The sequence below is a fragment of the Syngnathoides biaculeatus genome, chromosome 17 (genome assembly GCF_019802595.1).
Source record: "Syngnathoides biaculeatus isolate LvHL_M chromosome 17, ASM1980259v1, whole genome shotgun sequence".
Taxonomy (NCBI): domain Eukaryota; kingdom Metazoa; phylum Chordata; class Actinopteri; order Syngnathiformes; family Syngnathidae; genus Syngnathoides; species Syngnathoides biaculeatus.
The window spans coordinates 10,308,167-10,442,930 of NC_084656.1; the positions used below are offsets into that span (position 1 = coordinate 10,308,167).

General features: G+C 40.7%; 1 protein-coding gene and 1 non-coding gene across 4 annotated transcripts; one reads left to right on the top strand and one right to left on the bottom strand.

Moving 5' to 3' along the window:
- The first annotated feature begins 34,853 nt into the window (after positions 1–34,853).
- On the top strand, positions 34,854–105,281 carry ctif (CBP80/20-dependent translation initiation factor). Of its 3 annotated transcripts, none has more exons than XM_061801577.1 (13): positions 34,854–35,074; positions 49,953–50,196; positions 52,978–53,049; positions 53,141–53,257; positions 53,363–53,436; positions 54,263–54,367; positions 54,484–54,562; positions 66,985–67,061; positions 78,132–78,639; positions 80,559–80,852; positions 86,627–86,782; positions 95,695–95,748; positions 101,127–105,281. In XM_061801577.1, exons 2-13 carry the CDS (start codon positions 50,014–50,016, stop codon positions 101,349–101,351), a joined length of 1,944 nt encoding a protein of 647 aa, XP_061657561.1. In that variant the 5' UTR covers positions 34,854–35,074; positions 49,953–50,013; the 3' UTR covers positions 101,352–105,281. The 3 variants fall into 3 exon arrangements, with proteins under 3 accessions (XP_061657561.1, XP_061657559.1, XP_061657560.1); XM_061801575.1 differs by lacking the exon at positions 34,854–35,074 and adding an exon at positions 49,740–49,862; XM_061801576.1 differs by lacking the exon at positions 34,854–35,074 and adding an exon at positions 49,740–49,862 and having other exon boundaries at positions 49,953–50,187.
- Positions 103,639–103,711, bottom strand: trnat-agu (transfer RNA threonine (anticodon AGU)). Its single transcript has one exon. It is a non-coding gene; the product is annotated as a tRNA-Thr (tRNA).
- Positions 105,282–134,764: the final 29,483 nt, after the last annotated feature.

Below are 134,764 nucleotides of genomic sequence, written 5' to 3' on the forward strand. Positions count from 1 at the left end.
TATCTGTGTTCGGGGATGGGTGAGTATCAATGCTAGCCTTTTTTTCAAGGTATTGGGTACTGGTGCTGGCTGCTGATACTAAGAGATACTAAAGTTAAAAGAAAATATGACATCCTCCTCACCTGTACTAGTTTGACAAATTGGTGAATTGTGTTGTACATCGAAAAGAAAAGATCTTTCCTCACATTTATAGGTCATTGTGTCATGGACATGGCCTGGCCACTGTCGTGGGCGGTGCCACCTCTGACAAGTACTTAAGTGGTAAATGTGTCATCGGCATTTGCCACTTCGTTGCGCTTGCTGTAGAGCGATCCCTCGTCACAGCGAGCCTGTGCCTCTTTAGTGTGACCATGTCCTGTCATGTTTCTTAGTTGGCCTCATAGTCATCGAACCTTGTTTATGTTTCTGGACCTTGCCACTAGCCTAGCATTTTTGTGCTTCCGTTTGTTTTGGACTACCTTTTGGTATTGACCTGTTTTTGGAATAAAAATACTCTGAACATTATGCCTTTGCCTGGGAGTCCTGCATTTGGGTCCGCCCCCCTGCCACTGGTTCATGACACATTTTGCATTTCAAAAGTACTCGTGGTAATCAGTAATGGTGTGTACTCAAGAGGGAATAAAGCACTGATAATGATCTGAAAACAAGTATCCAATGTAATGTTCTATGGGTATCATCACACTTTGCCGTCACTGCTCCCCATCTCCTTAAAAAAAAAAAAAGGGTTTCATTTGAGAAGGGGGGCAATAATTTTTCATGACAATGCCGGGGCTGTGTTGTGGTTGTTGATCAGTGAGGAGTCTCTGTGGAATTGTGCATATAAACCAAATGAAGTGACTGGCGAGGGTACGGTGACGGAGTTCGTCCATCGTGTTTTTGCAGGTTACATTTGCGTGTAATAACTTTTTTTAAATGGGAAAAAATAGTAATAATAAAAATGAGGACCCCCAAGTGTGCCTCACATAGTCTGGAGCACACATCCATGGCAAACTGGCACCAGGGGAGGAGGGAAAATGCTCTTTGTGCAACATTCCCATCGAGTGGCACAACAACAACGAGTATAAGACAACACAAAGTGCTCGGACAAAATATTGACACACAAAAAAGAATAACTCACGTTTATGAGTGTACACGTTACCAAGGGCTGTTCGCTCTATTTTGACAACAACAAATCAAGGCAACGCCCACATGCTGCTGTCGCTTTCACGACGCCACCTGCGGAGTGGGAGTGGGAGTCACCAACTCGAGGCACCAAATGTGTCCATTTATGCATTTCTTTATTTTTTTTTTTCCACTCAATTCCTTTGTGTTGGCAGCTTGGCTCTCATCTGACCGCCAACGCGTGTTCTTCATATAAGCAACAAAGCAAGGAAAGGTGGGATATTACTGCAATAAAATCGAGTCGCTGTATGAAGACGACAATTGCTTTCAACACAACGGATGTGCAGCGGCATTGTGGAATGTCCTTACAAGCAGGTTGTGTTTACACATTAAGGTGTCATGGGAAAAAGTCTGTGTAAAAAGGGTTCACCAAACGTACTCCTCTCTTAGGACTCAAATACTACCACCAAAGGCGGAAAATTGCCAGGGCAACTTAGTCCCTCGATTCCGTGTGATGCCAACCACACAGAAGAGAGCCAGGTGAAAAAAATGCCAGGTAGTGTGAAAAAGGCTTTCCACACCTCTGCCACAGCTCTGATACTACCGCCAAAGGTGGAAATTTGCTGGATTGACTTTGTCCTCCTTTGACGTCATCCCTCCATTAATACCCCCCACTCACCCACCTACCCACCCACCTCTCATCAGCCTCTGCACCCCTCCCTAACCATCATGAAACCCCACCCACTTGAACACGATCTCCAAAAGATATTACCACCCCCATCTTCAACACACACACACACACACACACACACACACACACACACACCACACACACACACACACACACACACACACTCCTACTCTCTGCTTCGTCATACCCATGCGTCCGTTCCCCCCTATCCCACCCGTCCCTGCCGTCCTCCACTCCCTCCACACTCCTGCCAGGCCGTGGTGTTTTTCTTAGCCTCTCCTACACACATTTCACACAGCTCCCCTCTGCCTAAACACACATCGTCGTCCCACACAAGCCGGGCCCGGATGACCCACTGAGAGTGGAAAAGAAGAAAAGGGGGTGGGTAGGAGAGCTTGAGGTGGGCAACAACAACGTGAGGTGCTTTCAAGGGTGGGTGGTGGATTGGAGGTAGAGGTTTCAAATTGTTTAAATGGGATTATGGATCCTCCTGTGGTCTCCTTTTGTTTATCTGACTGTGGCGAACTATTGTGTCAGCGATCTTGGGTCGCGGGAAAAACACATTTACCAACCGAGGGGTTGCATCAGGAAGGGCATCCGGCGTAAAACTGTGCCCAACAAATATGCGTGGATCTGAAATGACACGCTGTGGTGACCCGTGATGGGACAAGCCGAAAGGAAAAGAAGAAGAAGATTCTGGGTTAGGAGTGTCTTTACATAAAGTCAAAATGCTATTGTAGTATAATTATTGCTTTTGATTCAGTTTAAGAGGTGTGAACTTTGACGGTATTCAAGGTTTGAACTGGAAACCACAGTTTCACATTATTTTTTTTTCCCCTTCATGTCATTTGGAACATTCTTTAGTCATGTAATGAAATAACACATTGTCTTTGGCTGCCGAACTTAGGCTAACAGGAGTTGCTAAAATTTGTGATATTTAGCGTCTCACTTTCTCTTGCATGCAAAATGCTGTACAAATGTTTGAATATTCTTGGCCCAACTCCTATAGTTAACATTCACCCACACACACATTTTCTCAGATTGGGTAAAATTATTACCGGGAAAGAATATAATCTTTGCTTTAGCATGACTTTTTGTGTGTCACTGTGATGCTAGTCACTAAGTTGACTGGGGCCTTATTCCCCGGACAAAAAGATCCTAGGTGAGAGACCAGAAAAAGCATGGCTCCAAAGATCCTGATGATGTATAAAAATACTGGGAGACGTTTTCCCGTGCCTGGATGCGAGTCACCACACCCTTCCTTTGGAGTCAGGCCTGGAGGTGGAGCTCAAAGGCAAGCACTTGGTGGCCAGGCCTGGACCCATGGGGCCCTGTGAGGCACAGCCTGAAGGGGTAACGTGGGTCCCCCTTGCCATGAGGACGTCATAGGGGTCGGGTGCAGTGTGAGATGGACGGTGGCTGAAGGCAGGGACCTTGGTGATTTCATTCCTGGCTACAGAAACTGGCTCTCGAGATATGTAATGTCACCTCTCTGGCAGGAAGAAACCCCGGACAGGTCTGTGAGAGCGAGAAGTTCCGACCCGGTAGAGTTGGGCTCAACTTCTCACACAGCTTTGGCTCTAGTACCAGTCTTCTTGAGAGGGGTTGGACTCTCTTCCACTCTAAGCAGGTGTGGGTATACTTACGGTCCCCCAGCTTGGCGGTCAGCTATACATGAAGTGACCAAGGTAGAGTAAAAGCTACTCGGTGGCAAGTGCTCGGGGTGGATGAGATTCGCTCAGAGTTCCTTAGGACTCTGAATATGGTGGGGCTGTCCTGGATGACATGCCTCTGCAACATTGTGTGGAAATTGGGAACAGTGCCTCTGGGGTAGTGGTGACTCTTTTAAAAAAAAAAAAAAAGAGGTCTGCAGGATGTGTTGCAACTACAGGGGGAATCACACTCCTCAGCCTCACTGGTAATGTCTATTCAGTAGTGCTGGAGAGGAGGGTCCATTGGGAAGTTGAATATCTAATTCTGCAGGAGGAAATTGGTTTTTGTCCTGGGTGTGGAACAGTGAACCGGCTTTATACACTTGACGGTACGCACCCGAGTGGAGGTAATCAGCACCTCTAAATCTGAGCCAATGGTCGTCAGTCGGAAAACGGTGCCATGCCCTTTCCAGGTCGGGGATGAGATCCTGCCCCAAGTGGAATAGTTCAGGTTTCTTGGGGTCTTTTTCACAAGTGAGGGAAGAATGGAATTGGAGATCAACAGGGGGATTGGTGCAGTGTCTGCAGTCATGTGGATGTTGTATCGGTCAGTTGTGGTTAAGAAGGAGCAAAGTTGAGAGCTGAAGCTCTCTATTTCCCTGTCGATTTACTTTCCTACCCTCACCTATGGTTACGAACCGTGTATCGTGACTGAAAGGACAAGATCCTGGATACAAATGGACCAAAATTAGGTTCCTCCTCAGGCAGAGTGTCCAGGCTCTCCCTTTTTATTTTAAATGATACGATCGAATAATTTATCATAAATTATTTCACAAATCTACAAAGCAACCGCTCATGCCCCCCGTGGGTCCCTGGACCCCAGTTTGAGGCCCTGCTGATAAGAATTTGAACAGAATTTGAACAAAATTGGACTAAAAGAATTATTGTCAATAAAAGTATTCCATCGGAGCAGACAGAAGACTTCCTTTGACTTGTTTACTCCCCTCTGGATGAGGCCGGTTCATGTGGGACAATATAAAACTATATTTAGTAGATGATAATAATCACCGTGCTCTATCAATATCCACATGATGATTATGGCGAGAGGAGAGGGCGCTGGTCACTTGTGGCTCCGAGTGGCTAAAATAGCCACGCCGCTGGTGACGGTGAAGACTTGCGAGGCGATGGTAGCGCGCTGGCGGCAGCGTGCAAACCGCGCACTGACACAAACGACACAAATGACTGGCCTCGCCTGGCTTTCATCTCGACAGGGAAGCTGAGGCGCTGCGCAGACACAAGCGACGGCTCGCCAAAAACACACTAAAAAAAGTAGAAAAACATACAGCGCCGAAAGGCCAGGAAGCATTTTATTTCAGAAACCCCATAGCGGCTTTACGGAAGAAGACGTTTGCCTTATACTGTAAGTGACACGTTGCCTACAAAAACTGTTTTCATAAACCCAACTTTATTTATTGTATGTAGTTGAGCACCACAATTTTCACCAATGCAGCTTGCTATGAAATAGATCAAGTGGTGAGGATTTTTGTTCCCTTGTAAAGGACCCTGACTGGAAGCTAATGAGGGATAAAATTCAATGTGATCAAATATCCGGAATTGTATCCACGATTCAGCTTTTTCAAAATTTTAAACACCGTATTCAATACACTGAACAACATCGACATGGACCGAGCCCTGTCATGAAATCAGGAAAAGGTTTATATTTCCCCACAGAAGATGTCAGAAAAGCACAGCGTTTCTATTACACAGGCAATGGCCTGTCTAAATGAAGTTCTACCCTCACTTCAATGTACTTGATTTAAACCAAAATGGCCCCAAAGTAATGCATTTACATTAAACAGGGCATAAGCACTAAACAGCGAATAGGTGAGTTTTTCCAGCAACTAACAGAGGATAGGTTACAAACAATTCTTTGAAATGGTTAATTCCCCGGTAGTTTATAATGAATATGGAGTGGAATATGGTTTATTATTAGTCTTCTTGACCCTTGGGAATCAAACACTCCCTGTTCCTGCTTGACTTCAAATTAACTGAAGATTTTAAAAATAATGGAGATGATTTCCTTTATGTTTTCATCTCCAGATTTTTTTTCTAAAATACAAAAATGCAGAAAAATAAATAAACAAAATGAGGAAGGAATTATGTAGATAAAATTTTTTTAGGTTTTGGACAAAGAAAAGTGATTTCTTCCAGTTTGTGACCTTACTCCACGATATTCTGCAGCAGTACAGTGGAGGCCTTAGTGGTTAGCACGTCTGACTCACTGTCAAGAGGTCCCAGGTTTAAATCTTAGCTCTGTTTGCATGTTGTCCCGAGTGCTTGTGTGGGTTCCCAAAAACATGCATCGAAGATCGATTTTGTGCATAGATGTGAATTTTAATGTGAATGTTTGTTTGCCTGTTAAGTATGTGCGCTACCCCCACCCCCGGCCCCACACCAAAGCCAGCTGGGATAGGTTCCAGCTCACCTGCAAGCCTGAGGAGGACAAAATGGATGGATGCTCCAATTTGGGTCCTCATTATTCTGCAACATTTTTCACAGAAACGTAAACGTTTAAAAAAATTGGTAAATGCATCTACAGAATTTAGGCTTTTTTTGTCATTTGAGTAATCTTTTTTTTTTTAATTTCTTCAATTGCACATTTCCCCCCATTTATACTTTTTGGTCTTTATTTTTGTCAGTGCAAAAAACTCCCAACTTTTAAATACAGGTTACTGTCCACTGACAAATATTTATCCTCTGATTTTGTGAGTTTTTTCTTTTTTTTTTGTAAAAAAACAAAAACAAAACATATATATATATATATATATGTATATATATATATATACATTGCTTTTGTTTTTCTTATTCATTGATGAATAGCAATCATTTTTTCACAGGACTGTGATGTTTTCACAGTAACTTGTTTAAATTTCAGACCATATTTGTTGTAATAATTTTGCTAACATAATACTTCACTGTTCAATCAAAAACGCAATGAAAACCTTTTTTGATTTTTATTTTTGTTTTGTTGGAGGGAAGCTATCAGAAATTGGAACAATATATATTTAATTTTTTTTCCAGTATATGTGCATTAAACTTTCAAGTATGGCTTATTGCTGCCTGAAGAAAAATATTTTTCTACAAAAGAAGAACATTTTTCGGTTGTCTGTGACAGATTAAAACACCACTGCACCATTTTTTAAATAATTTGTTTTTGATGACTTTTCATTTTGTGTTCCATCACAGGAATACTTCAACAACATGAACAATGAAAAAGGGTGTGTGTAACATGACACATCTGAAGATGTCTTCAAAACATGTAAATTTTGCATCATTATAATTTTTTATGTAGCTGTCTGTAGCTATTTCTCATCAGCTCTCGTCATAATCAAATGTCGTTTTTTTGTGTGTGTTGCCAGGTCAGCGTGCCCACTCAGCAGGGATGAGCAGGAGAGGAGGTGGGAAGAGCAGCGAGGACAAAAGAGGATGAGCGGGCTAATATCATATTGGCAATACTGTACAGTATATGACGCTTACCATAGAATCAGTATCAGATACTAGCTTATAACCCACAGACTGTCCGCGTGTCCCTATGGTCAAGTATACTTGCAACCATTTGCGTGTACTTGTCTCAGTTTCTTCACATACCAATGTACATGTGTCCTAATTTTCTTAAGTTCTAGTGAACAGTATGTATCGTGTTGTATTCTCATCTAGGTTCTTGGCACAAGGAGCCTTGTCTTGTGTACCAAGTAACCGTTAAAAACACAACATAACCAAGCTTTGTTTTATTTGTTGTATCTTGGAATGCAGTTTAAAGCAGAAAGGAAAATTTCCACACAGCTCAAAATAAGAGTCAAAGTGTGCTTGTTTAACGCTATTTTGTTTTTACCCCTTGTCGAAACTAACTGTAAAGCTCACACATAAAATAGAGAATTAAACATCGTATTGTGAAAAACCAAAATGTTCGCCCCAGCAATGTTATTTCACAGAAATTGGCATAGAAGATACAGTAATTATAAAAGTTTTAAACAACTGCTACATTACCACGTGGACCACTAATACATAGAACATTCAGCAATACTCAGAGGAATATATTTTGTCTTCACTATGGGAACAGAAAATATGAAACAGGTAGGATGACTAAAAGTTTCATAACAAGCTAAAAACAAGTGCTGTGATTATGTACAGAGCAAACCTGTGGTCCATAATTTTACGTGGCCCGCAAGGGCAAATCATGTGTGCAGGCTTCATGTTTCTTGCTAAAATATCAAAATTCTAAATATATTTTGCATGCATATATTGCAAGCATTTTTTTAACAATCCTCCTTTTAAAATCAATTAAAAAATGGTTACTTATTTTTACTGTTTTCCATAATTTTTGGTGTATTCTGTATAATACAATAATATGAGGTAATCATATATTTGAAGAGTTCAGATAATCTAATGATGTATATATAATATACAGTATAATCTACAGAAACAACAGAAATTGATATATCTGCTTTTGTGTCTGAACTCTTCATTTATAGGGTTACACAGAAATAACAACCCCAACAAAAGAAATCATAACTACACTATGACCTGTGACAAAAATTAGTCTGACAGCCCTGAATTCCACAATATCTATAACATTGGGATGAAAATCATTTGGGCCAGAAAATTGACAATACAAAGAGTAGTCCAGACTTTGGGAACAAAGATGTTACTAAAACTGCTGTAATGGAGAGTGAGGGTGGTGGTAAGTGTGGTGAGCAGAGAGGAAAGCAGAAACACCTAAAATTGAACAGAAATGTTGTGGCACAAAGTGGTACCCCAATACGGAATATATTTGGACTCGTCTCCATACTGCAAAAACCCATAAAAACGATAGCTCGGCTACACTGTACAAGTATTGATCTATGTTGCTGCTATATCAGTACTGTATTTTAAGAAATACGTTAGCTTAATTTTGATATAGCGTCGGACCCCAAGTGTGCATGTGCATTGTGTGCGTACGTTAGCACGGCCGCTGTCTACCAGCTGCCCGCGTGTAGCGTTGAATCCAGCGGAGGCGCGGGCCTAATTACAGGAGCGAGGCTACAAATTTATCCACCATGCTAACCATAACAGAGGAGGCAGCAGGGAGGGGATGCCGCGGAAAAGTCACAGGCCGGACGGGAGCTTCATGAGAGTGGACCACAGGGACGAAAAGGGAAGGGGGGTGGGTTTGGCGGTGCTGGGACTCTATTTCAGGATGCGGCCCTCTCGTTATTTATCATCGTCTGCAACCTACAATTGACTAGCACGTAAACCCCCACCTCAGACAGGCTCTCCCGCCCCAGGCTTTTATGTCAGGCCAAACTCTTAAGAATATCCAATTAAAAAAAGAAAAGGGGAGAAAAAAAAACACCATCATGACTTTACTTGATGCATCTTAGAAGCGCAGGTCTCAAACGATGCTCACAAATGCTAACATATACGTGCAGTTGTGTGTGTGCAACGCGCGCTAGTCCGTGTGTCAACCATTTAGCGAGCGCACGTGTTGGCAGTTCAACTCCAAGCTCACCCACGACTCTGCCACTTCCACCCACAGTGTCCTCTATACAGCTGCTCTCGCTGAGCCAAACTCACACCTCAGCCTCATCCCTCACTCCTCTCCTCGACATGCCACCCTCCCTCCATCAGATCAGGCCCACCGTCAGTCCGGCTGTTTGTTTGTTTGTCCGTCCCGATATTCGTCAGCCCCGTCGGCAACGCTTCCATCTCTACGTCCGTCCAAACGCCAATTTTTGTATTCATCTGTCATCTATGCTTAACGTCACAAGGTCATCAGATAATCTCATCACCTCCCACTTTTGGACCAACTGTAAAACTGTAATTGTACTTGTACTTCTGTGTGAGTGTCCAATTGTCCTGGTGTCATTTTTTCCGAGTGTGCTTGTATGCTAGTTTACACCTTCCCCGGTTTCCTTTTGTTCTCGTCTACTTGTTTGTGTCCACGCATCCGATCTTCTTATGCCCATTGGTCCATTTATTCCTAGTCTTTCAGGTTTTCGTGTCTTGAGTTGGATCCCATTCATGTGCTAGTACACAAGAGAATGCTGAAGATGAGGCCACTTGATATCTTCACAGTTACCATCCGTTACACATTGAAACTCACCGTGCATTCATCCAATTATAAATAATCCCTGGGACCATTCGAAAGAAGCGATGACTCAACGACAAAGAAGTCATCAACAAGAACAGAGGAGTTGACTCACACGAAGACAACTCGTGGCGAGGCTTCATGCGCTCTTTTCTTGCTCTTTGACGCGCCTTTGACTCTTTGCTGACCGCGATTGTCAGGTCTTAGCAGTCTGCCATTTCCTTACACTAGCCCTCTAATTACACCCTGTTCAATCCAATTTGACAAATTGGTTGCCAATTTCATTTCAATTTTTAGTTTTCCGCAGCGAGCACTCCGTGTGCATTAGCTTTGCCCTCCGTGCACTGGAGAGTGTTGCCATGCTAACCAAACTGCAGAGCGGCATAACACTTAACAAACATAACAAATGGATTTGTGTAACGCTTTTCATAAACATGGTAACTCAATGGGCTTCACATGATTAAAAGCGTTCAAATGCAAAAAATAAAAATAAAATAATTAAATGAAAATGTTTGAAAATAAAAAAGTACAATTAAAACAGCTTTTGGTGCAAAAAATATCACCAAAAAATTGAAGTACACATGAGAAAAAACCTGGATTTAAAAATATCCACACAGCTGATGTTACCTCGGTTGGAAATTTATACCATTGTAGGTAGCATAATAGCTAAATAGTTAAATGCTGCTTCACCATGTTTGCTTTGGACTCTGCGCTCCATTATTTGACCCGAGTCAGTCGATCTCATAGCTCTACTGGGTTTGTATTCTGTAAGCATTTCTTTAATGTATTCAGGACCCAATCCATTTGGTGATTTGTAGACCAGCAGCAGAACTTTAAAAATCTATTCTAAAGCTGACTGGAAGCCAGTCTAAGGACTTTTGAATTGGAATTATATGCTCTGACGTCTTTATTCTGGTCAGAACCTGAGCTGCAGCTCTTTAATGCTCTTTTTGGGGAGTCCAGTCAGACGTTGTCAAGCAAACATGCCTAAGAGTATTTTGCGTGCTTCAATTGAGAACGCTGAGAGGCAAGAAACGTTTTTGGGTTCACTCTGACATATGCTCGACGCCTAATGGATGCCATTTAGGAAAGAGGTATTTGTTAATCCCCCCAAAAATGCTACTTTATTTTTGCCAATGATTTTCTTCTTGTAAAATGATAGCTTCTGGCAAAATGATAATTTTAGTCTGTTGTGGTACACCCTCCGCCCAAAAATACAACATTCTTTTGAAATGGTCATTTTTTTGTAAAAAAAACAACAACTTTGACTTAAATCAATATATTCCTTTTTCCTCATACTTTATGAGAGTATGACTTTATCACAATAACTTCCAACAATTTTTTTGTTGTTATTGTTGTGAATTATGCATTTATATTCCTGAAAAAACATCATTTTTTTTTTTTTTAAGAAGGTGTACTTGCATCCTACTTAATGTCATGAGCAAGACTTGGCCACTGCCCAGAGGGGCGTGGCCACGCCACTGCTCTGGGCGGGGACACCTGCCACCGCTCACAGATGTTTCACATTGGGACTGTAATTAGACAGACATTTAAGGTTTTGTCACTGGCATTGGCCAGTTCATTGCCTTGCATTAGTGACTTGCATTCACTGCCTGTGGGACTCGCTGCTCTACACGTGAGTTAGTCACAGCAATTCTGTGCCCATTTTTTTATCCTGTCCTGTTGAGTTGTTAGTTTGCCCCATAGTCATCGGACCATGCTGCATATCTTTTGGATCCCGCCTCGCCAAGCGTTTCTGTACCATTGCCACCCCGTTTGTATGACCCAGTTTCCGGAATAAACTACATTATGCCTCTGCCTCGAAGTCCTGCATTTGGGTCTGCCCCCATACCGGAGTTCGTGACCATTAACAAGTGTACATCCTCGTGTCCTAGTGTCCTAATCTATTTGAGTCAGGACCCTTGAGCGCTAACACACTTGTGCCCTATTCTACAAATGCCCTGGTTTAATCCAGTTCTTGTGTGACTGTGTCCTAGTATACTTGTATCCAGGTGTATACTGTATGTGTTATCACTACTTGTATACTTATGCCTATTGTCCTAGTCTCCTGAAGGCTAAGCATCCTTGAACACTTGTGTACTTGTGTCCAGCATCACTTCGTCCACCAGCATCAAAAGCCCTGCACCCATGCAACCTTTTTCCATCTACCATCAAGAAATATATTTTTTTCCAGCACTGGAAAAACATACAACCCAAAACTTCCTCAGCTGCGTATGATGTGTCTCGAGGGGGTTGGTGAGAAACGATCAGACCGAAGCCGAAACACAAACGCACCCGGATAACTTGCTCCCTTTGCCCAAGTAACCAAAGTAAAGTAGCTCACCTTTAAAAGCGACGCCCACCACCCACCGGTTGCATCTCCGCCGTGTCAGCGGTGCATTGTGGGGAATGAGGAGGAGTGGGCGGGTGGGCCCGCGACCTCTTGACCTCCCAGCTAAATTGGCTGAGGGCGACGTCTACGTCTCCCAACTTCGATCGATTGACCCTCGACCTCCAAACTTTATTTTTTAAAGGGCCCCGCAGTGTACACACCTCCTGGGCTTCTTGTCAGTTTACGATACTTTTACACGGTCGACCTCCAGCTCATTAAAATCTTGCTACAGTAGTACAATATTAGTCCAAGTGATTTTAATGAGAAAGAATTTCTGTATATGGTCATTAACATAAGACTTTGCCCACACACTATAACAATCAAATGCAAATATGGGCATTTGTATTATTGTATTAAGTTAAATTAAATGATAAGCACATAACATACAGTCTTTAATATTGTAAGTTTCAAAAAATGACTTTTCCCCCTTGAAAATGTTTTCCCCCCTTGATATACTACTATAAAAATCTGGAGAAAAATAGCATTTTGAAGATATGACTTATTAACCTAAAAATAATGCTTTATTTGGAGGCACGGTGGATCAGCTGGTAAAGCGTTGGCCTCACAGTTCTGAGGTCCCGGATTCAGTCCCGGACCCGCCTTTGGGAGTTTGCATGTTCTCCCCGTGCATGTGTGGGTTTTCTCCGGGCACTCCAGTTTCCTCTGACATCCCAAAAACATGCAACATTAATTGGAAACTCTAAATTGCCCCTCGGTGGGATTGTGAGTGAGGCTGTTTGTATTCATGTGCCCTGCGATTGGCTGGCAACCAGTTCAGGGCCCCTTGACAGCCTGCATAGGCTCCAGCACTCCACGCGACCCTCGTGAGGATAAGTGGCAAAGAAAATGGATGGATGGAGAATGCTTTATTTAATATTATATCAATAGATTTTTTTCATAATACAAAATATGACAGTTATTAAAAATATGACATTTTTGTCCATTTTTATTTTTTTTCCCCCTAAAAAACAAGGTTTTATTTTCCTAATAATATTCTCAAGAATTTGAAAAAATTAGTACTGTAATTCCCGGCCTACAGAGCGCACCTGGTTATAAGCCTGACCCAATACATTTGTAAAGGAAATACCATTTGGTACATACATAGGCCGCAGGTGTGTAAAAGCCGCAAGTGCCCACATTGAAACCCACATTGAAAGACGAGATATTTATTATTATTAAGACAGTACATGAAGAGTTTAACACTAGCGCCGCTGCGCTAACGATCGCACAGCGCTAACAGGGCCGGACCAGTAAAAGCCACTTCCTCGGCACATATATTCCACCAGTCTCCCTCTTACCTTTTCTGCTCGAGTGCCCCCTTGCGGCCGTTAAAAATGCACAAATTAGCCGCATCACTGCGTAAACCGCAAGGTTGAAAGCGTCTGAAACAAAGCGTCTTGCCTCACCCCTTTCGGTCTCTCCAATTTTACAGCACGACACCCCGACGCACACAATGGCAATATAGGGTTAATGGTCATTCACAATCCACACAGGTTTGACTACCGCCCCTTGTCTCCTGCATTGGGGCCTGTTAGTGAGGGGTTCCAACATGCTCTCCGAGGGATGGGGGGTGTGAAGGGTCCGGGAGGTGGCGGTCCATCGCCCACCTTTGGGACCCTTTGGACCGGTTTGGTTGGTCTGGGGGTACCGCGTTGAGTCCTGGGTAGTGGGTGGAGTCCCCCTGGTTGTGTCCACCGCTGGGCAGGCTCGCAGGCATGACCACCCATTTCTTGCGGCTGGGGCTCAATGTGCCGGCTGAGCAACTCCATACACCAGTTGACTAACATGCATGTGATATGAAGAGTTTGTTTTCAAAACGAGACATAGGCATTTTTTTCAGATTTACGAAACTCGCGCCAAAACTATCCAGATCCAAATGGATAATTTTGGCGCGAGTTTCGTAAATCTGAAAAAAATGCCTATGTCTCGTTTTGAAAACAAACTCTTCATATATTGTTCAAGTTCATTAGACACATGATCGGCTTTAATTAATACCTTGTGCTTGGAACACTAATAACGACACAGGGTACAGTATATCAACATATCCAGTTACAAGTTCTTACATGTCAGATACTAAAAAAGAATCCCACTCGTCAGTAGCACTGCCTTGCTCGATTGCCATATCCTGTTTTGTGCTGCCCTTTTCTGTCCTTTTAAAGAAAAGAGAGTTACTGTTAGTAAACACCTGGACTCTCTATCTTTAAAAAACAAAGACCAAGTCCGAAACCTTGGTGTTCTGATTGATTCCGACCTGACTTTCAACAATCATATCAAATTAATCACAAAAACTGCCTTCTACCATTTGAAGAACATATCTAGAGTGAAGTCTTGTATGTGTCAAGCAGACCAGGAAAAGCTCATCCATGCTTTTATCTCAAGTAGATTTGACTACTGTAATGGTCTTCTGACTGGACTCCCCAAAAAAGAGTATTGAACAGCTGCAGCTCATTCAGACTGCTGCAGTTCGCGTTCTGACCAAAACAAAGCGGTCAGAGCATATAACTACAATCCTAAAGTCCTTGCACTGGCTTCCAGTTAGCTTTAGAATAGATTTTGAAGTTCTGCGACTGGTCTATAAATCATTAAATGATTTAGGTCTTGAATACATTATAGAAATGTTTACAGAATACAAACCCAGTCGAGCTCCCAGATCGAGTGACTCAGGTCAAATAGTGGAGCGCAGTCCAAAGCAAACATGGTGAAGCAGCATTTAGCTATTATGCTGCACACAAACGGAATAAGTTGCCAAGAGGGGTTAGGTCAGCCCCAAGTGTGAAATGTTTTTCAATCCAGGTTGAAAACTTTTCTTTTTTCTCATGCTTTTTAGAATATATCCACTTTTTGATCTTATTACTTGCACTGTATGTGGTCTTTTTTTAAATATTTTGTTTGTCATTTTTATTGTTTTTATCCCATTTTAAATGTTTTATCTCTTTGTTTTCAAATGCCTTTAATCATGTGGAGCACATTGAGTTACCTCATGTATGAAGGGTGCTATACAAATAAATTTGCTTTGCTTTGCTTCTCTTGGTTAATTATTGCACATCCTCACCCATTGGTCTCCTTGTGCCTCTGTCTGTCCTTTAAAACCTTTTTATGTCTGGCTGCATAATCAATAAATTTGACTCCCCCCCTTGCAAGTTGCAAGTCTTATTTTGTTCTGTATGTATTTGGCATTAGTCGTGAGTCGATAACGGGGCCGCTCACCCCCACCCCTTTCCATGTTCTCATCCCTCCACCCATCCACCTCTGCAGCCTTTATTTCCTGGCCGCCTGAGGAACGGAGGCGAGGCCCGAGGCGCTGACCTCGCCCCCGAGACCCCCAGAGGGGACGCTGCCCATTACTCGGCCCCCGGGCGTGTCACTGTTCTCCCACCTCGACGGAAATAGCATCGAGCGGTCGCCCTGGCCGCCTATTAGCGCCGTCCCCGACACTGCTGGACATGACGCCAGGTTCAAGCATTGGGAACTAATGATCTGTGCACGTCTTCAACAGTGACATCATTGCCACTTATGTTTGATGACGCCATGATGGGAGGACATCAGGGAGGAAGTTCGGGGAGTGCAACACGTGATGATAAAGATGTTAGTGAGCTATGTGAAAAGTCCACTATTATCGGTGCAAGGCGCACCATTCGTGTCAGTTTGTATAGGAAAAAGAAAGTTGAAAGTTCTTTTTGGCCGCATTCAACCCATCTGATAATTAGAAATGTAATCGCTAATGGCTACGCTTTGGTTTACACTGCACATGTCACATTCAAGTGCCCCCCCCCCAAAAAAAAAAAAATGTTGGCTTTTGTTAAAAAATATCCTATAGGTAGTAGATGAACGACTTCCTCTGAGACCATGCTGATTTTTTCTGCAAATATATTTTTTGGGTGAATGTTTCATATAGCAGGACTCGAAACAAATGAGTTATCTGGTGTTTACAGTTGCAACATGTTTTCCCGAAATTATACATTTTTAATTATGTTACTTCTCCCCCTCCCCCCATTAAAGTCCTCAGGTTTGAAAAATAACATTGTTCTTATATGAAAACTTGACTTTTTTTCTCATGTTAAGACAATTTTGGTTTAAAAAAAAAATAAGAAACAAACAAAATATCTTTACTCTTACAATTTGCTATTTAAAAAAACAACTTTATTCTTGTATATTACATTTAATTTTTTTCTTGAAGAAAAATTGTATTCTCAGTATATGATTTTATTGTTATTATTTATGAAGTTTTGTTTTTTTCCTGCAAGTTACAAATTTCCTATTCAATTTGGAAAATAGATTTTTTTGTGGAAAAAATAGTTTAAAATACAGTTACTGTTTTTAATTAATACTTATTTTTTTTAGCTAGAATGATAATTTCACAAATTACACTTTTTTTTTCTTAATGAACTTTTTTTTCTCCTAAATCCAATAAATTTAGACTTGTGCCAAAAGGTTCTGGCTTTTTTTGTCAAAAAAAAACCAAACAAAAAAAACCCCTCAAACAACATCAGTCTTGAAATGAACATTATTGCATGAAAAAATAGAACTTTAGTGTACTCAATACTTTTTAGTGCCCAAAAATGTGATTTTATCCTTGTTATGGCTGCCCAGCCTTAAAAAATACTTTATTTTTCCATGACTATTAAATGACGTGAATTTATTAAACAAGTTAGTTAAATGATCCCATTATTGGTCGAGTCATGTCAAAGAAAAAGCGGAGGAAGTTTTGATTGTGCTTGGATGAAGTCAACGTATGCAGTAATTACACGTGTACATCACCACACTCAAGTGCAGGAATTTAGTGGGATTATGTTAAAAAATGTGCTGCCATGAGTCGAAAACTGACTTACGCTGGGGGTGACTGGAATGAAAAGCTGCTTCTATTCGTGTAAATTAATGCAAAATGCAATTGCCTGCCAAGCCTCACAAGCCGCTTTGAAATTACTGTATTTTTATGCATATAAACTATAACGTCGCTGAGTTCAGAATGTGGCAGCCATTTCTTTATTCTTAAAAGTTCAGACTTTTTTCATTTGGGGTAAACCGTAGTTATGTCACCTTTTCCTTATTTGAAAAAAAAAAAGATTACTCCAGCAAGTTCCAACTTTTCAAAAGTCATCCAAATTTACGCTCATAATTTTAGAGAAATCACATTTTTATTCCTGAAAATTACATTTTTTTCCTTAAGCATCCCTTTTATTCAAATAAGTAATAAGTAATGGAAAATAGACCGACTTCTTGTCTAAAAGAAATCCAAAGTTGGATTTTTCTTTTATTCCTTCTCAATTATTCAATGATTATTCAATTATTTTTGTCTTTTGGAAAATCTGACACCTTTCAATTTTTTTTTATAAACAAACTTTTGCAAGTTCTGACTTTTTCTCACTAAAATAAAGTGACTTAATTCTTTTCTGACTTCTTTTTAGCTAAAATTTTCCCAAAAATGTGAAATAGTTTTTTTTTCCAATCACAGGAATATATTTTTATTCTCTTAAGTTATTACTTTTCCACTATAAAAAAATTCTACTTTATTTTCACACGTAGTGTCTATGTCTTAGAAAAAAATCTTCTAAATTATCATTTGACCCCCCCCAAAAAAAATCCAACACAATGCACTTTAAATAAAAATACATCTTACATTATTCTTAGCAAGTATCAAATTCTTAAAAACTAAAGGAAAATACCACTTGATGATTTAGAATTTTTTCTTACCTAAAAAAAATACTTATTAGGCATGGAGCAAATTAGATTTCATTGAAATATTTCAAATCTGATCTTATTGTATTATTCATGTCTGCATGTGATTTTTCTAGGTAAGAAACTTTTAGTATTTACTATTTTTGTTTTCTACTTTGAAAAAACAACTTTAACCTCATTTATTGGACACAAAAAAAAAATAATATGACTTTACTTTTGCAAGTTCCAACATCTCCTGGTGGAAAAATGTGATTTTTCTCATTAGGGTTTGAGTTAAAGAGCTAGCTAAGCCTTTAGCATCCATAACTCATGGCTTTGCCTTCTCTACTTCTCCACAATATGATGACTTTTTTCTAAAAGGTCATGTTTTTTTGACTGACGCCCCCTCATTCCACATATACACCCACCCAAAGTTCAGGTACATATGCAGCAATGGTGTAATTTGGTGGTTGCGCCTCAGCTGAGGCTCCCTCATGAGCTTTGCGGATCTGGCGAGCCTTGTAGTGGTGAGAATGCCAAGGCGACAAAATGGAAAGTGAAATAAACGCCCATTTGTACACAAATTGTCAAATTAGTCCGACTTTCCGCTGCACAAACGTTAGCAGCAGTGTGATCCATAGCGAAAGCTTGCACGCGTGCATTTGCGCTCAACATGTGGTCGTGCAAGCATTTGACTGAAAATGACTTCGCCATTGCAGTTTTATAGGCGTTTTTTTTGTTTGCTGTCGCTAAACAGCAGTTTATTTTGGCGGCGCCAAATAAGAAGCTAGTAGTTAGGAGGAATTGGAGACTGAAAAAATTGCACAAATCTAAAAATGTATTTAATTAGGAAAGTGGATTTTGATTTTGAACATTTTTTTTTGTCAGGGTAAACTTGAAAAGTAAAGTTTAATTGTGTTATGGGACTTTTAGGACTGAGATCTAGTTTGTTGAGGTTTGTTGTCTCACAAAAATGTGACTCGGGAGTTAGGCCCTTTCTTCGTCGAAAAAGATCTGCCTTGTCTTGATTAGTTCCAACTTGTTCAACTAAGACTTCAGTTTTCATTAATCGCAACAATTCTTCCTTGGGCGGGAAAAAACATACACTTTATTTTCGTAAGTTTCAATATTTAAATACCCAATTATTCTCATAAATTGTGAGTTTTTACACCCTGAAGAAATCCGTTCAGACTTTTTTCTGAAAAACAATAAATAAATAAAAATTCTCCCAAATTTATTGGTTCTAACTTTACTGGAAAACATTACAACTCGGCTTTATACGATCAGGATTTTTAGGGCCAATCACCGATCAGCGAGTTCAAAGAGACGATAAGCGAGCCCCGATTCGATCACACGATGGAGCAATGAGTCTATTTAAATGACCTCTTCATTTACAATGTAAACGTGTACTTAATTGATCAAAAAAAAATTATATTTAGAAAAGGTAATGTAAATTTGTTCATCTACTGTATTCATGCCAGTGAGACAAAACAGTAATGGTCTTCTATGAGGTGGCAGTAAGTACATTCAATAATTAATGTATCTTATATTAGTCACATATGTGTTTTGTTGGTGTAGGGTAAGATTTTTCAGTCAAAGAGTATATGCCTTGACTCTAAAAAGTTGGAATTCGCTGCTCTGGTCAGATCATGCGTGTCAGCACAATCTTCTTCTTTTCCTTTTGGCTTGTCCCATTAAGGGTCGCCACAGCGTGTCATCTCAGATGAACGCATATTTGTTTGGCACAGTTTTACGCTGGATTCCCTTCCTAACGCAACCCCTCTGCATTTTAGCCGGGGAGAGAAGCTTACAGCACCTGGTATTCCCAAGCGGTCTCCCATCCAAGTACTCACCAGGGTCAAACCGCTTCGCTTCTGAGATCTGACGAGACTGGGTGTTCTCAGGGTAGCATGGCCGTAAACCCAAGATAAAGCAGAATGATCGTAGGTTATGTGTCGTATGTTAGCCACCTTGTCTTTCCCGTGCGACTCACATGTTTGTTTGTTTTTTAAATGAGTTTATTGGGCCTCAAATATTTACAATACTACGTAAAAAACATGTAAAAAATCTATATAAATAGTAATTAAATGAAAATAAAGTAGCGTTTGGATTTAGATATACTGTGCACAACAGCAAACTGAAGTTAACTTCTTTTGAAAAGCTGGTCAATGACATCAATGATTTTATTGGCAAATTATGATATCAAAATCGATCAGCCGATCAGGATAAAATGCCAGTTATCGGCCGACTCGAGCCTAATTACAACTTGGTGGCACGGTGAACAACTGGTTTGCACATATGCCTCACAGTTCTGAGGACCGGGGTTCAAATTCCAGCCTTGTCAGTGTGGAGTTGTCATGTTCTCCTAGTGCCCGTGTAGGTTTTCTCCGGTTTCCTCCCACATCCCCAAAAAACAAGCATGGAAGGTTGATTGAAGACTATAAATTGTTCATAGGTGAAAATGATAGTGTGCATGTTTGTTTGTTTGCATTGTACAGGGTGACCCAAAAAGATGCGTACCCATATTTTGTTCGATAAAAAATCCATTTTTTAACGAATGTCTTTTCTGTTGCAGGACGTGAAAGGTGAACCTATGGATGATCATTTGCAGCTATAGTTGCCCCGAAAATGTCTTGGACAAATCAGCAGAAGATATTCTCCCTGGAGACATATTTTGCGACAAAATGATACCAGAGTGCACAGATTCAGTTTCGAAAGCGTTTCCATTTTCGCAACTTTCCATCAAAATCAACGATTGTTAGTTGCGAAAGAGGAGTGTATAAAAGTGATTCAAAACTTTGCCAGACGAGTACAGGTTTGCTGGCAACGAAATGGTGGACATTTGGAACACATCTTGGGAAAGCCATAAATTGACTGAAAATTGACAGAAATAGCTGAAACTCTGGTGAATGGCCTTCCATAAACTGAATAATGTGTGGTTGTAATTTGAAATAAATAGTTTTTTAATCAAAGCCACAATTGAAATTTTCATGGGTACGTATCTTTTTGGGTCACCCCGTATGTGGCCTGCAATTGGTTCATTTTGTTTCAGAGAAGTTTCATCTTTTTATCTGATATTTTTTTCCTCATTTTTATTTTTTTTTTTCCTAAACTTACTCAACCCCTCCCCGCCCCCTCCTGAACAATAACAACAAAACTAGTTAATGTTCTAGTAAATTCTCCTGGAAACTGACACATATTTCCCAAAAAATACATCAAGTTATGATTTTTATTCTTGGTTCTAATAATTCTTCCAGAAAAAAAATCATTGCCAGAAATTCTGGTGTGGGATTTCTTCCATAGAAAAGGTGCATTTAAAATGAAAATTAAATGCCAACTTTCTACTGAAAATCTGTTAATGCCACACAAAAATTGTTCATGAAATGACTATTAACATGCCCCCCCCCCATGCAATTAGGCTTCATTCTCATGAATTGCAAGAATTTTCCTTTTCTCGAAAGTTATTGTCAGAGTTCCACAGGGCATATTTCTATTAATAAACTTCTTCAAATCAAAATAAGAACGTACGACCTCCACTTTCAGCATCTTCCTTCCAGAAATTGAGGCCAATCTAAACAGTTTAAGCATTTGTCCCATCAACTTCACATTACACATAGCAAATGGGGGGTGTATGTTTAGGGGTGGGGTGGGTGCCCGGGGGTGTAATGAAGCCCGTGCGGGGTGAGAAAGCCAATTAAAGCGTGTGTGTGGAGGCCGCCACTGCACCGAACTCGGGCTCCCTCCAGGCCAAAAGACACAGGCTGATAAACATCTCTTTAAGCACACACACGTGGACGCACACCCGCGAGACTCCCAAATTTTGACTGACACTTTGGATTTGCCATCATTGAAACAAAATATTCGGAATAGCTCTCAATATTACACAGTGGACTTCTCAAGCAGCGCAGCCGCCATAAATAACATATTGTTCAATTACAATGGGGCAGCTGACTTGTTAAAAAAATAACAAAATCTGTCATCCACTTATCTCGCTTATATTATAAAAAAATATCAGACAATTCATCATCTAATTATTCTCAGCACTGAACATTTGTTATCAAATGTATTGCCAATTTAACCTTACAGTGGTAGTAAACATCTTATAACGCATGTATAGTTTTTTAACAGTGAGACCTTGAAGAATAAATTCACAATACCTCATAATACCATAATTCCCGGCCTACAGAGCACACCTGGTTATAAGTCTCACCCAGTACATTTGGAAAGTAAATACCAATTGGTACATACATACGCCGCAGCTGTGGAAAAGCTGCAAGTGCCCACATTGAAACCCACATTGAAACACGAGATGTTTACAAAGAAAGACGCTACACAGAGAGTTTAATTCTAGTGCTGGCGCACTAACGCTAGTGCCACCGTGCTAACACTAATGCTAACGCTAGCTCCGCCGCGCTAACAGGGCCGGTTAAAAAAACATACTGGTAAAAATCACTGAGACACGGCATTAAAACGCTAGCGCAGCGCTAACAGGGCTGGACCAGTAAAAGTCACTTCTTCAGCACATATATTCCATCGGTCTCACTCTTATCTTTTCCGCTCAAGTGGCCCCTTGCGGCCGTTAGAAAGAATGCACAAATAGGCTGCATCACCGCATAAACCACAGGGTTGAAAGCGTGTGAAATAAGTCAAATTTATAGGCCAGAAAATACGGTAGTCCTTTACTTTGCTTTAAAATACCGTTTTCACTAGGCATACATTATGTTATATTGCTAAATAATCATTACCAGCCATGATTTGTGTAAATATGCTCATTAGACAAGTTGCCACTCGAATGATGTTAAAAAAAAAAGTATATCAACAATTGTGACCCACCTTCATTCGTTTGTTAAACGGGGTAAAGAGCCAAAAACACAAAAACAAAAGGAAAACATTCCCAACCAGCACCAAGGAGACACTCACACTAACTCCCGATGTCACTCTCTAAGGCCACGCCCCTTAGAGGCACACACAGATATTACGCCAGCTGGCCAAATTGGAATCATGTGTCACCGACCATTTTTAATTGACTATAAGGTATTTCACTGATGGCAGATCAATCACAGATGAACATCACCAACGTTGAAAACGTGGAAATAAAAAAAACACTAAGTGTTGTGGAGGACGGATTATGTGAAGGGACAGGAGGCGTCGCAAGGGTCCGCCTGTGTCGGCCGTTGCACAGGGTCATCGTGGGGGAGGTGAAAATTAAAGCGCACGGGCGACGTCTTGCACCTCAAACCCCCACCACCACTACCAACACCCCCTCGCTGCTTCAGTGGGATCACTGGCTTGTCTGTGTGTGTGTGTGTGTGTGTGTGTGTGTGTGTGTGTGTGTGTGTGTGTGTGTGTGTGGTTTGAGGAGGGACACACACACTCACACACACAGATGCAGGTGAGTCGCAGGTGGGGCTGTTGTCACTGCATACTTGAGGCCTTTCATCACTTGGGTGGAGGGGCCCGAGGAGCATACACAAGCCGTTCTGATGGCCATCTGCGTGTTAACGTGTGTGAGCACGTACATGTGTGCGTTCAAATAAAAGGGGAATGACACTTTTTGGGCTTGAAAATATCATTTGATGACTACAGTTATCATCGGACTTGTCACCGGTATCCTTCTGTAGTGACACAACACACACACACAAAAAGAAGGAACGTGCAAACATATTTGAAAGTGAGTTCATACCAAACAGAGTAAAATATGATATGATGTAAATTATGACTTCATTCTTGTAATTCTAATTTTGGCTATTTAGACCTCGGTTGAGTGATCCTCTAACATGGACTTGACATGGACAAAATCCAACTGATTGCAGGCCTCTTAGAAATGTAAGGAACTGAGGAATGCATGGATAATTTTAATTCATACTTCATATTGAATGAGGCACCATAGAAACAATATTACATAATACAGGACTTTAAACTTGTGATTGTTTTTCTTCAGAAACCATTCTTTTATCCCCAGAAAAATATCACATTTTTCTCAAAAATAGTGTAACCTTTTCCTGAAGATTTAGAGTCTATTATTGTAAATTGACCCAATTCTTATAATTTAGATTTTTTTTTTCTTGAAAAAAATGCTACTTTATTGTCATAAGGTAAGACTTTTTCCCTGGAAAAAAATGTGACATTATTCTTGTAAACTGTAACTTCCCCATAATTAATACTAGCAATTTTTTTGCAATGCATGCTTCATAAATTGAGCCTTTTTTTTCCTGAAAAAAATCTGATATTATTCTTTTGAATTGCGACTTTATTTCTTTGAAAAATACGACTTTACTCGAGTCAAAACCCCCAAAATATGTTATTCCCATAAGTATTGAATTTCATCCTTTTCTGTCTACCAATAATTCACCTAATTTTCATTAGTTCCAACCTTTTGAAACAGTTTAAGGCAGACAATATTACTTCAAGTGATTCCCCCCCCCCCCGCTAAAATTAACCCGCGCCAAATTAAAACACATGGCGGATGAAAATATCCAGGATGTTTTTTTTTCTTCGTCTATGCGTGCGTGTTGGTCGCCTGCGTGCGCATCCTATCGCGAGCCATGTGACTCAGCGTGGCTTTCGCCGGCCACATCATCGAGATGTCCTGGCACGTAGACCATAATCATCTCCTGACATTAAAGGCTGCTCGTTTTTCTCTAGTGTGTAATAAAAGGGGACTTCCACAAAAACAGCTTCGAACTTTCTACAAATCACATCCCATCAAAAGGTTTCCGTGTTGGGCTTTTTTCCCAATTTGCCGCGTGAAGGAGACTCAGACGACATTCTAACAGATTTCCGATCATTTTTGGGTTCATCACGTCACTCAGCGGCCAAGTCAGTAGTGACTGTGATTTGAAAATAATTAGCTATGTTTAGCCCTACTGTAAATATGTCAACATATCCAGAGAGAAGTCCTCGTCCAGCAGTACCATGTCCGACATGTAGATCACCCAAAAACTGCACAATGACTGAAAAGTGTGTCAATTACATGAATATTAAGTTATAAATGAACTTTTCAGATGCTACATGCGAAAGTAAACACGTTAAGCGGTCACTGAGTTTAATCCTTCCTTCTGTATGTGATGAGCGACTAAAAAGCTGACCATTGAAAGTGCAATTGAATTATTAATTATATTTACGTGCCAGCAAGGCTACGTAAGAATGGGTGGCACAATGAAGTCTGCCAGGAAAAAAAAAAAATTTCAGATTGGAATAGCGATGAATTCAAGAATAACACATTACTAACTTTATTCTGACAAGAGCTGCAATGCTGGCTTTACCAGAAAAAAAAAAAAAACTACAAACCATTTCACAGTTTTCAGTCTTTGCTATTGGCCAATCCTATTTTCACTTACTTTTCATGGTTTGGCGGCACGGTGTGCGACTGCTTAGAGTATCTGCCTCACAGTTCTGAGGATCGGGGTTTAAATCCCGGCCCCGCATGTGTGGAGTTTGCATTTTCTCCCTGTTTCTGCGTGGGTTTTCTACGAGAACTCTCATTTCCTTCCACATCCCAAAAACATGCAACATTAATTGGACACTCTAAATTGCCCCTAGGTATGACTGTGAGTGTGACTGTTGTCTGTCTCTATTTGCCCTGCGATTGGCTGGCAACCAGTCCAGGGTGTACCCAGCCTCATGCACTGCTCCAGCACTTCCCCGACGTTGTGAGGATAAGCAACTCAAAATATGAATGGATGGATGGATGGATGGATGGATGTACATAGCTTCTGTGCATATACGCAATGTAGCTCAATTAAGATTGTTGGAAAAAACAAGAGTTCACGCATAGAGGAGAGTTCTATTAGCACAACTGCGATGCTGAACGCATAATATGGGAGCAGCACCACAGAGACCAACGCAAAGGACCCATCGATGGGTCCTATAGCACCGATGAGATCAGAATGTGGATTCTACGGTTGGCAAGAGTACAGCAAGGGATCTTTAAGCCATTTTAAACTAAAATGTAAAACTTTTATGTTTGGCCATATTCATCCAATCCAAATTCATAGAGTCAAAACTTAACAATCTCCTCTCTTACTGGTTCAATAGATCCATCCATTTTCTTAGCCGCTTATCCTCACAAGGGTCGCAGCCTGTCCCAGCTGTCAACGGGCAGGAGGTGGGGTACACCCTGAACTGGTTGCCAGCCAATCGCAGGGCGCATGTAGAAAAACAGCCACACTCACGATCACACCTAGGGGCAATTTAGAGTCTCCAATTAATGTTGCATGTTTTTGGAATGTGGGAGGAAACCGGAGTGCCCGGAGGAAACCCACGCAGGCACGGGGAGAACATACAAACTCCACACAGGTGGGTCCAGTATTGAACCCGTGACCCCAGAACTGTGAGGCCAACACTTTACTCGCTGATCCACTGTGCCGCCCAGCTGAAAGTCATAGTCAAAACTCCTGTCTTACTGGTTCAATAGATAATTGTCAAATATTCACAATTTGTGGGACCATTATTACAAAATGATAGGAGGAGTAATGATCCGATTCTGATTTGCTTGTCATTCGTTACCGTCAATACGCACAGTAAATAGGGCTTTGGGAGCAAGTCCAAACACTTCTTGCCAAGCACCATGTGCTACTGTAAATCTGATAACTAGTCCACAATTTATAGATTCACCACAAGACTTTCCAGTGACTGCATGAACAGTGTCTAAAAAGCCAGCTGATGATGGTACAGTAAAACTGAATTATATTTTACTGTCAACATGTTAACAGGTCCCGAGAGCTATCCTCGTTTCTGGGTTGACCTGACCAACAAATTAAAAGCTAGCCAGCGACAAAAAGCAGTGATGCCTGACTGTGATGGCATTTCTTCCGACATCGGAGTGTGGCGATGGTCCAAACGAGTGGGATGAGGATGAAGAAAGGCCGGCGATGGATGGCCAGGACAGATAAAAAGGGGAAAAAGGAGAGCAGGCAAGCCCATGAAGGTCAGTGTTGTAGACGGGAGGAGAAACTCCGAGAAAGTCTCCAAATAAAGCAGCTGGGGGGGAGGAAAGGGAGGGAGGGTGTAATCTCTGCCTTCACCAGAGAGGAGAGGAGGGTGGGAAGGGTTTTGGACTTTGCTTCACACACACACACACACACACACACACACACACACACAGCCGGCTATGCCAGGCGGTTAGGTGGGAGGATGTAAGGGAGAGGGCTACACCCTTGAGCTTCATCTTTGTTGTGTGACACATAGACAGCCCACCCTAGCATTCCCACCCCTAAATTTGGCCTTGAATACAATTGCAGGTTTGAGGGCGACAAATCGGACCCGGCCACGCAGGCGGTACTGAGGCAGCCCAGGACTGGCCCGAAAAGAAATGACTCAAACTAGGAGGAGAACAACCAGGGGGAGGTACACTGAGTTTTCAGCCCCAAAACTGAAAAAAAATTAAATAAAGTGGAAGCGTGACATTTCACAAACTACAAACATTAAACTACCAAAATGAAGAAAATACCGAAAACAATGTATCATATATGGTATTCATCTTTTAGAATAATACAGTCAATGTAACAACATAATATTTTGGAAAATATGCATTTTCATAAAAATAACCCACAGCTCCACTTCCGCAAGGCAGGGCCGCCTTATAAAATGCAAACTGTTTTATCGATGGGGAGATGCGTCTTTCATTGTGGGTTTTGTGGCGAGTGTTTTTTTTTTTTTTTGATAGAAGGAAAGTGTGTGGCTACAACTAGCGAAGCAACCATTTTTTGACTTCTACGGCTGCACACATTTCTCTCCCCACCACTTCACACTGGCAATAAACATGTGTACAAACACACACACACACACACCACACACACACACTCACACACACAAAGTGTTTATTCTGAGTGTGGATCCCACCCCAATGACCACTTTGGGCTCTAAGTCATTCTCCACTTAATTTACTGTCCTCCACCGCCAGTCAACTGCTGTGTAATTACGACGTGTACGACACACACACACACGCACACGCACGCACACACACATGCACAGGTGCATAGATACAGTATTGTTCACTTATTATAGGCTTTGTACACACACAAAGGCAACGAGAAGAGATAAGAGCAATAAAGATGAGGATTGGTGAGTACAACATACTGTTTCCTATCTTTTCTTCACATCTGGTCAATGCAACTACTGTACAGGTGCACACGTGTAGGCATATGTGTATAGACACATAGTGTTGTATAGAAGGATTTAAAAAAATTCCAGGCAGGTGAATATTTTATTTACATTCCTATAATTCCTAGGCACAGTGGCGCAACTGGTTTGAGCGTTGGCCTCACAGTTCTGAGGACCAGGGTGTTCATACTGTATCCGGGCCCCCTACCTGTGTGAAGTTTTCCTGTTCTCCCCATCCCTGCACGGGTTCTCTCCAGGCACTCTGGTGTCCTCCCACATCCCAAAAACATGCATTAATTGCTCCACCACTCCCACAATAAGCAGCTCAGATAATGGATATATGGATAATTCAAAACAAAAAAAAAAGCTACAATAACAAAATCTAATGGTGGAGACACGTTTCTCTTCTTCTCTTGTAATAAGTGTTGGAAAAGGCCAAAGATAACGCCTAATTTGCACTTTGGATGTTCGGTGGCCTGAGCTCTCATTCAAAGTCCAAAGTATTTGTACGACTTCAGGGGTGGATTTGTTCCACATGCTGCAGTGCACATCTGTAGCCACAGCCCCCAGCCTCCCCTTGCCCTCGTGACCACATGCCAACCCACACATGCACACACACACACACGCACACACACACTTCTGCCTGATCTTCTCAAGGCCCTAATTAGGGGTCAGACTTCATGGGTGACGCCCAGCAGGTGCATTTTTTTTTTGAAGCAAGGTCTGTCACATGAAAAACAGCACAATAATAATAATAATATTAATATTCACAAAAGTCATGTGGTGGAATGGTGTTAACCAGTTCTGAGGACCGGGGTTCAAATCCTGGCCCCGCCCATGTGGAGTTTGCATGTTCTCCCCGTGCCTGCGTGTATTTACTCCGGATTCCTGCCACTTCACAAAAATATGCGACATTAATTGGAGACTATAAATTGTCCTTAGGTGTGATTGTCAGTGTGGGTGTCTGTCTCCATGTGCCCTGCGATTGGCTGGCAACCAGTTCAGGGGGCATACCCTGCCTCCTGCCCGTTGACAGCTGGGATAGGCTCCAGCACTCCCGTCATCCTTGTGAGGATAAGCTGCTAAGAAAATGGATGGATGTATGGATGGATTAATATTTCCGTTCTAAATTTACAAACGCTATATTTTGTGGCTTAGAAATTCTAATAAGATAATAATATTTAATTTCCCATGATATATATATTTTTAAATAATGGCATATGTATAAAATATTCATGAACAATTCTGTAAAAATATGTTCATAATCAATACAAAATTCACTTCAGAAATGTATAGGACATATTCAAGTTTAAATTTAAAAAAAAGTCAACAATACACATTCAGCCTTTTGTGGGATGCTGCTTGGTACACACACGCATAGACCACACACACACGCACACACACCCGCACAGGTCAGGAAGGGTCACTTAGTGGGCAGATTATTAAGTTTTTTACATTCCTTCTTGGAGTCCTCCCACTAAACGCACATATGCGCACACGCGCACACACACACACGCACACACACACACACGCCTATTATGAGACAATGTTGCCAAATGAAGCAAAGAAAAATGAATGAAAACAAGTGACAAATGTCTCTAAACTATCAGTGAACTTGAATGCAAAGTGAGAACAAGTCATCGTCGGGGAAGCGCTACAGATCAATGAAAGTCAAAAGTAGCAGGCATTCGAACAGTTTTTTTCCCTCTGGCAATGAAGTCATGAAATTCTTGATCAGCAAACCTTGTATTTTTCTGCCTTGTGCCATGTTAGGACACTCACTCACACCCTGCTGGTCCAATCAGTATTAATATCTCGTACTAGGGCACCACCGACTGCTGGAGAAAAATTCCTTGTGTGTTCTACACACTTGGCCATTAAATCTGATTCTGATTCTGATTTTACTCACCCATTTTCATTTACCCACTCAAGACACATCCCTCCAATAGATTATTCAGCCAAAAATATACCAACTATAATCTTAAAACACTTTAATAGAATGTCCAATACTAATAAAAATCTTCCAACATCTATTTGCCCTTTAAAGTACAGCACAGTTAACAGTTTACAGGCAAGGATGCACTTACACTGTACAGTATCGGTACATATGATGTAAAAATTAAACATGTGACAGTACAGCAAAGAACAACAATACATCAATAGTGCCAACACTCCTGTAGCAGCTTGTGCTGCCAAGAATGCTGTTACATGCTTTTGTTATGGATCCACTGGTATTGATCGCGTGTTTAGTCTGAGTTTGGTGAAAGTATTAGATCAAACAACATGGCGCTGCCACTTTATCTATCCACTACTGTGACCATCAATCAATGATCTAATCTGGCTGCAGTTAGACTCTGATTGGATGAGCAAGTGTGTGTAGGCGGGACTTCCACCTCCTGCCTTTCACCACCCATGTTTAGTTGAGTGGAAGTTCAGTTAAGCAGACAAATGATTTGATGTTTTTTTTGGGCAGGTTTACGGCTGACAGTGACCATTTCTTTTCTCATTTAGGGACGCTACAATACGATGTTGGATTTGGTTTGGATGAGTTTGTGTGGAGGAAGAACGTTTGCCTTCCGCTGTGGCCTTTGATTGAGTCTAAATTACATGAATAAATGCTGTAGGGCATGATTTTATATGGCCCCCAAAGGCAAATCATATGTCAACTTTCAGGATTTTTGTTCGGATCTGTACCAAAATTTCAAATTGTTGTATCATAAATGATAACGTTGAGATATCACAAGTGTTTTTCTGTTACCAAACAACAATAGTTGAAAAACCCGTTACTCTCGATTTCTGATTCCGAAACGAGTTCATAAATATTACATGTAAATTTGATGAGGCAGTTAAAGATTTGTATGGTTTCACAGTCATAATGGCCCTCCGGAGAGAACCAGAAGTAAAATGTGGCCCGCGACAAAAAGGAGTTTGAGACCCTTGCTGTAGACTCTACAGCAAGGGTCTCAAACTCCTTTTAACTCCTGTAACCCTAACCCTCTACACTGTAGAGGGTTAGGGTTACAGTATTTTGCCCGGAAGACAAATATCACAATCATCAGAAATCGCAAAAGTTTTCCGTGGATAAAAGGACATAGGTTCCCTCACCCCCCCAAAATAATATCCATGAATAGAATTAATAGAATGAATTAATTTATGAATGCTGAACTGAAAAATATGCAGTGGACCAATGATTAACATTTCCCTTGTCAAGTGTTGAAGGTCATGATTATACTGTACTTCTTCCGCCCTGTATCCATCCTCCCATCCTCCCATCCTCCCTTCTTGTAGTTCTCCTGCACTTGATATCAAGTTCACCCCCATCCTAAGAACGTCAACTCCCCCCATGCATTTGCCGTCACATACCCCCCCCCTCCTTCCACTGGCCTTCCGAGCTGTGTTTGCTGGTTGAACTTCCCTCTGTGTTCCATCTGCCCCTTTGCCACCTCTCCCGCTGCCTCGCAGCGAACCCACCTACTCAACGGGTGCTCGGCGTGCACACACGCAGGCGAGGAGTCTCTACTCGAGTGCGCTTGCTCAGCGGGAGGGGGGTCTTTCAGGCTGCCGGGTGTCGAGAGCTTAGAGTCTGCGGCTTCCAAGTGTGGAGCCAAAACTCATATTAGGAATACCATATTCATACTGGGTGCCATGTGAACAACTGGTTAGAACGTCTACCTCACAGTTCTGAGGACCGGGTTTCGAATCCTGGAATTTGCATGTTCTACCCATGTGTGTGGGGGGGTTTTCTCCAGGCACTCCGGTTTCCTCCCACATCCTAAAAACCATGCATTAACTGTACACTAAATTGCCCCTTGGTGTGATTGTGAGTCTGACTGTTGCCTGTATTTATGTGCCCTGCGATTGGCTGGCAACCAGTTCAGGGTGTACCCTGCCTCCTGCCCGTTGACTGTTAATTATCCATCCATCCATTTTCTGAACCGCTTATGCTCACAAGAGTACTGGGAATGCTGGAGCCTATCCCAGCTATTTTAACTCCGGTCTTCAGAACTGTGTGGCCAACACCCCAACAAGTCTTGCCTCTGTGCCGCCCTGATAATATTAATAGCTTATTATTATTATCATCATCATCATCATGAATATTTATTTGTTTATTTATTTTGTTGTCTGCAGATGAGAATCTGTTCTCAATTGCCTTATTGGGATAAACAAAGGTTCAATTTAATTATTAGAAATATGTAAAATATATCTTATATATGCCATGGCGGCACGATAGATCAGATGGAAAGCGTTGGCCTCACAGTTCTGAGGTCCTAGGTTCAATCCCAGCCTCGCCTGTGTGGAGTTTGCGTGTTCTCCCCGTGCCTGCGTGGGTTTTCTTCGGGCACTTTGGTTTCCTCCCACATCCCAAAAACATGCAACATTAATTGGACATTCTAAATTGCCCCTCGGTGTGATTGTGAGTGCGCCTGTTGTCTATCTCGATGTGCCCTGCGATTGGCTGGCAACCAGTTCAGGGTGTACCCATCCTCTCGCCCGTTGATAGGTGGGATAGGCTCCAGCACTCCTCACGACCCTTGTGAGAGTAAGCACCAAAAAAATGGATGGATGGATGGATGGACATTTGCTACATAGTTTTGAGGACCAAGGTTCAAATCCAGCGTCGCCTGTGTGGAGTTTGTATGTTCTCCCCATGTCTGAGTAGGTTTTCTGTGGGTACTCTGGTCCCCGTCCCGTCCCCCCACATATAAAAAAAAACAACCAAGAAAAGTCATGTGTTATATGTTTATTAAAGACTTCAAATTGCCCATGAGTGTGAATGCTTGTTTGTTTACATGTCCTGCGATTGGCCCGGCAACCAATTCAGTGTGTACCCCGCCTCTCGAGCGAAGATAGCCCACCCACGCCCACGACACGAGTGAGGAGAAGCGGTTTGGAAAATGGATGGATAGATATCTTATGTATAAAAAAAAACATGTTGAATCCGAGAGTAATCTGCTAATTAAAAACTTCTCACTACTATTGTGTATGGCATTATTGGTTGGCCTTGGCGAAGGTCTAAACTTTTTATGAATCTTTATGATGAATTTTGGGCCGAGTTCTTGCATTGGTTTCAATCAGCTCACGCAAGTGTTATCTCATGTTGTGACTGGTGGGGTTATAAATCAAATGTATTGTTAATTCTTTTGGCAGATGAAAAAAATACACCTTTTATGAAATTCACTTATTTCATTGCATGTGGGGATTATCTTTAAAAATAACATTTGCATTATATAACATTATTTAGCCCCAGATCTAAGTAGGTAGCTGTCTTCAAACGCCTCATTTTTAGTTTTCTTCCACATGAAACTGCTCTGTCGTGCCACATGTTTTATAATGATGATGATATAATGAATTGACACCCACTGAAGCGTGTTGTATTGTATTAGATACAGAACACTCAGCGCCATCTCTCAGTTTTTGATTTGTGTGCTGCCCCCACCTACTGGCTGCAAATCTAACATTGTTTTTGTTACTCAACAAAATGGCTCCGGGCCCATTTGTCTGTGGGTAGTCGCTTCCCACACAGACACACATGCCAAAGTCAAAATTGCAGCACAACACTGCAACACAAGGCCTAATGAGCTCACACACACACACACACACACACACACACCACACACACACTGGCTTACTTGCGCTAATTATCGGCAGATTCTTGAATTACATGTAAAAAAAAATTAGACATGACAGGGCTGTGTGGGGAGAGGCTGTGACCTCAGGAGCGGCGTGCAGCCCTGACTCGATGTTTGTGTTTTTTCTTTCCTTTTATAACGCACGCAGATGGAGCCAGAGGCGCACGGAAATATCATCACTGCTAATTGCTGCCTTGGTGGTACCCATCCCGCAGCATGAGGAGCAATGAAAAACAGCTATTTCTATGTACACTAGTTATTCTTTATACAGTTTACTATGAAGGCCGGCTCCAGTGTTTACCACATGCCCCTCACAGTTCTGAGGTCGGGAGTTAGAATCTGGGTAAGGGTCTTGGATTGTCTCCTTACGCTTGTCTGGGTTCCCTCCGCGCCCCTTGGATTCATCCCCCATTGCAAAAACATGCATGCTAGGTTCAATGAAGCCTCTGAATTGTCTTTCGGTGTGAATATGAGGGCAAATGGAAATTTTGTTAGGCGTGTTGGCTGGCGACAAGTTCAGGGTGTACCCCACCTTGGATGAACGCCGTGCCTTCAATGTTATTTTTGTCCTTCTAGCAGCCTTCCCTGACTAGTTTTCGTCTCGTCTTGTCATCAGTTTTGGAATTTTAATTTTTGAAATGTGGTAATGACAGCCATAGAAATGGAAGCTATTGCGTCTTAGTGGTGGCGCAGTTATGAAATATCTCTTGAAGATCTGGAAGTGACTGCGTCTGTGTTTTTATGTGAGAAGGCTCAACTCCCTAGTAAGCAAGGAATAAACATTTGTCAAGGGTGTCGATAACCGCATTACCATTTATGTTTATGCTTAACTTATTTTACACATGTTAAAATGAGTTAAATCCGTATTTGCATCGTCATACCGAGGCTCTTTTCAGAAAGCGCCTCTTTTCATAGCATCCACAAGGGGTCATGATTACATATTTTGTTTTGGTGCTCATGCACTGTGGCGTGCATCACGTTTGCAGCTTTCTCTTTTTCTCTACTTCATTTGACACTATGCTAGGTAAAACTACACGATCCATGGTCTATTCTATTATACAATACAGTACAGTCCAATCGTGCCTAATTTTTGTAAAGACACTGACAGAGGTTGACCCAATGAATTATAATACAATAAATACAATTATAGTGCGCAATATTGATAACAGTACCCAATATATTATCACAATACACAGTAAATAATAAAATATTTTGTGTCTGTACAAACAACATTGTATTTAAGGTTCCAAAATAACAGCAAAACCTTTCATATGAATTACAGCAAATGGAATACTGATATGGTGATTCACATGAATACATGTAACTTTTTGTTTATTTTTTCAAATGTTGTGTTTTAATTTGTTTCTATAAGGGAAACTTACAATATGTATTGAAGCTTAATTGGATAGCTACATTTAATTTTTACCTGTCGGCAAGCACCGTGTGCCCCGACGTCACCAATGTAGTTATCCATTCAAGACTACATTTCCCATGAGGAACGTCTCCGAATGCACGTGTCAACGTTGCCAGCAAACCGGAGGAGACGTCACATTCCTACATTCTCTTTCTCTCTTCTTAGTTTCTACGTTGTCGTTAGCTAACCTTAGCCCATTTTAAACACTTCTTTTTTATCTTTTGTCTTTTTAAACAAACACACCATGACGCGGCGAGTTTGACACGGGAAGGAGGTGACCCCGGGTTTCAGAGACATTCTCAATTCGGGTGAGCATTAATCTCATTATAAGCCGGTAGGTTTATTTGTGTTTCCAGCGCTAACAAGTACATATCCCAAGGTTTACGTGTTTAATGTTCTTGGAGTCTCCTTATGCTGTGACATGTTTTCCCCGTCTGGGTAATAATGTGGTTTCTCGTCCATAATTTGTGCTCTTGTTGTCTTGCCGTTGTTAGCATTAGCCGGCTGGTTAGCCGCAAAGTTGGCTTCAGGTCGGCATTGTTGTCTTACACGCGTGGGTTGACTCACTTGGGCGGAGGCTTCACCTTCGTGTGTTACACATGTGTGGACACTTATTCACACTGTGGTGTTTTTTTTTTTTTTTAATTTTGTTGTTGTTGTTGTTGATAATAAATACCCCAAAGCTCGTGGCTAACGTAGCTTCTCAGGCAATATGGGCGTGGTTATGGACGAGCGGAGACAAGGAGAATGAGGGGGTTTGTTTTGGTGGCATCATTGCATGATGCAGCTGGTGTCACAATTTTGTGTGTGTATTTCATACGAATGTTCATTTCAAGCAATTTAAAATAAAACTGTTCAGTTTGTAGTTCAAAATGTTGAACTAAATTCACTGTACCAAAACTGGTTAGATGCTCGTTTTACCCGCACTGGGAAACGTCACCGTAGTGAAATTTTGCGCATACGCACGAAATTGCCCAAAGAGCCAACAAACTTTATTTTTGTAGATTTTTAACATAGTATGCACATTTGTGCCAACTGATGCAGAGCAAAGATTTCCAACAAAGCTATAACAGTGGCAACCAAGATTTGCTTTAAACGCGAACTTGGAGACAAACTGCTCCCAAATCCATTTACCAACCTTTACTAGAGTTGATTTATATGAGCAACAACTTTTAATATAGACTTACACAAATGATTTTATGAAAGTCGGCAAGTCTCTTGATGCATACAAGTACTGTAATTTATCATATATAATGCACATCCATGTACTTTAGAGTATATTATGCAGCATTAATGTTGATCTCAAAAGTCTGGAAATCCCTTCTAACTATCTATATATATTATTTTTTTCCAAAACATGGTTTTGCTTCTACCCATATAATCAAAACACGAAATTATCTGTATCCTTATCTGTAATTTTTCATTTTTCAAATCATTATTCTGAAGTTAATCAATTTTCTTGAAGACGTAATACTTTTCATTTACTTATTTTGAAATTAAGAGCCCTACTTTAGTGAATGAGAAGAAAACACATGTGGTCATATGTTTTATTAATTTGACAGAATTTTTAATTCACGAAAAAATGAAAGGTCAGGCGAAAAACATTTTTATTTTATTGTTCAATTGTGAAGCATGATGAAGTATCATGTTGTTGGGCTGTTTTGCTGTAGCAGGAGCTGGGGCGCTTCACAATATAGACGGCATCGTGAAGAAAGACCTGTTATAGACATGTTATATTGCCTCCTATATTTAAAATACAGTATTAGCTTTTTGTGCACTGTATTGTCTATGGTTTCATCCTGCATCGGGCTGTGCCAAGGTGGAATTTTAAAATTACACACCATCTCATCCTGCACTTTCTACTTTGGCTTCAGACCAAACCTTTCCCACTTGGAAAAGAGAAAATGGCATCCAGTTTAATCACTTTTACTTCGATTAGTCACATACTCTGACAGTCATTGCATCTTAAAACAACAGCATTTCTTTTTTAGCTTTCTCCATTAATATTGAAATCGAAAGTAAACATAAGCAGCATGTCTAGCTCGTCTTTGCTCTACTTTGCCCAGACTGTGTTGCAAACTAGAGCAGCGGTGGTGGTGGACGCTGTCATTATAAAACACATTGATGGGCTGCGTAAGTACTGTAACATTTGAAATTATGAGTGTACATCTTTAAGAGTGGGGAGGGAGGGTTTAAGGTAAAGTAGGAAACAGAGTGTGTGGCGGAGCAGTAGTCATTGTAAGAGAAAGTTCTGTGTGCTGCCTAAAAGAAACCAGTGGCTTCCTCTTTTCATTTTTTACAGTTTGTATGTGAATTGTGCCATTGGATGTAACAACCAGTCATCCCTCACTCAATGAATCACATTGCAAAATGCCACAAACTGAATAGCTGTGTGTTCTACTTTCGATTAGCATTGGATTTTTTTTTTTTTTCACATAACGCAGAAAATCTTCAAAGAGACTGCATCAGCGGTGCGAAATTGCGCACACACACAGTTTAGAGGGAACATTGGCTGATGTTTTTTTTTTTTTTGGGCACATGAAGTATGAATAATTTTATTGTGGTGTTTTTCCATATTTAAAAGATGTTTCGCAATAGCGTCGTATATGTTTCGCAATAGCTTCGTATATGTTCGCAATAGCTTTGTATAACCTAAAAGATGTTCGCAATAGCTCTGTATAACCAGCGAAATCATAAAAGGATGTTTCAACATAACATATGAGGTAGTGCAACGCCATCTGTTGGTAACAAAGAATAGTGTGGCGTCAGGTGGGATGAATTGGCCACTCACCCCTCCTTCCGCACACGCTTAGAGTATAAAAGGAGAACTTTGGATACTCTCGGCAGAGTCTGCTGCGGGTTGCGTACGGACGCCTAGCCGGTATTGAAGCTGCTCTACCTGGAGTGTTGGCTCTCCCTCCTATTGGCGCACGGTAAGAGCTGGATATTCTTCTAAGAGCTGGTTGGATATTACTTAGCTTCATACCACGTGATTTGTGCTTGTGCTTGTGTTACCATTTCCGTGTGGGACCAATAAAGTGCCAATTGTTAGTAGCCAAAAGTGTGTCTTGTCTTCATTTCTGAGTGCCTATCTCCAACGATCCTATTAAAATTTGATACCGAACTCCTGAGCGAGGTATCAGAAATGTTTTAAAACATTTTTGGCGTTGTCGGCAGGATTGCGGAGAATACATTCAGAAATGGCTCGTTGCTTTAAGAGCAAAACTGTGAAGGAGGCGGAAGTGGCCTCAAGTTTTGAGTGTAAAACGGTGAAGGGAGCGGAGGTGGCTCCCAACGAGGATGGCGTCTCCGACTGGAAGAGCCTTGGATTTGAAGAAATAGGGAAACTCCTTAGACGGTACGGGGGACGCCCTAAGCCGTGGATAGGAGAAATCCCCTTGGTAACTCCACCGCTGCTACAGCGCATGCTAAGCAGGGTGGATGTGAGGGACAAAGCCCCGCTAGGTGGCGTCCGAGAGATGTTGTGGATTTTTGCCGAAGCCTGGAAGGAAAGAACAAAGGCTTTGGATAATGCAAAAAGATAAAAAGATAGCGCAACTTGAAGAGAATATTAAAGCGCTTGAATCTGACCAAGCTAAAGCGCAGAAAACCAAAACCCAAAGAGCCCAATGTATTTTTGAGCGTCCTTTTTGCTGTGTGGCACTGGGAAGTTCCCCAGCTTTTCTTTTGCTTTGGTTGTAATCTCTCTTTCCCCCTTGTTCCAAATTATCCCCAGAAATTTGGCAGTCTGGGCAGGTCCTTGGATTTTAGCAGGGTTTATTTCCCAACCAGACTCTTTCAGTTGCTCAATGATTTTACTCAGCCATTTTTTCACTTCCGGTTCAGTGTTTCCCTGTATCATGATATCATCGATGTAATGTGACACCAACATGTGTCGGGGCACCGGTACTTCCGCTAGGTGCTCTGCCACAATCCTGTGACATATCGTTGGGCTATGCAGGTACCCTTGAGGGAGACGAGTAAAGGTGTACTGTCTTCCTTCCCAGGTAAATGCAAACTGTTCCATTTTGTCCTCGGGAATTGGTATGGTGAAAAAGGCGTTAGCCAAATCCATCACTCCATACCAGGTTCCACTGTGATGCTGTATCCTTTCAATGATGCTAATAGCATCCGGGACAGCTGACGTCAGTGCTGGTGTCAGTTTGTTCAATCGTCGGTAATCTACTGTCATGCGCCAAGTTCCGTCAGATTTTCTCACCGGCCACAAGGGGTTGTTCCACTTAGTTGTGATCGTCTTCAGAACTCCTGCCTCTAAATATTCTTTTATAGTAGCAGCAATCTCTTCCTGTCCCCCAGGAATTCTGTATTGTTTTTGGCAAACAGTTTCGGTGGCCTCAGGGATAGGAAACGGGGTCATTTTCACCTTCCCCACTAAGATGGTTCGAATGTTGATTTCAGTTCCAAATTGGAATTTTCCCATCTGTAAATACAGTGTCATTCCAGCTAGAATGTCCATTCCAACTATCCACTCTGGTACTGGAGTAACCACCACTTCAAATTTGCGAATTGGCATTCTTCCAATTTTTAAAGGCAACGTAACTGCCTTCCCATTTACAATTTGACCTCCCAAGCCCCTCAATGGAACTATTTCTCCCCTCATTTTGTCAGGGTTCCCGTGAATTAAAGAGGCTTCCGCTCCTGTATCAACCAGTGCAGATACACGTTGTACCGAATTAGCCCAATATATTTCCATTGAAACATGGGGCCAGATATCCCCTATGTTCCATCGATGTGAAGTTTTGTTCTGCCTGGTTATCTGAGTTTGACCTCTATCCTAGCTAAGAAGATCCAAGCTTTTGGACCTTCGATCTTTACTTCTCCCCTTTCCTTTTCCCTTGGCCTTGCCTTTTCTGATGGCAGCCACGTAACTGGGGCCTCTTGTGTCTACTAGCATGTCGTCGCTTGAGTCTGTATCTTCCTCTTCCTCTTCTTCATCCTCAAATGCATCCAAGGGAGGGGCTGTTGGTTGAGCTGCCGGCGTCATCATTCCCTTTAAGATAGTGGCCAGCTGAGCAATTTCTGATTTTCCCTTTGATCTCCTGCTCAAGCAACTTACCTTCAATCCCCTTTGTTTGCATCTTGCAGCCAAGGCACTTGTGGGTAGCCCGTCAATTTCTTCTACCGGTACTCCCGCTGCAATGAGTGTTTTCCACATTTCCCGCCTACTACTCCCGCCTTCGGGCGGTTTCGCGCGCGGTTGTCTGCCATCTTTTTCGGACCTGTAATTCTCAGGGCGATGCTGATGTACTGTGTCTCCCCAATCTCCCAAAGTCGCCAACTCCAACAAGCGCGTTTTCACGTCACTGAAGCTGTTATCGACGGCTCCTAACAAAATGGTAAGTCTCCCCGACCTGTAGTGGGGGGGTGCGTCTCGAATCATTGCATCACGCACCACCTTTGGCACTGCTGTTTCATCAATAAAAGCATGACCCGCTCGCGATATCGACTCGCGCGTACACAATCTCCCCATCCTGTGAATTGCGTCGCGGATGGTTACCCAAGGCCCTTTGATCTCGGGCCAATCATGCCACGTTGGATACACAGATTGCGCTGTCATAGCATACAAGGCAAATAGCGAAAAAGAATCACCTGCCGCCATTGCTCTCCCGTTTGCACGAAACATGGCATTCATTCGAGAATCTGAACTCAATCCTCCAAATCGCGAAAAGTACTCTGAGTCAAGCTCAATGGCGTCAGCTCCTTCCTCATACATCCGCCTGAGCCAAGAATAAGCTGGTTCTCCCTGCTTTTGTCGATACTTTGATGTTAAATGGGCTATCGCTTCCTGAGAGAAGTCCTCTTTTGTTATCGTCATTCTGGGCGGCGGCTGAGGCTGTTCTATTCGCCTCATTATAGGGTTTCCTTCCCTATCAACTATAGGTACATTATTCTCATCTCGCTGTTCTTCAAAGACGGCAAGACAACATGCTGTTCCTCCCGTCTCCGCGAGATGGGTTTAACTTGGAGATGTCCAAGTTGTGTGTACAGCGGTTGAGGTTTCATTTCCCCGCCATATTGCATGTCGCCATCTCCCCATATGTCGCCATTCCATCCCTCTGGCTCCCAGTCTTCCTGGAGTGCCACAGCGAAAGAGCGGACCTGTTTTGGGTCGATGCGACGCGGTCTTTTGTTACTTTTCTTGCGCGCCATTAAAACATTTCTGATACCCCGCTCAGGAGTTCGGTATCAAATTTTAATAGGATCGTTGGAGATAGGCACTCAGAAATGAAGACAAGACACACTTCTGGCTACCAACAATTGGCACTTTATTGGTCCCACACAGAAATAGTAACACAAGCACAAGCACAAATCACGTGGTATGAAGCTAAGTAATATCCAACCAGCTCTTCGAAGAATATCCAGCTCTTACCGTGCGCCAATAGGAGGGAGAGCCAACACTCCAGGTAGAGCAGCTTCAATACCGGCTAGGCGTCCGTACGCAACCCGCAGCAGACTCTACCGAGAGTATCCAAAGTTCTCCTTTTATACTCTAAGCGTGTGCGGAAGGAGGGGTTTGGCCAATTACCTCATATGTTATGTTGAAACATCCTTTTATGATTTCGCTGGTTATACAGAGCTATTGCGAACATCTTTTAGGTTATACAAAGCTATTGCGAACATATACGAAGCTATTGCGAAACATATACGACGCTATTGCGAAACATCTTTTAAATATGGAAAAACATCAAGAGTGGAATGAAGTATGAATAATTTTATTGTGGTGTTTTTCCATATTTAAAAGATGTTTCGCAATAGCGTCGTATATTTTGACGCTATTGCGAAACATCTTTTAAATATGGAAAAACATTAAGAGTGGAATGAAGTATGAATAATTTTATTTTGGTGTTTTTCCATATTTAAAAGATGTTTCGCAATAGCGTCAAAATATACGACGCTATTGCGAAACATCTTTTAAATATGGAAAAACATCAAGAGTGGAATGAAGTATGAATAATTTTATTGTGGTGTTTTTCCATATTTAAAAGATGTGCTTGTGTTACCATTTCTGTGTGGGACCAATAAAGTGCCAATTGTTGGTAGCCAGAAGTGTGTCTTGTCTTCATTTGTGAGTGCCTATCTCCAACGATCCTATTAAAATTTGATACCGAACTCCTGAGCGAGGTATCAGAAATGTTTTAAAACAGCACACCATCCCGTGATCAACCAAGACGATCGCGATCGACGGTTTGAGCACCCCTGCGATAGACTATCGCATGACTCATCACTTTAAACTGTATACGCTCTTTGACCATTTGTCATTGTACTGGACTATCGATCTCATGGGAACTCTTAACTGCTCTAAATGTGAGAAGTATAATATCTTATAAGTCTATAAATCTAATCTTATAAGGAAAAAAATGTTTCCTGTCGATCGGCTGTCTTATTTTTCTTCGTACTCAACCCGTATGCCCTACTAGGGGAGCACCAACTACTGGAGACAACTTCCTCGTGTTGTTACATACCTGATCAATAAAGCTGATTCTGATCAGAATCCCATCAAGTAATCGAATATTTGTGGGCAAATCTGAAAAGGTGGGTGTGAGCAAGGCAACCGACAAACCTGACTCAGTTACACCATCGTGAGGAACAGGCCAGGATTCCAGCAGTGGTTAGAGCACTGGTTTGGTAAACCAGGGGTTGGGGGTTCTTATCCCACTGGGGCCTCCACTCCCTGAGAAGGGTTGCGTCAGGAAGGGCATCCGGCGTAAAAATTGTGCCAAACATATAAATGCGTTCATCTGAGATGACACGCTATGGCGACCCCGAAAGGGACAAGCCGAAAGAAACACACACACACTGTTAGACGCTTGTGGAAGGTTACCCAAAACGTTTGACCCAAATCATGCAGTTCAAAGGAAATACGACTCAACACTAAGGAAACGTACATAAACTTTTGACCACAGATAAAATAATGGAAAAATTCTCTTTCTCATTATGGTGGCATTTCACAAGATTACATAATTTTGGGATGATGACTGACCTGAAACATGAGAGGTTTAGTCTCATTTGACTTCAGACTGAGAATAACATGAAATGTGTTTTTGCACAATGTATGTAAACTTTGGCTTCAACTGTATGCATTTCCTAACGTTTGTCAAATGGCACATGGAATAACGACCCTTCATTCACACCAATAGCCAATTTAGAGGTGAGAGAGCGTGCATATAACTGTGTGTGTGTGTGTGGTGTGTGTGTGTGTGTGTGCGCGCATTCTCTTCTCTGTCCTGTGTGTGCTGGACTGAGATTGTTGTGCATGCATTGGAGGGATTTTACTGCTCACTGATTGGCCATTACCCTTGCCGTGGCTGTGCAAGTGGACGCAATCAGGTGGTGTTTTGGACGGTACAATGTTATGTTCGAGAAAGATGTCACAGATGAGGCTAGCTGCAGATGCAACAGAGAAAAGCAACTTAGTATTAAATTTTCACCTGACTAAAAAAAAGACAAATGCCGAAATGCACAAAAATGCTAAATATCAGACCTGATATTGTTCTGTCACTATCATTTAACTGCGGCAGACAAAATAAAATGAATAATCCTTTTCATTGCTGTGGTAACACAGGCTGTGCCGCTCCGGAGTCAGCAAGCCGGTGGCAGAACGGCATTTGCAACACAAGCGCAACTGGGACACTTAAGAGAAAGTTAACTGTTTGTTTCAGTTGCTACCCAATACTTTAACAAGGTAGCAAGCTAAGGGCTAGAGCTAAAAGTTCACTTGAGTGTGGCGCCATTGTTAAAATGTCACCACTTGAAGATGTGTGCATGTGTTCCACATAACAGACACACATACAGTGGGTATGGAAAGTATTTACACCTCTTAAAAGTTTCAGCCTGTTATATTGCAGTTATTTGCTAAAATGTTTTTTTTTCACTAATGTACACACAGCATCCAATACTGACAGAAAAAAATGAATTGTTTAAATATATTCCGATTTATTCCAAAAGAAACTGAAATATGACACGATCATAAATATTCAGAGAGATGGTTCTATACCTTCAATGGACTCCAGCTGTGTTTGATTATACTGGTTCGACCTGTTTAGGAAAGTCACATCCCTCTCTATAGAAAGCCTTTCCTCCAAGTGCATGTCAGAGCAAATGAGAATCATGAGGTCAAAGGAACTGCCTGAAGAGCGCAGTGATAGAATTTTGGCAAGACACAGGTTTGGCCGAAATAACGAAAAAAAATCTGCTGCGCTTAATGTTCCCAAGATCAGAGTGGCCTCCATAATCCTTAATTGGAAGACCTTTGGGACTTCCACAACCCTTCCTAGAGCTGGCCAGCCAGCCAGCCAAACTGAGTCATCGGGATAGAGGGAAAGAGCCTTGGTAAGAGAAGTAACGAAGATCCCAAAGATCACTGTGGCGGAGCTCCAGAGATGCAGTTGGTAGATGTGAGAAAGTTCTAACAAGTCAACCACCAGTGCAGCCCTCCACCATTTAGGACTTTATCACAGAGTGGTCCGGCGGAAACCTCGCCTCAGTGAAAGACACATGCAAGTCCGCATGGAGTTTTAACTCAGTTATTGGCACATACGTAAAATTATGTTTGCAAAAACCCCATCAGTTAGTGCCACTGACATATAGTTACTTTTTCTGTTTTTTATTTAAATTTGTAATAAAGGGCTTTGCACAGCTCCTTGGTTAGTATCAAGGCTTTGGGAATGGTTTCAGTATGATAAATCGACACTTGATGGCAGGAGTGGCTTTTATCAGATCTTTGGCTGCAGGTCGAGCAAGCCAGCCTTCCATTTCCCATAGCCCATGTGGTGAGGTGGCGTGCTAAACAATTTTGGTCATGAGAAAATGGATATATACTGGCAGCTTTAAAGCAAAAAAAACAAAGATGACGAAGTCCCATCGTCAAATGGTCAAAAATGGAGGGCAGCCGCCTCTCCCAATTTGAGAAACAGCATTAAATGAGTTTAAAAAAAAAAAAAACAAAACCCCGAAGGACTCTAAGATTGTGAGAAATAAGATTCTCTGGTCTCATGTGACCAAGACAATTTGGAAGCTTGTCTGGGACAGGATAAAAAATAATTCGCCATATTGTTCAATTGAACAATATATAATGACTCTGTCATCATTAATAAATCATGGCTTCAATATTTATTTTCATGTATTTGTTGAATTAATCTTGTCATGGCGGATGAGTATCCACTATTGCTGCTGAAAGGATACACATATCCCCACTACGGAAGTAAAAGGTTATGTTATATTTTAAATATTAAATTCTTCTTATTAAAGAAAAGTGTGCATCAACCCAGAAATGTTAAGCAATATTTTAAGCTTTGGAGTTAGTATCAGGGCTGTAACACAAACAGGTGTGACCGATCGTATATCTCAGAGATTACCAGAAAGGTGTGAAAGGGGTGTGAAGTTTTTACCCTTCTCCAGTCTATTAATGAAGTCTTTATCATCATCTTCTTCTTTTCCTTTCGGCTTGTCCCATTAGGGGTCGCCACAGCGTGTCATCTTTTTCCATCATAGCCTATCTCCTGCATCTTCCCCTCTAACCCCAACTGTCATCATGTCTTCCCTCACAACATCCATCAACCTTCTCTTTGGTCTTTCTCTCGCTCTTTTACCTGGCAGCTCTATCCTCAGCACCCTTCTACCAATATACTCACTCTTTCGCCTCTGAACATGTCCAAACCATCGAAGTCTGCTCTCTTGAACCTTGTCTCCAAAACATCCAACTTTAGTCTTTATATGCTACCTAATTGTCATCAAATTATCAGCTTGAAGGATGCCGTGTAGCAATTTGAACTCCCACGTTGTTGCAACAATATTATACTTCACTGCATTCCGTGTAAAAGGAAAAGGCGGATCAACACCATGTTTTTTTTATGTTATTGTAGCTCCACGTTAATTGATATAGTCTTAGCTTTGGTCTTTGGTGTGATTTGCGGGGTCATTGTGACAATCCAAAACTGCTGGCTTTGATAAATGCCAAACCAAACTATTTTATAAAGGCGTAATGTTTGGTACAGCTTTTGTGTTTTGATTGCGGGTGTGCGCTACATGGCATACAACATGTCATTATAAAGTCGGTGTCATAATCATGATAGTGGTACTGACAAGCTTGCACATGCTCACTGTTCTCTCATCGTAACACCACTGTGCCACTAAGAGACAATGAGTCTATTGTGAACACAAACCTATGGAAGCATCCCCATACACAAACATGTCGGCGCCCTTTTGCCTCAATGAGGTGCATGTGGACTGCTCTTTTCCTATTCACGTATTTAGTTCATTCAATTCACACGTCAAAACATCTCAAACAAGTTTTACAGTTGATTCTTAGCTGAGAATTTCAGCCTTTAGTTGTATCTTCATCTAAGGGTCACACTTTATTGAGTCAAGATGCACATCTTACTTAGCTTCACACAACCAACCCAATATTTTCATTCAATTTATTGATTATCATGCCCATTTCTCACTGTCGCTTAGTGGTTTTCAAACTGCACCCCCACTCCCTCCCGTGACCCCGGTTTACAATTCTCAACGCCACCCATATCACTCACTTCAAAATTTTAATTTCCAAAAACATGCATTAATTGGAGACTAAATTGTCCCTAGGGGTGATTGTGAGTGCAACTGTTGTCTGTGATTGGCTGGTGACCAGTTCAGGTGTGTACCCTGTCTCCTGCCTGATGGCAGCCAGGACTGGCTCCAGACCTCCCGCGGCCCTTATGAGGATAAGAATGGATGGATGAATGGATATGTTGTGAAAGTCTGGACTTCCTCATTTTATGACAACGTTCTGTTCCTACATCAGCACCGTAACCTGAAATTGAACTTTAGGTTACATCCCTCTGTAATCACGACTAAGTAAAGTCACAATTACAGTAAATAGGACTTCCAGGCTGTGGTAAAATTAAGGCGGTAACCACGTACATTATTGTGCTGCATGACAACATATTTTTACTCTGCAAACTAGTTCATTGTACATTTTTATCCCTGAAATTTTGTATATCGATGGTTTCGTACAGTGATTGAACTCTTTATGCCATTCATTTTTTTATATGGCTATAATCACAATTGAACAATGTCTCCCACCCCAATCAAAAATGTCTGAATTGTTGCCTGCTATTGGTCTCCCTCAGTAAACATTGATAACTGCCATTCTATCCATCCATTTTCAGAGCCGCTTGACCTCACGAGGGTCGCGGATGTTCTGGAGCCTATCACAGCTGTCATCGGGCAGGAGACGGGGTACACCCGGAATTGGTTGCTGGCCAACAGACAACTATATATGTGTATATATATGTCCGAATGTAATTTGTTGATCTTGGGATAAAACAAAAACATCAAGACTGGATAGCCTTTATATGGATGAAATGCTTTTCAAAAGATGCACCTTTTCATCAGATTACAAGACAAATGTGGTTATTCGCGATTAGATTTTATCAGACTACTGCCATAAAATCTTGCAATATCTTCAGCAGACAGTGGGAAACTACATGACCCGACATCTATCCTGTATTTTATGATCACTAGGCTTTATCTCGTCAATTTAAACAGTGTCAGAGGGGTGGAAACATAAAATGTCACCAGTCAACGTGACCGGATAATCCTGTTTCCGTGAATCACGCTAATGTATTGTATCGGGGAAGGAGGACAAAATGAGGGTAAACTTGTGGTGGTCGTCACCGGTGTGTGGGAGAGGACATTCATTCAAAAATTGCTGGAGGTATGTTTATGTGCCAGTACTTCAAATACAATACGGCTCGCAAGCAGGCAACAAAACGTTATGTAGCCTAGAAAACCAGTGGTAGCACTAATGGTTGTATGAAAATATGACAGCATTCTGGCTATTCATGCTCTAAAGCACTGGTGTCAAATTCAAGGCCTGGGGGCCAGATCCGCATGATTTTATGTGGCCCGCGGTATTAACCTCCATGATTTTGGTTCAAATCTGTCCCAAAATTTCAAATTGTCATGTCGTAAATGATAACGTTGCGCTATTACAAGCATTTTTGTGTTACCAAACAACAATAGTGGGAAAACCAATTACCCTTGATTTCTGATTCAAAAACTAGTTCATAAATTTCTTGTGTAAATATAATGAGGCAGTTAAAGATTTTTATGGTTTCACAGTCATAATGGCCCTCTGAGGGAAACCCCAAGTAAAATGTGGCCCGTGACAAATATGAGTTTGACACCCATGCTCTAAAGTTTCGTTAAACGTTTGTGTATATGTTTCAATAATTGTAACGCTAAAAATTCACAATAGGCAATTCTATTTGTCAATGTCAAGATGTGGTGTCAGAGAGTTGTCTTTCATACTACGTGGAAGATTAAAAAATCGAACATGCTAGACTTTTGATTTTGACATTCTAGGGCTATGGTTGGGCCAAATTGTTGTCGTGGATTGTGTCACACTACTATAAGCTTTGTTGTTCCTAGCCAATTATTTCAGTTCCGATCTGGAAAACGTCTCGCGATAGCTAATCTGGCCAATATTGCGGCTAAAATCCTGTAGTTCGATCTGAATGTGAGCAAAACACAATCATAAAATTTGTTCTTTTTTCATGCCCATAAGACATGGTGTATCACTAAAACAGTGACTAAAAAAACAACAACAAAGCCCTCTGACATTTATGAATGGATGCCTGGGATAAATATACTGTACAGCAGAGAGTTTGACAAAAATGCTCATGTAGAACTTTGCAAGAAAAGACAAAAGACATTCAGGGAACTCAAATCAAAAAATAGATCTGGTAATAGAGGACACACACACTGGAAACCAAGAGAAAACAGGATGTCTGGCCCTAGAGTGGATTCTACAAGGAAAGAGAGATAAAGGAAGACCAAATAATATGGAGGGGGGTGGGGGGGGGGGTCAACCCAGCAAGAAGTTTGGCATCCGGAACCAGATGTAGGCAATGGCCCAGGACTGAGTCATGTTGACATTCTTCATTGAGAGCACATCACTACACCGCTACCATTTTTGACTTTTTTTAGTGTTACATTTAAGCAAGAAATCCGCTTGATGAACGGATCATATCTTGATATACTAACTGAAGTTGGTACAGGTCGCTGTTGTTCAATAAGCAGCGATAGCCCTCGTTGTGACCCTGCGCTCGGAAATATAAAAAGACAAAGTCGGTGTAAACCTGCTGTGTGAGACTGTTAAAACAGCCAGTCTGTAGTAGACCAGATTAGATGTATTAGCCATCCTCGCTGTATGTGGTGGGAACCCAGACTGGCATTCCCACTGTTTTAGCTCCAGGCTTATGCTTCTTTATGTCTGCTTGTTATGTAACAGTGTACATCTAGGATACCAGACAAGTCTGTTGGAGCTGTTTTGCAGTACAATTTTAAAATGTTGTAAATATTCCCAAAATGAAATCAGGGGCAGATCATTTTCAGTTTGGGGCACTTTGTCCTGCATCAGTTTTTCTAGGGTACATGTCAAGCCCATCTGACTTGGCTGTCAATACAGTCAATGAAAATATTGATCACGTAAGTAACCCAAATGATGAGACCACTTCCTCACTCACCAGTGGTGGCCCCTTAGGGGCACCGTACTTCAGGTTATTTTTTATGATGTGGAAGTGAGTCAAATATTCCGTGGACCTGTAATGCAAGTCCTCTCCATTATTCCGGGATTGAGACTTTTTGGCCCTCGTTATTGAATACTTACTGTTTAAAAAAAAAAACAAAGCACTGCCTATAGTTCTTGGTGTTGTCCTCAGCGTAGTCCTCATCATTACTAGGACTAAAGTCAAGCAAATACTGAGGACTCCTCAGCGAATCGCCTGGCCTCGGTATAGAGCATTCTGCCTGCTCCATGGGGATAAATCCTCTTTGCATGGCTACTGATCAAAGCGGTGATGTAAAGGAGCTTAGTAGCAAAGGGGGGTCAGGTGATCACACACAACAATCCTGACAGTAAGGGAGATGAAGTGGCGGGGAAAAGGGTGCAACAAACCAAGAGGCAAGTGAGGATGTTGACAGTAGCACAGGGGTGCTTGATGGCTTTAATGTAGTTTTAAGATCCCATCAAGGCTATTGTGAAATGATGGTTCGTGTATGGATGCTCATTGACAGCAGTAAGATCATGAGGTGAGACCTTAGCCGTTATGTTGCGCTCATAGGGAATATGACATCCTGCTGATACCGACTCAGCCCGCTCATTTTTTCCCCCCCGCATAGGTCACTTTCCTCCTGCGCTTCTCCACCTCAACGCCCACCCGGGATTGCTGCTTCGGTTCTCATGGAGAACTCATCAGTGGCATCGGCGTCATCTGAGGCTGGCAGCACGCGCTCGCAGGAGATCGAAGAACTGGAGCGCTTCATTGACAGCTATGTGCTGGAGTACCAGGTGCAAGGGCTGCTCGGAGACAAGGTCGACGGAGATTTGGACCTGGACCTGGACGACGGCAGGAAGGTGCCACAGGTTAGGTCATTATTTCACTGATGAATGGCAGTGACTTAACTGTCAACATCGGATTCTGGTGTAGGCAAACTTTTGTACGTACTTTTACCAATTTTGTACATTGCACGGCTGGGCGTTTTGACCAAAAATTCATATCACAATATAAAATGAGTCCGTTCACGGTAACTGTGTATATCACTATATAAGCAGAAGTGTAAAAATTATTATGGAAGTACTTTTTAATCGGTCGTACTGGTCTTTAGCAATGCTAAATTGAGTCAAGCTCCTCTTGTAACACTGTTTTACTATTTCATTTTGATTGATTGATTGTTTGGTGGAAATGCCAAAAATGTCCTTTATCAAGCTACTCAAGTCGGTCTTTTTGGCCTGACATTTGACTAGTAGTTTTGACTCTAATGCATTGTGGGTGTTGTTTATACACTCCGTAAACACGCATTCAAATTCAGTCTTATAATTATGTACAGTATCTTGTGTTTGACAACAGCCCTTACTGTAACTATATTTGGAACTTCCAATGCAACTATAGTGCCTTCAATATCGAGCCCAAACTCATGTCTGGCCGCCGGCATTCATATGATTTGTAACAAAAGACAAGCTGAAAAAAGTCTCCTCTCCCATGTTACTCACATCGCCAATCTCACATCTTGGGCAGCGACTCACATCAATTGTACCTGTGAATTGTGAACTGTGCCTCAAATTTAGCTACTTACTTAGACGAGCACCTGGGCTGTCACACGTGTCACACAACTTCCCACAACACCAGTCCTCTTTGGGACGATGAGAGAGCGCTTCCCCTGAGTTTCATTGCGCAGTAGTACCCTCCACCGCTGCTTCTCGCAATGCAGCGGGAGTGAGGGCCAGAGCTCTCGTCGCCGCTTACAAGGATCATCAGGCTGTCGTGTTGGTGCTGTTTCGGTGCGAGCGAGATGGGTTCCCACCCTAGTATGTACAAATCACTGCGTAGCAAAGCACCATGCACCAAGGGCTGGATCGCTGACCCCAAATAGAGAACATGAGCCCACCAAAACACAAACGAGGTGGCCATCCTGAGCTTGTCTCTCACTCCACCCACGTGAATGAAAATTGCTGCTGGTGACAATTAGCTGAAGCCTCACCACTCCATCCACTGAAGCCACATTCAGTAAGCACAAATTCAGCCTATAACCCTAATAAGTATTCTTATAAAATACGGGATGGACAGTACATATAGTTTATGGCGTGTATTTTATGTCTCTGCAGTGGCTTATATGCGGTTGTTTTATACCAGGAAATGCCATTTCGCTATTCAGCCGAGTTGAGTGGGTGGGTAACAACAACAAAGAGGTCACGTATAATATAAATATGACTACAATCAATGCAACTACAGTGAGGAAAATAAGTATTTCAACACCCTGTAGTCTTTATAGGTGAGTTAGGTTTGATTTTCTACATTTAAACAATGGTGATTAAGTCAGCCAGTACTGTCATCACCAGATGAAAAAGTTTGACTTGGCTCGTAATCAAACCCAGTGCTCTGTCTTAAAAGTCCGATGTGATACAAATGGGCAAATAGACATTTCTCTTGCATGACTTCGGGCATTTACGTATCACAAACCTGACTCTTCTGCATAAAAAAATTTCACACTTCATTCAGCAGGTCATTGATACACTAACAAAGTGAAAGTTGTTCTCCTGCAATGTATAAAGCACTGATAATAATTCAGTCAAACTCAGAGAAGATACTTCTCCCTCACTTACCTTCAAACATACAGCCTTGTGTTTGTTGATATTGTGCACATTTAGATGTAAGTCCGGTCTTCCGCAAGCCTTAATCCATCGTAGATACTTCATCAACTGTGTTTTAGGCTTTGGAAAACTAATCAACCGGGCCCCTTGTCACTAGCAAGATAACTTTCATGAGATTTGCACGTTCCCCAAGTGCATCTGAGGACCATTTTCTTTGTAACATTAACTTTTCCAAGCGCACGCTACTGACAATCAGCATTGCTTGTGGGACAATATGGCAAGAGGGGCGTGTCAATCCAGGGGTTAAAACAATGCGGCTATCTGATTGCCTATTATTGTACGAGTGATTGACAGGTCGGAAAGGGTTTACCGGTATATTAATTGCTGTAGGTACTTACTGCCATCTAATAGAAGTCCATTCATTTGTTCTGTCTGTCGCTATGCCTCACTGGCATACAGTAAATAGATGAGTAAAGATACTTTATTTGTTGGAAATATTTTTGGGGCAATTGCATATACATGTATGTACAGTAAATTAACAGATCATTTAAATAGAGTCATTGCTCCACCGTGTGATCAGATCAGTGATGGGTTTTGGTTTTTCCTAATCTCGCTGATCGGCCCCAAAAACCCTGATTATTTAAAGCCCATTAAATATTAACTTAATGAAATGGAGAGAATGTCATAACAACCTGGCAGATGCAGATTCAAGCTGTTTGACATGTCAGGGCTCATCAACGTAGATCAAGGGTAGCGAGGTCATTACATATCTCGAAATTATTACGTTGAATTTTTTTTTGGGGGGGGAGCCATAGATGTGTATACATGAAGAAGCTACAAAAAAACTACTTTATTTTTTTTAAGAATTCTTTAGATGTTCACTTAGCTGAAGTTTTATGGGATTTGTTGACATCTTGCATAGACTTGATGTTCTCAACTTAAACTTATCCTTTTTCCCCCTGTATAAATTCCACCCCACCCCCCCATACATAACATACCAGCAGTACATTGTATCATCCAAACTAGAGCATCATCCAAGTTGTTTCTTTCTTCCAGTGGACAGACAACTGCAGTGACTACAAAGATGGCAGCTGGACCTCCTCACAGGAGAGAAGTTCCTCAAAGCCAGTAAGTGCGTGTTCTGTAGGGTGGCAATTGGCCTTCTCCCCACTCGCCAGATTAAACAGAAACATTGTTTTTTCTTCCCTTGTGTTTGCAGGATGAGTGGGAGCATAGCAGTAATGGCAGTTCAGAGTCAAGACCCAGTTCCGGGTCCAGACCGGGTTCTGGGTCTCGATCTGGCAGCAGGGGTCGAAACAACCAGTTTTCTGCAAAGGTACCAGTTAAATCATGCCATGTCTGTGATTATTAACTTACATGACGTCATGTACTGACTATATATGTTGTGGTTGGTTTACCCCTTTCTGCTGTTTGATCGTAGAATGGTAACAAAGATGTCTCCTTCGATATCCTGGGCACAGACATATGGGCGGCTAACACAATGGACTCATGCGGGTACATGCTTTGCTGCTCATCCTCACCCTACCTGCTCCTGATTTAGGCATCACTACACTACTGCAAAAAGAGGCGTCATAACAGTTACAGCTATAATACTGCGAACAAAAGTGATAGTCAGCTCAGCTTTGTTCTTCAATTCTGCGTCAGAATACCTAACAGCAACATGATAAAGCCTTAAAAATGCTGGGTTTTACCGACTGGATAAAAGAGGCCATGTCAGCTCTGTCCCTTCATTTTCTGTCGGTACTGTTCATACAGAACATTTTGTGGAAAATGGGGCTTTGTCACACTGACACTTCCTAGTTTGGAATATTGCCAGTATTGTCAGCGCCATTTAGAACCACAGCACTTTTACACACAGCCACGAGTGCTAGCACTAGCTTGGTAGGCTACTTGACATTTTGTTGATGGCTTGTTAGCTGTATCGTATTAAAATTGTGAACATACCTTAAGCAAACCGTACATGAATGTCCTGTCCTGGGGACGTGTCATCTCTCAGCCCTCTTCTCTCTCCCTTGGTGCCGGCATGTTTTTTTTTAAAAATACATTTGCCTATCAGATATTTACAGTATCACGTCAAAAGACACAACAAATATAAATACTACTATATAAAAATAAACTAGCTTCTGAGTTCAAGTATACTTTGCGCGACAGTAATGCCTTTCTCTGAGCCGATCAATGACTGCATTGATCGGATCGGAGATTTATGACTTAAAAACTGATGGGCCGATCTGCAAAATAAATATACCAATTATTGGCTAATCCAATCAGGCCGATAAAATCGGCGTGATTTATAATTATCATGTTTCTATATGATTTACAGGGGTACAGGTTGGGATGTGCAGCCAGAGAAGTTAGACTTCAGCCACTTCCACAGGAAACACACAAGAGCCATGCCAAAGCACCTGCCGCACATTGACAGAGAGGGGTACGATCTGCCATTTTGTGTTCCAAATGTGGTTGTGCATGTTTTTAATATTTCATATTCCTATTTGCTCCTTGATGTGATCCCTGATATTATCCATTGTATTTGTACTATTTCAGAATGAGCAAAAACATGTTTGAGGATGATGACCGCATAGATTTAAGTGACATAGAGCGGTTCCTGCCCCACCTGTGCTCCGTAAGTTATACTCATTTCGCGTTCTATGTTGGTGGAAATAGAAACATTTATTTCGTGATTGTAAAAATACAGCAGATTTAAGAGTCCACAAGCAGGAAATCTAAATGTATTTCTTGTGGCCGTGCCTTTTGTATGTGAAATGGGCAAAATAATGGATGACCCACAATTGAACAGGCTGATGATATGTTATCCTCTAGTGCCACCTGGTGGTTTATTGCTATACTGTGTTGTACACTCTTCCAAATCGCATCACTGCCTCCTGCTGGTTTTGCATGTACTTTAACAGAGGCGCATTTAACATGGTTATTTTTCTTTTTTTGCACTTTGTTAAACGGTTCCCATGTGTCTTCATAACATATGTGTAATGCTTTCTTTAAGTACCCAAAGGATTATGCCTTAAACACACTGTAGTTGTAGATTTGCTCAATTCATACTGTTTTATGTGCTGGCCCAGTCACATGAAAGTGAGCCAGCCCCTAATACTGCTGGGTCGATGGCAAATATTGCCTTTCTTACAAGAGGGTCTTCATGTGGGCAGCTTTTGTCATCTTGCTGGCAAGAGTGTGGCTAACAACGTGCTGAATCTTGGTGGCTAATATGTGCATTTAATATCCTGTTTGGCTGTCTCCTCTTTTGGTTCACGCTTTGTCCTAGTTCTTGTCACATGCTGGGGGTAATCCCCACACACCGCTCATGACACAAACAATGAGAGCGCCTCAATTTGTGAATAAGGCTGAAACATCTTGATGAGTTGGTCTCGTTAGTAGGTCTTTTACCTTACTTTGAGTAAAACAAGCTTTCAAAACATAATTTACAAATTAGTTTAATGTACAGTATAATATTTGTCGTTCTTGGAATTAGTATTTCACCACCTATTTTAAGGTTTTTCTCTCTTTTCGAGAGCTGTTATGTTTTTCTAATTTCAAGAAATCTTTCCAAGTGTCATTCTCTTACTGCACTGGCAAATAACTTGACTTGTTTTTAGACTTTACATGATCAGGATTTTTGGGGCTGATGACCAATTGACAAGTTTAAGAAATATATATATAACTGATCTGATCTCAAGATAGAGCAATGTCTCTATTTAAATGACTTGTTCATTTACTGTGCGTATTTGTCTACTAATTGCTCAGAAAATTACATTTAGAATGAGTACTGTATCTTTGTTCATCTATTTATGCCAATGAGGCATAGTGACAAACACAACAAATGAATGTCTTCTATTAGATGACAGGAAGTACATACAGAAATGAATGAATACACTTTTTGTGACATTTTTGTTTGTTGCTGTGCCGTGATATTTTTCAATTGTAAAATATGTGCCTCGGAGAAGGTTGGAGATCACTGCTCTAGTCAGAGCATGTACCTGAATCAGTCAGGTCAAACCAACATGACACAAATGATGGATGGTACAGTGAGGAAAGTCCTCCGGATTTTCCAGGAATTCCGGATATTTAAATTTTCATGAAAATTGTTCCGGAAAATTGAGGAAAAATTGGCTAAAATTAATCAGGGTTTTAGTTGACAACATTGAACGAACATGCGTTTGAGTTCATTGTTTTTCTTTCACGAATGTAGTCATGTTGAGGCACTAACACGAGTAGGAGGAACGCCCCTTGCATTCTCTAGATGTTGCTTATTTTGTTTGGTCTTGACATTAATTTACGTGTTTATTTCATAAACTTTAACTAAATAAGCCTGCTCCAAAACAACCGGTATTCACCCGGAACATGAAATCCAAGTTAACCGTACTGAGTATGTACGGAGCATGTACGAAAGCGCATGTTGAGAACTGCTTCACGTAATGCAAGCGCATTTACGTCGAAAGTCATCAACATTATGAGCCATGTCAAAAGAAATTCAGTTACACCAGAGGTGCTCATTGCCTCTATTGGGAGGCAGTGTGACGGTGTTAAAAAAAAAAACGAGAGTATCATCCACCTCGTCGCTTGATTCAGGTGTGGCCAATATGTCGGGCGCATGCACATAAAGGCGCCTTCTAGCAAGCCGGCATCCTATTTACGGCAGTCCCGTGGTGCGTGGACCCCCCCCCCCTCCACAACAATACGTCACGATTGCCGACAGGAATGTGTGTTTACAATGTATCGCTAGCTTGATGCCACCAACGCCGATTATGTTGAACTAAACTTTCAGCATTTTCAAAACATTCCGAGTATAAATCGTTCGTGTTTATTCCTCGACAGGCCAGTGCATTTAACTTTTCTTCAAATAGTTTGTCAGAAAAAGAATTTTTATTGATGAAAATTTGTATATACCGTTTTACATCATGTTCTCCTAATATCAGTTGAAACTGGAAATGATCATTTCTGAGTTTTAAATTTTAGTTTTCTATTTTAGTGATGTATTTGTTTATTTTATTTTTAATTTACAGTTTTGTATATTATTAATCCAGTAAATTGTTTTAAGGCCATCCCTAATCACACCCGCAACGTTATCTGCGAGCATGACTGACCACACCCATACGTTTTCAAATGTGACTGTGTGTGTGTGTGTGTGTGTGTGTGTGTGTGTGTGTGTGTGTGTGTGTGTGTGTGTGTGTGTGTATATATATATATATACTGTATATATATACTGTATATTATATTAAAGGCAACTGATTATACTATTAGTATTACTAGATCTATATCTTAGTGAGCAATGTGGTCGAGTCTATCAGTACAATGCGACGTAACAAGTTTGAGACTTAAACGTTAATAGTAATTACTACAGATCAACTTCTTTAACATGTTTTATATATTTAATTATTTTTTATATTTTCGTGTATATTCTATATCTATACTATAATATGTATAATGTGGGGAACAGGACAATTTTAGATATCTTTTTACTGAATAGTTCACTTAATTCATTTATCTTGAGATAAAATGGCATATTTTAAGCATATTTTAATGACAAATGGGATTTTGTGATGGGGGATGGGGGCAAAAAAATCTGGGCTTGGTCCTTGGGGAACAATTTTTTTTTGGTTAGAATTTAGAAATTTTACTTTCGATTTTTGTCTGAATTTTGTTCACAGATATCGCCAGAATTCACCACAGCCATCCATTTTTTTTTCAAAAATTTCTTGGGGGGCATCCCCTCGGACCTCCTTAGTGCTCGCATTTGTATTTTTAGGAATTTTCACGAAAGTCCACTTTCATTTCTAATGGTAACTTACTGTAATTGGGTGTCTTGGTGGCCGTTAGCACGTCTGCCTTACGGTTCCGAGGACCAAGGTTCAAATACTGTCCCACCTGCATGAAGTTTCCATGTCCTCCCCGTGCCTGTGTGAGTATTCTCCGGGTACTCTGGTTTCCTCCCGCATCTCAGAAGCATGCATGGTAAGGTTAATCAAAGATTAATTTTTAGATTATTATTTTTAGAAGATGAATTTTTAATGGTGGAACGGTGGATAAGATGTAAACTCTTGGCCTCACAGTTCTGAGGACCCGGGTTTGATCCCAACCCTGCCTGTGTGGCGTTTGCATGTTCTCCTCGTGCTTACGTGGGTTTTCTCCGGGCACTCCTGTTTCCTCCCACATCCCAAAAACATTAATTGGTTGGAGACTCTAAATTGCCCCTTGGTGTGATTGTGAGTGTTGCTGTTTGTCTCTCTGTGCCCTGTGATTGGCTGGCAACCAGTTCAGGGTGTGCCCTGCCCGTTGACAGCTGGGATGGGCTCCAGCACTTGCTGCGACCCTCATGTGGCAAAGAAAATGGATGGATGGTTGGATGGATAATTTTTTAATATTTCAATTCTTTCCATAGATTTTTGATTGGATTCAAATCAGTGGATTGACTGGGCCCTTCTAGCAGATTTTTTTTTTTCTTTGAATCAAAACTATTAATGAGGACACAGGAAACTTGGCAGGATGCTTTGGATCATTATCCTGCTGTAATGTCCATCCTCATTTCATTTTCATCATTCTCGTAGATGGCAGCAGATTTTTGTCCAGAATGTCTCTGTGCATTTGCCAATTCATCATTCCTTCATTAATTTGAAGTTTACCAATACCATTTACTGAAAATCAGCCCCACACTCTCATGTTCCCACCTCCAAGCTTTTTTCTCCCAACACATTTTTTTCTCTCCCCTGTCCTCACCAATATTCATTTCCACTAACAAGGGACTGGGTTGGTATTTTATTATTGATAGATCTTTCGGCGTTGTCTTGGCTTGTCTGTTTGCATGTCCTTTTTCCATTTTTTCAGGATAGTATACATGAAAATCTGCACACATTTCCCCTTATTAGTTGAACATTTAGTTAATGGCTACAGTAGAAAAGAAACTATGCTCAGTAGAGCACAGTGTAGAAATGTACTGTAGTATTAAGCAGGTTATAGATTTCAAGTTAACATCATTTATTTTAATGCCCTGTTATACTGTAGAGTCATTAACACAACCCTAACACTGTTTATTTTCAAACCATCTATTTTACATTTTGAGAACATGCATTAATATATTTAGATTTGCCATATGTAAACCTAGGTTTGTTCCTTTACAAATGCCATAGCTTCACCCTCCAAACGTAACTTGTCTTGACAACCATTTGTTTGTTACATTCTCAAAGTCAAAACAGTAAAGGCAGGCATGTAATTATTTCCTGTGTCCTTATTATTAGTTATTATACAAGAAAAAAAAAAACTACACCACACTCAGAGTTGCTCCATGTGTTCAGTTTGTAGTGGTTACAGCTTACTCTAAAATCTGTGCTAGCATGCCCTATCAGGTCCCTTTGCTGGTCATTAATTAATGAGTTTGATTCACTGGATTACAATACAACCATGCAGTAACTCTGCTATATGATTATTGCACACGTGCATTTCAATGACAATGTTCAAAATTTATTGTTCAGTCCTACTTAACATGCAAGTGTTTGGAATGTGGAAGGGAGCCATACTACCTGAAGAGAAAACACAAAAACTGCAAATTTGAATCCCGAATACCCCAGAACACTGAGGCAGATGTGCTAACCATAGTAATATGCTGAGGTTAGTGTTGCCACTTTTTAGAATAAAATCTGGATAAAATTTTGAGAGGAGTAATACAGGTTGGCCATCTACAACTATTTTTTTTTTGTTTTCTGAGTTCATAGTGGCTTAGAAGAAGAATACCTACTTGACCCAAGACCATATGAAAACTGTTCCCTGGAAGTTTCACACAAAGCCCTGCCAAACACAACATAACCTCCAATTCCAAATGACCACACAGACGTACTGTTGTATTTTTTTTAATGCATGAAGGAATGAGCAGTCTACAGCCCTGTCGGGTAGACGATTACAACGTCTTAAAAGAATAAAAGGCAGCAGAAAGGGAAGGTTAGGTGAGAGCAGTCATTGAGGACATATCCGCTTTCTGGCCCGGGAACAAAGCAGCAGCCTGGAGCTGAGATGTGTCGCAGACTGCCTGGCCCCTGTGCCTGGACGCGTACGTGCAGCCGAGCAGGACTTTGGTCGGGAAGTGGACTGAGGGAGGGAGGGAGGGGGGGGGGGGGGGGGTTTCTTGGGCTGGACTCTTTGTGGCAGTGTGTCTGCCAGCTGTCAAGTGTGCATTCCACTGTCAACCTTTACCATATGCTGTCTGTTTCATGTTTCTCCTCCCCCCAATAGTCTGACATCATCTCCTATCACACTTTATATTTGACATCTTCATGCGTCTCATCCTCCCTCCCTGTGCTTCACTTGACATCCTTCGTGGTTCCCCACATCCTTCAAAAGTTGGTAGGCAGAGGAACAACATCCAGAGAGGGATAAGGGGGTCACGGTGACCGGTAGCCCCCCACCCTGTGGTCTCTTCCTGCTATTGTCCCTGCTCTTGATCCTGCAATATGTTAACTTTGCGCTAGTCACTTCTGCAATACAACCCCTTGTTCTTTTCCCACCTTAGCCACTGCCAGGGCTTTGCATATGGTCACTGTCCAATGAAATGGCTGGATCTCTTTTTTTTTTTTTTTTTTATTTGCTTAAAAAAAAAAAATTCCACTGATAACTTTTTTTTAATTACAGCTTTCACCTCCTGCCTTTTTTTCTTGTAATATTACTTTTAAGAAAGAAAAGGTTTCTATTAACTGTTGTACTGTAGTTGTAAAAAAAATAAAAATAATTATAATCTAATAATATATATAAATATAATAATTATAATTATAAATAATTTCTCTTGATTAAAAAAACTCTCACTATGGCTTGTTTTCAACAAGTTACTCAGTGCAGTTCCTTACTCTAGGAATAGAGGCAGATCAACTTTATTTCTTATTGCTGCCTCATTGAAATAATTTAGCATATAAATCTAACCATCACAGATGTGCAGGTGACTACACTGTTTTTTTCAAACCGAAAATGACTCAGAACTTTACATTTTTGTACTGCAGCACAATTTCTGCTTTAATGAACAAAATAGGACTTGTTGAAAATATACCCCCCCCCACATTATTACCACTTTTTGAGAATAAAGTAAACTTACTCTTGTACATTTTATGGCTGTTTTCAAGTATTAATACTTTCCAAACATATCTCATTATGAGGTTCCTAATTTTTTTCTTGTAATGCTTAATTGTCGGAACAAAGTGCTTATTACAGTAACTTTGACTTTCAAATCCATAATTTTTTTAAATGGCTTTATTCTATGCTTTTTTCTCTCTGACTACTATTTAACCATACGTCTTTTCTTTTAGTCCTTCCTAACAAACTACATGACAATCAAAACGGCAATGAGTTACTCTTGTGCGACCAGTGAATATGCATTTTCAAACACAATTCTGAATAAGATGACTCAAAACTAATACCCCCAAAACCCCCCAGTGGCTTTTTGCTACTCTACAGCGCACAAGTGATTACACTCCCTAATTTCTGCTCACAACCCTGACCAATTGGTTTTCTTTGATGTACAAAGATCCTATCCCACGTACCTACCAGATGCATTTTGGGCATTTCATGCGGGGCGATTACATAGAAAGTCAGTACAGTTCGCGCAGATGGATGTGAATGATACGGACGACGCGGTCTAGATAACGCGGACATTCTCAAATTTGCCTCCTTTGCTCAACCGTTCGAAGCTGGGACAGCTGAACCTATTCAGGAATTAATGTTGTCGGCGCTTCATGGAGGAGAAGACCCAATCCTTGGCGAGGTTACATTGCCGATGAAGGGCCTGCACTTTCAAATTTTCACGCGAAGGATTTGCAGAATAGCAATCTTTCGCAACCGGTCGGTACGTTGCATTAGTCTCTGTCGAGATGCTACACACTTCCCAGATACCAAGCTCTATTTTTCTATTAGTAAAGGTTTTTTGCCATTTTGTGGCATCTTAGGGTGTTCAAGAAAGAGCACAAAAATGTGAATAGGTAAAATAGTTGAAAATAGCTTTCACCCCCTTAAAACACAACTAGCAAAATTTTTTGTTAGCCAGCCACGAATATGCGGGAGTCTCCTGTAATAAAATTCTTGATCCTTCAGATACAGTATTTTGAGAAAACGCATGCCATTGATATTATTAAGGCCTTTGGGAACTGTTTTAAAATTTACAGTTGGCTTTTTTTTTTCACAAAAACCCATCCTTAATGTAAAACCACAGCACACAAGCATAAACCTTTGAGACAGCCGAAAGGATGAGCTGGTTGTTAACTTAATGTAGCGTAGAACGTGCCTATGATTGAAGTCTCACTGGGAGATGTGGCACGAACCGAGGGTGAGCACGGGAAACTCGTTACTCTAGCAGTCGGCGTCACATGATTACATTTCTACAGGGTACTACTGTCCACCACCCCAAACAACACTTTGATCCCACAATGGATGCATCTCCTGCTTGCAGACCACCGGCTGCTTTGATGTAGCTGTAGATCTTACAGCGCTTCACTGTGGCACAGTCCTCAGATCACGTCTATTTAATGAGACATGGATGTCAGGATGTCGTATCTTTTCCCCTCCTATCACAGATCACCCAATGTACCTGACGGTGATGGGTCCAAATCTCCCCTTTTCTTTACTGTGGCTGAGCGTTATTTACAGTCTTGGATCAAAAAGGACCCTGAGTAGCGATCATCAAATGCCAAGCAAATCCGACGCTATGGGCAATCCTATACTGCAGGGATTTTACAAGAAAACCCTGTAAGAAATTCTTTGTTTGACATGTGCAAGCTTGACTTTCCGTTGACAGCACTAGTGGTTGACTGTCAGGATTTTCTGATTTCTGCATACACTTGAAGCGCTCCTTGTCAAGCTGTCGCTCATCAATAAATAGATGTTTAATAGCATTTCTCATTCCATGCAAAAATGAGTGATTGAGGCCATAGCTACACCTAGATTTCCGCTGAAATGAAAACCAAAAAAAAAAGATAAGTTTGAGTTGAAATTTTTTTTTTTTTAATTTTCCTTTTCGAGCTACATTTTTGGGAGGTAAAAGTTTCATTTGTTCTAGATAAGGTCATAAAATGTATTCAGTTACATCAGTTCTGTCAGGAGGATTCCACCAGAGTACTGTCAGAGGCTTGTGGAAGGTCACCCAAAACGCTTGACCCAAGTCATGCAGTTCAAAGGAAATACCACTCTGTAAAGAAATGTATGTAAACTTTTGACCTCGAAGAAAATAAGAAAAGTCTCAAAGAAATTCTCTCTGCCATTATTGCGGCATTTAACAAAATGAAATCATTTTGATGATCCTGAGTGACCTGAAACAGGAGAGGTTTTGAGTCTCACTTGACTTCAGAGAGTGAGGCAAAAATTGAAATGTGTTTTTGCACAGTGTATGTAAATGTCTGGCTTCAACTGTAGCTGCAAGAATTACAGAGTGCTCTATGCTATTGGGAGGACGCGTCTCGTGTAGCCACGTAGGACAAAGGAAACGATGTATGTTAGCTAACAAAGGCCCTTGTTTTTTCTCAGCTATATGAAAATATCTCAGGCATGGGAAAAAGGGTCATGATCTCATTACTATTGTTGATCATTTCATTAGAATGGAGGGTGCTGTGGCCGTGAAAGAGATATGAGGAACAAGGAAGGAATGTAAGGAACCGTGGAATGTGAATAGAAATGAACACTCTTGTTCAGGACTTGCTCGCAATAGCCGAAAAAGTGAAGTGTATTGTCTTTGGGGTGGCTTCAAATGGAATAACAATTCTGCTATCATTTCGGAGCAGTCCATTGTTTCACTCACTCTCTTTCTGCTTATTTATGTTACCGGGGAACACGGCCAAAAGCGATAAATATAAAAGTGCCCCAGGAGTGGCGTTACAGGGCAGGTTGTTGAGAGCACTGAGGGATGAGGGAGAAGTAGCATGGGAATGACAACATGAGAGATTGTAAATTTAACACTGAAAGCACATAAAAGCTGGAGGGATGGACACTAAAGTACAACATTTTTCCCACATGGGTGAATGATACTTGTTTTCATCTACAAATGAGCTGCACTCCATAAAAATCACATCTACATGCACAAAGGTGCTTGTAAAATAACACCTCAGTGTGTTCAAATCAAGATCTGCATGTTTGTATGTGTTGACAGATTTTGTTTAAATTGTGTTTGTGAATGAAAATTTACAGACAATATTAAGAGTATTGGCTTCCTTGCTGCCAACTCTTGAAGAATGTTCCGAAAAAATTAAATCGTCTCGTAATCGTAAAATATAATCCGTAGGAGATCTATACCGTAAAGACAAAAACTAGCAGTGTGGCCGCCAACTTTGTGGAATTTAAGAAAAAGCACAGTATGAGCTCGTCTTATGCCTCCACAACAAATAATTCATGAAAATCAAATAATTCCTAAAGTACGTAACCTACTCTACTGCACACACTGCTTCTCTCACAAATAATGCGACATTTGTGCCATTTAAGTCATTTTTTAGAGCGAGTGACGTTGTTGGAAATATTTTGGTAATTTTGAGGCGTCGACTCTGTGAACCACTTGGAATTTTGACCGTAGAAGTTTGATGGACATTCTTAAACTGAAGGGCTTACCCAAGTAGGAGACAAAACCGAAGGGTCGAGGAACTGTTCTATTTTCTCCAAGTGAGGATACTGGCTATCTATATGGTTCGCTCAAATCCTAAAAGAATTAAAATATAATATTTTCAATAGTTTTTCTTGCAATAAAAAGTCTACCTAAAAATGGCCCTGATTTAGACAATTTTTGATTAGTGTTAATCAACCTCCATCTTCTTGTTTGGTAATTGGTTAAATAAAGTAAATGTTTGGAAGTTGAAACAAATCCAGCTTTTTGATTTTTAATTTTTGTTTGGTACATACAAATAAATGTTCATCTTTTCATTTAAGCTAACCTGCTATTGTTTTATTTTATTTGTTTTATCCGCCACCTCTCCCCACACACCCCCACCCACCAAGAAAGCATGCCAATCTTCTGGGGGAATACAAAAAGGTCCCTACAGGTTTTATTATTGGGTTGAAAAAAGTAAATTTACTTTTTACTTAAGGACATTTTACTTTTTATTCGGGATTCAGTACTTTTACACACTTTTTCTTTAAACAAATATTCATACTGAAGTTCTGGATACCAGAACATTTGACATATCTGCCTTCATTAGATAGCTAATGAAGCGTCTGAGCTGCATCCCTGCTGCACCTCCAGAGGCCCAAATGTGCTGACTTGGCACTTGGCCCACCCATCAATGCTCTCTGAATGACAATGATGATGCCGCAGCTATCTTTGACCTCCAGAAAATAGCATCCTGAAATGTACCGTTGCATTTGAGAGCTGCTACCATAAAAATGACAAGGTTGAGGGAGCCTGTAAAGTCCAGGGCTAAGATATAGATTAATGATCAGGGCATAGACCTACTCCTTTCTGAGCTACCATGTTAGCCAGAGGACAAGGATAAGACTAGCAGTTTATTGAAGCGTTCCTCAGTCATATTGTTGTATTGGCCTCCAGTAAGTAGGACTCCTTTCACCCGCACTGGTTATGAACCGACATGTAACCATGGCAATGACACGCACTGATGAAAACAGTGTTGCTGGGACTGTGCTGTTTGATTGGTAGCACTGATGTTTTGCAGAGTATATATAGAGCCGAATGATTACGACTCCCCCCAAACTCTCAGCAAATTCTATAACCCTGTACAATGCCTTATTCCTAAAGACAATCAAAAACCAAAAACATGTATGTAATTAAACGTTACAAGGGCTTTTGATGTATTCATGCCCCCCTGGTTACTCAATGGGTTTCCACCTGTCAAGCCTGAAAAATGGATCATAGGTTCATGAAAGTGCACCAGTCTATACAATTCAAATAACGCATATCAGAGAGCTCAATGACTGCAGGAATAGAGACTGAAAAGCAACACGATGAAAGTGTAGTCCAGTGGGAAACGCTAAGATTTACCAAAGCTAGTTCTTGTTGCTCTGTATCTTGATTGACATGTACATCACCCAATGAGTTTATTAACAATGACAGGCGATGAAAGAGTAGTCAATCTTTTGAACTACATTTACTTGCCAGGTGTTATGGGCAACACACATATAACACATCAAAAGCCCTGAGGGTAATGCTTTGTTTTCTTGGAATTTTAGTGAACATGCAGATTACCAAATGACTTGATGAATAGTGACTAAAAAGCCAGCTAAAGACTGAACTGTCCAACTATAAATTATATTGTCCTGTAAAACGGTGCAATGGGTAATCCTTGTTGCACGTTCCAAATGTCTAAATGACTGCATTAACAGTGAGTAAAACCAAGGAATGACAGCATAGTTAAACTACTGTATGTACTTCTGTGCTGCAGGTATAATGATTAACATGAATATCATTCAATGACTCTATAAACATTGACTATAAAGCTGGCTCATGACAACACATAACTACATTTAACATTTACGAACCCCAATTCTAATGAAGTTGGGACATTGGCCAATGTCAATAAAACAGTACTGTGACCTTTAAATAATTTTAAACCTATATTAAATGAAATATACAACAAAGACATTTCATTTTCAAATTGATTTTTTTTTTATTATTGCTGCAAATATACACTCATTATGAATTTGATGACATACATTCCTTTTCCTCTTAAGAAGTGATGTGATTGACATAAAAACTGTCCACTGATGGCATGGCTGTGTAAGGCCACCCCTGCTTTTCATGTTGCCGAAAAATAATTCATACCAAACTGAGCCATATCAGTGATTAATTTAGTAGCACTTATTTTGGTATCCTGGACAACTTTTAACAACAGAATTGCAAACTCCATCTATTTTACCAAACTGAGAGTTTTGTCTTTTTTTTTTTGATAGGGTGAATAATTCAAGTACTTCCTATTCAATTGAAAGCAGACTCAAGGGCATAAAGGTCTTGGATTATGTCATATATAATGAGCATGTTTCCAATGTACTTTTACTTGTATATAAAGTTTCCACGCAGTGATGTAGTGCACATTGCTGGTCTTGACAGCAGCCGTCTCCATGATTTGTTCCTAACAGGTCTTCCCACCCCTTCCTAACGAGGCTGAGATCGCGCACACCAAAAAGCTTTTCCGGCGCAAGAGGAACGACCGACGGTAATGACGCATGGAAATCCACACACGCACACACAACACTCCAGGGAAGGTTTTAATGCGATGAAGTCAGATGTCAAGCAGCCAGTCCTTTGGCCTTAACCGGTCTCGTTTGCCAAATATTGTCCACACAGGAATGCACACTGCAGATAAATAATAAAACATACACTCAATGTTTCTTAACATTAAACATGCTTCATTTTGATTCAGTTTTTTTAAGTTTGTGTTGACGTGTGATCTTATTGTATACGCATTGAAGTCTGATTTTCGACATTGAAAGCAGCATCTTGAGAATGGAAGGCAGGCTGAAGGGAATCGGATTCTCTCTCTCCCTGCCCTGACGTCACTGGAAAATTGTTCGTGGGTTGCTAAGTGACCAGGAAAGCAAAAATATATGGGTTTTATTTTTGGTTAAACGTTACATCTACCCAAGTATCAAATGGACAAATGGACAAAGCAAAGTAAAGCAAACATGTAATTGGCACTGTTCAGAGCTATTGTGTTCATGGCAGTGGATTTGTACAATCCCAATTCTGATGAAGTTGGTACATTGTGTTAAACAAATAAAAATAGTTCAACCTATATTTACTTGAATACAGTACAAAGATGAGATATTTAATGTTCAAACAGATCAAAATTTTTTGAGCAAGTAATCCTTCAATCAAGTAATCGTTACAAAAAAGCTGGGGCAGGTGGCAAAAAAGACTGAGAAAGTTGAGGAATGCTCCTCAAACACCTGTTGTAACGTCCCTCAGTTGAACAGGCAAAATGGAAACAGGTGGGGGCCAATATTGGGTATAAAAGGAGCGTCCCTTAATTGCTCAGTCATTCACAAGCAAAGATGGGGTGAGGTTTACATCTTTCTGAAAAAGTGCGTGAGAAAATAGTCACCCAGCTTTCAGAGAATCTGGAGAAATCACTGCAGTAAGTGGGAAGAGTGAAAACCAAGATTGAACGCCCATGAACTTCGATCCCTCAGGTGGCACTGCGTCAAATACTGACATCACTGTGTAAAGCATATCACAGCATGGGGTCAGGAAAACCAATATCACTAAATACAGTCCAGCGCTACATTCTTAAATGCAACTTAAAACTCAATAATGCAAAACAAAAAAACATATGTCAACGAGACCCAGAAACGCCACCGGCTTCTCTGGGCCCAAGCTCATCTAAGATGGACTGATCCAAAGTTGAAAAGTGTTCCATGGTCCTTCCAGTCCACATTTCACATTGTTCTTGGAAAATTGTTGACGTCGTGTCCTCTGGGCCAAAGAGGAAAAAAAACATCCGGACTTTTATGGACGCAAAGTTCAGAAGCTAGATTCTGTGATGGTACGAGGCTGTGTTGGTCCCAATGGCATGGATAACTTACACATCTCTGAAGGCACCATTAATCCTGAAAGCTACTTTCAGATTTTTGAAAAACATGTGCTGCCATCCAAGCAACATCGTTTTCATAGATGATCCTGCTTATTTCACCAAGACAATGCCAAACAACATTCTGTATGTGCTACAACAGCGTGACTTTGCAGTAAAAAGAGTCCAAGTTCTAGATTGCCATTATTAAGCATAAAATATGACACTGGAGACCCCGGACTGTTGAACAGCTCAAGCTGTACATCAAGCAAGGATGGGAAAGAATTACACCTACAAAGCTTCAGCACTTAGTGTTCTCAGTTCCCAAGCCTTTATTGAATGTTGTTAAAAGAAAAGGTGATATAACACAGTAGTAAACAAAACCATGTGAGGATGATAATGATCATCAGTTTGAACAGAAAATATCTTGTCCGTGTAGTGTATTCAATTAAATATAGGTTGAATGATTTGAAAATCATTGTACTGTTTTTATTTAACACAACGTCCCATCTTAATTAGGAATTGGGGTTGTTCATGGGGAAATAACAGGATGTCAAAGACTTCACATTTCTTAGCGCACTTTTGTTTTTTTTGTCCATTTGGTGTGTCACAACCACCAGTATTACAGTATGTTAAATTTACACTGACTCATTAGTATAGCCCCACCCAACAAAGACCCCCAAGTTAAGAGTTCCTTCTAATGAGGGATCGACATCTTGGCCGAATAAGACTTATACCACTCTGTTCTACTGGCTCGTGTCAAAGCATACCGTGCTAATTTATTGTCAAAAACGACTTAAACACACAAGACCAAAGCCTTTTCTGGGTTTTTGAGTCATAGCAAAGGAAAACTACAGTTCAGGGAACAACAACAGTGTATTATCTGAAGTGGAATGCCCCCAATTTGGAATTTAACCAAAAGCTCTCAGGGAAAAATATGCCTTGAAAATCATCCAAATTTGAAGAGACATTACTGACATAAATCTCATTGTCCTCTGTTTTTTTTTTTTAACTTTTTTTTCTGATTCTATCTTAGACCATTATGAGACAAAGACAAAGATGACAAAGTGGAAAAGTGTAGCTAGAGAATAGTGATAATTCTGACACACAGCTGCTAAGTAGAATATTTCCAAACTGATAAAAATAATTACAATAGTCTTATGTAAGCCCAAACATTTGCTGCAATGAGTCAGTTATCCGTTAACGTCTTGAACCTGTTTACCAGTTAGTATCTAAAAAAATTGGAACGCCAAAATTCTTTTCTCCATACATCGTCTACAATGCCAGATCCGACTCTAAGACAAATTAGATTTTTCATGATTCCACTGTATCAGAGTTCTGCCATAAAATCTTGCTGTATCTTGATCAGACAGTGGCAACATTACACAACGTATTCCAATACCATCATATCTCATCTTTTACGATAACTGGGCTTTATCTTGTCAAACCAATAACTGCCAGGGAGTGTGACCAAAAATGTGTCACCTTTGACTGCAACCGGATACCGTCATTACCATGACAACAACAAGTCGTTGTCAAACAACAAATCGCCATGGCAATGTTGGGTTAGGGGACAAAAAGCGCGTGTCACAAAGTGCTCGGGAAATTACATTTTGAGCTGTCCATTCAAGGATCACTTAAGGCATGTTCACATATTTTTAATGTATTATGTCTCACAAGCAGGCAATAAAACATTATGCAATCTAGCAAGTGGGAGCTAGCACTAACATTTGTGTGTAAACCCGCGGACGCTCTATCAAGTCATGCTATTAGACTTTGATAAACTGATTTTTGCATGCAACCACATGTTAAGAATGGCAACAAAGTATGTTGACAATGGCAAAGCATGGGAGGCGAAGCACCAGTGACAATACACAGTTCTACTGGTCGACGTCAAGTTTTTGTTAACGCACTACATTGAAGATACCCCCCCAAAAAATCAAACTTCCCAGACTTTTTATTTTGGTGTTGCAGTGTTATCGAATGTGCATATTGTTTGTTGTCGATTTTTCTCACTTTCCAAGACGTTTTGTTGTTTTTGACAAAATATGTTGGGCCTCCTCTGGAATATGTCCTTGATAGCAAACAGGGCCACTGTTGAGGCTAAAATCCAATAGTGTGATCTAGACATAACTTGTTAAAATTAAGGGCAGGTACACAATTTGCATTTTTATTTTAGTGTACATTCTTTTTGGTTTTTGCCTTAGGTTTCCATCACTTGTCAAAGTGAAGGATCAGTACATAATTAATTGTCCAAGGTTTTGTTTTTTATTATGGCATGACATCTGAGACTAGACGTTTTCAGTTTTTCAGAACAATTTAATTGTTGCGGTTTGTTTTTACACTTTTATGGCAATTTTAATTCTATAGTTAATAAAGGTTTTACGTTCGCAGCAGCTTGATCTTGAAAGAGATACATCCTTCTGTCATGATTTCCTATTGGGGAAAATGTATTCAAACTTACCAATCATTTTGACAAGCATTAACAATAACCTTAGGTATTTCACCCCCGCAGGCCATTAAAGATAATACAAGTATTAATTTCTCCTTCTGCAAGTCCACTCTGAAAGAAGTGGTAAAGATATGTTGTTAAATTGTATGTGACTAGAAATACATGCAGACACAACCTATAAATAGCCCAGTAGCAAGCCTACCGTACGATATGGATGTGGCGTTCCATAAGGCGCAATACTGTCTAGTAAGAGAAGGGAATTGGAGGCACTACATGTGTTTCTACTTTAGAAGGCACGTCAAGCAGGGCTGAAATTAGTTATGATTTACTGGAATGTGCTGCTTGCAGAGAAGGGACAAAGAATGACTCAATATGCTCCTTCCTCATCTCTTAAACGTTTTACTTTGTTGTGTTGCCTTTGCACATCTGCACTTATCTTTGCCCGGTGTGTTTTTTTTTTTATATAGTCCTTGTATTGAGAATTTAATTAGTTTTCCGTACTCCATTCATGTGGTGGAAAAAGATTTCTTTTGCAGAAAGTGTGAAAGTGGCTTTTCACACTGGTGTCATCTGATCTGTAGATCTGACACGCCCTCCAAAGGTGGAAATTTCCCTGGTTGACTCAACTCCCCCCATGTGTCACTGCCGTTTCACTGAGCATTGACACAGAACACAAGTGGGAAAATGGGACTTTTGCAAGCTGTGTGAAATGAGCACAATGCATAGGCGACCTTTAGGGCTCTAATAGTACTGACAAAGGCAGAAAATCGCATTTCCCTCCCTATCCTGTGCCTGTGACATACATAGCAATACAGAATAGAGGTAGAAAATGTCTGTGGTTGCTTTTCTGCAATGCGAAATGGCCCGACAAGTTTCATTGTATGTATTATCATCAATATACCATCATAAATAGATTATAATCATCTAATTTGTTTGTTTTATATTTTCTGTAATTTTATGTTTCAGTTTTGAACAATGTCTTCATAATCTCAACTAAAACCTTGTAATGTTGACGCTTTACCGCGAAGGCTTGGCATAAGCCAGTCCCCAGACTCCCTTAAAGTATAGTGTGTAGTGGTCAGTGTGAAGTTGAGACTGATATTGACTGTCTGCCTGCAAAGCTCCCCTCATCCCCGCACGGGCTAATCAATTCGTCTGGGTCAACTAATGGTCAACGCACACACCTGTAGCAGCAACCCTGATCGACCGCAATATCCCACGAGCATATATCCATGATTCATTCACCTCTTCAGTTGCCGTGGCAACCTTCACTTCCACTAGTTCTCTGCATGTTGTTCAGATGACAGTTATCAGCCTGTATTTTTTTTCTGTCCTTTTTTTGCCTCCATGGTTTTCGTCTTCTACATAAATCCATCTTATTTTCAATTGTTATACCCAATTAATGTAGTCCTCATCTATACATCCTTCCATTCACCCACACTGTGGGACATCCTTTCTCTCATTCTCGAGTTGTAGCTGCCACTCTTTAGCCACACTTCTGTCAACTGGCCCTGAGGGGATGCGGCACATCTAACGCCAGGTAAGTCTTTGCACAGGGGACATCACTTAATGCCACTGTCCAGTAAACAACATTTTATCTTTGTCTTCAAAAATCTTACTTAAAAAATGTTGCTTGTCATGTAAATATGAACTAAAAATTGAACTGGCATATTTTTCATTGCAGAGTGTGACAATCATGTATTCTGACTAAAACCTGAAAGGTTTATTAAACATTATCACAGCCAAAGATTTTTGTTTGTTTTATGGGAGGCAAATTACGGGAAAAAGCATTTTAGATAATTATACTTTTTGATGGGGTTTAAGCATGAACTAAAGGTGTAATGTTTTGTTGAAGATCGAGGGTAGATACCCAAGTGGCAATATATTAGAATCAAATAAGCCATTATTTGTCGTGCAAAAGTATTTTTTTTTGTGTGTGTGAAATTAGACAGTTTGGCAACACAAGAACATCAAATATACATTGCATGTTGAGATGATTGCGATTGTAAACTAATTAGTAAGGCCACTATCTTCTTCATATCTTGTTCACTTCCTTCTTATGCCCTATGTCTTGTCACCCCTTCCCATTTTGTCCCGAGTAGTTGGATGAAACACCAGAGGATGTGTGTGGCAAATGAGAGTCAGGCTAACGAGAAATTATCATGAAGGTCACGTATGTGACTTGTGCCAAATTTGCGTGGACTTCGACTTTAAACTGGCTAGCTTCGTTCAGCTTGCTAGTTGCTAACAACAATAGCAGAGTACCCTCAAGGGGAAATGCTGACTCGGATGAACAAGAAAGCCAGTGACACTGTCAAATCTTGTATGCTGTCTCAGGTGAAAACTCAGGTTTGTTCATTTATTTACTTTCCTGTGTGATATTAAGACTACTAAGGTTTTTTTCATGAAAATCTCACTGCTTTATTTCTAGCCATTAGTATTCCACTGTTCATAACAGGGATTCCCAAACTTTGGGTCCAGCTAGGAGCACCTTACATGAGCACAAAAGTCAAGATGCTTAAAGTCCAGTGTGAAGTTTCCATAATCAGTAATGGCTTGGAGAGGCATGTCATTTGCTGGTATGGCTCCATTTTCTTTTATCAAGTCATTTTTCCAACCCCCATAATCGCAACACCAGTTAAACATGTTTTTTTTTTCTTAGATTTATGTTAGATTTAGATTGGAGAAGGCTTTTTTTTTTATCTTGATGAGCTTCAAACAATTCAATTATGATGACTACGTTGATGGTACAAAACACATTATGCTAAAAATACTTCTATTTAATTAGTTGATGGCTTTTGTAGAAAACCGAGTTTCCATGTAGGAGACTTTGTAAGCTCATCAGTGGCCTGTTGTTTCATTTTTCAGGGCATACTCCCCAGTAGCGATGTAACTGATGGACGGTTGGCGCAAGTAATGCCGCCGCCGAGCTCAGCCATCATTAAATATGATTAACGTTTTATTACCGTCTCATTTTCACCCCCTCGCCTGTGGTGCGTTGGGGAAAGGTTTACGAGACGTGAGCCTCTACTAACAGCTGTCGGAAAGATAAAATTAATCATTAGCTTGAGCGAGATATTGTCCCGCTCAACTTTCACAATGTCTCCTATGAGCGACAAGTGGCTCCATGATAGATTCTAATACCTCAACCTCTTTAGTCCGATTAAACACAATTTTGCCATTTGTCGGTCAGCATTAAGTCTGATTGGGATTAGTCACGAAAACCCCTGGTGGAAATATCTCAGTCTTGAAAAGCTGCTTTGTTCCCGTCACTTTATTGAAGGAGGTGAAGAAAAGCACGGCCAACCTGCACAGAGCTTAACGAACCTCTCTGAAAGATGCTGAATATTTGAGGCAGTTGTTTGCTCACCACCAGATGAACTGTCTCCCAACCTCCCTAGGAGAGTAGAGCCGAGGTGCCTGAAAGGACACACAGCCAATGTACGCATACAAAGTGACCTATAAATATATTGCATTTGCATTTACTTGTGCTTGCGCTTTTATGAAGAGAGGAAATGCTTTAAAGTAAGCAAATTTCTGAAATATAAGACTGTTTGATGCCTGATAAGGAAGTTAAATCTCTCCTTTGAATAGTCACTTTCTTACCTTTTAGACTTTTCAATTCCATATTGGAGGCTTTTCAGCTCGAAACTTTTCCAAAATAAAGGGACTGCTCGCTTTACGACTAAGTTCTGTTCCACTCAATGCAACTTAAATTTTTAAACAAGCTGGAATGTGCTGCAGTCAATCACTACCATGCACAAAACCAATAACAATTACAGTAAGTCATTGTATGGTGGTAAATGAGTGGGCCTTCTTGTGCCACTTGACCACATATCATTACCCCGCTGCGCAAACTACTCCATTACATGCTCTGCATAACCTTGAAACCTCGTCAGCACAATCACCTCCCGTATGTCATTTGCACATTTACACTTAAATGTGTATATGTGGGATTTTCTTGATGATAGCTGACAGCCAATGAAAAAACAAAATTCACCAACACTTTAGAATATTATGTAACAAGAAAATGAAATTGGTCTAATGTGGAAATTGTGGGGTAGGAATTTGCCCTCTGAAAAGTAATTTCCAAGGTGTTAAATGAATCTGTGTAATATTTTAGTATTGTTCTCAAATATTATGGATTTTTTTTTTGTCCATCCATCTATTTCCCATATCACTTATCCTCATTGGGGTTGTGGTGTGTTGGCTCTTATCTCAGTGGACCCAGGATGAGAAACATCCAGTTCTGGGTGTATGCCGCTACACCCAGAACTGGTTGTCAGCCACTCACACGGCACAAACATTCACTTAACCTACTGTGCATGTTTATGGGATGTGGGAGGAAACCGGAGTATCTGGAGAAAATCCACACAGACACAGGGGAAACATGCAGGCGAGGCCAGATTTGACCTGGGTCCTCAAAACTGTGAGGCAGATGTGCTAACCAGTCAACCACTGTGCCACTGGAACTTTTCAACCATATTCTAATTAATTGGGATGTATGTCAAACCCAAGGCTGTCTGGCTAATCCGCAAGACAAAATCAAATGTTTATTACAGCTGGGTCACCGATATATAGAACATGCAGCATTAATAAAACAAATCCCAGAATGGTTTGCTCACGTGTTGGTGTGTCATTTGAGACGAAAGGATTGTATTATTTTTGCGTAGACAATGAGCTTTAAGAAATGGGAGTCACAGATTGTGTAGTGGTACACACGCCTGCCTTTGGTGCAAGCAGCATGGGATCGATTCCCGCTCAGTGATGATGTCATAGATGGTGCATAACTGCAGAGGGGTTGCGTCAGGAAGGGCAACCGGCGTAAAAACTGTGCCAAACAAATATGCGCATTCATCTGAGATGACACGCTGTGGCAAACCCCAACGGGACAAGCCGAAAGAAATACAGTGAGCCTTAAGAAGTATAAGACCGCCTGGCTCCCATACATATTGAGAATTGACAATAAAAGTATACCACACAAGTATGAGTGAAATGTTTTTAAATTCTCAAACTAATATCCTGCACCACAAAGTCAAGTTTGTGGTCATATGGAAGAAAAAACTAATCTGAGGTTTTGTGGCTATTTTTCCAAATGTAACTAAAATTTTAATCACAAATATTTCCTAAAGCAGCTCTAATATAATTACACATTTTCTCACAGTAGTGTAATGGATTAGAATTCCATACATTTTGGAATTAAATTATCTACGTACATGTATTTAGCCTCCAACACTGGCTATACAGCTATGTGCACTGCAAATGGCTGGTGACCCATCCAGGGAGTACTCCACCAGTCACCTAAAGCCAGCTGTGATAGGCGCCATCTAACCAGCAACCCTGCAAAGGTAAATGCTGTAGAAAATCAATTGTACTAAATATTTTCTTAGCTGTCCCAGCATGAAAGCAAAGCCCACGAGCTTAGACAATCTTGTATTTTGTTAAACTTTTTCCAGTTTTCTTCTGCTTCCTCAGAGTCCTATTCATTTATTTTTCATTTTGGCCCAATTTTTGAACTGATTCTGAAAGCTTTGGTCATTTAAATAAAGGCTAAGAGTCTCGGGTTTGTGAGAAGTGATGCAACAAACAGCAGACTCATTGATCTCTTTTATAAAGTTCCATGACCTTCCCTGTTGCTCTTCAGTACAACCTCCTACAAGGCTGGTAGAGTTTTGATTACCATCTGCGTCGGCTCCGAAAGGTAATACCAAGAAAGCCTCTTTTATGTTGAGTGTTTGAATGGCCTGAGTCAGACTGGGAGAAGCTTTGTCTCTTTTCAAACTGTTTAACCAGAATGTCAGAGAAATTAAAATACAGATATCACTGATAAAACATACTGTGATTTCCTATGTATTGTGGGGGATATGTTCCAGCGTCATGCGCAAATATTGTTGTATGCACCGTGTTGTTGCTTGTGTGTATTGTATTACCAGTTGTTTGAAGTTTTTTACTAATCGTAAGATCTATGGTAATTTCCGTTAGCCTTTCAAAAATGTTTCACATTATGTGAGCATTAAGCTACCAGAATTTTGTGCGTTGAAATTTTGTGATTGGGTTGAGCATTTTGATGTTTAAATATACAGTTTTATTCTCATGTTTTGTGTTAGTTTTACTGTAAACTTCATTGTTAGGGGGGAAAAAAGAAGCATGAAGGAAGCACATTTGGCGTCTTTTTCAGAGAACTGTGCAAGCGAGAGAGACATTGCAGATTGGACAGGTCTCCAAGAATACTTTCAAGTGTTTTAATAGGTTCATGTATGTTTTAACAAGTTAAAATGTTTTGAAGCATGTAGGAGTGACTAAAAAAACAAAAAGTATATGCTTTTGTTATATCATGGGCGTATCTACAATGTGTCCCCTACAATAAACCAGAGTTCACTGTACCCTTTATCAATAATATCTGTAATTTAATTTCTCCTTACTTTTTGATTGAACACATCAAAAAAGCAACAAAATTGCTCCCAGTCTGACTCATCATTCAACTACTCAACACTAAAGTGCCTTAACTTCAAGTTGCCTTTAAAAAGGGAAAATGTACACTTAAGCAAAACTTTGACAGCCTTGTCCTAAGTGTCAAGGAAGGCCCTTTGAGTTTTGCAAAAGGTATAAGATCAAGGACTGTGCAGTAGGTTTCTCCGTGACCGCCCCACTCCTTCACCCCTTCTACTAAGTACACCTTTACTAATCTTCCTAAAGGGTGAAGTTAGTCAATATAACACAAATTAACAATTCTCTTTGCACCAGTCAGTTTAATTTCATACCAGTCTACCACTGTGACCATCAATCCAAATACTGAAAGGTTTGTCTGTTGAAATTAAGATTTTGGGACTTTTTGCGATCAAAATGTCAGCAAACGTTTTGGTTTCTGGTCGCAGCAAACAGGGTCTGCTAAACTCTAGCGTCAATGCATCGTTAGACTAAGGGTACTTGTGTCCTATAAAACAGAGGTGGTTGAGCAGCAGCCATGTTTGAAGGTGGTTGTGTCTGATCATGCTTAGGCTGAGGTAGATAATAGGTTACCTTCTTCATGCCCCTGTAGTTAATCTCCCAGACCATATGCCAGTATCTTGACTTGACAAGCACACAGAGGTAGTACAGCCGTAGAACAGAACTATGTAGGATGGGAAAATTCAACGCGCAGCCACATGTAAGCGGTGTTACTTAAATTTTGGTGTAGTGGTGGTGGTGGTGGAGGCGTAGTGGGGTGATTGACTTGTTGACTTATATAGCATCATCACTGAACTAACCATTACCTTCCTTTCCAGGAGACAACAGCGGGCTCAAGGAGGAGGTAAGAACCAGGCATCATCACCACAACACCAGTGGGATCAGCAGTCACCCAGCCCAACAGATGCAGGAGACAACAGAAACAACGCTCGGTCACCTCGCCAGTATCAAGGCAGACATGGGCAACGCCATGGTGGATCTTTGCACGGTTACAGCCAGAACCGACGCTGGAACCCCAATCAGCAAGGTCCAGGACAACAGAACCCAGCAGGTTCCGATAGAGGACTACCTCTGAGAGCAACCAAAGAGACAGAGAATGTAAAAGTGACAAGCAACAAGCAGGCGCGACAGATGGAGGAGCCTCGGGACTGTAAGAGTCCAGCTGACTCGCCCAAGTCTGACTCAGCGCTGGGCGCGGACATCTCATCAGACGTGACAGCCGACAAAGAAAGCCTTGGCTCATCAGGCCAGGGCCCATCTAGGGAGCCCCAAATCAGTTTGCTGCAGTCGTCTAAGGAGAGGCTGCAAAGGAGACTAAAGGACAAGGTACAGGAAAGCTACTTACTTTCTGTCCTTGACTATTAAGCCAATGAAGACTAACGTGCATGGGTCCTCATGTTGTGATTGTGTGTGTGTGTGTGTGTGTGGTGTGTGTGTGTGTGTGGGCAGTGTACTTTCATCGTTGTCACACACCACGGTGCTTTAGTCATTTAGCTACTTCTTAGATTTGACTCAACTGTTGCATGAGTCAGCTGTGTTCTCTGATACTTGGCTGCTCAGAACTGACAGCAAAGCCACAATTCATGAACATAATTCCTGAGAGACTTAGTGACGCTGCGAGTGGCTGCTTTATTCATTTTACCTAAAACCTCAAGAGTTGAATCATATTTTTCTTAATCACTTTAAATAACAGCTAACACTATGAAACCGTTTTTTTCCCCCACATCCAGGTCCAAGGTTCTGAGTTAGTTTCTTGGCCAATGACTTCCTATGTGGCGTTTAGACATTGATCTGATCGATGTGATCGGTATCAGCTGATAATTAGGATTTTGTCCCAATAGGCTTCCATGTCATAACTTGACGATCCGATCAATGTCATCGATCAACTTCATTTAACTTTGTGTCGCTGTCACGTGGAAATCCCAAAGTTAATTTGTTTTTAGGCTTGTCAAGTGCCTTGTGGAGGAGTACTATAACTACCTGACGGCCAATAAAGATTTTTCAATGTTGTCTGTGAAAGGAACACATCATTGATGCAGGACTATTTTGGGGCGTCTCAGACAGCATCAATTATTTTCAGTCTGTGCACAACTGAAATACATCATGGAGAATGTTATGTAAATGCTTATACACAACGAATTTTATTGGGCACCTGAAGAACGTACACAAAACCCCCCAAAAAACAACGGAAAAATCAAAGGGACAAAAATGCTGGACAATACCCGTCCATAAAACGAACAGTGAGAAAGTTTGAGTACGCCCATTATGAACAGTATTTATTAAAATAATTTAATTGCAATAAAGTAATTTAATGACAGTAAATTAGCACCCATTATTTCTATCATGTTATAATATGGATTTGACCTAAAAGTATGTCAGTGGGCAATCTTTTAATGCCCCAAGAGGTCACTGATGCTTAACATTTGTTTAGAATGCTAGAGAGTAAGTTTGAGCTGGGATGGGCTCCAGCACACCCGTGGCCTTAGTGAGGATGAGCAGTACAGCAAATGGATGGGTACAGTACTCAGTATACAGTACACAAATATATACAAAGCCAATTCTATACTTGCTAATCATAATAATCCACAAGAATTTGAACATAAATTCTTTAAAAATCAGACTGTGATTTTTCTGGATTTTTTTTCCTCATTTTGTCTCATAGGTGTGGTTGACCTATGATGAAAATTACATCCCTCATCTTTTTAAATTGAAAAAGTTACACAACTGGTGACTGACTACTTTTTTTTAAATCCCACTGTATGTATGATTATGTGCACATATATGCTGTTGAACATTTGCGTTTGTGTTGCATGAAGACATTGGGTGGGATGGATGTATTTTAAGTCGATTTAGTCACTTTGAGGTTTATGGGTTTTTTTTTTTTTTTTTTTTTAGTGACTTCATAAAAACGGGAGCACTTCGGTGCAGAGTGTAAGAGTAGGCCCTGCAACCAGAGGGTCAGCAATTTGTATCAATCCCTGAGCACATGTCACTATTGTGTCCTTGGGAAAAACACTTAACCACATTGATTGGGCATACGCATGTACCTTGTTCTGTGTGTCCAAATTAGTCTCACCGTAGCCTGTACCCTGTCCAGGTACGCTGGGTACCTCCTACCATCCAAAAACATGCATGTTACATTCATTGACAAACTCTTTCCATAGGTGTGAATGTGACTGTGAATCCTTGTTTTCAAACAAGTCCTGGGTATACCAAGTAAGAGTAACTCAACTCTGTTTCTCCAGGAAGAGGTGATAACGGAGGCATCAAGTGCACCCAACATGGACCGGTTAGTGGGGCTTCTCAATAGCATGAGGAATAACAGTAGTGGCGTGGAGAAGCAGCTGACCTCCTTCATGGAGGAGGCACAAAGCTCGGCACGCTCCGAGCAAACCCTGGCCCAAGTGGTGGGCACCATCTATGACAAGACCGTGTCGGACCGGAGCTTCGCTGCCACTGCCGCCAAACTGTGCGACAAGATGGCGCTGTTCATGGTGGATGGGACCAAGTTCAGGTCGCTGCTGCTCAACCTTTTGCAGGTAATATTCAGCTCTTTCACAACAGATTAGTACCAGAAGAGCTGGAGTTCATCCGTGTGTGCATTTTTCACAAAACCCAACAAAGTACTGGAGAATTTTGGTTCAACAGCATTCATTATTCCCATCAGAGTCTGATGTAACATGGAATAGCTTTATGGTTAATTGCTTTCACCACCACAGGATGGGAGAAAGCCCTGTCAAAGTATCAAAGTTTACACCCCCATTCTACCTTTCCAGCATTCCCTTAAACACAGGCACCATCTCAACTCTGTTATGGCTCTGATGCTATTTCAGAAAGTGGAATGTTTGCAAGACAATTTCACATAATTTGTGTCAGTACCATTTATGCAAAACGACTTCTTGGGACATTTCTGTCACCAATATGACAAAGAATCTACTTAATTGCCACATCAGTTATAACTGGCGACTGAGAATTTATCCACCTCCACCTTTGACTCAAAACCTCAAAAGGGACAATGTCGCAACTGTGCATTCACACAGAGAAACAGCATTATTGGGCTCAGTGCCTCGTGTAACATATACAGTTGAAATATGTTTGTTTATATTCACTTGATAAAAATAAATTTTTTTCCTCATTATCTGACAGACAAAAAAAAGTCTTGTTTTAGTGCAATTAGGATTACCTAAATTATATCTATTTGGTAAATGCTAGAATAACGACAAGCATTTTTAAATGGATCTTTGGGGTTAGAATTTGCATTACTTTCTTTAACCCATTCATGGGCAGACCACAATCAAGGAAATATTTCTTTTTCGTTTAACGCATCAAACAAAGGGCAAAAAAGATGTGCCCTTTCGCGGGACGGGTATGTTATCAGTTCTGTGAAGTGGTCCATACTAGAGATATGTTTATTAATTAGTTCTTTTTCTAGAATGACACTTATGCATTAATAATACTGATGGATTAGCATTTTGAAGACAAACTTGGTTGCATACTGTCCTTTCTCCCTTTCTTCTCTTGGAAAACGCTCCATATGTACTTGAGGCAGCCATGTTGGGTCAGGAAAGAAAGGGAAATAACTCCGTGCTAACTTTGACCAATAAGTTATCCTCTCCTGATACCAAATTATGACTTCAGATTAAAACACTTAAATATTTTGATATACTGAAGGATATAATGTGTGAAAATCATGATGTCCCAAAAATGGGATGCTGCCCACGAATGGGATTTATTAAAGTCATGAGTTTACACACAATAACATTACTATGCCTTTAAACAATTTAAACAATCCCATTTTTTAGTATTTTGGATGTCAGATTGTGTATTTGTTGCCTCAGTAAATGTTTGGGGTATGAATTAAAACCCTCCACGCATTCCTGAGTCACAGATGTTTTCCTGCCGAGAGGCCTCCAATCAGGTCATTCGAATTTCTCCAGCTTACTGACGCCAGTGGTGAAGATCTCCATGTGTCTCTCCGCTCCCGAGCCAATGCTGTCAACATAACAAACACATTCCACACAGAAGCAACCAATTAGAGAAAAGTTTTAGCCAAATATAGACAAAGCTTTTGGAAAACTGTCAAACAAAAGTAGCTGTCAGAATGGTCTTTTTGGGACACTTAAATGACAAAACATGTTTTTTTTTTTTTTTTTTACATAAAATTGACGGTTTTATACTAAGTCCATTGTAGAGGGTCACTGTTTGGAGGTTGAAATAGCCAAAATATGGAACCTTTAATGTGACATGGAAAAATGGACAGAGAACTGTAATAGATGCATTCTATAACACACAGAGATTCTCTAAATATGGATTCATCAGAAACCTGGACTGTATTCATGACTCTCGTTTACGCAGAATCAGAAGTGGAACATTACTACAACTGTACAATTTCACACAGCATCTCGTAATCTGATAATTAAATTGAATCTACACTAGCATGTGGTTGGCATTCCCTTACTCAGAAAATACATCATGCCTCAGTTATAGCTCTGATACTTTCTCAGAGGGAAGAAGTATTTTTCATCGCTTTTATCCAGAACACTGCAACAGAAAAGGCAAACAAATTTGAGCTTTTGCAGCTATTACAAAAAAGCTACTCATACTAAGGAACTGTTACATTTCTATAGCTTCTTTCACGGTGAGATTCCACTATTTATGGTTCTGAGCCAGAGCACAAACTGAGAAAGATCCCCCTTTGCCTTTTTTTTTTTTTTTTACACAATGTTGAGTAGGTGGAAAATTAATGCAACTGTACCCACTTTCATATAATGAAAAAGTCAAAAAATTAGTTTCTGTGTGCTAACGGTACCATTCAAGTCACAATTAATCAACCACCACTTTCACATATTCAACCAAATTCTTAATGGTTAATCACCTTTTATTCCCTTTCTATAGCCAACTCTACCCAAGGCATGATCCATGTACCTTCCCGCATTTACAACTTGACCTCAACATCTTTGCATAGTTCAGTTTTAAAACAAAAGCAAAGTTAAGAAAAGCGTGTGCAGTAGAAGTAAGTAGAGTGTGGATATCATTTGGAGTCATGTGTCACGTGGAAGAGAGCATTGACATGTTTGTCTCAGTCAACCACTTCTGCACGCATTACTGCCCAGCGGTGAGTTGTTCCCACTCCTTGATCTGAAAGAGGGTAGCGCCGATGGAGTGGAGAGACCAAGGGGGTAGTAGTGGTCTTAAATTCAGGCAGTGGCCCGTGGCCTCGTGCGTGAGAAAAGACAATCACATAGAGAAGCACAGAGATTATGTGGTCTGAGGGAAGCCCCCAGGGAACATCTAAGATGATCATTGTAAAAAATATAAAAATGTAAAATAAATGAATGGATGGATAGATTTGAAGATTTATCAAGTTGAATCTGTAGACTAGAGTTGGAGTAATTCAAGGGAATGGGGCCTACTTTAAATTGCAAAAACACATAACTGATGGATAGATAATATCTTAAACCATAATATATATTATTACAGTTGAATATAAATTCATATGCATTTTACATTAATGAAAGTAAATGGCTCACTGATCCATTGATGAAAAAAATGCCCTGGGAATATGCATAAAGATGGACATGCGGTGAAAATATATCACTTCAAAATACTTCCCTTTTACCAGACTGTAAAACCTTACAATTTGGTGGCACTTCGGGCATTTCCAAAAGCACAAAAAAAGTTATGGGAGTTTTTCAGAGATCAGCGTTGAATATGTTTTTTTTTAATCTTATGTTTTATCTGTGATGAACTCCACACAAAAGATTAAAAATCGGGCCTTTAAGAATTTTGGTTGTATTGTGTGTAGTGTGCTCTGATTATATCAATACATGACACCACACTCACGCAGATGTTGTTCTCTCGACGATATTGAAATCTCACATGAGCTCACAAAAATGAAGATGGGCAGACAATTCTGGGATTGCGCTGATCTTTACTGAGTGTTGCCAAAGGGAATGGAAACGGGACTTTTGTAGAATAACCTGTTACTAATAAAACGACTTGTTTTGAAATATACTTCTTGGGAAAACCACTTTTATAGAAAAAAAAAAACAATTTCAGGTAAGACGTTTTCCATGTGCAGCTGGGTTGTTGTTCCTGAGTCAGGGGGCTACTTTGATTGGCTTCATTCAGTTTCACATCACAATTCACACGTTCATAACTCGGGGAGACATCAGCTTTCCCCACACACAAGATTTGGTTATGAATACTGAATGCGTTCAATTTTTAGGATTATTAGGATTAGGATTTTTTGGACCCTATCGGGACCGAACCTCCTCTTCGCACACCCCAGACCTAAGGATAATCTTAAAACAAAATTGTCTGGTATTTAACATGACATGACAAACCAGGACAAAAGGATCTGATTATGTGTACCGGGTCTAAGGGATACTTGAGTAGTGAACCACAAACATGGAGAGCGAAGACTCTACCTCACTTCCATTGTTCCTTTGGTTTTCTTGTCCTTTTCTTCCCCCTTTTGTTTCTGACATTTTGCTTCATAATACTGTAAATGTCACATGTGGGTTCACAAAGGGTTAGTACTTAATGGTATTACCGTAGTTCAAGACTCTCTGCATGTCAGTAAGGGGGACAACTATTGCATGACCACTCTGCTCATTAGTAGCCAAGACATCAATTGTCACAGGTCATCTTTAAGAGAGCTTGACTTTTTCCCCCAACTTTGTTTTTCTCACCTCCACTTAACTTGAGGGTTAATTTTCTGCCGTATATGTGCAGGTTATTAGAGATAAATGTCAGATCTCACGGTGGTGGGTGCCGGAACTCTTGAAAGTTTTACTTGAAATCCAGGCGGAACATCTACTGTATATGAGTGGCTCAACCAGTATTTATCCCAGCAGTCATGTTGCTCACTGGGCATCAATTTTGTAATGCTAAAGCAATGCAAAAGATTCATTTTGTTTCATGTTTTTAGCTGAGGCTGTAAGGTTAATGTGTACACCACCTACAAAAAGTCCAATCACAGATTTGAATTACTTTCACCGCCGTTGATAAATGTAATTCTCAATATCCACCGACAAGAGAGAGCAAGATTTCCAAACTTTTTCTACTAGGGCCTAATACAAAAAATGCAAGGATACAAGCGACACTGAAAATCAGAAAAACTTACACATTTATTAAACACACAAAAATAAATTAAACAGTTTTATATCATTATTCATACTAATTATGAGTGTATTGCGGAGCAAAAAGTGAAGGAGGCCATTTTTTTCTCCAGAAATCAAAAATATTTATTCAGTATGATCAGAAATTGAGTTATTTTAGTTGTAAAGTTTCTTTTCTTTATTTGCACATTTCATTTTTTTGTCTCATTGTCTGACAATCTAATATGACTAAACCTCTCCTATTTTAGGTCAGTCAGGATCAGCAAAATTATTTAATTTTGTTAAATGCCACAATTGAGAGAGTGAGAATTTCTTAGAGAATTTTAGATCATTTTCTTCTTCTTCAAAGTTTGCATCCATCGCCTTAGTATCGAGTAGCATTTCCTGTGAACTGCTTGACTTGGGTCAAATGTTTAGATTTTTTTTTTTGTCCGTTCCTCCCCCTCCCCCCATGATATAAAATAATCAAGCAGAGTGGTTGAGCTGTGGCCATAAAAACACCCTGGTTGTGCCGTAAATTAACTTACATGTTGTCAGTTTACCTATTAGAAGCTTCCTAAGCTATGGCCTCATCATCCGGACTTCTCATTGTTCTTTAATGACAGTACTTTTCGTGGATGTAAAGTTTTGACATTGAAGAATATAATACAACGTTATCTAAGACATGATCGCTGTCATTATTGTGACATTTAACAAAATTAAATGGGGGCGGCACGGTGGCGCAGCTGTAGAGCATCGACCTCACAGTTCTGAGGACCGGCCCTGCCTATGTGGAGTTTGCATGTTCTCCCAGTGCCTGCGTGGGTTTTCTCCGGTTTCCTTCCACATCCTACAAAACATGCATGAATTGGGGACTTTAAATTGTTGAGTACGTCAACAAATTGAGTACAACTGTTTTCTGTCTCCATGTGCACTGCGATTGGCTGACAACCAGTTCAGGGTGTACCCTGCCTCCTGCCCGATGACACCTGGGATTGGCTCCAGCACTCTCACGACCCTTGTGAGAATAAGTGGCTCAGACAATGGATTGATGGATTAATTTTGGTGATCTTGACTGGCCTGAAGCAACAAAAGAAATGTGTATTTGCACAGTAAATGTAAACTTCTGGCTTCAACTGTGTATGTAATTTGGACACCTCAGAGATAGATTCATAACCCCTCTCTCTTTCCCCGCAATTATTTATCCACAGAAGGACTTTGCCCGTCGTACGGAGTTGCAGCAGTCGGACGTGGAGGTGTGGTTAGGCTTCATCACCTTCCTGTGTGAGGTATTTGGGATAATGAGGAGCAGTTCTGGAGAGCCCTTTCGGGTCCTGGTGTGTCCCATCTACACCTGCCTGCAAGAGGTGTGTATCGTTATTAGAAATGGTTGTTGCATAACTAGGAATTATGCCATAACTATCAGGACTGGTAATTATCCACTTATATTTAGGAAAATTAGTCCAAGAATCAAAAACTTGTTTTCATTCAGCACCTCCCTGGTGACCAGCAGCTCTGTTGCAGTGGCTTGTGACAGTCGTATAATTTTGACAAAGAATTTTTGCCTAGGACACCCAAAATTGTCTATATCCAAAGTAAATTCGGATTAATTCTGAGAACCTGGCTTGGTTCATGTCCTGTCTCACCCTGTGTGGAGGTTCCACGTTCTCGCCATCTCCTCAGGGTACTGTGGTTTCCTCCACATTCCAAAAACATGCATGGTAGGTTAATTGGAGACCAAATTATTTTAGGTGTGAATGTGAGTGTTAATGGTTATTCTTATGTACGATTGGATGGTGGGAAATTCAGAGTGTGCTCCGCCTCTCACCCAGACTCAGCTGGGAGAGGCGCCAAAATGCCTGCAACCCTAGTGAGGATAACCAATATGGAAAATGGATGAATGGGTGACAGAGTAACTGTGTTGTGCTTGTCTTTGACCTCTGTGGTGGACGGAATGTGACACTCGCTGTAACAAAGAAAGTAGTATTCACGATTGGATATTGTTGATATTTATCGTTTTTCACAGAATTTGAAGACTTTATGCCAGAGAGTAGTTCTACTGCCATCCATCATTTCATTTTCCCAGCCAGTCCAGTTGTATGTAATTATGTTGTTTGTGTACCAATCGTCATTATTTTGAGCAATCTAAGTTGTGTGGTTCACTCATTATATGTGAGCTACTGTTTTTGTGAACAAAAACAAAGACACAAAGTTTGGTATATTATATTTCATATATTTCAACATTCAATAGGGTTCATTAATTTGTCTGTTTAGCTTTAGTGAACTTCAGCTGAAGCGTCAGAGAGCAACATTAAGCAAGGAACATTCGCCCTTACTCCTTGCTACTATGTTAGCAACTTAACAACCTGTTGTGATCACATGATCTGTAAAGGCCCACATTGCATCATGTGACTTACGGATTTCCCCGCGAAAGCCGTGGAAATCCTCACTCAAGGTACTCCCCGTTCCTCCCTGTTCCACATACCACCTATGTCTCTGCCTTTTTGAATAATTTTGCTGCATAATCAAACATCTGGTCATTTAGCTCCATTTGTTCAAACAGACAGTGTTCGACGGTCACCGTTGTTGTTGCTTTGTTCCTTGTTACCAAAAATAACTGCTGAGGAAACTCCAACCTGTGGCAACCTTGCCAATACCAGCTGTAGTGACCCCTCTCACTTGGAGAAGAACTGCAACACATTTCCCAAACTTAGTTGCGCACGAGTATAAAGGCAAACTACATGCTTGATTCCCACAGTGATGTGAGCACCCGGCGTGAGCATAAAGAGCCCTTAATCCAGGGCTCTCAAACTGGAAGCCCGCGCCACCAACAATTTTTTTGTGACCCCTCCCTCTCCACCTTAAAATGAAAGTTTGTTAGTGTAGGCCTTGAGTTTTATGTCAATGGAACTTTTACAGTGTTGTATGTGGAGGTGACGAACCTACCAATCACAGTTGCTTTTAGGGGCGTGACATAGACCGGGATTAATTTTAGCCGAGAACCATTTTACAGTAAGTGAGAGTTACAGTAGCATTGCCTTGGAGACTTTTATTAGTGGTTTTGCACCCATCTTGTTTTCATCAGCGTCATTGTTGATCTTATTTTTTGTGAAAAAAATTGAAATAAAAAAGATCTATGAGAAAATTGTGCATTCGTACATGTGTGCCAAGGATGCGGCCCAGCCTCAGCCAGACTTTGCCTCCAGCACCCACAAAGTGCCTTAAGCCATTTCAGTGGTGCTGGACAGAAGTGTTGAAACAGAGCATGGAACGGACTGCTTGTATAAGAGTTGTAAAATCTGAAATTTTAAATGCAGTCCGTGCCGATCCAATACTCTTTGCTCGTGTCAGACTGATATCCACGATTATAGATTGGATCAGTACACTGCTAACATATATACATGGCATGTCCCTGTTGCAGTTTCATTCAATTTGGGGGAAGCAAGTCTTGACTTGGAAATTATTGAAGGCTGATAATATTGGATATAAGTACAGTATTTGTCGTAAAAAAAAAAAAATTATCAAGCATCCCTATGTGCAACACATGTACTAATAGCGGGGTCCTCGGTTTATGATAGACATGACAAGTTTCAAGGTTATAAAAATCAACACGCTCAGCTATATTGCGCAGTGATTTAAGACTACTAGGCAAAATCAGACATACTTAATTACAGATGTACATAGTTTTTTGTTTATTATTTTGGGTTGAGTTGTTTCATACAAATATTTACCGAATGACTTTAGTAGCACTACTGTTAGTGATAGACTGCTGTAAAAATTTGGGTGATGTTTCCACCCTAGGAACAGAACCCTTTCTCAGAGGATCACCTGTGTAATATTACTTTCTGATTCCATGTCAATGACTTGATAGACTGGGCACAGATTCAAGGCCATTTTTAAGCCACAGCTAGTTTGTCCGAAAACCCATTCGTTTCAAAGCCAAAAGTTGAATAGACTTGCATTGAGATCTGTTTGCACACCTTTAACTTCTGATAAGAAATACATACAGTAACTGATTGCCGATTGGGAGAGGTCGAGCGTTGTTAATTTTTTTTTGATGGTGTCTCTCCTGCATGCACCAAATACATGGCTCCCCACACTAATTGACACGTGTAATTCTCAAATCTGTTCAGACTTTTTGAGTGCTCGCCTGCACTTCGCAAATTCGCACACTATTTATCTTTAGTTGTCATGGTAACAACACAATGTTTTAAGTGTGCTACAATTCTCGATCCATGGCACATTTTGGTGTAAGCATGTGACTTTGTAAAGTTGGTCTCATCTCCCCTTTAGAAATTCACAATTAAGAGTCAACCATCCCCGTGCACTTTTCTAGTAAGAAGAAAATGCTTAACCGCATATTGCACGACGCAAGTTTAGTTTCCTGTTTTCCGCCCTCAAGCCAGTCTAGACAGTAGACACCGCAGTGGCTTTTTCGTTAGTGGCTCAACCTGCCAGCACGCTATCGCTTCCAGGAAAGCGGACGACCCAGGGTTGAACTCTCATCATCAGGCCAGGCCACCTGCCATATACTCTTCTTACTATTCATGGAAACCATATATGGGGTCACAGCAGCAGAGGGACCACCATACAGAAGTGGTTGCAGACCTATGGGGTGTTGAAAAAAGGAAGTTGGGGGAGGGGGGAAGCTGCAGCGATAGATTGTGGTCCAATCAGCACTTGCTGCACAGGAAGTTTACTGGTGACATGACAGGTACAAGACCAGTATGAATTTACATAAATGTGCAGCACAACCTCGAGTACATCATTTATTAATTTTCCCTATAGGAAGTAACAGAAATGTAATTAGTTCATTCCAAAATGTTTCTGGTAAATGCATTAGTAATTATATTAAAGTTAAAAATTATTTATAGTGAAACAAATTCTGTATATTATTCATTTGGGTTGGCAATTGATTTTTTTCCCCCTTCTGGGTTTCGCTTTATTTCTCCTGATGTCAAACAAACAATGTCCATCAACTTCCACAGTAATGTAAGAAAAAATATATTTTTTGTTTATAGAGAATTTGAAAATTAATTGTATCATAAAATGGCCCTTTTGTCAATCCATAAATAGATTTGATTTTAAATATTCAACAGAAATAATATAAAATGAGTCAAGGACTTGGGTGGTCCATGTCTGTTATCAAAGATAGTGAAAAGTTTCCAAGATGTTGCTCAATCACTGCTTGTGCCATGAAAATATCACAAAGTCATTGGCAATTTTCTTCCACTAGGTTCATTTCTCATTTGTAAAACAATGTGAAAAGGATTTAGCTCATGTTGTCTATAGTGGGAATTAACACACAAAAAAAGTCAGTCTCCAAATAATTTGATGATAACACTTTAATATACTAAACCACGTCCTTCTGGTTTACAGCCATTTTTCTTGTCACCAGAGATGCTCTTTGCACTACTGAAGCAGCTAAAAAAAAGTTTCTGTTCCCCAGAAAAATCGTGGCAATCTTTCTAAAATCATTTAATTCCATGCCCAATTATTACTATTAGTCTCGACTCTTATACAGAGTCAGGACAGAAACAGAAACTCATATGACACTATCTTAAGCTCCATTTCCGTATTTGTCTTCTTCCTGGACTGACACAGCCTAAATTTGGGGTCGACAACATATGACACAATGGTGACATACAGCACCCCTCGGTTTGTTAATCTGGCTCACAGTGCAGATACATTAGCAATTCCCGTTATATATGCTGTATTAATTTTACATTTTTTTCCCTGAAATTAATCAAAATGTATGTTCTATTTGTGTAGATTTCTTCTTTTTGTCAATTTTTTTTTACTCCCATCACAAAAATGTTGATTTACTGTAAAGTAGTACACATACATTAATAGACTTCTGTATTAAATGCTTAATTATAGATAATATATAAAATATATAAATAATTGTAAATGTTGAAAATGAGCATGCTTTAATTTTGTCTCTATATTTTACATCCACGTTTATGAATGTTCCATCCCACTGTTGCCCTTGAGCATAAATTCCCTTTTTAACAACCAACTGACATACAAGGGCGATCATGCAAAAGTGTTGTTAGCCACATTACCAATGGATTGCATTCAAATATTTGGCCCCCACTCTTGTGTCATTGTCACTGCCGGGGGAAATATCTGCTTACTGGCTGCTAAATGCTCCGCTACGACCACCACGCAGGTGGCTCATCCATTTAGCAAAGGTGCTGCGCAGTTGTTTTTTTTTTTTTTTTTTTTCTTTAAATGCTTTTTCATTAGCACTGGCACCTACAGGAAGCGACCGGCAGAAGCAATGTGTATGAATTGCACCACACCTGTACTAGTTGTACATGACTATAAAATGCCCCTGAGATGCCAAATACCGGTTAACACCTCATAGCAATCCCCAAAAACCATGCATATTATTTGACCCATGTAGCCTGAATGCAGCATTCAATCAGTCGGGTGTTTTTAGATGTCGTTTGAAGAACCGCTCGACAATAACTTTCCTTGCTAAATTGTGTACATTTTTCCTCAGAGCTTAAACAGGAGAACACCTCGGAGAAAGATATATTCTCTGAATTATTCATCAAGTATCCGCATGTTGGCGCATCAAAAACACGACAGAAACAGCTTCCTCTTGTGGTTGGCTTAAATACGAACCTTGATTAATTGATGCATAGTCTGTTGTTGTGTAGGTAAGGAAAAAAATAAACAATGGATTTATTTTCCTCTTTTTGATGCTTTTTCTGTCGCATGAAACATTTTTCTGGAGAAAACCTAATCTTTTATTGAAGCCAATGACATGCGTACAGCCTATGAAAGAATCAACACACCAACTCCTCAAGCTGTCTCCTTATTGTTGTGAAGACTTTTGAGTGTCTCAATGGTCCTATGAGCTAATTTGTCTGGGGCTTCACACCCGTGGCATGGTCACCCATGACAAACACATCCAAGGTGAAGGACCAGACAAAGCACAGCTCTAAGACCCCTATGAAAAATAAAATAATTGGATGTAGGTTTCCCTTGCTCGGACCTGGGTCACCGGGGCCCCCCTCTGGAGCCAGACCTGGAGGTGGGACTCGAAGGCGAGCATCAGCCTGAAAGGGTTACATGGGTCCCCCTTCCCATGAGCTCACCACCTTTGGGAGGAGCCATCAGGGTCAAGTGCATCAGTCCCGCTGGGGGACTTCAATGCTCACGCAGGCAATGACAGTGAAACCTGGAAGGGCCTGATTGGAAAGAATACTCCCCCATCAGAACCCGATTGATGATTGACCCGACTTTCAGTGGGGAAAGATGAGTGGAGGTGTGAGCGTTTTTATTTATGAGCGTGGTCACAGAATGAATTATGCTCTCTTGACACCACTGTATTTCAAATTTACTATTAAACTACGATTTTTCCTTCCAAACTACTGCCACTGGAGTCAACAGTACTTTTTCAGCCTTCTCTGCCACACCTTCATGCACTCCTTGCAGTATGTATCTGGGCTCTTCCACCGCTCAATTTTTATGACTATCTTGATGTCGTCCACTTATTCAAAAGCATCCCTTTATAACCCTTTTGACCTTGCAAAATATGAAAAAAATAATCCGCAGCCAATTTCAGTGAGTAGAGAGTTTGCTTATTCGTCTCAGCCAGGAACTCTCGGATATCATTTTGTTGTTTTGTCATTTTGAAGCAGCCATGAGTTGGCCTTTTGCCACTGAATGAACCGTCTACTGCAAGGTTTTTTTGTGGCCATGCTGGTTGATCAGCTTGCCCACAATAAATGAGAAAACTCATAGATTGTAGTTTGAGGTTGAAATATCACTCTTGTAGCACCTATTCTTTCTGATACGCCAGGTCGTTACTTAGATCTCTGGTAAATGGATGTGCACAAAAAAAATGGCTACCCTCAGTCTTTTCTCTGTCTCCTAACATTCCTTGTTCTTCAAGAACCCCCACCCCACCCTGAAAAAAAATTGATGCATCATTTGCATGATATATTTCAACAAAAAAATTACTCTTGAGACATTCTATTTTACGTTTATCTTTTGAAGAATTTATTTTAGGGTGAGTTTTGTCAAGGAGCCAATTTCATTGTATTTTCACTAAAAAGGGACTGCTGATTGTCCCCTTCTCATATCAAATGTCTGTTCACAACAGCCTCATGAGGAGAAATTCAGTCATCACCTTTGTTGTTGGGTATTTTTCACGTCATTTTTCACTGACTGCCCCATTGGATTGGTTATTCCCAACCAGAATAGTGTGGCACAGATAGTGTACCATGAGAGATTATCAGGTCTGCCGTGATGAAATGATCCAATGTCACCTCAATAGGTAAAATATTTTTTTTTTCATTCGAATACTTTAATTTACAAATATAGAAATGTATACTGACAGGCAGAACAATTAACTGCTGAAGGTACATAATTAATCAGTGTATCCACATTGTGACATTTTTGTCTGCTGGCTCCGTAAATGTGATGAAAACACTGCATTAGATTGTGCCGTTGTGTACCTAATGAAGTGTCCATTGTATGCTTTTAGTTTGGTGCACCTCAGTGGAGTGGATGTGATGGGATAAAGAATAATACTTGATGAAAGAGGCGGGAACGCTAGTCCCAATGCCAGAAATAGTGTTGCTATGCAACTATTGGAAGCTCATTTGAAGTCTTCCAAGTTCTAGCGCTCGCTGCTTGCGTGTGTTATTAGTATGGAGATGAAACATATTTACTTCTCAGCTGGAAATCGGTGCCTCCCATCACTGCATTCTTTGACAATGCCATCAGTGACATGTCATCTGTTCGTCAAACACGGGGATGTTTGATCTGTGCGGCAACAAAAACGCTGGGATAAATATGGATGTTCTTCACTCACGTGTTCAGAATGTCACAGCTGTCCTACTTTCATTTTTCTGATCAAATGTCTTTTGAATATAGGACTGTGGATTGGTGCGGCAAAAAAAAGTGAACGGGAATCACAAGCGATTCCCAAGGTTTTCTCAACTTTGTTATGTAATGTAATTGCAAATAGCTCCTGGCTTGTCAGGAGCTTCTTTGAAACTGTGTTATCCACATTAATATTAATAATTAAAAAAAAAAACTTTCACAGAAAAATTTATTAGTGGCTGTATTTGAGTTAAATGTCTGCGTAAGAACCCCCAGAGAAGCCGTAACGGTTGGGGGTGGAACCTGAAGTGGCTTCTACTGCACAGTGGACAAAAAAAAAAGAGTGCCATTATGCACAATCAAACATTTTCACTCAGACATGGTATCAAACATGAATGCCACCGCCACTGCATCATTAAGTTCACGAAGCAATCAAATATGCCCTGTTTATCAGACGCTAAAGCTCACAAATATGTCCAGCAAGTTAAACTTAATGAAGCTCTGCTGACCCTTTGCCTCTGACATGATTGGAGAGGCATGGGTGTTTCTCCATGATCATATTTCAGACAGTGTTGTTACTTGAAAGTGGCTCTGTCGTGTGCAGAGAAATTTTGTGTGGGATGCCGTTATTACATGAACTAGTGCTACTGCAGAAGTGCTCATTCGCAGACACTTTTTCAGAAATAAGGCAAATGAAGTTAATTTTAGGGCTGAAGGACAGTAAAAATGCATTGTACTGTGACCCCCCCCCCCCCCCCACCCTGTAACATAAGATGCAAAGGGAAAACAATACAGGATAATAAACTCGTTACATGAAAACCAGCACACATTTCACCTTTTCCCTCTCTGTATTGTTTGGATAGTTTATAATAGTTTCAATCGAAAGGAAAATATGCCCAGTAGAGCACAAAATGTAACTATTTGTCTGACTTCTCCCCGTACTAATGCAGTATTATGCACCCAGTTATAGTGTCTGGTTATTAGCACTTTACTAAAAGTTCATTTATTTTTAATTAATTATCTTTCACATAGTAACATAATATGAATTACTGTAGCTCTATTTGAGTTATGTGCACTTGAGATTCATGTACACTTCAGTTTGTCCCTTCACAAATGGAATAATGTTTTCCCTCCCGCTCACTCAAGTGTAATCTTTTAGAATGTGCTTTCTTTCATTACATTCTGAAGAGCAAAAGAGTAAATACAGGCATGGGGAATTGTTTACCATGTCCTCAATAATAGTTATTGTACAAGAAGATAATTATACAACACTATGGGCTACTCCTTGTGTATAGTTTGAAGGTTTATATTTACTGTAACATTGGTGGGCGTCATTATATACTGTATTTTTATTACTTCTGTACAATTGGAATGTCACTATGCTGGCGTCAGCCGTGATTCAAATTGGCACTCTATCTATTCTTGTTCCATGTAGCTGCTGCAGTCGAAAGATGTCAAGGAAGATGCCGTGCTTTGCTGTTGTATGGCGGTAAGACATAAACGCACACCCGATTGCATATACTATCACGTGACACAGTACCCTGTCTGTAAACAGGGGGGTTTCAAATTTTTTGGGTCCAGGGACACTTTACAGGGGATGTAATGTACCACCAGGCACAACCTAACACATAGTATTTTCCGTGCATTTTATAGTTGGTTTTTTTTTTTTGTTTTTTTTTTGTGCATGTTCATGTCGGTTTGCAGTGTGTTTAAAAACTGTTGCAGCCATAAAATTCCAAGTTCATGATTATTTTTATTATATACAACAATAGTTGTTTAATATCTTTTCTTTGTACTGTATGCAATTAAAAAATAGGTTGAACATGATTTCCAAATCATTGTTTTTATTTAACACAACATCCCAGCATCATTAGAATTGGGTTATAACATCGTTTATTTAACTAGTGTTGCATTTATGATTCTAACGGCGCTCCAGTATGCCCACGTGAGCGTTATGAATAATAAAATAGCAAAGGTGAAAAAGAATTGTAAATAAAATCTATATCGGACACTAAAAGGCAGGCATGCATTGGCAGTAGCAAGGTAAATCTGTGTCGCATTTGTTCTTCCTTTTTTCAATTGGCAATGAAAAATTTAAATAAATAGAAAGTGACTGTTTTGATTTTGTGTTCTAACAGGAAAAAAAAAGGGGGGGGATGACTATGAATTTGAAATATGGGCCACGGGGCAGTCCAAAAACTGGAGATGAATTAAGAAAGTGTTCAATATTTCAGGAAAGTATTAATGTACAGTCTATTAAATATATTTGATCAGAAATATAATTGGGTTTTTTTTTGTGCAACATAATAGTGCTGTGGTCTTTAAAAAAAAAAAAAGGGTTAGTTTTGTCTGAGGTGGCTGGCAACCAGTTAAGAATGTGTCCCGCATCCTGCTCAAAGATACGAGGTCATAGCTGGGATAGGCTCCAGCACTCCTGCGACCCTTGTGAGGATAAGCAGCTCAGAAAATGGATGAATGAATGTTATTGAGTAGTATTTGTACAATACCACATATTGCATGACCATATTTTAACACATTCTCCAATACAGATTCTTACGTTAGACCTTTACTTCATAAGATAAACAGTAGGTGTGGAAAGTTTTCAGACCCCCTTGGATTTTTCAATTTGTTATATTGCCACCATTTGCTAAAATCCATCAATCCATCCATTTTCAACAGTGCTCATCCTGGTTAGGGTCACAGGTCGCTGGAGCCTATCCCAGCTGACTTTGGGTGAAAGGTGGCCTACACCCTGAACTGGTCGCCAGTCAATCGCAGGGTACCTGCGGACATGGACAACCATTTGCACTCACATTCACTCTGCCACTGAGTTTTTTTTATTTTTTTATTTTTGCCATGCTTGTACCTTTTCTTGGTCACCTTGTTCGTTTGTTGTGGTTTTAATATAAGGACAGCAGCTCTAAATGGAGATATTTTCTTCTACTCTGCTTGAAGAGATAACAATTTACCTTCCTTTTCTGGGTTATTTCCCAAAAAACAAAATTTTTTTGAACAGCTTTTACACTTTTTTTTTTTAATCTCGCCTCAAGATAAAATTGATTGTTTGATTTTTAACTTGTTAAACAAATGTTTGCTCATAAAGCTTTCAAAGCCTCCCATGTGATGCATGCCAAGGAATTTATTTGTTGAAATTGTCACCTTGTCGAGTCTTAAACCATTTTTTGCTTTTCATAACAAAAAGAATGGTGCATGGTCAAAAGTAAAATTGGGTATTAAAAATATTGCGATTTGGGTCGTAGATGTTAGGATATTATAAAATAGTTGATTGATCATGTTTGATAGGGTTAGTGTCAGGGTTCATGTTTGGTGTGAGATAAAAATACGCCTTAATTGCTCTCTAAAATTTCTTCAGATTAGAGTTTGGTAACTTTTCTACTCCTGTTGTGTGATCTTTTCACAAATCCATAACAGGGTCCAGTGTGCAATTGAAGTTTCCCACAACAACAATTTGTTGAGTTAGCTCAGCAAGGCCAAAAACTAATTTTTAAAGGAATTTTGGATAATTTATATTTGTGTTGTAAATAACACCTCTGACCCAGGTTTAGACTGATGTTGAGAATGTCCCCTTCCCACCTAACGCAAACACAAATAACATCCTCTTCCAAAAACTTTATTGTCGGAAAATAACTTATAGTATGTTTGTTGTTGCGGCCTCCTGCAATTCCAAGAAAAATGAACATTTACTTACGTAACGCACTTAAAGGGGGGAGAAGAACTAGAGCAAGATGAACTATCATGTTCTTGTAGAGGAGCATTGCACACACAAAAGAAAATGAACCTGTCCTCCCTTTTCCTCTCACTAGCTACGGCACCTTATTTTTCCGTCTGATCCATTATACGCTGAAGGCTGGTCCACCTAATAAGGATCAGTCCGTCCACTCTAGACAAAAGAAGAAGAAAAAGTAAAAAAAGAAAGCCCCACCTCTCTCCAGTATTCACATCACTACACCCATCTTAAATAGCCAATAATTCAAAGAGAATTATCTGAGATAAATCTGTTTTTCTCTGTTCAATCAGGTGCATCAGGAAGTGCAACGCTCCTCGCTCACGTATGAGGGTATGACAGTTGTACAATGGTACCTTGTCTTAATAGTGCTCTGAAACGTAATCATTTTTCAAGTTACAAGCCATACTTTGGTTGATTTATGCTTCTTGGGGTTGCTTTGTGTTGCTCCTTTAACCATGAGGCCTTAGAAAATGCCTCCTGGCACGGCACGACAAGAATAGCCAATCAGTGACTGTCGAGAGAGAAGGCATTACTAAATAGTCTGTCAGTCATTTGCACACAGCCTCGCAGGAGGACGCGCCTTGCACAAAGGGTGACTATTATAGTTTGTTGGCAGCATTATTTAACTCTTGGGACTAGCTCAAGTAAAATAGGAAGGATTTGGGCACCTGTAGTTCAAATCAAGGCTAAGGATATGTATGGTGCTGTATGTCACTGGCGTTGACATGCGAACAAACAGCGACTTCAACGTTCCTACCGGGTCTTGAGGTAAATTGAGCACCTCTCTCATTTTTAATTGATTATACATTCCAAAAAATACAACATTAAACCTGTAAAAGCCACCTTATACTCCTGCAGTCGCGCGGCAAACAATGCCCGTATTGCATCACTTGACCTACACATTGCCAAATGCAGCACATTTGTGTAGCTTGCCATGCATGCATCAAAAAAAGCCACGGCGCTCACCTCTCGTGATTGGCCCATTTTAGTCACATGCTCACCGTTCACCCTGGCTCCACACATTACCTACGTTGCCGCCTTCGCGATCTATATTACAGCATAATTAACTGTATCATCTGGTCATCTAGGTCCCTTTGTTCAAACAGACACTATTCCACAGTCACTAATTTTGTTGCTTTGTCCCTTGTTACTGTAAGAAAAGTAAAATTGTTTACCAGAAATGACCAAAATATGCTAAGAAAACTGTACCCTGCAAAGTCCTTGTCAATACCAGCTGTAGTGATATCTCTGACTTGGAGAAGAACTGCTGTACATTTTCAAAACTGAGTATAAGGGCAAACTACGCGCAGAAGACCCACGGTGACATCAGTACAGTCTCCGCACATCCGAGTATAACGAAGCCTTAACACATCGTTTTTGAGACATCCGTACTGAGCTTGGGGCGGGCGTGGAGACTAATGCAATCATCAAATTTCGATAAGTAAACATGAGTACTGTACTTTTTAATTTTATTTTTTTATTTTTTTACTTCACTCTGGCGGTCTCATATCTAAAGCTTGCTCATAACTCTTTGGCGTCGTGAAAAAACACACCGACTTATAGCTCTCCTTATCAGCGCTGGTATTCATATTTTGTTTTTTGAGGCACTTTGCTCACGTAGGCCTCGGCACGACACTGCTACACCCGACAGGAATTTTTGGACTTCGGATACCATCACAAAGAAGCAGTTTCAAGCGACTTTTACTGAAGCACAAAATTCCAGATGAGCTTCCGAGATGACCGGGCTCGCTGTGGATTGTAGCCAGGCCAGCGAAGCTTCGGACAAGAGACAGGAAGCAGGAGCGGGGCCGTTGGTCCGGCTGCCTGCTCAGACTAGGGATCGCAAACGGTTACAATTAATCGGTTATAACCGGTTTTCGATTGTTTAAAACCGAAACCGTAATCGGACTTTCGAAATCAGTTAAAATTTCCAATAATTTCTTCCGGTTCCGGTATTCCACATTGCGCTATTTTTTCAATATCATTTCCACTTTTTTCAAGAATGTTAACATTAAAACATTTTTACAAAAAAAAGAACAAAAATGTAACTTACACGAGTGCGTTGTTGAAAGCCATATTCAACAAGCTTGTTTGTCAATATTGTATACAAACTACCCCATTACCGCGGAGTAAATTAACGATCGATGGTGTAGTGCCGGAGAAAAGGAGTCGGAGGCGGAGTGTCGGACACAGGAACAAAACTTGTTTTATTGGCAGACATCAAAACACTACTCTCATAACGGCGGGAACTCTGTGAACTCGTCACTCCGGTAGAGCAACAACAAAAACAGTCCATGCGGAACCCCGCACCCCAACTCGAGGTCCCGCGGGTGAATTATGTAAACACCACAATGGTACCGATTTTAAAACCGGTGAATCATTTTTTTGCTACAGGTGTTCGGTTAAAACCGATTATGAAAGTAAGCGTTTTTTTGCGATCCCTAGCTCATACTAATGAACAACCCACGCAGACCCCCTCTTCCAAGGCTGTACCTCACCAACCCAGATCCATCGCCAACAAAATGGACCAGCTAGAATTACAACTTGCGGTTAATCATCTTTGTCCATGATTGCTGCGTCCTCATCATAACGGAGAGCTAGCTTCACTCGAACATTCTTGATGGTAGCGTGTTGCTAGCGGGCTATACCCTGTACTGCTAGGATTGGACTGAAAACTGGCAAAAGCAGCAGTGGGAGGCTCTGTGTGTACATGCATGACGACCGGTGCAACAACAGCGTGATTATTGAGACACTGAGACACAATCTATATCTTGAGCAATACTTTTTATGCATTCCACTTTACACATATTTTTATTTATTTGTATTTTTATTCTAATTATTTTGCTTTTATGTATGCACTGACGCACGAGAGGTTCTCCAATTTCATTATATAGTTTCGTATGATATTAAATGTCATTCATTCAAATCTTGGCTTGCGTTGCGAAACAAAAAATCGACAAAGTCCAAAATCGTGTTGGTCGGTGCACCCTTAAATCAAAATAGACGCCATCATGCCACATTTCATTTTTTGGTTGTCAAGTGAAAATGGAAAAGAGCAGATGCTACACGGATTAAAAGGTGGCAGACACTGTCTCACACTTCTACTTGGAACTCCACAGCTGCAGAGTGCCGGGAGCCTCCTGGAGGAGCAGCTGCCTGAGATGATGACGGAGCTGCTCGCGGCGGTACGCGACAAAATGTTGAGCCCGGCTGAGTCACCCCTGACCCGTTCGTTGCTCATGGAGGTATTGGAGTTGCACGCGCACCGCTGGAGCCCCCTTGAAGCACTCACCACACAGTACTACGACCGCACCATCCACAAGCTCACCATGGCCACAGCCTAGACCTGCCATTTCATCCCAGACTTTTGGTACAGACGATTGCATTTTGGGCCGCTAGGGGCAGTGTAGGATGGCGGCAGCTCATCTGTTGGGAATAGAGAGCTTGTTAAAAGGAGGAGGATGAGGGGCGCCTGTGTCTTCATTGTCCTCCGCCCCTTCCTCTCATTCCATCCTCCAGCGCTCGTGGCTGATAAAAGACAATGGAGGCAGGGAGAAGACACGGGGCTGCTGTCTGTGTGCACCGTCTGCCCTCCCCTCCTCAGAGACCCCGGGTCAGGAGGTCCCACTGCGGGACTCCAGCACGCCCACACCAACCCCCATTACCTCCCATCCCCCACCCTTTGTTTCCCTCCCTTAGCAGGAAGCCTTTTTTGTGGGGATGAGACAGCGGGGCTGCTGGGCCCGGCTGGGCTCGGGATAAGGATCAGGCTGGCTAGAGTAGGGTGGCAGATGGCTGCTTGAGCCTTTGTGAGACACAAGCACACGCATGCATGGCAACCAAGCATCCCTCTCTACCATAGAAAAATGGGAAATAAGGGGATGGGGAGGTCGTCGGCTTTAGAGGAGCGTTAAAAAAAACACACAGTGCTGTTAAACCTTTTGTTTTTGTCTCCCAAGCTGTCCACTTCCACGTTCATAATTTTTTTTTAAATGTGTGTGTATGTCTAATATATACGTGTGTGTGTGTGTGGTGTGTGTGTGTGTGTGTGTGTGTGTGTGTGTGTGTGTGTGTGTGTGTGTGTGTGTGTGTGTATTAGAACTATTTGATTTTACCAGTGGATTCTTACTGAGGACTATTCGAGCCACACTGAAAAGAGAAAAACTCTAACATTATGAGAAAAATGTCATAATATGAGAATAATTTTTGGACGTTGCACGAATATATTGCAGACTGCGATATTACGTTAATTAAGCTTACGATAAAATGTTATCATAGGATCATCGGACAATGAAATTGTAATGAGAAGCACGTTTTAAAGTTAAAGCAAATGTATTTATACAGCGCATTTGATACACAAGGTGACTCGGTGTGCTTTACATTATTAAAACCATTTAAAAGCTAAAATTAAAACCATTGGGAAAAAAACTGTACAATTACAACAGTCTAAAGTGCAAGAAATGTTTAAAAATGGAAATACGCTAAAAAGCATGAGGAAAAACATGGATTTAAAAACATTCACACTTTGTCACATCTGTCTGCAACTTCTTTCGATTTGTGTGCAGCATAAAAGCTAAATGCTGCTTCACCATGTTTGCTTTGGACTCTGCGCTCCACTCTTTGACCTAGGTCTGTTGATTTGATAAACCCTACTGGTTTTATATTCTATTAGCATTTCTTTCAAGTATTCTGGACCTAAACCATTTAGTGATTAATAGACCAGTATCAGAACTTTGAAATCTCTTCTAAGGGTGACTGGAAACCAGTGTAAAGATTTTAGAATTGGAGTGATATGCTCTGACCTCTTTGTTTTGGTCACAACCGGAGCTGCAACATTCAGAAAGACCTGCAGCTGTTTAACGGTCTTTTTGGGGAGCCCAGTCAAAAGACCATTAAAGTAGTCAAGTCTTCATGAGATAAAAGTATGGATAAACGTCTCATAGTCTGCTTGACACATGTAAGCCTTCACTCTGGATTAGGGGTCACCAACGCGGTGCCCCCGGGCAAATGATAGCCCGCGAGGACCATATAAGGCGCCCCCAAGGTATGCTATAAGAATACCGTAGGCCACAAATTTACTATTATTTGTGCTTTAAATTCTGAATCTGACTTGCTTATGTGAATTAAAATTTAAAATACCTGTAATGTCATTTACTATAATAAATTAAAACAAAAATATTTTATGTACGTCTAATGAGCTGAGTCTGAAATTTTCTGCAAACAGGTCATGTACCCCTTCATACGATTGGTGTTCATGAAGTAGCCCTCAGCCTCAAAAACGTTGCTGAGCCCTGCGCTAGATATATTCGATAGATGGTAAAAGGCAGTTTTAGTAATTGATTTGATATGACTGTTGAAAGTCAAGAACATCAAGGTTTTGGTTTTGGTCTTGTTTTTTAAGATAGTGAGTCCAGGTGTTTACTAAGAGTCATTCTCTTTTCTTTACCACCCAAAATAATTCTCAGTTTTGTTGTAGTTTGATTGAAGAAAAATTTGGGTCACCCGATTATCTGTTTTATTGAAATGTACCCATCTGCATCACAGCGTGTAATCTCAGATGAAAGCCCATATACGTTTGGCACAATTTTTACACCGGATGCCCTTCCTGACGCAACCCTTCTCAGGGAGTGGAGGCCCCAGTGGGATACGAACCCACAACCCCTGGTTTACTAAACCAGTGCTCTAACCACTGAGCTACGGGGCCTCACTATGAATATGAATATTTACATGAATATCTAATTTCTAGTAGCAAGATGGGTCGATCAATTCATCAGATGAACTATATACTGATGTAAGTTTATGAAAAAGTTATTGTCGGAGAATTAAGTCATAAGACTTAGTTGTTGTAAAGACAGATCAACTAAAAAGTCGATATGACAATGTCTCAATGATACACAAATGAAAGAGTGACAAAAATTTGTAATGTGAAAAGAATAATGATGATGTGACTAATATTGTAGAAAAATTAAGTTGACTTCCAGGAGGAAAAAACTCAAGGCAAATATATTTATTTCAAAAATTTCACTCAATGTGCTTTACTTGTTTTAAAGCATTTAAAAACAAAAGAGTATAAAACATTTTGAAAAGTACAGGAAAATAAAAGACCAGGGTAAAGAGCTCAGAACTCTAATGGATTTATCGTCTATTAGCCTTTCTTTAATATATCCAGGACCACAACATTGTATTTTGTCATTGATAGACCAGTGACAGATTTTCTGTAGTTGACTCCGAGCCAGTTTAGAGATATTAAAATTGACTTAATGCGCACTGATCTCTTTCTTGTGGTTCGAATCCAAGACAGATGCTGGCCCGACCGTGCCAGTAAAAAAAATCATAAATAAATATAATGGAACCAAGCAATGAAATCAATACATTCTTGCTGATAAATTTGATAGGTTCAGAATATTGTTTAATATTCAATATTTTGAGTTTTATCCAATTTTTATTGTGCATGACCCATGAAGTTAGGTTAAATCCCTCTCAAATCCCAGAAAGGACAAATCTGAACTTTGTCACGTTCCCAGCAAGTTATCTTACTTCTTACTATTTGCTTTTTATCAAGGAGTGCGGATAAACTGAGCGGCTGTACCGATCGCCTCATTCAGTGACGCGCGGTGACATCGCTCACATTCTTTTTGGCCACAGGGTCTGTACGCATCACTATTTCATCCACAGGGACATATAAATATATAAATATGACGTATTATTGTAATTGTATACTGTATTCATTTTATTGGAAGTTTTTGACTTTGGCTTGATGAATAAACGTAGCACGAATAATGCACCAGACGGTCCAGCAGCATCATCCTCCCAAATTGGAAAAAAAAAAAGAAAAAACTGCAGAAAGTATAACAATTAATATAAAGCAAAAAAAGATTATTTTTAGTCATGGCTGCAGAAGTATCTTGGAATAAAAAAAAAATCTCCCCTTTAATCGAAACCCTGTGTGGAGGACAGACAAATGAGTGATCCCACGAGTGGACTGGTTGTGGGAAAGTCTTCCTCCAGGACCTGGAGACTTGATTCCCATTGAAGGTTCTCTCAGCACATCAGTGAAATCAATAAAAGCTTAACCCTTTCCCTATTGACACCTTTAAAACAGATTACTGGCATTTAAGAACTTCTCCATTGTCACTTTTCATCCTGATACTTTGCACATGGATTCTTTACGAAACCGTTATGTGGTTCATTCATGAAAGCTGTAAAAGATGAATGATAGGAGTAAAAAAAAAAAAAAGTTGGTTATTCCACTTAATTACAATCATTCATTTTATCATCTATGTCATGATACATTAAAAAGCTGCAAAACAACTAACTCCACCAAAGTCTGAAGTAACACAGTGTAAAGACGCTATATGTAAAATTGTAATTGAAACCATAATGAATACGACCCAGGGCCAAAAAGCTTAAATGTTTAACGCTTCTCGGAATAAGCATTCGCGCGCCTCGTGATTCTTTTTGCCTTTTCAGTGTGGTGTTAATATTCCTTCGCATACAGTACATTTTTGATCCTCGTTTTCCTGATCTTCAACATGTACGTATGAGATCTAGCCTTATTCACACGTTTAAGTTGCTTGGACTGCTGTGAGGTGGTTTGTGCAAAACAAAGAAATGGGACGAATAAAAAGTGTAGCGGAGGCAAAAATAAATTATTATTGAGCTACAGAGTAGACGTCACACTTTAGTGTGTATGGGGGGGGAATAGGAAAAAAACAGGGGATGGCAAATGAAAAGTATGACATTTACCTGGAGCCATCTTTTGCTGTGAATATTTGGTGTGACATTACTTGATGGTGTTTACTGTGTTTGAGGAGTAATGACCTTTACTAACCTGTGTCTTGTGAAGACTGCATAGCCAAAAAAAAATCTCTATATATATATTTATCTATTAAGCTAACGTGCGGTATGATTGTTTATGTAGCATCAGTGAATGGGCTCTCTGTAATCAGCGTTCTGTATATTTGTTAGTAATTCAAAACAACAAGAAGTGTAGTCAAGGGAAAACACTTGCAGAATTTCACCCAGGAATTAACTTGTGTTGCAATTCAGGGGCCGCATCCTTCGAAGGACACACAAAATTCATCTACCAACAGCCCCCGTTAAGCGGGACGGTCGTGACCGCTGACTTTTTACGTCATGGTGGTAGGTGGCTAACAATATTTATTTTAAACCGAAGGTTTACAGTTGCAAGAAGTGTTGACACGTCTGGCCTGAAAACCTTTACGTTGTTTGTTTTTCTGGAGTGCGAAACGCCATTGTTTGATATTCCCACAATCCCATGCAATGTCATAGCAGACGAGATTGACTCTTTTGCATCAAACGTGCTAAAAACACAAATACGTTCATATGGTTTGCCGTACTTAAATCCAATATATTTTTGTAGTATCAATGCATTGCTTTTTAAAACGCATGCCTAATAGCGAAGCATTCTAAAAAAAAAAAGAGAGAGAATAGAACTTCTAACGTTATGGAAAAAGAAAAAAAGTTGTAAAGCTACATGTTCGTCACAATATTATTGGACAAACTGTTGTACTCTTAGTTGGAATGACAAGCATGAAATCGTAGTTTTTACCACAAAGTTACAAAAGTCACAAAGCAAGAAAAACTGTTGCAAGAAAAAAGTTGTAACTTAAGGTAATGTTATAGTAATAAAGCTGTAATAAAATATTTCCAGAGCTCCCAAAAATTTGTAATAGCAAAAGAATAAAGTTATATTGCAAGAGGGGAAAAAAACTTTACGAGAGTAATTGTAGTATTTTGAAAATTTCAAAGCTATGGATTAGTTGTACTATAAAAATAATGTCATAATAATAATATCATATTGCTAGGGGAAAGTAAAATTACGAGATTCAAGTGGTAATATTACTACTGTAGTTAAAAAGCTACAAAATAGGTGCATTACAGGAAACGGTTATATGAGAAGTTGTAATACTACACAAAGTAAAATACGGTAAATGTAATGCAGCAAGAATTATGTCATGTTTCTTCTAGAAAAAAAAAAGTCCAAGTTATGACTATAAAGTGGATATCACAAAAAGGAGGTGGTAGAGCTGTGAGAGAAGTGGCAAAGCTAAGAAAGTAGAGATATTACAATGAGAAAGTTAAACAGCTACAGGAGGAAAACAGTTTTAACATGAGAAAATGTTACAAAGTTATATGATATTCATCGAAATATTACAACAAGTATTGAATCTATGAAGCAGTCATGAAATAAGTTGTAATATTGCAGGAAAAAAAATGAAGTCGTGTTACACAGAAAGTCATAATGCAAAAATGTTGCGACACTGCAGAAAATGTTGCACAGCTGTAAAATATTTGTAGAATTACAAAAATGAAGTAGTGATATTACAGAAGAAAAAATCAATATTACAAAAATTATAAGTTGTCATCTCACAAGAACAGCTGCTGTTGCGAAACTGTCATAATAAGGTTGTGGTAGTAAATAAACAATAAAGTTGTAATAATACAGGGAAGAAGTGGGAACATTCCAAGAAAAAAGTTGTAATAGTACGAGAAAACTACTTAACTGTAACATTACGAGAATGAAGTTGTACTTTTGCTTCAAATCCGGACACCCTTTGCGGTGTTACGCATTGTCCTTCTGAATGATCTTACCCCTGAATCGGGACACAGTGATACCAAAAAAAAAAAGTTCTACACCAGTTTAGGCTGACATACGACTTTTTCTTTTTTTCACGTTATTTTTAGTGCCTTAGAGGGAACTGACGAGCGACGAGTAGCCCAAAAGCCAATTAAAATCCGGCCTCATGGCTAGATTTAGCCTATAGCTTAGCACGTGACGTCAAGTACCCCTTTGCACCCCTAATAAACGCAGTGTACGTGCTTGTGCTTACACGCAGCGTGCTTATGTTTTGTTTTTTGTATAATTATTTCCTCTGTCTTGCATCAAGAATTCAGGTCACGTGAAATAGAAACATCATCACTCGGATGATGATGATGATGTCTCAATGATGTCAACTTCTTTTATTTCTAGCTTTCTATTTAAGTTAAGCTCATTTATATATATGGGGGGCGGGGGGAGTGCGAGTAAAGACTTGTGAAACCGTAGTGATACCTAGCTTGCAGGCAAGTGTGTAAGTGGTGGTGTTACTGTGGTTTTGCCACCAAAGCAAGTTTTTGTTATGCAAGAAAAAAAAGTGGAGGGTGTGCTGCCCCTTCCTCGTCTGTACCCGTGGAACCTCCTCAGTCCCTCCGCCATTTGCATGTTGTCATGACTATTGAAACTTTAATGCCTGGGGGGGGCTCAACTTGGACGCCCGTTTTTTTTTTTTTTTTTTTTGCTTTTTTTCCCCCCAAACTTGTGGAAAATAAAAAGAACAGGATGAAAAAGTCATGATGCAAAAGTGTTTAGCTTTTTTTTTTTGTCTTTGTGGTTGTATCAAAGGAAAAAAAAGGCAGCCGCTCGCGTTGTTTCCAGGGTTATTAGCGGCAGAAGCGCGTGACAAATGTGGCAGGCCAGTGGCTCATTGCACCGACAACGCAGAGCCTCATTTCCATGCCGGCCATTACACCCTCGTACATTAGGCACAGAGCACACTTCCAAATGGGAATTCTGTGTGCGTGCGCCCTTGGACAATATTGCTAATGGGCAGCTCCGACGCATGCTAGGCGGTGCTCGAGCATCCCAAAAAAAAAAGACTAGACCAAGACAAAAAGTTATTCTGTTAAAGAAACATTGAAATTAATTTCAAGGGGCATTTCATTTCCAGCTTAATGATAAAAAAGATCCTTACTGATAGGAGGGGGATTCTTGGCAGAACTTTGGCACCCTTTAAACTATGAGGGTTAGCAAGATCTTTATTGGTTTTAAGGATGTGATTTGTTAAAATTAGTGAGATCAAATATCCTGACAGGTAATGAGATGATTCTAGGCATCATTTGGGAATCTCAAAAAACCTCCCTTAAAATTGGAGGAATTATTGTTTGTCAAAGCAAGATCTTTTTTTGACATATTTGTGTATTCACTCAAAGCCTGGATGTATTAGTCTATGATTCTAGGCAGCACTCAAACACCCCCAAAAAAAAAATCTTAAAATTTTTAGAGATTATTGTACTATGTCCTTCTTGCTTTTCAGAAATTTATGACGTGTAAGTCTATGAGATCAAAGACTGATACTAGACAGCACTCGTGCTTCCAAAATACAGTGAAGAAAATAAGTATTTGAACCGTCTGCTATATTCCAAGTCCTCCCACTTGGAAATCATGGAGGGGTGTGAAATTTTCATCGTAGGTGCATGTCCACTGTGAGAGAGATAATCTAAAAAGAAAAATCCAGAAATCACAATGTATGATTTTTAACGATTTATTTGTGTGATACAGCTGCACATGACAATGACCCGAAGCACACAGCCAGGAAAACCAAGGAGTGGCTCCATAAGAACCATATCAAGGTTCTGGCGTGGCCTAGCCAGTCTCCAGACCTAAACCCAATAGAAAATCTTTGGAGGGAGCTGAAACTCTGTGTTTCTCAGCGACAGCCCAGAAACCTTTCTGATCTAGAGAAGATCTGTGTGGAGGAGTGGGCCAAAATCCCTCCAGCAGTGTGTGCAAACCTGGTGAACAACTACAGGAAACGTTTGACCTCTCTAATTGTGAACATAGGCTACTATACCAAATATTAACAATGCTTTTCTCAGGTGTTCAAATACTTATTTGCAGCTGTATAACACAAATAATTCGTTAAAAAACAATATATTGTGAATCTGGATTTTTCTTTTTAGATTATCTCTCTCACAGTGGACATGCACCTACGATGAAAATTTCAGACCCCTCCATGATTTCTAAGTGGGAAAACTTGCAATATAGCAGGGTGTTCAAATAATTATTTTCTTCACTGTAGCTCTTTCCAACCTTTCCAACCTTTCTATCTATCTATCTATCTATCTATCTATCTATCTATCTATCTATTATCTATCTATCTATCTATCTATCTATCTATCTATCTATCTATTATCTATCTATCTATCTATCTATCTATCTATCTATCTATCTATCTATCTATTATCTATCTATCTATCTATCTATATCTATCTATCTATCTCTATCTATCTATCTATCTATCTATCTATCTATCTATCTATCTATCTATCTATCTATCTATCTATCTATCTATCTATCTATCTATCTATCTATCTATCTATCTATCTCATTGGTTTTAATGGCTGAATGATTTATAATGTAACTAATTTATTGTGGACAAACGTTCAGGAACTGTGTTAAAATATGTTTAGGGAAAACCTTGCTAATTTGAAGAGCAATTTAAAGACAACAGCCTGATCATCAGGAAAGTATTTCTTACAGTCCACTTTATCCTGTTGAGTCCAATCCCCAAATAACCTCTTTTCAACTTCGTTGGATCGACAGTACCTTATTGATTTGAAGCGAAATGTTCAAGGTACAGTAGCTGAAAGGTCAGAGAGGTGCGTTCACGCATCATGGCATCACCACTCATTTCCTTCCAGATTATTCCAGCGTGTCGAAGGAAGGACGTTATTGATTTTTGGATGCTGTCTGATCCTCCCGACACTTCAGGCAGCTGGGGTCAAAGGTCATCGCTGTACATGGAGTGTCAGAGCTCTCTACCTGCTGAAACTTTCATATGTTGTTGCCTCACGACCAACAGGATAAACTTGTACTGTAGCATCCTCGGGTGAGTGGATTACATCTAGTTGCGGTAAATTCTGGGAGTCCAAAATAAAGTTAGAGAAAATGATCAAGAAAATTCTGAGATTCAATTTGGAGTAGTAGTAATCCATAAACTCAAAGGCCTGAATAGTAGCACCGTGATTATGAAATTTTGATAATGGAATGGAATAGAAACCTTTTGGGTCACTTAATTAGCTTCTTAGTTGATCAAGCAGTTTTTGAACAGGTCAACAGTCTGGACACCTTACGTTTCCCATTCCTATTCAGGTATGCAGTGCAGTCCACAGTGTGTGTTGGGGGGAGAGGGTGCGGGGCTCGGTAGGGCTGTGTGGAGGTCAGAGAGCAGCATGCTCCAGAAGACAAAGTACAGTTAAAAAGCCCAAGAAGCGTCTCCCCAGACGTTCAGCTACGGAAACACTCTTCTCCGTACATAAGAAATCAATAAGAGCGGGCAACCGACTGCTTCTAGCTCGACCTCTGGACCTCTCCATCTCAGCGCCAGTGACACCTCGCTACTTGTTCCTCCCAAATCATCATCATCCTGAAACAGCCACGAGTTCCCTGCTACTGCATTCTATACAGAAGTCCAGGAAAGCGGGATATTGCCGCAACCTGTGTGCTTTCACGGAGGTGACAGCAACCCGCAGACAGTACTGCAGTCTCTGCGGATCTAAGTGTGTGGAGGTTAAAGTGCTTTCGATTGTTTTTGACACAACATAGCAAGACCCAATTGAAGGTAAGTGGTCCTGAAAATGAAAGAATGACAGACACTCCACACTCCTGTCCTTGATTTGTGGTATTCCCCTACACACAAGAAGCGTTCCATCTCTGCTACGATTCAGACGTTACCTCCGAATGTGGAAAATTCACAGGTAGAGTTTGTCCTCTAATTCCGTGTTGATGCTGTTGTTATAAAACAGTGATGTAGAAAAATTGGGTATTTTACAAATAGTGAAAAATCCCGATGCTTTCAAGTTTTAGGTCTCTTGTACTACCCCTGAAGGCGGAAAATGGCTGTATGAACTTAGTCCCCCCATCTGTGCCAGTGTGGTTTGTATAAAACTGTAATGTAAAACAGTGTAGCTTGCCTAAGCTATACAATGAGGGCTTCCTCTTAAACAATCGTCTTGTCTCTTTTACTGATGTGATACTACCTACCGCCAAAGGTGGAAAATTCCCAGGTAGAATTGGGCCCATCATTCCCTGTCAGTAGTGTTCAATTCAGATTAGTGACAGGGAAAATTATTATTTTTTTTTTTTCAAGCAGTGTAAAAGGGGCTTTTCACAGAGTCTCCTGCTTCTGTTACATACAGTATTTGATAGTATCTTATCATTTCCAAAGGGGGACAATTGCCAAGTCGACGCAGTCCCTTCGTCATTGCTTTGAATACAAACGATGGCAGAGAAAAATGGCAACACAAAATGGGCTTGATCCGCCAGCTCTGGCCGCCTTTGTTCCAGTCCTGATTGGAGCTGTGAAGCCAGAAAATTGCCTCTACATCTTCCTCCATTCATGTACAACCCAAAACAAATTGTCGCGGTAATGATCCCCAAACATTTTTCTTCGACAGGGGTAGGAAACTTTTAGAATCTGTTGTCAACCTGAGCGGAAACTGGAAAGCTGTGTCGCCGCTTCCTGGACTGGCGGCGCAGGAAATGATATCACGACCTTTACGCTTCCTGAATGAAGTGTCTCGGCGGCCCTTAGGGGCGCACCGAGTCCTGAGTCAGTAACTCAAACTTAAACAGAGCCAAATACTCGTAATTGCGTGTCCTGCATGGAAGCCTTTACAAAGTTATAGTCGATCATCAATTGTTCCAAATTCTTTGTTTAGTTCTTCTGGGCCTGAAGGGAACTGGTCTTAGTTCGCTGGCATTTTGGAGTCGTACAAAAAGTGAAACAAAGCAAATGGGAACAGTTGTCTTACTGAATATTGCCACTTGATTCCCGTAAAATGACGCCCCCTCGTACTGTCATGGACTTCTCATAATATTACGATATATCGTTGTGAGCATTATGACTTTACTACCAAAATGACTTTATTTCTCAGAATATTAGGATTATTATATATAATATAAGTAAGTTTCTTTTGGCTTGTCCCGTTAGGGGTCGCCACAGCGTGTCATCTCAGAGGAACGGTCCCATTTGTTTGGCACAGTTTTTATGCCGGATGCCCTTCCTGACACAACCCCTCTCGGGGAGTGGAGGGCTCAGTGGGGTACGAACTCACGACCCCTAGTTTACCAAACCAACGCTCTAACCACTGAGCGATATAATAATATGATTATATATTATGTTATATATGATTATTATATATTATATTACTATTGACTTAATTTCAGTCATGAAAATACTCTTACTCTTCATACTGTTCTAAAAACAATAAAGTCATACCAAGACTGTTGTAAAAATTTCGACTTGGTCTCCCCCCAATAAGGCTTTGCCCCTCTTTGTTCAGTCATGCTTCAGAATCGCGACTACTCCACGTTCCCATCTGCTGGTCTCTCTCTCACACACACACACACACACACACACACACACACGTCTTTGTCACTAGCATGTGCACCCCAGCGTCGGATTGGCTGGGTCGTGCTTATTCCACACCCGCCGCTGCCAAAATAACAGATGGAATGTGGCGCTGAGGGATGAGAGGGGAAGAACGCAAGGAATGAGGAAGTAGGAAGAGGTCGGGAATTCCTTTGCTTTCTTCCTCCTCTTGGCCAGGATACTCGTGTGTGTGTGTGTGTGTGTGTGTGTGTGTGTGTGTGGTGTGTGTGTGTGTGTGTGTGTGTGTGTGTGTGTGTGTGTGCGTGCGTGCGTGCGTGCGCACGTTGCTCGACTGATGACTGAAGCTGAAATCAATACAAACCTTACAATTAGCGATGGAAAGGGACCCAGTTTTGCAAATGTAACATGTGGAGGTCGTAGCGAGCGTCCACGAGCGCCCGACGTGAAGTGGCCCCTAATATCTTTATCGCCGGGTTCCCGCCAAGCGACTGTCAGGCTCGACCCTGTTGCCAGGCAACATGCATCACTTTTTATTTTTTCCATTCCTTGACATGCTAAAAACGAAGTCAGGAAACACGTTAACGATGGAGGATTTGAACGTGGTCCTTATGAAAACATCTGCACGCGTCGGCTGCCTTTTACGGGCCCGGTGGCTCAAAGTCGTGTTCTCCGTGTAAACAGGCTTCAAAGAGGTGGGCCGGGCGATCGCATGGATTGATAGACAAGGTGCTCCTTGTCCGGGGAGAATCCGTAAACCAACTTCTTATTCCTAGTAGGGAGCCCTTAACACTTACTTTGGTTCAAGACAAAGTTCTGAGTCTACAACACCCTGGCGTAAAAACTTTAGTGGTAATTTATGCTCACGTACCAGAAGTGGCAATCAACAAAGTACTTTGTACAATGTAACATTACTGTATTGTTACCAGTATATTAATTAAGCGGCTGCAAAGCTTTGGGTGAACCATTTCTCTATTTATTTATTTAAAAATAATGATAAAAGCTCATCTTTTTTGCTCAGCATACCCGTTTTATTTTTTTTTTTTTTTTGTTCAGAGAAAGCAGGCCAATCTAGAGAAAAACTAAAATCTCCCTTATGTGGGCTTGAAAATAAATTGTACTCCCCCCCCAAGCACAAGTATACGTGTATCTTTCATACTTAAGGGAGTGACTTCAGTGCTATTACTTTGACCAAAGTATTTTTTTTTGCAATGTTTCAGTACTTTTCCTGAAGTACTGCATGCCAGGGAAGTATAAGCAAAAATCACAAGTTGTCAACAGAAGTGACGTCAGCCCCAAGTGTTTTTTAAAATCCAGATCAAAAACCTTTTCTCATGCGTTTTAGAGTACTGTACTTCAATTTTTCAGTGATATTTGTTGCACTAAAAACTATTTTAATTGTCCTTTTTCAAATGTTTTGATGTATTTGAATGCTTTTAATCATGTAAAGCACAACGGGTTACCTTGTGTATGAAATGCAGTTTCCAGACACATTTGCTTTGATTTACTTTTTTTTTTTTTTGTCAAACCCAAAATGTCTTTGACTCTCACAAGTAACATTTTTCTCTCAAAATCTTAAGATGAGGTCCTCTAAAAGTTTGCCTCGTCTAGTCAAGCGTTGAATTTTCATTATCACACGGGGCCACCTGTGTGCCTTCATGACCACAATAATAAGCTTAATTATATCAAGTCTGTTACACACACACAGTATGTGCTTGTATTTAAATAACTACATTTTTTTCATTTTGCTGCAGGTTGAGCGCTACTATAATATATATGTTAATTATATTGTGTGTTGGCTGGGAGCATCTCGCACCTCTTTAGAGTCCTTCATTAGATTGATTTCCCCCCAAGGCCCCCCTTCCCGGTGTCGCGTCGTATCCGTGTTTGTGTCGTACGACCGCATTTGAGGCACAAGGCGGCAGACAAAGGAGTATTGAGTCGTCGCGGTCACGCCGAGGCCACGGCGAGAGCGCTGGCAGCCACAATGGCGACATTGTTTGATGTCAACGCCTTGGGTTCAGCCTCAGGCTCTGAAAATTAAACATGCCAATGCAAAAAGTGCCAATGCAAAAAGTGACAACTTAGCGATTGGGCCATATATTAGTGGCAGGTTAAAGGTATCTTTATTTGGTTTCATTGGTGACATTGGGGGGGGCTTTAGTGGAAGAAACAATTCCAAGCCCTCTGAGCTTTACAATAAAATAAAGAGGTGGAGGGGCCAGCTAGCACGTAGCATGAACTATCTGCTAATTGGTTTGCGAATTGTCGCATGGAGCGACGTGAACGACAAAGCATCCAATTGTCTTAGCGGCAAACCTGTTAGACGATCCGATCAACACCATCGATTTCCCTTTTGCAACTGATTTGTGACTGGCGACGTCATCAGACTCGTCATAATTTTCCCGCCTCGCCGGGGTGAATTGATTGCGTTATTGATCCCTCGTTACAGCCGCCCGTCGTGTGTTGTTTGGCCTCTTTTATGACGGCTCAATCGTTACGTTGACTTTCTGGTCGTTGGCGGGCACGGGGGCAAATTTGCGGAGGGATGACCGTGAGGCACGTTCATCAACGTGGCGCTTTTCATCTGCTGCTTGGCCCTGATTAAAGCCCAGATTTGTCCTAACGGCGCGTGAGTGCACGGCCAAGGCAAACAGCCTGGTGTGAGAATGAGCACGCAGGTGCAACAACCAGCACCGAGCAGTCTCGCCGGCCATATTTATGTTTTTGTCAGCGGGCCTCATGAAAGAAACCGAACAGGGCCGACGTGTGTTTGAATGTTTAGAGATTTTTTTTTTTTTTAAAAAGCCTTTTAAAGAACGCTGACTGACAGCTGACCTTAGAGGAAATACAAGCACTGACGATGCCGTTTCTTTTAAAGCTTTAAAATACACCACACCGAACACAACATTTGGTACACCTGCACAGACTCCTGACACAAAAGTACAGGGTAAAGAAAATACAGTCCCACAGTACCTCAGTTTACGAGTAACTATACTTAGAGGTTTTTCCATGTGTAATGGTTTTTTTTTCTCGAAGGGCGGGTCAAAAATTTGTTACAAGCGCCAAATGGAGGCCACGAACTTTAACAAGTCTTCCAAAAAGTTGTAAAAGATGCCTGGAGATGTTTTTTAGCTATTCCGAGTTGAAAGTTTTAAAAAGACAATTACAAAGATAGTTGATTAGATTAATTTATTATTATTATAATAAAGTGGGTTAACAGTCCAATTTCTTATCGGCAAAAACATCGACTTCGCCCAAGTGTCTCAAATTTTTCCACGTACCTTCATTTATTATAACCTTCTAAATGTTTAACATTATCGGACAAAACTCTGGGTGTCGTGCTGTAAGACATATTCGTCTCAATGGAATTAACTTGCAACAGTGGTTTGTTTGACCGGCAATATGGCGACGTAAACATAAATCACGTTGTTTTATGACGTAGTTGCACGATTTCTATACGTGACCTAAATAGCGAGTACGTTTGAAGATTCTCAGTATGGACTACAGTACAGATCTATACCCTAAATGAACAAGTTGACACATTGCGCCATCTTCCATCCACCCATTAGCCAAACAGCTTATCCACATGAGGGTCGCAGGATTGTTGGGGCCTATCCAAGCCATGTTCGGGCAGGAGGCGGGGTACACACTGAACTGCTTGCCAGCCAATCAGAGTCCTCCAATTTATGATCAGTTATTATTTTGTTTTTTTAATTCGATGATAGGGCCCAAAAACCCCAATTGCGTAAAAGCAACTTACAAAAACTTTTTCGGGTGTAGAATGTGTGTACGATTTTTTTTCCCCATCATGTGCTCAATTCTTTTTGCACATTTTGTCTCACTTCTTCACACACATAATGTGTTCGCGCGAAGACTCTCAGACGTGTGCGCGCGTGGGTTTGCATGTCTGTCACCTTGCATTATCAGACACCCCCGTCCTGTGCCCCCCCCCCCTCCATCCCGCCTCGCCTCTGCAGCCTTCCTGGTGATGAGCGAAAAGAACACGACAAAGAGTGTGCAAGACACGCTGCGTGAACTGCTAACCCCCCCCCCCACACACACACACACACGCACAGACAATAACCCCCTCCTCACGCTGCATTTGACCTCGGCCCCCCTGTAGAAAAAGTTAACCTTACGCGTCACAGGAAGGTCCCAGACACGCAGAGAGGGGGAGTTCAAGGAGAGGCTCCCATCTTTACCTCCCAAGGGTTCCCTTGGCAATGTGACAAGGACGAGGCAATAAGGCGATGACGAGTTTGTAGCCTGTGGGAGTTAACGACGTCCGGCGCTGTCAACGTTTAGGCTCATATTCTTTGCAGACGTTGGCAAAAAAACAAGACAATTTGAAATTTGTTCTCCACTTGTCTGCATGGCTTTTCTCCGGGTACGCCGCTTTCCTCCCACATTGCAAAAACAAACATGGTAGGTTAAATAAAGACTCTAAATTGCCCATAGGTGTGAATGTGATTGCGAACGGTTGTTTCTATGTGCCCTGCCATTGGCTGGCAACCAGTTCAGGGTGTGCCCCGCCCTCTCCCCAAAGACAGCTGGTATATGCTCCCGCACATTTGCAACCCTAGTGACAAGACACGCTGCAGAAAATCAATCCATGGAAAACGTATTTTTAAAAACGGGGTGACTATAATGGGTAGGATGCGTTCGTGAATCTGGGAATTCACAGTGTCAGGTGAAGCATGTAAGTGAAAGTTGTAAAAAAAAAAAAAAAAAAAAAAATTATGGCTCAAATGGGGATGTTGCATTGTCAGATGTGGACGTTTGCTGCCTCCAGAGAGAAATATAAGCAGGTTTTTGACGTGATAAACATTTGCTAACTATCCATCCATCCATTTTCTTATCCGCTTATCCTCAAGAGGATTGCGGGAGTGCTGGAGCCTATCCCAGCTGTCAATGGGCAGGAGGCAGGGTACACCCTGAACTGGTCGCCAACCAATCGCAGGGCACATCGAGACAAACAGCCACACTCGCAATCACACCTAGGGGCCAGTTAGAGTGTGTAATCAATGTTGCATGATTTTGGGATGGAGGAGGAAACCGGAGTGCCCAAAGAAAACCCACGCGAGCACGGGAAGAACATGCAAACTCCACACAGGCGGGGCCGGGATGAACCCGGGACCTTAAAACTGTGAGGCCAACGCTTTACCAGCTGATCCACCAATGCCGCTTGCTCACTGTCTTCTTAGTTAAAAATAAAATTTAAATAAAATTAACAGCAACACCAAGATTAACAAAACTCCAGGAGTTTACTGTGTGACTTAAAGCATTTAAATACAAAGAAACAAAACATTTAAAAGTGGAAATACGCATGCATCTACATGATCAAGATGCTGCCTGGGTCAAAGTGATCTTCCTCAGAGTAAGTCATATGTTCTTCCGTGTGTCAATAGACAGACAGCACCCCACCCCCTCCAAACCCCTTCACCTACAAACATGCACACACCATGTTGCCAGATGGGCTTGTGACACCTCCCCCTCCCCCTTTGCCAGACAAATTAAGTTTGGGGGGCCCCCTCCCAGATTAATATTCAGGCAAAGCACTGGCTCTATATAATTGAATCATGATGCCATGAGTGTACAACAGGGGCTACTTTAGATGCGGCCGCCATGTGCACGTGCACACACACACACACACACGTACGCACGCGCGCGCACGCAGCCTTGGCTGCCAGCTGCGTATGCTGTCATGAATACAGAACATGTGTTGTTGTCTGCACACCACACATTGTTTGTGTAACTTTAAACTTCACATTTGCTACACAAAAGGCTTTTTCACACTTTTTACATAGTTCGTAGTCAGACCATATTCGATAAAAGAAAAACTGGATTTCAGATATGAGCACTCCAAAATCAGATTGACTTGAAATATTGCATGCACTTTCATATCAATATTTGCTAAAAGATAAAGATGGAATTCCATCAGGTTGTACGACTGTTTTAAACGTATAATCTCACACCAAAAACAGTCAAATTGCTGTGAAATTTCTGACATAATTCTTTCATGTACTCGGTTTAAAAGAAAAAAAACTCACCAAATGGCTGTTGTTTTGAGCCCCAAATTTAAAAAGTTGTGATCACTGAAAAACAAAAACATAACCCTAACCCAGGGGTGCCAAGACTTTTTTTACCCCAAGATGTACTTTTCAAGCAGCCAGCCTATCGCGAGCTACTGACGGGAGGGATGATGATGCTCCCAAACCGTTTTAAGGTTAATGTTATGTTGCCTCCTATATTTAAAATACAGAATTAACTTTTTGTACACTGTATTGTCTGTGCTTTCATCTTGGATCAGGCTGTGTCAAGGTGGAATTTTCAAATTACACACCATTTCATACTGCACTTTCTACTTTCGCTTCAGACCAGACCTTTCCCACTCGGAAAAGAGAAAATCTCATCCGGTTTAACCACTTTTTCTTTGATTATTCACATACCCCGACAGTCACTGTATCTTAAAACAACAGCATTTCTTTTTTTAACTTTCTCCATTAATATCGAACGTAAACATATAAGCAGCTTGTCTAGCTCGTCTTTGCTCTACATTGATCAGACTGTGTTGCTAACTAAAGCAGCGGTGGTCGATGCTGTCATTATAAACCACATTGATGGGCTGCATGAGTACTGTAACATTTGTAATTATGAGTGTATGTCTTGGGGGGGGGGTGTAAGGTAAACTAGTAAAAAGAGTGTGGCGGAGCAGTGGTCGTTGTTAGAGAAAGTTCCGTGTGCTGCCTAAAAGGAAACAGTGGCGGCTTCTTTTCATTTTTTACAGTACTTATGTGAATTGTGCCATTGCATCGACGCACTGAGCACCCCTGCCCTAACCCTAACCCCAATCCTAAACCTTTTGGTTTAAAAGTGAAACTCTGCTCTGGATTCCCTAAAAAAAATGTTGCATTTCACCAAATGGATGCTGTTATTAAGATTGCGAAGTTAAAAAGTTATGATTCCTCATCAAAAGAAAGTCACATGCATGGAAATGAAATTTCTAAAACAATTCAAGTTCAGGGGTTTATTCTGTAAAATATGGGATTATTATCGCAAAGTGACAGTTATCATCCCTCACCAACTTAAAAGTAAGAATGACTTCAAATGTTTCACAACATTTCAAGAATGTTGCAAAATTTCAACATTAGAACATTTTTGTCATTATGTCTTAAAATTTCCAGAGACATTTTCAGCTAACTAGCCTCTCCACTGAAAAAATGGAAGCTCTGTTATGAAGCGCAAAAGTTTCAAAAGTTATGAGCCTTCGTTCGGATCAACTTGGAATTGGCTCTTCAATATAACAGAAAAGTACTGCATTCGTCACTGTGCTCGAGTCGTCCGCGTGTATTTCAGCGCGGCTGCTGTACGAGGCTCTCTCGGGGGGGTTGGCGGGCTGTTGTACGTTATATACGTGAAGCTAATGTAAGTTTCCTTTTGATGAGAATAACTTTTGATAACGTATGCTGTCTGACCCAATAGCGTCATCATTATCGTTAAGTGTGTTATCAAAAAAATGGCTTCGAATTGGATAGTCAATTGCAAGTTGTAAACAAAGTATCAGGCAATGAGTGGTGTGTTTGTCACCTTTGTTTGAAAGAAAATGTCTTTTTTTTATATGTAGTATATACATTGTCTTCGTTCTCTGCCTCCATATGAGTCATATTTTGTTTAATATTTAACGTGGGACCTAGCTTGGATGCAAAATGAAATACAGTTATATCCCTTGGGGATAACCGCGTGCTCAGATTGTCAAATTAATCACGTGCCCCAGATAAAAATTGTTAAAAAAAAAAAAAATCCACTGTGCATTCTTATAGAGACTGTTTTCCGTAGTAAAAATAATGTACATTTTGCTTGTATAAAGGAAAAATAAAATCCCACACAAAATGAAATAGATGTATACTTTAACACACATTGCTTTGTATAGAATCCCATTTCTACAAGTAAAAATGAATTTTGACTAAAATATTGTGTAATACAATTTAATATGTTTCATATATAATCGCAAAGGGTGAGTGACGTGTTCACTCGGTTGCTCACAAAGTGGTGAACTTTGCTTGTGTACAACTGAGTCTTTGGGGATGCTCCTTTTCTACCAAATGATGAAAAACATTTTTATTCATATAATTCGCTTAACGTGAATAGCATTATTTTGAAAGCATATTTCCATGTGAGTCCTCCACTGCTGAAGTACTTGTATTAGCACAGCCCGAGTTATGCTTTTACTGGTTTTGGCGATTACATTTCTCGAGATGATTTATGTTTTGCATCTTTTATTATACACCGTGGCTTTCAAAAGGCCCCCACGAATGGAGTGAGGTCTGGGGATCTAACCGCTCATGCATTTTAATACTATAACGAGTATTTTGCTGAAAATAAACTAAGAAGTGACCATTCGGATTTAGCAGGGATGTGAAAAATCTCTTCTTGCAACATCCATTCATTTTCTTAACCACTTATCCTCACAAGAGTTGCAGGAGTGGTGGAGCCTATCCCAGCTATCTTTGGGCGGGGTGGGGGTGGGGGGTACACCCTGAAGTGGTTGTCAGCCAATCGTAGCGCACATAAATACAAACAACCAGTCGCAATCACTCACAATGGGACTCGTTTAGAGAACAACAAATGGAAATTATTTTAGTTTTTAAAATAAGTATTTTCTTATATTGTACATGAAAACTTGTAATTACCCGGTATATGTATGTATATATATATATATATATATATATATATATATATATTTTTTTTTTTTTTTTTTTTTAAACGTACCAATTCTTCATTACATGTGGTGTGCTACAAGGCACTGAACTTGGACCCCTTTCTTTCATTGTTTATATGGCAAAGTGTTAAAAGAAAACAAAATATTTCTCTTCCTTCCTTTTTGTCCATAATGTCCCAATGAAAGTTTTTTTTTTTTTTTTTTTGCGGCAGGGGAGGTTTCCATTAAAACTCGAGGGTAAAGCATTTCAAACTGAATGAGGTCATAGCGGCTACCACCTGGGCTCACACATGCGTTTATGTGCGCTCATGCGAGGTGCCGCCAGTAAACAGTGTGGCTCACATCGACACTTTTATATATATTTTTTTCCTTTTAATGTGGAGATCCTACTGTGGACCAGTCTAGCACTTAGCATCAAAGTGTCAGCACCCTAAGGGGCTTTCAAAGGTCGTGTCTACACTCATCTGTGCCTAAGCTAAAAAAAAAAAAAAAAAAAATGATGGGCAGGTCCTGCAAGCTCAGTGTGCACTTTTTGTCATCAATATATTTGTTCTGTAACTAAAAGGGTTGAGGGATTTTTTTTTTTAATTAATTTATGGATGACCTGGCATCTTCATTTGTGGCCGCAGGTGCGAGTTACACTAAAAACATGTCCACCAAAATTTGCTAAACAATCACCGAAGAAGTTGTTTTATTTTTGGTGCAGATTGGCATGAAGGTGCAGTGAGAAGTTACTTTTTAGAAGCGGCTTGCGTCAGGGCCAAGTGGGGCAAGTGGTTGAAAAATACAGTGCAGTACTGTAATACTGTACAAAAACGTTGTTGGGGCTCATCACCGCCACCTACAGGACTACAATGAAACAGTATCGTCACCCTTCACATTATGATTTTTTTTTTTTTAACTTGGACAGACATGTCATTATGTACACACATTCCTGGCCTGAATGCTTCAGCCTCAGATTTCTTCTTTCATTTTGATATTGTGTGGTTTTTTTTGTTTTTTTTACTATTATGTGTGTGAGTGTGTATGTCTTAGGTCATTAGAAGTATTAGACGTTTTTAACTGCTCGTGAATGCATGTCTGTCTCTTTGTTGACAAGTTGTTGGGGGGATTGATTGATTGATTGATTGATTGATTGATTGATTGATTGATTGATTGATTGATTGATTGATTGATGATTGATTGATTGATTGACCTTGGCACAGTTATGCCCTCTAACTGGTGACATTCTAGTGAACTATATCTACCCAACATTCATCCATCCATTTTCTTTGCCACTTATCCTCACAAGGGTCGCAGGGAGTGCTGGAGCAGCCAATCGCAGGGCACATAGAGACAAACATTCCCACTAAAAATCACACCTCGGGGCAATTTAGAGTGTCCAATTAATGTTGCATGTTTTTGGGATGTGGGAGGAAACTGGAGTGCCCGGAGGAAACCCACGCAGGCACGGGGAGAACATGCAAACGCACAGGCGGGGCCGGGATCGAACCCGGGTGAGGCCAACGTTTTACCATCTGATCCACGGTGCCGCCTCTACCCAACAGATTTCAACATTTTGTGTTGGGAAAGTTGCTCCTGAAATGCTATTATAATCTGCTGCAGCTTTGAAACCAAATTAAATATGCATTTATTAATTTCTCAATTAATAATGCATTGTGTCTCAATGCCCAAATTCAAAAATATGCAGAAATCAAAGTACAGTACATTTAAAAGGACGTTCTTAGACAGCGGCCTCGCCTCGAGACAACACCAAGCAGGCCCTAGTTGCTCAACTGCTGTGTAATCTATCCATTTTAAATGAGCGCCTGCCTCAAATAGATGCAAGAAAAGAAACTTTTAGGAACTGCGATGATCTCGGGTCATCGAGTTACCTGCACAGCCAAGTTGAACTCTGTTGACAACCGAATAAGCGGCACCTATCATGACGCATATTCAATCTCAGACGAATTAAAGTCGATGTTTGCTTCGGGAATTTATGCTCCCTACCCTAAAAGTGTGATACGAGTACCACTAGAGGTGTGTGTGCACCTTCTAGCGGTACGGGACAAAATCAATAAATTATATGTTCAAGATGTGCTTACAATGTGTTCAACTTTTTTTTTGTCTGGGACAGTACATTGGTTAGTAGTGGTAGGCTAGACTCAGGACAGAAGTAAGTATCTGCGAGCAACAGTATGGTTTCATGCCTAGAAAGAGTACCACTGATGCATTATTTCCCTCGAGGATGCTCATAGAAATGTACAGAGAAGGTCAGAAGGAGCTACATTGTATCTTTGTAGACCTAGAGAAAGCCTAGGACAGAGTACCAAGAGAGGAACTGCGGTACTGCATGCGCAAGTCTGGTGTGGCGGAGAAATATGTTAGAATAGAACAGGGCATGTCTGAGGGCACCAAAACAGCGGTGAGGTGTGCCGTAAGTGTGGCAGAAGAATTTAAGGTGGAGGTCGGACTGCATCAGGGTTCCGCGCTGAGCCCCTTCCTGTTTGCGGTAGTAATGGATAGGCTGACAGACGAGGTTAGACTGGAATCCCCTTGGACCATGACGTTCATAGATGATATTGTGATCTGCAGTAAAAGCAGGGAGCAGGTGGAGGAACAATTACAAAGATGGAGGCACGCACTGGAAAAGAGCGGAATGAAGATTAGCCAAAGTAAAACAGAATATATGTGCATGAATGTGAGTGGCGGAGGAGGAAGAGTGAAGCTCCAGGGAGAAGAGATAGCGAGGGTGGACGACCTCAAATACTTGGGTCAACAATCCGGAGCAATGGTAAGGAAGTGAAGAAACGGGTCCAAGCGGGATGGAACAGTTGGTGGAAGGTTTCTGGTGTTCTATGTGACAGAAGAGTCTCCGCTAGGATGAAGGGCAAGGTTTCTAAAACAGTGGTGAGGCCGGTAAAGATGGTGGCTCTGAAGAAACAACAGGAAGCAGAACTGGAGGTAACAGAAATGAAGATGTTGAGCAGGTTGGATAGGATTAGAAATGAGCTCATTAGAGGGACAGCCAAAGTTGGATGTTTTGGAGACAAGTTTAGAGAGAGCAGACTTAGATGATTTGGACATGTTCAGAGACAAGAGAGTGAGTATATTGGTAGAAGGGTGCTGAGGATGGTGCTGCCAGGCAAAAGAGCGAGAGGAAAACCAAAGAAAAGGTTGATGGAAGTGGTGAGGGAGGACATGAAGACTGTGCGTGTTAGTGCACGAGATGGAAAAAGATGACACGCTGTAGCGACCCCAAACGGGACAAGCCGAAAGAAAAAGAAGAAAAGAAGACAGTACATTGGTTGACTACAGTTCAGTTGTACTGTGCCTGTGTGAGTTCTCCTCCCACATTACAAAAACATGCATGGTAGTTTAATGCAAGGTACTAAATTGCCCATAGGTGTAAATGTGAGTGCACAAAACCTCTTCCTCGCTTTTGATGAACACTTGGGCCTACTACCTGACTGTATTTTAAAATTAGTCATCTATTTTTTGAGGTAGTACTTGGTGTAAAAAATTTTGAGAACCGCTGGCCTGAAGGTCTGTCCTCTATCGAGTGCTCTGGTTGTTGATTTAGAGGCTTTTTATACAATTTAGCGTGTTCTCAGTGTTGTTTTTTTTTTTTTTTTTTTTGGCAGTTAATTATTGTAGTTTACTTTTGGGGGGGAAGAAAGGTTTTCTTATTTCCGGAAATGTCGTTTTTAGGGACCCTAAATATTGATTGTGACAAACACACAGATGCATAGTCTCCTCTCCTTCCTGTTGTCTGGCTGGCTGTCACACTCAGGTAGTCGAGCAGAAAGAGGAGGCGACACACGCGCGCGCGCACACACACACACACACACACACACACACACAAACCACTTAATATCTCATCTGGCTTTTTCTCAGAGGCGGTCACACCTCCTCTCTGTCTCACACCGTTTGTGTGTGTGTGTGTGTGTGTCACAGTTAGAGTTCACTGGCGGGTGAGCTGGCAGCGCCGGCATGTTACTGTATTCTCCATTTGGATCCCACTGTTGACTCATTTCTAGATTTATTTTTGTATATTTTTGGCCGACGTCTCGGGTTCCGGATGTGAGAGGAAACTCCGTATGGTTTATACGGCTTCCTATAATTCATGATATTGTCGTCATATTATCAACTATTAGCCTAATATGCATATGACAGCATTTTCTGTCATTTTTGCGGATAAGGATGTTATACTCTATCCGGAAGTAAACGCAAACAGCTGGAAGCATAGTCAGAGGCATTATGTGTTGCAAAAAATATATATACATGTACCGATAATGTGTACTGTAGATACAAATATGAATGGTAATGCTACATAAATGCATTATATGGATGTTGGATTTAATAAACTCAAGTAAATTCAAGTAGCAGCACAACTAGGCAGCAACATTGTATGTGGCAAAAAAAAATGTATCAATAAACATTAGTTTATATATAAGCATCTTAGAATTAAATAAACATTTATAAATATTCTGTATAAATTTACAGGACACTCAAATGTGAATGATGTCAGGAGCATTGTCTGTCCGTGCATCACGTGACACGTGTAAACAAACATCCATTCACAAAGGCAATTTTAAGTTTGCAATTGGGCTACCATGCATGTTTTTGGGATACTTGTCAGATCAACCGGAGTAACTGGAGAAAAGCCACTCAGGCACGGGGAGCAGACCCAAACTCCACACAGAGGAAGCCTGAGCCTGGATTTTGAACCCGTGACCTTTGAACTGTGGTGGATGTGCTAACCAATCACCCACCGTGCTGCCTTAGCAGTGGTCTATGTACACTATGGACAGTATCAATCTGGATAGCAGCTCAGAATGAAATACAGTAAACACCTGAATCCTTGAGTAATAGAACAGTAATAATAGAGAGTCATGTCCCGGCTATTAAGCGCACCGTTGGTTGTCATTTTGTGAAATTTGGGAGTACAAAGTCAGCCTTTTGGTTGCTTGTGTGATTGAATCGCAGCCTCCGCGCAGGCACACATCAAGTCGATCTAAATAAAGCCTGGCACAGGCCCTCCCACGGCCGGCCCTCTCAAATTGCATAAACGCTTTCCCCCCTGTCACTTTTAACGCGAAGCCTCAGCCCCACATGCTTGATTAAATGCACGCGGCTGTGTGATTATGGTCGTAAAGGGACGGCGCGGGACGGGAAATCTGTCACTCGCCACCTCTTGCGCCGCCGTGCAGCGAGCCATCGCTTTCAGACGCTATCGCGCCCGCTGCGCGTCTCATCTGCGGGCGGCCGAGATGTGCTGGTTTGCTTTATTTGCAGTGTGACTCATCACCCAAAAAAAAAAAAAAAAAAAAAGAAAGGATAAATATACATGTATGCACCTGGTTATCTTTTTTAAACAACACCAATGAAATAGAATGAGAATAAAACACATTGTCAAGGTGTCAAGGGGTGGGGGGAGGGATTTTCCCATTGATTGAGGCGAGCTTTGTGGGGAAAGATGTCAGGATATTGTTATAGGCAGACAATAGATCAATAGATCAGGGGCCACATTGACGTTTCAAATTTGACAGGCGGGCCAACTCACCAGCAGATGCTTCCATATGAAAAATAACAAAAGGCAGTGTAACAGTAATACTAAGATTTACTTCTAATGGGAAGGGTTTTGTTGATCACTTTTTTTTCAGTGCATTAAAGTCTGGTGTGAGTTTTGTTGTGGCAAGAATATCACTTATCTACTACTACTACAAAAAAATAATAATTTAAAAAATTTTATGTGTTGTTGTTAATGCAACATACTTATTAAAACATATTATATATATACAAATATATATATACATAATAAATAATAAATAATACTAATAATAATAAATATACAAATCATATACAAACACAAACATATTTTGGCTTGCATTCTTTTTACTCCGTTCCATTGAGCTACATTTTACCAAGCAATATTGAGCATAGCTGTGCCCTGCGATTGGCTGACAACCAGTTCAGGGTGTACCCTGCCTCCTGCCCGTTCACAGCTGGGATAGGCTCCAGCACTCCCCGCGACCCTTGTGAGGATAAGCGGCTTGGAAAATTGGTGGATGGATCGATTTATCACAGCCACGATTGGCTCTCAATCCTTTTTTTTATTCACACTAATTGACTTTAGGCAATTGATAATTAATATTCATTCAATATTTAACGCATCTTTATGAAAAATAATTGTACTTTATACATTTTGTAGCATCGTTTTTTTTTTTTTTAATAAATCGGTAGAAAATGAGGTAATTGAGTAATCATGAAATTTGTTGACAAAGCTTTCCTGACTGTGGGAAGAATACCAGTGATCTTTTGTAAAATAAAAAAAACAAATAATTCATGTGTATAAAAAAATTATTCTTTGTTGTTTAGTAATAAGGCTCAGCGCCGCGTGCGTGATTAAATGCACGTTTTGTTTTATTTGCAATATATAAATTGACAAATTCATTAAATAAATGAATAAATAAGAAACATTTGTAGTTTATTTCATTGATTAAATCATTCTAATTTTAAAATTGCATTATTTACAATTTATTGCGACCGCTAATGTTTTTAATCTAAAAAAAATGTTCAACACAATACTGTATTGTTTACATATATTTAGTTTTATTAATGTTCTACCATTCAATCAATTATTTAATGAGAAAAGTGAATAGAAAAATAGGTAAAAAGGAATAAATACATTTTTACCCACTAATTGTTAAGTGGCTAAATTGATGGAGCAAATACCAAATAAAAAAAATGTTAAAGTCACACTTTCAACTGCTGAGAATGTTTTTGGGATACTATTTGTCTCCAGAGTTGTCTAGGGCAATACAATACACTTCAAATGAGACAATTTCTGCCAACACGATAATTCCCACAATCCTTTGCATTGCCACAATGTCTTCCATCTTGGATTTGCGCACTGGAAATGCCATGAACTCATCCTATTTTTTAAAAACTAAAATGAAAATGGCTTAAAAGCTATAGTACGTAGCATAATCTTTGTAACATAATGGTCAAAATACACAATTTGAATTAAACCCGCATTTTAGGTGATTTTTTTTTTTAACGCATTGCCTCCTGTTTTCAGTCAACTATTCTTCCATATTTGTTCACTCTCATGACTCTCGTTACTTTTTAATCTCCAGCGGGTACAACAAGGTCGCGTCACACCCCCAAAATGGATTCCTCTGGCCGACAACGTTGGCGTCTACCTGTTGGGATTTTGACAAGGTGTTTGGGTGTGAATGAGCATTAGCGGGCAGATTTGAAGAAGATTAGAAGCGAGGAGAGGAAAAGCCTCCTTTGTGGGCTTTTTTTTTTTTCGTGCTAGCCAGCTGCTTGCAATGGCGTCGCTCACTCTCGCTCTCTCCCAACTCAAGCTCAGTCGTTAGCTAATTGGCTCCAAGCCTGGGGGAAAAGTGACGTTAAACCAGACGGGTGTGTGCAGTTAGTTACCAATAAAAGTGTGTGTGTATGTCTATGTTACTGTGAATGTGAAGACCTCCTGGGAGAGAACAGGACATCTGGAACAATTTATTACGCCGATAATGCAGTAGAAATGTGATGCACCTTAGGGAGAAGTGCAGTTCTGGGAGTTTGATTCAGTGACTTGGGTATGTTTACATTTCATGACAATGACCTAGTTAAAAAGACATTATTTTCATTTTTGGACAAAAGTGTCGCACACAAGACCGTCGTGCAACGTCACATGTGTGTGCGCGACTCCTTTTCGTAGTGTTTTTTTTATTCAAAGGTGGGCACATCAAGCTAGATTTGCACAAGTTGCTGATGGAATGCCTTTTTCACCATGAAATGTCACATTTAGACAGTTCCAAACCAAATACCCCCTATATTTATATTTTGTTTAAAGGGGAAATCCAGTGCCGTTAGCCGAGCTTCTGAGGCGGCGGAAGCCTTGAGCCGAGCTTCGGGGTCCGGAAAGGCCATTAGTTGAGGTTCGGTGGCGGCAGAGGCCTTTAGCCTAGCTTCGGCGTCCGGGGCTAACGGCGCCCTGGAGCTCGGCCGGAGCTTGCTCGTCAGACTCCACGTCATTCCCGTCCGAAGAACCATCCGCCGCTGCCAGCCCGGAGCTCCGGGGGGCCTTTGTTTATGCACTTATGTCGCACGTAGGCCTCCGAGTAGTCAGACTCCGTGTCATTCTGCCCGAAGAACCACCTGAATATTCAACATTAATTACAGTCAAATCTGTAGGAAATATTCCTCCCTCTTCCCAATCTACCGATACTGCTATTTCTTCATCAGATGAGGATAAATACGACAAATCGGTGCTGGGCATAAATGGTTTCCCATGTAATCGAGCCTTTGTTGTGGCACAATTCACGTCACGTCCACCCACGTAGGTCATGTGACTCGCGGAAATGACAGTGCCCCTGAAATTTCGTAATTTCTCGATGAAAATCTTCTCAAAACACTATTAAATTAGGGAGGATTTAACATCACATTCTCAAAATAGAGTACATAGTACATGACCTGTTGGATACACTGTTCTTGCAAAGCAAAGGATTTCCCCTTTAATCATGTGAGAACTGATGATATACTACCATACGACTATATCACATTGTGTATAGCATTTTTTTTTTTTAAGCAATCTGTGTCCAGTATAACTTTAAATTCTTGGCTTAGTTCAAGTCCATGTTTTTATTAAATAAAGGGACTGATTAATTGAATTTCCTGATGCTCACTAACACCCAAACGGATTCATTGGAGTTGGGCAATGGAGTCATTGCCCCTTTTTTTTTTGTTTTTAAATATCAGAAATGCTTGTCGCACTTAAGGAAAAACCTTTTCTCCAGTTTTTTTCCCCAGTGTTCCATCTTTTAGTCGTTGTCACAAGGTTGTTAGTGTTTGTCCAAACGCCGCCAGGTAGAACACGATCACACGCAAACAACACGTTTGGCCTTCCTCTTTCCTCTCCCATGGTCAAACGCACTTCTCACCCACTTATGTTTAACCTGCACACACACGTATTTAGACACACGCGCACACACCTTTGAGTCCTAGCGCTATGTTGAAATGGTTCCCGGGGAAAATTGGATCTCTCCCATGGCTTAAATTCCACTGACTTGGAGCCATGCAGTTGCCTAGCAACGGCAGTGCTGTATCCACCTTTTTTTTTTTAAATGTTTTTGAATGCATCAGTAAACAATATTGATTGCCTTGTGTACGTGAATGGAAATTCTCTCACTTATAAGAGATGGGGCTATATATATATATATATATATATATATATATAGCCCCATCTCTTATAAGTGAGAGAATTTTCATATATATATATAGTCTGTGTATAAATATAGTGTATATATACTGTACTCAAGTAAGAGTTCTGTTACTTTAGAATTATATGACTCAAGTAAAAGTAAAAAGTAGTCAAGCGTAACTTGCGAATAAGCAGTTTTTTTTTCTTAATCGGAGCATGAACATCAAATTAAATGAAAAATAATACATAGGAGTCGACATATTTAGTATTTAAACTTTGAGTGAGTGGACACAAGTCCAGTGTGTAAACCCCCCCCCCCCTCCTCCTCCTCCAGCCCCCTCTTTCCCTTGGTCAGTTGAGCTTCAGCTCACCTGTAACACTTTGGGGGACGAGCAGTATAGAAAAGAAATGGATGGATGGATGGATGGATGCCAAACTATAAAACTGTCTAAAAACCTAGTCATTTTTCTAGTGTATTTTTCTCCTTTGCTCTGCTCGTATTTTTTTTTAAAACAACTAGTTACTGGAAGTGTATTTTAACTCGGTGTGAAAGTTTGGCAGCAGCTGTAACCTCTGACGGTAAAAGCAAAAGCCGATCAGTCGGGCACTGCTGAAAACCGTTTGGCAAACCAGTCTGGTTCGGCTGTGTGATTTGGTGTGCAGCGGGCAGACTTTAACGCGCGAGTCGTCACATATTGAATGCTGTTGACACTCCAGTGCTGAAACGAATGCCACTAGTGGTGGTGGCAAGCCTTCAGAATTTACTGCATATTTTCATTACATTGACATTGAAAAGTAATATCACCCAAAACCTATTATGTAAGGTGTAATAGGCTATAGCTGTCCAGATTGGCTCTCGGTTATGTTTACTGTCATGGTAACGTGCATCAGTGCTGCTCGAATAGAAGATAACATTATCAAAACAAGTACTGCAGGCTCATAAAAATTTTGTGCATTTCATGGATTTTTTTCATAAATGGTTTAGAAGATGTGATCTGATTTTAGTCTACCTCACAACAACAGACAACCAATATCCCCAAAAGCAAAAATGTATCTTCTAGTGCTTTGTTAGACAGATTGTAAACATTCACGGCACAAGGTGGAAAAACGATGTGACCACCTAGGCTAATGGTTTAACCAAGAGTCAATAGGATTCGGGGCTCACCCGCCGTAGAGTCCAATAAATGTGTCTAGATTTTAGGTGTGGCTTAAAGTTGTCCTGCCCTACAAAATCTTCCATCAATATCAAAAAACTCATCCCAAGCATGAAGTCGGGTGGTGGGAGCATCGTGGTTGCTTTGCCATCTCGGACCCTGGACACATTGCTGTCATCGATGGGAAAAAAAGGAATTCCCAAGTTCATCAAGACATTTTGGAAGAGAACTTCAGAACATTATGCAACAGGACAATGGACCAAAAGGCAGAAGAATGGAAAACTTCAACTGAATGGTTTCTACTCAAAAGTGCTGACCTCAACCTGACTAAACTATAACTACAAACAGTGAAGAAAATAAGTCTTTGAACACCCTGCTATACTGCAAGTTCTCCCACTTAGAAGTCATGGAGGGGTCTGAAATTTTCATCGTAGGTGCATATCCACTGTGACAGAGATAATCTAAAAAGAAAATCCAGAAATCACAATGTATGATTTTTTTAACAATTTATTTGTGTGATACAGCTCCAAATAAGTATTTGAACACCTGTCTATCAGCTAGAATTCTGACCCTCAAAGACCTGTAAGTCCGCCTTGAAAAGTCCTCCTCCACTCCATGTATTATCCTGAATCAGATGCACCTGTGTGAGGTCCTTAGCTGCATACAGACACCCTGTTCACCCCATACAATAAGTAAGACTCAAACTTGTAACATTGGCCAAGACCAAAGACCTGTCCAAAGACACCAGAGACAAAATTGTACAACTCCACACGCCTGGAAAGTGGTATGGAGAAATTGCCAAACAGCTTGGTGAAAAAAGGTCAATTTTTGGAACAATCATTAGAAAATAGAAGAAGCTAAACATGACGGTCAACCTAAATCGGAGTGGAGTCCCATGTAATATCTTGCACCTCACCTCGTGGGGTCTCAATGATCCTTAGACAGATACAGCAGGACTTGGTAAATGATCTGAAAAGAACTTGGACCATCGTTTCTAAGGTGACTGTTGGTATTACACTAAGACGTCATGGTTTGAAATCATGCATGGAACAGAAGGTTCCCCTACTTAAACCAGTTCATGTCAAGGCCCGTCTTAAGTTTGACAATGACCATTTGTATTTGTTTTGTGGTCAGATGAGACCAAAATAGAACTTTTTGGTCATAATTCCACTAACCGTCTTTGGAGGAAGGCGATGAGTTCCATCCCAAGAACACCATCCCTACTGTGAAGCATGGGGATGGTAGCATCATGCTTTGGGGGTGTTTTTTCTGCACATGGACATAGACGACTGCACTGTATTAAGGAGAGGATGACCACGGCCATGTATTGTGAGATTTGGGGTAATAACCTCTTTCCCTCAGTCAGAGCATTGAAGATGGGTCGAGGCTGGGTCTTTCAACATGACAATGACCCGAACCACACAGCCAGGAAGTCCAAGGAGTGGCTCCGTAAGAAGCATATTAGGTCCGAGCCAGTCTCCAGACCTAAACCCAATAGAAAATCTTTGGAGGGAGCTGAAACTCCGTGTTTCTTAGCGTCAGCCCAGAAACCTGTCTGATCTAGAGAAGATCTGTGTGGAGAATCCCTCCTGCAGTGTGTGCAAACCTGGTGAACAACTACAGGAAACGTTTGACCTCTGTCATTGCAAACAAAGGCTACTGTACCAAATATTAATATTGGTTTTCTCAGGTTTTCAAATACTTATTTGTAGCTGTATCACACAAATGAATCGTTGAGAAAAAAATAATACATTGTGATTTCTGGATTTTTCTTTCTAGATTATCTCTCTCACAGTGGACATGCACCTACGATGAAAATTTCAGACCCCTCCATGATTACTAAGTGGGAGAACTTGCAATATAGCAGGGTGTTCTAATGCTTATTTTCTTCACTGTAACAGGAAATATTTGGTTGCTAGTATTGATGCCGGTCTAGAATCAAATTGAATCAAATACCTATAAAATTAAAAGGTTCACATGTTGCCACAGCAACATAATTTGTGTGGTTTGAGTTTAAGAAAACTCTTTGGAGTTGGACCAGTGATCAGATCATATTTTATCACAAATTAATGCAGAAATGCTGCTCATTCCAAAGTGTTCACACTGACTTTTGTGTTTCTCAGCATAGAATGTAATTCCGCGCTTGCTCTTGGCTTTGGACAGGAGCCAGACTGACATGCGAGCCCCCGCCGTCTTCGAGTGGAAACCAGACAGGAAAATCAAACGTTTTTACTTGCTTGTGGAATTGATCGGAGTCACAGAGAACTTCTGTTGTCTTCAGAAACTAGAAACTATAGGAGAAATTGTATGTTACCATCTGCTGAGTTAGGCCAATTAGATCGAAGTGCCGTAGGACCTGTTGCTTTCAAATACTGTACTGTACCACTATAGATTGACCTCATCTTTCTGCCAGTGCAGAGCACACATACTTTCTGTTCGGTGCTCAGAAAAACACCAGCGTGTTTATCATTAGCACGCTAACTGAAACAAAAAGCCTAATGAGACTTTTTCACAG

Excerpts from the sequence above, each read along its gene's own strand:
- ctif (XM_061801575.1), top strand. The coding sequence starts at position 49,816 with ATGATGGTTCGTGTATGGATGCTCATTGACAGCAGTAAGATCATGAG. Across the intron at positions 50,197-52,977 it reads ACGGCAGGAAGGTGCCACAG|TGGACAGACAACTGCAGTGA; the intron begins GTTAGGTCATTA and ends TCTTTCTTCCAG. Across the intron at positions 53,258-53,362 it reads ACAACCAGTTTTCTGCAAAG|AATGGTAACAAAGATGTCTC; the intron begins GTACCAGTTAAA and ends GTTTGATCGTAG.